General features: G+C 45.3%; 5 protein-coding genes and 1 pseudogene across 18 annotated transcripts in view; 3 read left to right on the top strand and 3 right to left on the bottom strand.

The window, feature by feature from the left end:
• Positions 1-5,778: 5,778 nt before the first annotated feature.
• On the bottom strand, positions 5,779-17,830 carry Zkscan7 (zinc finger with KRAB and SCAN domains 7). 3 transcript variants are annotated; one of them, XM_027415491.2, is made up of 6 exons: positions 17,759-17,830; positions 15,686-16,209; positions 13,547-13,712; positions 11,317-11,408; positions 10,965-11,079; positions 5,779-9,100 (listed from the first exon to the last, which is right to left on the bottom strand). In XM_027415491.2, exons 2-6 carry the CDS (start codon positions 16,106-16,108, stop codon positions 7,656-7,658), a joined length of 2,241 nt encoding a protein of 746 aa, XP_027271292.1. In that variant the 5' UTR covers positions 16,109-16,209; positions 17,759-17,830; the 3' UTR covers positions 5,779-7,655. The 3 variants fall into 3 exon arrangements, with proteins under 3 accessions (XP_027271292.1, XP_027271294.1, XP_027271293.1); XM_027415493.2 differs by having other exon boundaries at positions 5,779-9,097; XM_027415492.2 differs by lacking the exon at positions 17,759-17,830 and adding an exon at positions 17,569-17,703.
• Positions 17,201-45,177, top strand: LOC113835614 (annotated as a pseudogene).
• Positions 45,178-52,759: 7,582 nt separating this feature from the next.
• Positions 52,760-70,496, top strand: Znf445 (zinc finger protein 445). 5 transcript variants are annotated; one of them, XM_027415488.2, is made up of 8 exons: positions 52,760-53,010; positions 56,575-56,704; positions 58,146-58,721; positions 63,811-63,970; positions 64,300-64,358; positions 64,621-64,729; positions 65,791-65,901; positions 66,653-70,496. In XM_027415488.2, exons 3-8 carry the CDS (start codon positions 58,305-58,307, stop codon positions 68,737-68,739), a joined length of 2,943 nt encoding a protein of 980 aa, XP_027271289.1. In that variant the 5' UTR covers positions 52,760-53,010; positions 56,575-56,704; positions 58,146-58,304; the 3' UTR covers positions 68,740-70,496. The 5 variants fall into 5 exon arrangements, with proteins under 5 accessions (XP_027271289.1, XP_027271286.1, XP_027271284.1 ...); XM_027415485.2 differs by having other exon boundaries at positions 52,762-52,923; positions 64,603-64,729; XM_027415483.2 differs by having other exon boundaries at positions 52,762-53,010; positions 64,603-64,729.
• Positions 70,497-77,836: 7,340 nt separating this feature from the next.
• CUNH3orf86 (chromosome unknown C3orf86 homolog) lies at positions 77,837-79,991 on the top strand. Its single transcript, XM_027415482.2, has one exon. It carries the CDS (start codon positions 77,837-77,839, stop codon positions 78,200-78,202), a length of 366 nt encoding a protein of 121 aa, XP_027271283.2. The 3' UTR covers positions 78,203-79,991.
• Positions 79,992-84,899: 4,908 nt separating this feature from the next.
• On the bottom strand, positions 84,900-115,307 carry Tcaim (T cell activation inhibitor, mitochondrial). Of its 8 annotated transcripts, none has more exons than XM_027415479.2 (12): positions 115,224-115,307; positions 113,847-113,929; positions 111,520-111,589; positions 109,792-109,983; positions 105,656-105,812; positions 102,536-102,788; positions 95,973-96,095; positions 93,585-93,682; positions 92,763-92,854; positions 88,842-89,074; positions 87,817-87,948; positions 84,900-86,763 (listed from the first exon to the last, which is right to left on the bottom strand). In XM_027415479.2, the coding sequence occupies exons 3-12, from the start codon at positions 111,580-111,582 to the stop codon at positions 86,523-86,525; spliced, it is 1,584 nt and encodes a 527-aa protein (XP_027271280.1). In that variant the 5' UTR covers positions 111,583-111,589; positions 113,847-113,929; positions 115,224-115,307; the 3' UTR covers positions 84,900-86,522. The 8 variants fall into 8 exon arrangements, with proteins under 8 accessions (XP_027271280.1, XP_035299970.1, XP_027271278.1 ...); XM_035444079.1 differs by having other exon boundaries at positions 109,792-109,927; positions 115,224-115,300; XM_027415477.2 differs by lacking the exon at positions 115,224-115,307 and adding an exon at positions 114,833-115,217.
• Positions 115,308-117,095: 1,788 nt separating this feature from the next.
• Positions 117,096-127,323, bottom strand: part of Topaz1 (testis and ovary specific PAZ domain containing 1) — a 49,978-nt gene continuing 39,750 nt past the window's right edge. The window contains exons 16-20 of the mRNA XM_027415476.2: positions 124,334-124,499; positions 123,587-123,751; positions 121,892-122,095; positions 120,207-120,390; positions 117,096-117,315 (exon numbers count right to left, since the gene is read on the bottom strand). Of these exons, the coding sequence (XP_027271277.1) occupies positions 117,096-117,315; positions 120,207-120,390; positions 121,892-122,095; positions 123,587-123,751; positions 124,334-124,499 (939 nt within the window). The remainder of the gene's footprint in view (positions 117,316-120,206; positions 120,391-121,891; positions 122,096-123,586; positions 123,752-124,333; positions 124,500-127,323) is intronic.

Here is a 127,323-nt window from a genome sequence, read left to right as displayed (position 1 = left end):
GGGGGGAGGGAAGGGGAGGGAGAGGAAGAGAGGGAGAGGGAGGGAGGGAGGCAGGCAGGCGGGAGGTGGACTGTTTGCATAGATGAAGCATATTTAGGTAGCGATGGAAACATGTAGACATCTGGGGGAAATGTGTTCGTGATGGATCATTAGGAGTAAAAGTTTTCAATCAGGAATTATGTGGGACAGGTAAGGAGGCTGTCTGTGGTAGGGCTTGCCCTGAATGGTACAGAAAGCTAGCTGTTAGCAACTTGGGTCCAAGGAGAGATGTGAGCTTTCTTTTGTTGTTTTCTGTCACATATTCCAATATTTGTTGCCTATGAGATATGAAACAGGCCAAGAAGCCTGTTCGTATAAATTCTGTGAATTCTCTGCTCTGTGTCTGGAGGTATTCTAAAATAACCTTGTGCGAGAGCTCAGCTCTTTAATGACTTAGCCTTTTCAAGGTCATACTGCCTGCCCTTTGTCAAGAGCAAACAGATTTATTAAGACAGCATTGCAGTTCATGCAATGTTAAGTGATGTCCGTGAGTACACATGTAATAGCTGGTAAGAATGGGGACTACACATATTTTGAAGGAATGACCGGAGTGAATTACTAATGAATTGCACGTTGGCCACTATTGTTCAAATCTACAATGTCTTTCGGAGGCTCATGGGTTAAAAACTTACATCTTTGCTTCTTTGGATCCCTGTTCTTGTGCCAGTTGTGTTATGTAATTTTCCAGGGGCGATGTAAACAATTTCTCTTCCCTCCATACAGGACCAAAGAATTAGAAGAACATACATGAGAGATTCCTTGTAAGAGCATGGATGGCCGGAGGGCAGCTGCATCCCTGAAAACCACACTCCAGTGTAGCTGGGTATGCAAATATTGCATCCCTAGGGCTCTGCCCTACTTGTGTCTTGTCAAAGACTCTCTTTCCCCAGCTATTCTCTTTTTATTTTACATCCTGACTGAAGTTTCCCCTCCCTTCTCTCCTCCCATCCCCTCCCTCACCTTCTCCAGCTATTCTTACAGTTTTTATAAACTTGGGGAAGGACCTTATGAGTTTTCTAGGTTTCATGATCTTCCCGAGCCTTGTTGATGCCCACGGAAGCCCAAAGAGGGCATCGGATCTTTGGAATTGCGGATTGGTTGTGAACCTCTCCGTGTGGGTGCTATGAACCTCATTTGGGTTCCCTGCAAGGGTTTATAACTACTAACTACCGCTCCAGAAACAGCTGTGAGTTTTGTTCACTCCCTGAGCCTTAGCATTAGTATTAGTAGCTTTCCTATTTCCTCTAGATGGAAATGGATCAATTCAGAGGAAGTAGCTGTACAACTTGGGGACACCCATTGTGTGGGTGCCTGGTTAAAAAAAAATTGGGAAGCATTGGTTTGGTTTGGTTTTGCTTTTGTTCATTGCTGAGGCAACATAATGCTGACTGAAAAAGCTTCACTATGGCTTCTTCCAGTATCCAGAATATGCTGTGGTTTTTTCCAAGACTGCCATTGGTATGCTGTCACTGCAATAGTACTGACATCCTCTGCTCAAGGAAGAATATAGCATTTTCCAGTCTCTAAAAGTGGAAATGGAATAATGCATCCAGTCTTGTGGCTGGATACATACAAATGTGCCTTGTGGTCCAAATGCATCCCATTCAGCTATGATCCTCACCATTTATTCAGCATAGGATAAATGTATTTTGCCCTGGTGTTGCTGGTCTGTTGACCTTCTTTTTGCCCATCTTGAGTGACTGCTGGTCCTTGGAAAACACAATCCATCATCCAAATGGGACCATAACATCCAGGGAGCTGAACATCTAACATACGCATGCAGTGTCTACACAGAAGACAATGCAACCAGAGATAATCCGGGGAAGAACTTTATTGGCTATCACCATGTGATCCTGAAGGGCCCAGCTCCCCATTTCAGCAGCCATACAGCCGAACACATATTTGTCTGACCTTGTTTTAGTCACTAAGGTCAGATGCCTGCCCCTTTCGGCAGCCATGACAGCAACACGTGCTTTTCTGACCTTGCCTTGGTCACTAGAGGTTAGGTGCCTGCCTCGTGGCAAGGAATCAATCAGAAGTTAGCTGGTGACGCTATGCTTTACGGCTCTGGGTGTGCTTTATGGACAAGCGCACAGCAATGACGCACAGAGCATAGCAACCACCCTGGGAGGGCCTATGGGCCATAACAACCAGTTAGCCAATCAACACAGGGCAAGCCCTCCAAGCCTGGAGGCACACCAATCCTGAGCCTGTGTGTACCCCTAGACACTCCCCTTACACTGCCCTACAAGATCTCTATGCAGCCGGTTCAAACTGTCTTTGCTAGCCATCCACCATGGCAGGTGGGTGAAAGAACCTAGCTAACATGGGGTTAGCTGGTTAAACAACAATAAAGCCTCATGCTGTTTGCATCAAGCTTTCCAATCTGCCTGGTGATTGGGGAGACCACGGTCCTGGGCTGAGACCCCGGAGGCCTGAGTTTTCTGGGGGGTCTAACATATGGGGGGCTCGTCCTGGATTTGCGACCACCCCTCACCTGAGTGGATTCGATCTTGGAGGTAAGATGATTCAAGCTTGCAACTTAAATGTTCAATGTTATGTCCATGTTTGATGTCTCTTGCTGTTTTGTTGATTTGGTGCCATGACTTGAATTTGATCTGTGCCTGCGCAGGACTTGTATTTGGTAATTTGGACCTCAGGGGGAAACAGATGTATTTCTAGGACCCTTGGTTCCGCCCTGGACGAAAGTCCAAGGGTTGTTTGTAATTTTGGTTTGGTGCCATGTCTGTGTCTGTTATTTGGTCTGCTGCGTAGTTTGTCCTGTCCATTGTGTCTGTCCTTCTATTTTTGCTGTTTGTGTCTGTCTCCATACTAACCACCCCCATTCCCGGATTCCACCTCAACTGTGATTGGCAGATGTGCCCGGAGTACCACAGACTGCTGCCCTGAGGACACCCAGGAGGTAGGACACTTGGAACCTCCTCAGTTAGCAGCGATTGTAGCCACATGGTTCTGCTGCCCGTCTTCCTGGCGCCATTGCCTTATAAGCGGCACAGACGGATTGGGTTGGTGTCTGTTCTTTTCTGTCTATTCTGTCTCTGTGTTTTCGTCGTTGGTTTTCAATTCAGCATCCACCACGACACCCCCTTTCGTTGAGTCATGTGGTGCCACACTAGGTAACTTTCTTTTCCAGTCTTTGTTTCTGTAATGCCTGGAGGGTTGGAATGGGCTGGTTAACTGAACAAGTTTGTTATCTGTGTTATCTGGTGTGTTGCAGTCCACATCCTCACCACCTGCTTTTCGGTTTTGTTTTCAGGTCTGTTTGCATCAAGCTTTCAAATCTGCCTGGTGATTGGGGTGACCACAATAATGGGCTGAGACCCCGGAGGCCTGAGTTTTCCAGGGGGTCTAACAATACCAGCTATACATTCATTCCTAAAAATGTTTTAAGTCCATAGGATTCGTTACCAAGGAGGGAAACTGTGTGATTGTAGTCATTTGGCATCATTTCAGGAATACCCACAGCAGAGAAACAGAAATGGACCGCTATACATTTGTTGTCTACTGTGTTTTGGAGCAAAACATCTGTATGCCTTGAAAGATGATCTGTCCCACACTCTGCTGATCCTCCTGTAAAGTAGCCCTATCTATGCATGTGTTAGTGGGAGGATTGGTTTGGTCCAGTGAAGAATAAATCTACAATATTCCTTCATGGACTGAGCACTAAACAAGGAGGTGCTCTGGAGCCATTGGGCATAGTGACAACACCCTTCCTTTACCAGATGGAGTAAATGCTTCTACAGGGATCCTTCAGGACAGAGCATGACATAAGAGGGATACGGTATGTTCTGTTTGATAGAGCCACTGTACGGCTATTAACAATTAATGAATCTGAAATTTATTCCTAATCGTTATAACTTTTCATGAACACACCCTTTCTAATACTTTTTGGTGGGAGGTGGCGCTGAGACAGGGTCTCTCTACATAGTCCTGGCTGTCCTGCAACTCACTGTGTTTCACCAGGCTGGCCTGGAACTCACAGAAATCTGACTGCGTCTGTCTCCTGAGTGCTGGGATTCAATGCATGCATGCACCACACCCAGCTTAAGTTAACTTCTAGACAAAGTGTGTGTGTGTGTGTGTGTGTGTGTGTGTGTGTGTGTGTGTGTGTGTAGTTGAGTGCATGTGAATTCAGGAGACCAGAAGCGGGCATTGATCTCTTGGAGATGGAGTGACAGGTGGTTGGGTTGTGAGCTAACTGCTGTGGGTTCTGGGAACAGAACTTGGGACGGCTGCCTTGGCAGTGTGAGCCTGTGACCACCAAGGCATTTCTCTAGCCTCCACATAGGCCAGCATTTAAAATCTCATGGTTTGTGTCAGGCTTGTTGTCAAACACCTGTATTTCAGCATTTGGGAGGCAGAGGCAGGTTAACCTAGTCTATATTGTGAATTCCAGGGTAGCCAGAGTTAGAAAGTGAGACCCTGTCTTAAAACAACAAAAATATCCCAAACCAAACAAAAACCCCAAAAGAAACAAACCAAGAACCATCATCAACATCATAATAGTGGTAATAATAATAATAATAATACATGGAACTAGAGACATGGCTTAGCAGTTAAGAGCACTGGCTGCTCTTCGAGAAGACTTGGCAGGTAAAAAGTGCATGGTGGTCCAAAACCATCTATTACTTTGTTCTTGGAGATCTGGCATCCTCTTCTGGCCTTCGAAGGCACCAAACACACTCGTGGTGCACAGACATACATGCAGGCAAAACATCCATACAAACAAAAGTAAATTATAACTACATGACTTTCCTTACTGTGTTGCAGAATATAGCCACGTGTGTTGTTTCCACATATCAGAGGCAAATGGTTCACTGTATACCTCCTACCTTTACCATCATGTTTGACCACCAGAACTATTTCCCATTTTTGAATTCTGATTTAAAGTAAATTGGGGCAAGGCAAAGAAAGGCAAATCTATGTGAGTTTGAAACCAGCCTGGTCTACAGAGTGAGTTCTAGGACAGCCAGGACTGTTTCACAGAGAAACCCTGTCTCGAAAAACCAAAAAAAAAAAACCAAAAAAACAAAAAGGAGGGGGGGTGTAAATTGGTTGGGGACTGTGGTGACTGAGATCATTTTGTCCCCAGTTGGTGGTGCTGTTTGGGAAAGCTATAGGACCTTCAGGAGGCGGAGCTTTACTGGGGACTGTGAACATTTACAGCTTCACTCCATTTCATGTTCTTTCTGCTTTGTGTATAAAATGTAATCATGCAGCTTTGTGCTGCAGCCCCATTGCCTAACTCTTTTCCTTTCCTTTCTTTTTTTTTTTTTTTAAAGATAGGGATTGTTTGTGTAGCTCTGGCTGTCCTAGAACTAGTTCTTTGTAGACCAGGCTGGCCTTAAACTGATAGAGATCTGCCTGCCTCTGCCTCTGCCTCCCCAGTGCTGGGATTGAATGTGTGTTGTCACCACAGCAACAGAAAAGTAACTAATATGGGGGCCAACAAGATGGCTCAGAGGGTAAAGTGCTTTCCAAGCAAGCCTGGTGACCTGAGTTCAAGTCCTGGAACTCACAAAAGGTGGAAGGAGAAAACCACTCTACAAAGTTGTTCTTTGATCACACACGCGCGTACACGCCGCGCGCGCGCGCGCGCGCGCGCACACACACACACACACACACACACACACACACACACACACACACACACAGAGACAGAGAGATGGAGAGAAATGAAACTCAAGATGGGTGGAATGGCTCAGCAGACAACCTGACTTCTGACTTTGAGCTATGGAGTTTACTGAGTGGAGAGAACCAACTCCCACAAGTTGCCCTGTAACCCCCATGAGGACACATACATGAAATGTAAACTTGAAAGAATGCCTAAGTAAAGTAGAAGTTCTATCAAATTGTTTTGTTCATATCCTTCCTCCTCCTCTTTGAAGACAGTGATTCAACATGGCTGGCCTGGAACTTGCTATGTAATTCAAGCTGACCCTGAACTCATAAAGATCTGTTTCTGCTTCCCACGTGTTAGGAGTACAGGCATGTTCCACCACACCCAGATGAAGACCCCTTTTCTACATTATGGTGCCTGGAGGGGCCATAACTGTTTGTTAGAACAGAAAGCTTCCCTACATTTTCTTCAAGAGTATTTTCCAGAAATGTGTGCAGAATAGGCCTGGAGAGATGATGCAGTAGGCAACGTATTTGCCACATGAGCTTGAGGACCTGAGTTCAGATCTCCAGCACACACAGAAATGCATGGCAGTGTACGTCAGTGACCCCAGGACAGTCATGGATGTCAACAGGTCTTTGTAGTTTTCTGTGATCTATCCCAACCTGCTCACTGGAGAGCCAGAATGGAGCTAGCAAGTCCTTGTACGGCACAATGCACATTTCAGGGGTACATGACTGCACAACTGAATGGGCTCCGTTTGTTTCTCACTCTCCCACACAATTAGCTGTTTTAAGGACAATAAACTAGTAGTTATGATATAGTATGAGTATACTGTGTGACACTGGAGGTGCACTCCCCAATCTTAAGAGCTTAGGGAGAGGGGAGTTGGTTTATAATTTAAGGATTATTTGAGGGAGATTCTAAAAATTATTTATTTAGCAATTAATATAATTCAATAATATGAAAAAATATAGAGCCTACATGTTAGTATGAAAGCATATAAATACTTACAAGGAAATTTAACAGTTATACTACATAGCACCAACTAACTCAAAGCATGTTGAGATCAGATTGACAGAAGTTTAGGAGGGAAAGCATGTAAGAAACAAAAAGTTCTGGGGCTGGAGAGATGGCTCAGTGGGTAAGAATATATACTGTTCTTGCAGAGGACCCAAGTTCAATCCCCAGCACCCAAGTCAGTTACCTCAGGGTCACCAGTTCTAAGGGACCGAGGCCCTCTTCTGTCCTCTAAAACCACTGCACTCACAATCATACACAAATGCATGTAAACTAACAAGTAAAAGGGGAAAACCTAGGAGGGCACTTAAATGATAAGAAGCTATACACTGGACTAATTCAAATAAGCAAATGTGAAGGCCGGAGAAATGGCGCAGTGGTTAGAGCACCAGCTGCTTTGCCAAAGGACTCAGGTTTGATCCCATCATCCCCGTGATGGCTGACAACTATCTGTAACTTCAGTTCCAGGGGGCCTGATGACCTATTCTGGCCTCTGAGGCACTGGACACCTATGTGGTACACAGATATAGATGTAGGTAAAACATCCATACACAATGAAGAGAGCTAGAGCCACAAAGTAAGAATGAGGAGAGTATTGTAGTATGTCTTTGAGTAAATGGTGAAATGGAAAAGTTAGAATGAAGCAGAGATGCTATCTCTGTGTTTGAAAATCCACAAATTGTGGAATGCAAAACTAAAAAAAGGAAATATGTTTTAAGATAGTTTAAAAAATAAAAAGCTAGAAACAAATAAAATATGTGGTTCCTACTTTTCCAATCGTAAGGAAGGAAAGACTATACACTAAGTTATTATTACTGTCCTACCTTGGTGGCCAAATGGAAAGCACTAAGCAATGGTCATTTGATTAATACTTCCAAGAGAATATGATAAATATCCCTTTTTATAAACAAAACCAACTCAGAATTCCTTGCTCTCTGCCTTAGGGCACCATGCCTTAAGATGGTGTCTGAAGCAGCCTTGAGGGTTTCTCCACACTGTGAGTTCGCTGATGGTGATTAAAAGTGGAACGCTGACTGAAAGCTTTCCCACACTCAATACATCCATAAGGCTTCTCCCCAGTGTGAACCCTCTGGTGCACAGTGAGCTGTGAACTGTCACTGAAGGCTTTCATGCAGTCCTTACACTTATAGGGCTTCTCACCAGTGTGGGTTCTTTGATGAACCATCAGGCTGGAACTGTAACTGAAGACTTTCCCACACTCATGGCATTCGTAAGGCTTCTCACCAGTGTGAATTCTCTGGTGTATAATGAGGTGAGAGTTTTGGTTGAAGGATTTCCCACACTCGCTGCATTTATAGGGCTTTTCCCCGGTGTGAAGTCTCTGGTGCCGAATAAGGCATTTACTTAAACTGAATCTCTTGCCACACTGACGGCATTCAAAAGGTTTTTCTCCAGTATGAACTCGCTCATGGTCAATGAGCTGAGAGTTCTGATTGAAGGCTTTCCCACATTCACTACATCTGTATGGTTTTTCCCCAGTGTGGAGACTCTGGTGTCGAGTAAGACATTTACTCCGACTGAAGGCCTTGCCACACTCAATACATCCATAAGGCTTCTCCCCAGTGTGGATCCTCTGGTGGTCAATAAGATTCCTGCCGGAACAGAAGGCTTTCCCACACTTGTTACACTCGTAGGTCTTCTTTCCACCGTGAAGGACCTGATGCTGGATAAGACTTTTACTCTGAATGAAGGCCTCCCCACACTCATTCTCATAACACTTCTCCCCAGTATGGGTTCTCTTGTGGTCAATGGGCGGGGAACTCTGGGGGAAGGCTTTTGCCCATTCATTACATTTATAAGACCTCTCCCCATTGTGCAGTCTCTGGTGCTGCTTAAGATGGGAACTGTGAAGATAAATCTTTCCACACGCACTACATTCATCAGGTTTTCCCGCCGTGTGTGCTCTGAGGTGAACAATTAGCTGAGATGTCTGTCGGAAGGTCTTCCCACACTCACTACATTCTTGGGGTCTCTCTCCATTGTGGATTCGCTGATGTCCATAGAGGTGTGAGCTCTGGTTAAAAACTTTGTCACATTCATCACATCGATAGAACGTTTGTCTCTCTGCCTCTCGCTGACTCTCAACAGAATGAGACGAAAGATTTCCATGTTCCCCTACATCTCTACACTCCTCGTCTCTGTCTTTGGTGGAATTTTCCTGATCTTTCTCTTCCAAGAAATGACAATCTCGTTCACGCCCTTCATCTGAAGGCTGCTCTTCCACCTGTGCCAAAGGACCTTCACAGATAGCTCCAGACTCTGGTTCTACCAAGGCCACACCAAAGAGTCCCCCTGAGGATGTGTCAGGTGAATCCGACCCTTTAGAAAAGCCATGTTTTGATGTGCACACAGAACTTTCCATCCTGTTCTTACCTGCTGCTAAAAGAAAGAAGAAAACAATTTTTACTATTTTTTTTTTTTTTGCTTTGTAGCTGAAAAACAGGTCATATTATCATGAAGGAATGAGACAACATATTGAGAAGTAGAGAGAAAATAGTTCCCTTTCCTCATCAGGGGTATTCAAACACAGAGGGACAGGGGCCCGTAGAAGAGAACAGGGAGGAAAGGCAAGGGTGGAGGAACTTGAGCTGGTACAGCCCAGGTAGGAGAAAGACTGGAAAGTAAGAGACAGCTTGTGTAACACAATGTCTCGTTGTCTTCTAGAGTCGTTGTGATTCTTCTTAGTGAACAGCTAAATTAGATTCCTCTCCACCACAGCATCTCAGTTCTTGGGAGGTGGAGGCAGGTAGATCTCTGTAAGATCAAGGTCAGTCTGGTCTACACAGAGTTCCAGGCTAGACAGAGGTACATAGTAAGACCTGTGGAGAGAGTGGAGAAGTTGGGAGAGGAAGGGAGGGAAGGTTGGCAAGAAAGAAAGAAGGCAAAGAAGGCCGTGAGCTGATGAGAATTTCCATTGTGACAAGAGTTCAAACTTACCTGCTGTGTGACATGTCAATGGGACTTGTATATGGGGTTAGAACACTGTTGAAGGGGATCACAGAGCTAGGGACTAGGCAAAGCTAGTTCTATATATGTATAAAATTAAAAGAAGCATGTCCCTAAAATAATAAAGATATTAAATAGTTAAACACTGGTCTGCAGTTTTGGAGATTCAAATGCAAAATCTGGGGAAATGTGTAGTAGTCATTCATGGTTATCAACAAATACCAAAATGTTGTTTCTTTTAAATCATGTTGCAATGAGGCGAAGGCTAGCACATCTTTAGCAAATGAAACTTTAATGTATTTAGGTTAGTAACTTTCATGTCCACCTCCTGTTACATTGGTTACTGTCCTGAGTGTGCTAATTACAGGATGGGTCTCAGGCTTTGCAGAGGGAATCTCACACAACTACACTCTGGGTCAAGTAACCCTCAACATGGGTTAACCTCAACAGGGGTGACAGGTGATTGGAGCTGGCCAGATACCAGAAAGACCCAAGTCTAGCTTATCTGTAGCTTGTCATCAACATCTGTTGTAGTCTGTGCCAGTGACTTTCAAAACACGGAGGAGACTAAACACTGTCTTGGTCAGAATCCACTCTAGGAAAATTCTGACCCCAAAACAGGACAGAATTACGAGTAAGATCTAAATCTGGCCAGTTGGCAGTGGTGCTCGCCTTTGATCCTAGCATTAGGGAGGCAGAGGCAGGCAGACCTCTGTGAGTTCAAGGTTAGCCTGGTTTACAAAGCAAGTTCCAGGAAAGGATCCAAAGATACACACAGAAACCCTGTCTCAAAAGAGAGAGGGGGGGGGACTGAAAACAGAACTGAGAAGCAGCTATGGTTCCAGATTTCACAATCAGGATTAGTGGAAGGAAAAGCACAGAACCCAGAGAGCACCCGTAGCAGGTCACACAGGAACAGTACTGTAAAACTCATGTGCTCACACTGCTGAGTTTTCCAGACTGCCATTTCCCACCACCTAATCTGACTGCTTTGTTCTGGGCCCCCATTCTTATAATACCTCAAACACAAAGATCTTTACTTCCAAAACCCAAGGGACTCTTACTTATGGCTAAGAAACTCCAAGGTAGCTCCGTACTGTTGACCAGCCATTAAATAAAGAAAACGATGACCACTGTCAAAGTGGGTGATGGATACAGGTAGGTTCACCATACACATCTACTTTATGTTTGCAAATATTCATAGTAAAAAGTTAAAACAAATCAAATCAAAAGGATACAGTGAAGATGATGTACAGAGGGCAGTCTGCTTACCACTGGGGATGAGCAGAATCATTACCTAGTGAGGCCAAGCTGTGCTCATTTTCCTCCATCGTGTTCTGGGACAGGGCCTTCTGCCTGCATGCCAGGCTCTTCCACTTTCTCCGCATATAGTCATTATCTGCCATAATCTCCTGGAATGACAAGCTTCTATTGTTCAGAAGAGCAAAGTCCTCAGGAGTACAGACAGTCACAGAGAACAAAGGGTAGTGAGCTGGGTGGATACATCAGAAAGAACAAAAGTGGGCTAAATGGAATCCAATGCAACCAGGGGCAGGAGAGCCACCGGAGCCGCTTCCGGTAGTCTGGAGGTGAGTTCCACTCCCCCACACCCTGACAGACATGGAATCAAGAAAAAGAGCCACACTCACCTGAGGTCTGACCATCCCAAGCACAGCGGCTGCTGTGGAGTTCCCCACAGTGACCCAGGCTCTGGTATTCTCTGCTTCAGGAAAAGCGGGACCTGGGGTGAAAGGTGAACTCAAGGTGTCAAGCCCTAGCTTTCAGCTCCCTAAGGTCCCCGTGCCCAAGGAGATGGGATCTGCGAGCATCTGGGAAGCTGTCAGCTTCCTCCAGAGACCTCATCCTAGGTGTGCAGGGAATGTTATTTGCTCAAACAGAAGTGGAGGTTCCTTCCAGGACCATCTCCAGCCTGACTGAAGATCAACTTCTGACCACATTTTCTCTGTCTTCATTTCCTTACCACTTCCAAGACTAATTTACCCTCCTGCCCTAAAAAAAAAAAAAAAAAAAAAAAAAAAAATCCTGTGCTGGAGGGATGGCTCAGTGGTTAGAAGCACTGGCTGTTCTTCTAGAGGACCAGGGTTCAATTCCCAGCACCCACATGGCACCCTTACAAGGACACACACATGGAGGGGGAAAAAAATCTTTTTTTTTTTTTTTTTTTGGTTTTTCGAGAAAAGGTTTCTCTGTATTGCCTTGGAGCCTGGTCTCGAACTCACAGAGATCCACCTGCCTCTGCCTCCCGAGTGCTGGGAGTAAAGGCGTGCACCACCAATACCCAGCAAAAATCTTATCTATTCTACGTGTTTGGGTGTTTTATCTGTGCACCACCTCTGTGCTTGGTGTGGAGACCAAAAGGTGTTGGGTTCCACGGAACTGGAGTTACAGGTGGTGATGAGTCGCCATATAGGTGCTGGGAATTGGGCCTGGAAAAGTAGGTCTCCAGCCAGCCTCCTGCCAGCTCTGTGCTTCTTTCTCGCTCCATCTCGGATGCCTCTTACTTTCATGGCTCTACGCTCACTTCTCAGTCCTCACTGCTCTTTCACTCACCCGTCACACAGCTGTATGCAGGACAGTGTTCATTGAAACTTCGAGTTCAGTTTTTATTCTTTCATTTTTTTGTTGTTATTTTGTTTTGTTTCAATGATTTATTTTATGTTCTTTGGTGTTTTGCCTACATGTATGTCTGTGTGAGACTGTCAGAACCCCTAGTGTTAGGATGCCCCTGATGGTGGGCGGGCAGCCACAGGGACCTGCTACAGCACGTCAGGCATTGCCACATGCGTGAAGCCTCAGTGCGCGTGCACAGTCTTCCCTGCTTCGCGCTCTCTGCCTCTCCTCCTGTCTGTCCTGCTCTGTTCTATTTCCCGCCCTATAATAAACTGGTTAATGTATCTCTTAAGTCTCATGTCTCATCTTGCGCCCTACTTTATTTCTAATTTAAGCAAAAATCTAACACCTAGAACTGCAGTTACAGACAGTTGTGAGTGGCCATGTGGGTGCTGGGAATTGGACCCAAGTCCTCTGGAAGAACAGCCAGTGCTCTTAACCCCTGAGCCATCTCTCCGGCCCCATGTTTCATTTTGTTTTTTAAGACAGGATTTCACTATGTAGCCCTGACGGGCTTGGAGCTTGCTATGTCAATCATGCTGGCTTCAAACTCAGGGAGATGTCCCTGCTTCTGCCTCCCTAGTGCTGGGACTAACGGCATGGACCACTGTACTCCATCTTCTACCTCTTAACTGTTAAATCTCTTGCTAGTTCAGTGACCTATACTATCCTATTCTACCCCACAATGCACTTTATCCAATAACCCCCTTTCACAACGCCAGTATCGCGCCTGGGGACAGATACCATCCGTGTGTATCTTTGGTTTGTGGTAGTTGGTGTTTTGGGTTTTGTTTGACACACGGTATTAATCTGAAGCACAGGCTAGCCCAAAACTTACTAAGTAGTCCAGGATAGGCTTCAGCTCTCAGGAATTCTCTTAGCTTTCCAGGTATTAGACAGGTTTGATCGACCATGCCCCGATTCAACCAAATGTGTCTTCTGGGGTTGTTTTTTTTTTTTTTTTTTTTTTTATGGATATATGACTGACTCCTGCCACCTAAATAAGAACTCTTGAAAATAATCATAGTATGTTGTATGTCTCTAGTCCCCAGCGCTGTTTTCAATGGCTTGTTTGAGGAAAACTGATAAAGGCATGTATGGCAAGAGAATAGACAGCCACTAGGGAAGGATGACAGCTATATGGATAGTGTGGGATTTTAGTGAGGTACAAGTAGGGCTGATGAAAGAAACTGACTCCAGGGAGCGAAAGGAAGAATGACTTGAGGATAGAACTGGGGAGACAAGTACCACAGTGTCCACGAGGGAGGTGGTGTGCTCTTAGGTCAAACGGAGGATCCACATAGGCTTCAGGGGCTGAGCCATGACTGGAGGTTGAGGTAGGAGATTGTTCTGTTGCACTCAGAGATTCCATCTTCTTTAAATGCATATCTGCTTTTTGTTCTGGAGGTAAAACCTAGAGGTAAGGAAACAAAACTGTATTAAAAAATACATTCTTGAAGGTAGAGAACCCAGACCTCTAAGACACCTCACACAGGAAAAGAGCCAAGGACATGAAGGACCAGGCTATCTTTCCTGCACTACCCTGTCAGCCCTCTCTGAACCCTCCTGCTGGGAGCTCGAAGAACAGATCTATGGCCAGTTCCACTGTGTCAGGTCTTTGGGCACACATTTGCTTAAGAAGAACTAACTATGTGAACTTGTCAAGATTGCCCAGGTGGTAAATACTGCTAAGCCTGGGTACCTGAGTGAAGACCAGTTTCCAAGTCGCCCACTGGAGAGTCCTTTGTGTGTCTATATGTGGGCATGCACCTGTGTGTGCAGGTGGAAATGCACAAGTGTGCAGGATCGAGAAAACAACTTCAGCTATCGTTTTTGCTCAACAACCACCTATTTTTATGCATGTGTGTACATATGTTCATATATAAGAACTATGACACATTGTAAAACCTGTCTTCTGAGAATCATAGAGCTAGTGGCCTTCTTAGACCTACTTAGGCCTACTTCAGACTCCCTAGGGCTCATAGACCAGGAACCTAGTGTGGTAGTTTAAAATGAAATGGCCCTCAAGGAGAGTGGCACTATTAGGAGGTGTGGCTTTGCTGGAGTGGGTGTGGCCTTGTTGGATGAAGTGTGTCATTGTGGACGCAGGCTTTGAGATCTCATATATGCTCAAGTCACACCCAGTGTCTCAGAGCACTTCCTGTTGCTGGTGAGTCAAGACCTAAGAACCCTCAGCTCCTTCTCCAGCACCATGTCTGCCTGCACTCTACCTTGCTTTCTGCCATGACAATAATGGACTAAACCTATGAAACTGTAAGTGAGTCACTAAAATTAAATATTTTCTTTTATAAGACTAGTCACGGGCCAGGCGTTGGTGGCACACACCTTTAATCCCAGCACTCAGGAGACAGAGGCAGGCGGATCTCTGTGAGTTCGAGGCTAGCCTGGTCTACAGAGCGAGTGCCAGGATAGGCTCCAAAGCTACACAGAGAAACCCTGTCTCAAAAAAACAAAAAAAAAAAAAAAGGGGGCTGGAGAGATGGCTCAGAGGTTAAGAGCACTGACTGCTCTTCCAGAGGTTCTGAGTTCAATTCCCAGCAACCACATGGTGGCTCACAACCATCCGTTATGACATCTGGTGCCCTCTTCTGGTGTGCATGGAAGCAGAACGTTGTATACATAATAAATAAATAAAATCTTAAAAAAAAAAAAAAAAAAAGTTGTCACAGTCATGGTGTTTCTTCACAGCAACAGAAACCCTAACTAAGACACCTGGCCTAACCACTGATTTCTGGGTCAAAACCTGCCTCAAAAACCAAGGTGGCCACACACACCCATGTTCAAGCAAGAAAGCAGAGGCAGTAGGAGAAATGTCTCTAATGAGGGTTGTTGCCTGTGAATGGTCCATGTGGCGGGTAGCAGGAAAGGAAACCCATGTGCCTGAGTCCTGGGAAAAGCACAACAACTTTCGAGGGACTGAACTGCCAGTGATCATAAAGTTAGGTCACTACGGTAGATCTTCTGCCCACACCCACAGCTGCTGTAGGGAAGAGCCTTCATTTGCACTTACAAGAACCAACCAGGTCTGGGGAGATGTTCAAGTCAACACAGTACTTTCCATGTAGTCATGACAACCTAGGTTGGGATTCCCAGAACCAATGTGAACATCAGGCATGATAGCACATGCTTGTAATCCCAGCCCTGGAGAGGCATATACAGTCATATCCCCTAGGCTCATAGGCCAACACCTGAGGTTGTTCTCTAGCCCCCCCCCCCCACACACACACCCCTTTGGGAATCCTAAAAGCAAGCCAGTCTAAAGTGGGGGGAATGAAGACTGCGTCTTCCCAGACTAGCCCAAGTCTAGAGAAGGGTTCTAGAAGCATCTAGGATGTCTACAATAGCATTGTAGACTCAACCACTTACCTCTCCTGACCCACTGAGGTGCCTCTGGAAATCCTCCACCACAGCCACAGCCTCCTCACCAGTTTCGGGGTGACGGAGCTGGACCCATTTCTGGAGCTCCCTGGGCAGGATGCTCAGGAACTGTTCCAGCACCAGCAGCTCCAGGATCTGCTCCTTGGTGTGAACCTCTGGCATCAGCCACCAGCGGCATAGCTCCCGGAGCCGGCTCAGTGCCTCCTGAGGCCCGGACATCTCATGGTAACATAGCTGCCTGAAGTGCAGCCGGAATATTTCACAGACAGGAGGGGAGTTCTTCTGGAAACTGCAGCTCTGTCCCCAGGTCTGGCTTCCTGGTTCCTGCTTCACAGTCAAGCTCCCCGCCTGCTTCTGATACACAGCCATCCTGGGGATGAGACCTAAAGTTCCCTTGCCTTCCATCGTCATTGTGACTAGTTCCAGCTACAGCGGGCACACTGAAATCGAGTTTCTGCTTCAGATTGCAGGAGCTGTTTTTCAGAGTCAAGGCAGGAAGTGAGAAGTGTCGCCTACAGAAGCATAAAGAGAACAATCAGAGACCTTCGGTACTCAGCCCTTGGCTGGTGACAGACTCTACAGCTAAAAACCAAAGAAGAGTACAGTCACTCCAAGTGACTTCCCTTCCCAAACTTTTAGTGGCTCTAGTCACCTATAGGATAAAACCTAGCTATCCGTCTAGGCATTCATAGCTTTTCACACACACATCCAACCATTCTCCACAAGCACTCAAATTAAAAGGACAACAACGATCTCCAATGTAGGGTATGAAGAAAATAGGATGTTAAAGAAAACACTAAATTACTTAACTTCTATTTAATAATTCTGAAATTCAAATAGCATATAGCGTTCATTTTTTAATAAATTTATGCTGGGAGTGGAGGCTCAAAACTCTTCAACTAGTAAAGATGTACAAGTTTAGGGCTACCACTCTACAAAACAGGAACACACGCACACACACGCCTTCCCCTGTTTGGACTTCCCCCTTCTCTTTCTTCATTTCTGACAAACTCTTGCTCATCTGCCACTTCTTTTGGAGGCAGTTTTCCTGGTTGCCACAGATGGAAAGAGCTGGTTTGTTTTCCTTGCTATACCTCACACTGTAACAGTATACTTGAACTGGCTTATGCTGACCCCTCTAGTCATGGCCTCCAAACTGCTGGTGGGCCGCCTGAAAGGGAGGGACTAGATGGAAGACAAACTTTGGAGATCTTTTCTACTTAACTCAAGCCTTCCTGGTCTCGCCGCCAGGCATACCGTTGGTATCCCTTCAGTAACCCTTCGGACCATTTTCCACCCCCCCCACCCCCCCGGATCACTTCTCTTAATGCAACTCTTTGCGGTTTACACAGATGTGGGCCCCACTTTCCGGGGAGGCTGGAAAGGCAGGACTGGCTTCCAGACGTGCACACGTGTGTATGTGTCACCCGGGGTCAGAGATAAGATAAATGAACGGGTTAACTTAGCCCACACCGTTTGGGGAAAATGTTTTCTCGTCTATGCATGCCATTTGAAAACCAGCTCCTCGGGTAGCTAAGATGTGTGCTGTTTCCAGATACCAGGCCCTGGAGACCCCAGGGTTTAACATTTTCCACTGAGCCTGGTTTTTATTGTTTGGTTTTGTGTTTTTGTTTTTCCGAGACTGGGATTCTGTGTGTAGCCCTGGCTGTCCTGCCTCTGCCTCGCAAGTGCTGGGAGAAAAGGAGTTAATTTATACTAACTGCCCGGCTGCGCCTGCCTTTTTGTTTTTTGAAAACTCTCTGAGAGCACACAGTGAAGCACAGGGCACTCCTCTGTCTTTACTGTCCGGAATGCTCCCGCAGGCAGGAGGCTCGCACGTCCCCAGTGCGAGCTCAGGGGGCGCCGCTCACCTGGCGGGTCTGCCCCGTGCAGCGCGGACGGACGCACAGGTGCCAACCGCGGAAGGCCGACGAGGCGACTCCGCCCGGGACAGGCACCGGCACCGGCACCGGCACCACCGGCACCGGCGGCCTCGCGCCCCGAGTGCGGGCCGCACCTCCCTCCCTCCCTCCCCGTCGCGACCTCATGCGGACGGCTCACCGGCCCCGACACGGCCAGGACACTAAGAAGTCACAACAATGGAGGCACCGGAAGCGTGACAGTCATTTCCGGCGTCTCCTGGATTCCGGAAGTGTCGGTTGCCAAGGTAACTAAGAGATTTGGACGCTAGGACCTTAGGACCTTGCCCAGGGCACATCTAGGGCACAAGCGGGCATCACGCTTTACGTCGGGCCATTCGGAATCCAGGGACGCCACTATTGACACAAAAAGGCATATTGTGTTAGAAACCTCCCAAACTGCCGCGTGAAAACTGTTCCCCAGCGTGGGGACAGTTCTGTTTGACTGGTCCTCCACCCACTTGCACAATCTCCAGTAGCTCAAGGCACCGAGGAAGCAGGGTAACCCAATTTTCACTCTGCCCAGCAATGGTCCTCTACTGCCATGGGCGTCTGTACTTGCTTGCTTCCCCTCTCCAGGCGCAGAGGCCCCAGCACGAGTGTTACAGCTGTGCCTGCCTGTGCAATGGGCTTTCCTCTCCAGAACTGTTTTCCAGAAACTCTCACAATGAGATAGCACCCCTCATTGGCTAAGGAGAAACCCTGCTCTCAGGTGCCAGAACCTGCTATAGCATCAGGAACCAGGGGTCCTCCTTCCCTGAATCCAAAGAGAACTATGGAGCCTGTGACCAAGAAATCCACAAGTATGAGGATGACATCTGGGAGCAGGCAACAGAACCAGGTAAGACACCCTGTGTAAGCATTTTGACGGATCGGATGGGCTGGACCAGGATGGATTATGGCATCGGGAGCCAAAGAATACTGAGTGTCACAGCTTGGATGGAAAGGTATTCTTATCTTTTACAATGCCCGGATGGTTAACATAGAAGCAACATTCTGGATAGCAAGACTGAAGGGTGAGGATGGTCTCAGCCACCTGTTGGAATCCTGGACGAATTTTGAGGAAAGCCTCAGTGCTACACTTCTCACTGATTCTGGCAAGGGGCCTGATGATTAAATAAAGACAAAGCTGCGGGTCATTCATGCAAGGAAAATGCCCTTTATTACAAAAGGAGGGAAGCCTTATATAGCAGTCGACAGGCACGGTGGAAACCTACCCAGGTCAGAAGTTCACGTTCCCAGGTACCGCCAGCAATAATGATGGGCGGATAACAGGAACTTGCATTCAGGCCTTATCAGAAGGAGGGAAACAAGGAGCACTTGCTAGACAAGCTCCTAGTCACAAGCTGGTCAGCAGATCCCTATGGGGGGAAGGCCCTACATGTTCCCCTTTTATATATAAACAAAAAAAAATGAGGAGGTTTCATTAAGAAGAGAGATATTGTAAATTTGCTTCTTCTAAATCCTTTCTAACGGCTGCCTTTCCCAGGCTGAGGTTGGAGCTGACATAACCAGTCATACCTGACCCCAAAGACTCACTGGCATAAGGACAGGTAGGTTCTCATGAAAGCCCAATGGATCTTTTGATGGCTGATTCGTACCTGCAGGAACAGGGCGCACACAATGCTCCAGAACCCAATTTGGGGACTCACCATTCTGTGGGAAGACACAAACAGACCCCGGGGCCCACACCTAAACCTGATCAGGCCCTTTCCAAAGGCCTGAGGGAAGGTTTTTCCATTTAACCAGAGGTTTTTACTGTGCAGAGGACCGCCAATGACGGTCTGCTGTGGAGTTACCAGAAGCATCCGCAATTTAAAAATTTAAGATATAGAGAATAAGTGATAGAGTAGAGTGAGGGGAGCCAAGGTGACCCTCAAGCTCCCCCTTCTTTACTTTAGCTAAATAGGCTTTCAGAGTGCGATGGGCATGTTCCACAATAGCCTGTCCTTGGGGAATATCAGTTTTGGGGGTAATTTCAAAATCAACAAAGTGATTGAAACCTCTGCTGACATAGGTGGGGTCATTATCAGTCTTAATTTGTTTCAGGACCCCCATGTAAGCAAAAGCCTGTAGATAGTGGCTTTTAACACCTTTCACCTTTTCACCAGAATGGCTGAGGCGAATATCAGATGGGAAAAAGTATCTACAGAAACATGGACAAATTGTAATTTACCCAAAGGACGACACATGCGTTACATCCATCTGCCACATGTGATTGGGCAAAAGTCCTCAGAGAGTAACTCCCAAGTGAGGCACAGGAAGAAATTCTACACAAAGAGGGCAATCAATCCCTAACCATTTGAATAGCTTGTTCTTTGGTGATCCCAGTATGAAAGTGTAAGGACCCTTCACTTAGATAAAAGTGCTTATGTAAGGATTGTGCTCTAGTGAGCTCTTGTGAAACGATAATGCTTTGAGTATACCTGTCAGCCATGCGATTTCCTTCGCTGAGGGGTCCTGGAAAAGGGGTATGGGCCCTAAGACGTCCCGCAAATAACAGGTTTGCTTCGTTGCCATAGCAGACCCTGTATCTGCAACAAACTCTCTTGTAGCTGGAGACGGGGCGACATAGGCAGCCGTCTCCAAGGGTTGGATAATGTGAGCAATGTATTGACTGTCAGTATAGATGTTTAGTGCCCCCATGGGGAAGAGTTGTAGAGCCATGGCCAAGGCTAAAAGTTCGGCCATTTGGACAGAAGCTGCAGCAATTCTGGTTGTCTTGATGGGATAAGATACAACTCCAGCTGTACCCTTTGAAGAACCATCTGTGAAAACCACTTGCCCCTTGGAAATAGGATGAGAGACTATAATCATTGGGAAAATCAAAGCATGCATCTTAAAAAAAGAAACTAGATTATTGGAAGGGTAATGGTTATCAAAATCACTCTGGGTGGCAGAGAGAAAAATGGCCCAATCACAGCTATTATTTTGTAGCCACTCTGTTGATGGGACAAAGGTGTAACAATCTGATCTGGCTCCTTACCAAAAGTTTGTAAGGCAACTGAAGGACCAAAAATTCAAATTAATAAAAGTTTAAAAACTTTTATGGATGTCATAGGAAGGACTCGAGGAGAGTTGGGATCTGAATCACCTTGTAATATATCAAAAAGAAGTTTAAGTTGCCCAGTAGTAATTTTTAAACTAGGTCTGATCCAATTGATCTCTCCCAGAAGCTTTTGAAAATCATTTAATGTTTGAAGGTTCCCAGCCGAAGACTAATCTTTTGAGGGCATGCCCCATTATGAAGCAAGCGATGTCCTAAATAATGATATGGAACTCTTCTTGTACCTTCTATGGTGCTATTTGTAAGCCAGCCAATCCTAAGGCAGTCTGAAGATCCCCAAAGACAGATAACAACAGCTTTTCTTTTGGTGCAGCATACAATAAATCGTCCATATAATGAATTACATACAATCGAGGATATTTTTGTTTGACTGGCTCTGTAGCCTGAGAAAAATAAACTTGACACATGGTAGGGCTATTAGCCATGCCTTGAGGCAAAACTACCCACTGATATCTCTTATAAGGCTCTCTTAAATTTAAAGATGGAACACTGAAAGCAAAGTGCTGACCATCAGCAGGGTGTAGAGGAATGGTGAAAAAACAATCCTTTAAATCTATCACAAGCAAGTGCCAGTTTTTTGGGATGGCCACAGGGGTTGGAAACCCTAGCTGAGTGGCACCCATGAGCATCATGGTCCTATTAACCTGTCTCAGGTCTTGTAATAGCCTCCATTTACCGGATTTTTGGTTTTTTCTTAAGAGCTTGTTTGGAGGTTCTAGCAGGGGAGCGCAGCTACTCGTATACCCTGGACCGAAGACTGGTCCTCCTCTATTCGGGGAAGGTCGTCCTTTTCGACCGAAAGCACAGCTTCGGGAGGGTTAGACATGGACACCCACCTAGCCAGTCAGATCAGCTGAATCAACCCTGGCAGTCAATGGGGTGACAGGTGTCGCAGCCAGATCACCCTCACATCCCTGGTTTTTTCTTAATAGCAAATATGGGATTATTTCAGGGAGAGGTAGAAGGGACAATATGACCGGAATTGATTTGTTCCTGGACCCAGGGCATGAGCAGCCTCCAACTTTACTTTAGAAGGGGCCATTGTTCTACCCAAACGGTGTTCATCATTTTTCCAGGGGATAGGAATTGGAGGTATTCGAGGCTGTGGAACAATGGCCCCTATTAAAAATGTCCCAGTCCAGTCTGGTCTCCAGGGTATCTCTGCAACAAGGGTTTATCCAGCACGGGCAGGGGGTCGCCCTGCAAATTCTTTCCAATCCCTTTGCTTGGGCAATAGCCTTGCTCACTAAGCATGTGCTGCACAGGAGGCATGACCAGTATGGCCCCCATGGTTTCTAGGGTGTCTCTCCCCCAAAGAATGATCAGGATATGAGGCAAAATGAAGGGCTGAGGCAAAATGAAGGGCTGAAATATACCAGAGTGTCCCTCATCGTCTTTCCAAGTTAGTTGACGGGAACTTTTACTAGGTGACTTTGCTCTTACAGGTTTAAGGAAGGGGTTATTAGTTGTAATTTAGGGGACAGGACTAACTGAGCAATTCTAGCTCCTTGGGGTGTAATAGTGACTCCCTTGTCAGCTCCCACCATAATTTGGCTCTCTCCTTCAGTACCTTCATCAATCACTCCAGGAATGACCCTAACTCCCTGAAGTAGAGTGCTACTCCTTCCTAAAATCAATCCAATTGAGCCATGTGGTAAAGGGCCTTGGACTCCTGTGCCCAAAGCTTGGGGTTCCATCTGAGGAGTATTGGGCTCATGGAGGAGCAGAGGTCCAGTTCTGTGCTTCCTGAGGTACCTCTGATAAGTTCCTAGATACAAAGGGGTTTCTCTGGGGTAGGACCTGAATAGAGTGAGAAACCGGTGTATCTAGGGCTCCTTGGTGTGAGGGCCCTGGAGCGGACCCCGACTCCAATTTCCTGGAGGTGACAGAGGGTTACACTGTACATCAGTCTTTGATTGACATTTATTGCCCCAATTGTTGTGCCCAGATTTCAGAACCCCAAAAGAACCCGACAACAAGGAGACGACTCACCGAATGCAAGGACAAAGCTTTCTTTATTGACTCGAGGATACGAGCTGCAGCAAGGACCCCATTCATTCGGGAACAAATGGAGTACCCACTTTCAACTGAGGGGTGTTTTTATAAGGGGAAATTGTAAGACTGGAAACCCCAAGATTACAAAACTTCCGTGGTTACCCAGGACAGGACAATGCTTTTATGCAAGGTACAATTAAGCAGGATGCTGCAGAGGAAATGACTTTGTTAATTGTCTCCTGGGCTGTGGACTTCTACAATTGATGACTATCTGATCCTCTTTGGACCAGAGGAATGTGGGCACCATTTTGGGGTGTGATATTTGGTCTAAGGCCTTGAGTCCTGTGGACCTTTGTTTGACCTTGTCTGCTGAGTTGCCTTTTGGGAACTCAGAGTTTTCTTTCTGGGCTTTGGAGTCTGGGTTTTAGACTTTTATTAATTTTCCCCTTTCACAACGATGTCCATTTTTACAGCGGGCACAAAGACCTGGCCCTCGGCAAGGGGGTGCAACAGAGTACTTAGCAGGACAATTTTTCTTAAAGTGGCCCATTTGCCCATATCCAAAGCATGTCTTAGGTCTGGCCCCTCACTGACCTTCCTATTTCCCTGCAAGGCAGAAGCGACAACTTGTCCCATAATGTGGTGTCTGTTGTGCCCGAGTCACAAGAATCCCCAAAGAGACCAGGTAGACGGACCACCGATGCAAGTGCACAAGTTTTATTAAATTGTTTATCCTGCTGGCATTGGTGGCGCACGCCTTTAATCCCAGCACTCGGGAGGCAGAGGCAAGCGGACCTCTGAGTTCGAGGCCAGCCTGGTCTCCAGAGCGAGTGCCAGGATAGGCTCCAAAGCTACACAGAGAAACCCTATCTCGAAAAACCAAAAAATAAATAAATAAATAAATAAATAAATAAATTCTTTATCCTACACCGCAGGAGGGACCCAGTCTAGCAAGCTGACACAGTAGTGTCCAGAGTGGGTGAAGTTCCCTGTCTACTGCTAGGTTTTAAAGACAAAAGTTACAGAATTGCATCAGTAGGTTAGGGTTGGTTTCTGATTGGTTGACATTTGGGAACAATCAGGAGAATTTCTCAAAGTTATATTTTGGCATGAAATACCTGTATACAGGTATTCTCATTGGTCAGTGCTGAGAGGGAACATTCTGTGGTTTTTATGGCGTTGTCTTGTTACTTGCAGGTGGCCTGTTGTTCATAGATACCAATAGTTTTCAGAACTGTGTTCTGGAGACTATAGGGGAGGTTTTGGTCTCCCTTGGAGTTTCTTTTGTGTCCAAACAGTTCCCAGGAACCAAGTACCTAGGAGGCTGGTGGGGGTGGTATCTGGAGTTTCTTTGTGTTCAGTTCTGTCCCTAGGCTCTGGGAGGCCAGAGGATCTGGGGTTTTCTTGTGTTAAAGGCCTATGTGTCTCTTCTGTATCCTGTCTTGGCTTCTAAAGCAGAGGCTGAGTGAGGGTCTGGTCCCTTCATTCCTAGAAGTGAAGCCTTTGAGTTTAGTTTGCCCCTTCCATTCCTGCCTCTCCTTTTGCGTAACCCAATCCTGGGTTACTAGTGGACAATTTTTACTGTCATCTTGTAAGGGAATTTTTCTTTGACTTAGCATCTCAACCAGGGAAAAGCGATGACGTATTCTTTTCTGTGCTACTTCCTGCTGACTTTGGGGTGTTGTAGTCAGGGGTCGAAGGAGGCTGAAATACCAGTCAAAAGCAAAGAGGGAATTTAGGCTATGGGTTATTAATCAGAAATATCTGATTGGCAGACTCTGTTGAAGAAACAAATAGTGTTTACATCTGTTGGACTGGTTTATATCCACAGCAAATCTAGAGCTCGTAGTCTTTAGGAACAGGCTGTACTCAGCAACTGATGCCCAGGTGTGTCTGCCAGGACAGAAACCAGAAGGGTAAACCTCTTTGAGACATGTTTAAACTGGGAGCAGAAATTAAAATTTATATACTTAATCAGAACTCTTAGGTTCATAAGTTTTAGTGATCAGAAAGGGCAGGAGTCCTAATACCAGGGGAGAAAATCCCATTATCATGAACAGACAGGTGGGATAACAAAAAGCTGTACTTATCTGGAGTCCTTATGACCTGTGAGAAGCAGATCTAAGCTTTATGACTTTTGATCCTCTGAAGCCTATATGAACTTTATTATATAAAAGAACATAACAGTTTTAGACATATTAGCATTACCAATCTGTACTGAAATAGAAAAAAACAGTGAAAGACCCCCGCAGAGGGGAGACCCTCACTCAAGTCTCGGGATGACGCCACCCCCCAAGAACTCACGCGAGACCGTCCTTGCTGCAATCACACGAGGTTTATTAACAGGAACCAGTGTGCTGGGTCTGAGACTCCTATCCCACGCAGGGGTAGAGGAGTTCGACCCCGAATGGCTGCGGGAAGTGGTATTTAAAGGGAAAAACCACAACCCAGAAGGGCAAGGGGGTAGGGAGGGCGTTACTGAGAAATACCAAGAATATCAGTGGAAAGTCCCAAGGGGAAACTCCCTGTTTCTTAAGATTGTTTACAAGATTCTAATCTAACTCTTTATGGCTAGCCTATTCCTGGAACAGAGTTGCTGAACCGGCTATAACTTTTATGGTCTGCCAGTTCCTGGAACAAAGTCACTCTGGAACAGAGTCGCTGAACCAGCCAACCTATATTCTTGGCCCTATTCTGTCTGCTGCAGGGGGGTGAGGGGACTATTTCTTTATCCTGGTCTTTCAACAGATATTGAGTATCTGCAAAATGACAGGAGCAATTTTGACAGGAGCTCAAATTTATACCTTTGAGCCCTAGAAAAAACTATAGATTTGAGTTAGAAGCTTGTACATTTTTCATCTGTCCAGAGAGCCAGGTATAGATTGTACAGAGGTGCCTTTGCCCTGATGAAAAGCCCTTTAAGTTTATATTTAGATGGCAACCAAAAATAAGTCTAAAAACCTTGAGCTTGTGACTGACCAGCAGGTAGGCACTGCTCTATCAGCTTATCAGAAATTTATTAAATGAGCTATCAAGCTGGCTATAGTTTAGCCATTGATACTATCAGAGATCTGAGAAGGATAAATTTTATACAGATTTGGAATCTATTAAAAATGACAGGGTCCAGTCCATATACAGTTAGCCATATCCATAGCCAATAGCAAGTCTCTATTGGCAGGCAGAAGTATTAAAGAACAGCATCCATCTTTGCCAGGCCTACAAGTGAGTGGCTTTTTTTGTTTGTTTGTGAGAGAGGGACATGGAAAAGACTGACCTTATTTTGTCTAGACAAAAGGGGTAGAATCAATTTTCCAATATCCTGTCACTTGTTCATGGCCCAGGGCAAGGTCCTGGTAGCAGGTGTGCATTGGGGCACCCTGCTCCCTGCTCAGGGTTGTGTAGACATCGAGGTGTCCTGTAATCTTCTTTGGAGACTGTCAGGATCTGGGATTAAGTTTTTTAGTAAATTATATTCTGTAGATCTCTGAAAGCATCAAGATTATTGTCTGGGTAAATCTGGATAGACAATTTTGTTTTTAGTTGTTTGTTTTAAGCTTAACCTTTGAAAACATACATAGGGGACTGAGTAAGGTTTATCTCTGTTATAAATTTTTCGGTACTTAAAATGGGTACAATGACATTAGTGCAGGGTCTGTCTGGAGAACTGGATTCAAACTGAGAGGCTGTGGAGGGATATTTACTCAGAGCCCTCTATCTTGACTGTAATTGGTTTTAACTTAGCAATCAGACAGAACATTTAAGGAGACAGAGTAACTTAAAACTGTGCGTGACAAGAATGTAGATTGGCTGTAGGTGGAACAGGAAGAGTTTTTCCGTGAAACGCGTGCCCTACCAGGCCCTGAGAAGGCACGACATTCCGAAAACAAACCATGTGGAACAGAGCCAGTGAAAGAAGAAAACTGTCAGTGACCAAAATAAAAGGCAAAAAGGTAAATGAATTATGTCCAGCAGCAGTTTGTTGGTAGAAGCTGACTAGATTACCCCTCTGTCTAGGCTGAGGGAAGGAGGTAACTTATAGCAAAAATAAAATATCTTTTATCTTTTATGTCCTTAAAACCATTATTACCTAGGTGACTGTTAAGTTATAAAGTTTATACAGCTTTTTAGAACAGAAAACTCTAGTTAACAGAGTAGATTTTATTGTTCCCTAAAAGGGGGGGGGCACAAGTTAGAAATAGGAGTATCTTGCTCTACCAACTGAGGGACATTTCCAGCCCCGAATCTCTTTGGTCAATGATCAGCCATGCTCGAAGGTTGGTAAAATGAACTTATTTTTCCCTGGGACAAGTTATGTGAAAAAGTTAAGCAACCACACATCTGATAGAGAACCTATCTGAAGCTCAACAGTGACATGAACAAATGATCCAAGTAGAAAATGAGCAAAAGCCATGAATAGACATTTTATTACCAAGGACATACAGATGGCAAATGAATAGCATACTAAAGGATGGTTGATATATTAATCCATTAAAACCTGTACCTTGGCCATTCTACTTGAGTTGGCTCTTAGCTGCCCAAGACAAGGTGCAGTGCAAAAAGACTGTGTCCAGGCACCAGGATCCAGCAGAGGAGTACTGGCCTCAGCCAGCAGCTGGGGTGATCCATCTCTCATGGAAGCCGCTGTGTGCAGCCACCATGACTATTAACCCATATAATTTTTTTCCAGTGGAAGTAAAAGCATAATTTTTTAAAAAAACATAATGAATCTTTGGCTTTTAAAGCTTCCCAAAGTATATAGACTGGCATAATTAGGAAGGCAGGGAAGAAGAGAGGTGCTGGAGAGCACAGAGTGTCATTGTCTGCCTGTGTTTCTGAAAGAAAAAAAAAATTTTCAGTCACAATCCCAGATTCTCTGTTTCATGTCCTTTCGATGTGTCAGGCAGAGATCTAGAGAGGAGGAGGGTGGGTGTCCCATGGTAGGCTTTGTCCCAGTCAGGTCCATATTGTCAGTACGGTCAAGAGAAGCCAAAACAAGACAAACAACAAACACAGCACTTAGACAAAAGAAAGGGGCCCAAGACAGATTGTCAGAGTTCCAAGACAGAGTACCAGAGTTCTGCAGAAATCAGAGGGTCGGTCTTGGCCAGGCTCTATCAGGTCAAAAACCCTACGGTTGGACGAAGGCCCACCAGGGGCTCATCGTCCTCCTAACTTTCAGAAAAACAGTTGGGATCCAGGGATCACGATGGGATGGCCCCAGATGGGCCCCTGTCCTGACGAGGAAGAGGGTGTCTCCCAGTTCCTCCAGGTCTACCTAATAGCGCGTCCACCTAGGATCTGGGGTTTTCTTGTGTTAAAGGCCTATGTGTCTTTTCTGTAGCCTGTCTTGGCTTCTGAAGCAGAGGCTGAGTGAGGGTCTAGTCCCTTCATTCCTAGAAGTGAAGCCTTTTAGTTTAGTTTACCCCTTTCAGCCTTTTGCTGTCTTATGTTTGATACCAGTTGGTCCCCCATAAGAGAGTAGGAACTAGTGGCACCCCTGTTCAATACACCAGCTCCTTACCTTAATGAGAATGCCGACCAGCCTTCCGGGGTGATCCTTCAGCCTCTTCCCTTCTTTCCTGATCTCAGTGGGACCTCCACTTGTAGCTCCAGCACTACAACACTTCTCACGGATTGGGCGAGGGGCCTGAGGATTTAAATAAAGACAGAGGGTCATTCATAAAAGGAAAATGCCCTTTATTACAAAAGGAGGGAAGGCTTATATAGCAGTCAGCAGGCATGGTGGAGAACTACCCAGGTCAGAAGTTCACGTTCCTAGGCCCCTCCGGCAATAAGGATGGGCGGATAACAGGAACTTCCCTCAGACCTTATCGGAAGGAGGGAAGCACTTGCTAGATAAGCTCCTAGTCACAAGCTGCTCAGCAAACTCCTATGGGGGAAGGGAAGTCCCAACAGTATATATTTCGGAAGGAAGTCAGTCCTGCCACTCCCGTGGCTACACCTGCAGTTATGCCCAGGGCTGCCAGAAGGGGTATGACCAGGATTGCTCATGTCAGGCTGTGCTGCTATAAATTTAGTGATGAGAATTGGCAAGGGATCTTCAACAGGTACCACCCCTAATTTAGGGGAAAGGGACACCTGGGCATAGGTCCTTGACCACCTAACGGGTGGGCACAGAGAATTGAAAAGCCCTGTGAATGTTTGGACTTAGGGACTGTGTGGTAGTACCAAGCTTTGTGGTATTATTGCAGTCTGCAGAATCCAGAGTGCCCCCAAGGTGTGTTCCCTACAGAGTTAAAGCAGTCTGCGATACTGGAGAGAGAGTTGTGTGACAGATAAGGGACTGTGGGAGTGATAAGGGATGTTTGTGGTGATGTTTGGCCCAGAGCAGTTTACCAGTGGCAAGGTAGGAAGGTCTGATAAGACAATCGGCGAGGCCACAAATGGTTGTGAGTTTGACTCAGGAGGGACACACAACCAGCGTTCTTCAAAGTGGTCAGGCAAGGCATTATTCAATAACTGATACGCAGAGACTGAGGTTTGAAACAAGAGATGGCACGGTGAGGAGGCGGGATCAGTATTGTCAAAAAACTGGAAAAGATGACAGGCTTCTTTGGAAGGGCTCTTGGTCACAGGAGAGCCAATTTTTGTTAGAATGATTAGTTACTTCAGCTTTGTCTGAAGACTGGGGATGGTAGGAGATGTTAAGGACATTGGCCAAAGTTTTTTAGAATTTGAAAGGTAAATTCAGGGTCATTATCTGATCGAACAGAGGTTGGAACTCCAAAACGGGGGATGATCTCCCTAAAAAGGAGATCAGAAACTGTGAGAGGTGAGAAAAGCTTCTACCCATCACGAAAAGGTATCCACTAGGAAAAAAGGTATCTGAAGCTTTAAACTGTAGGCACCTGGGGAAAGCCATGTTGAGCTGCCAGTCTGGTCCAGAGAGGGACCCCTGGCTTGATGAGTGGGGAAGGGAGACTCTGATGACAGATTTTACAAGAGTTGATAGTCTTTATACAGGATAGATCCTCAGAGGTAGGCTAGAAATAGGTTTTAATAAAGTGAGACAAAGCCTGACTATCAGGGATAAGGTTAAATTTGTTGAGTGTCTGGAGATGGTGATGGAGGCATGGGTTAGGAAATGAGAGTGCCTTGTGGCATGTGATGGGGACCCTGTCCCCGAGAGTCGCAGCTCTGGCTGCATCATTAGCTTGGTTATTTCCCTTAGAAATAGGACTGTCCCGGTGAGTTGGGTCGACGTGTGTGTCTGGGTCAGTCCAAGTAAAGGCAATGATATTCTGTCCGTGGGAGTCCAGAGAAATAGAAAAGAAGGTGTCCTTGAGGCCACTGACAGAGAAATGAGACGTTTCTGAGGGGAGAGAGGAGAGGAGAGTTAGGGAGGACAAGGGCAACTAATTGGGAGTTGGTAAGTTGGAGGTCCTGAACTGCAAGTATGGGGATAATAAAGGGGGAAGAATCGGGGCGCAGAAGATTGTTTCTTAGGAAGTCAGAGCAGAGAGGTTTAAGTCCCCTGAGACTTTGGAGTGAAAGTGGATATTGAGCCTTGGTTATATATTTGGTGGGTTTTTGTAGTCAAATGATGAGAGGGATGTGATATTTGGTGAGCGGGGTTTTCAGTGTCCCATAGCTGAGGATCTACCTGAGAGGCTGGCAAGGGTAGAAGTGTGTCAGATCGTGTGGTTTGGAGAAGAAGGAGAAGGGGAAGAAAGGGAGGAAGGGCTCAGCCCGGCTGTGCCAGAGGAGACTCGGTGCCTGGTACCAGGGCTTTCGTAGAGGCCAGAAGGCCACAGACGGATACCGAACTCTAAGAGGGGTCTCATCCACAGGAAAGGGTCAGTAATGGAGTTGCAGAAGCCACAAGAGCCTAGAGGAGTTGTGGGATTATAGCCAGCTCCAGGGGAAGAAAGGAAAGAGGGTCTGGAGGGGGCACAATGACCCACTTGGGCCTAATGAAACTGCAGGATTGCAATTCCCAAGGCTGGTAGGATGGGGTCAAGTGAAGAGGGCCAGTCATACCCGTAAGGTCTGTGCCTGGGGGAATCTGGGCCTCTACGAGTATCAGAGGAGTGCCAGGCAGACAATCAGTGGTCACTTCCTCAGACTCTAGGAAATGTTTACAGGGACTCAAGGGGAAACTTACACAGTTGTTGATGGTGGATGGAGCACTGAGCCATCCGGGCGAGCCGAGCCAGAAGGCGAGTCTGCTGCAGGCCGACTGGAGATGAGGGATAGGGCCCCAGTGCACCGTGGGGAGCACAGACACCAGGAGAGCCTGTCCGAGACACGGATCGGATGGGATGGACAGGGGTGGATTGTGGCCTCAGGAGCCAAAGAATACTGAGTGTTACCGCTTGGATGGAAAGGTATTCTGGCATTCTCAGGAACCATCTGAATCCCGATGCCACCCAGGGAGTCTTGTTGGTTCTGATGCTTGAATGTAGGGCCCTGCTGGTTCCCCTTTTGGGGTTATGTTTGGGTCAAGCTTGTGGTTTCCAGCTGAAACGTTTTGTGATTCCTTTTGCAGCACAGCTGAGCACTGAGACAAACATTTGCAGCATGCCTTTCAGGCTGTGACTGTGACCTTTTCACCCCCGGGGTTTCCACCATGCGGCAAGACTCCCTATTCCCCCAAATAAACGGCATTCTGCTTGCACGAATGACCTGCTGTCTTGTGTCTTCTTTAGACCGCCAGGCCTTGGCCTGATAATAAATAGTCACACAGTGCAGGCGCTACACTTGAAGTGTGTCCAGAGGAAGAAAATCAGCTTCACTTGGAAACCTCTCATCAAAGTGCCAACACAGAGGTCCTTTATGAACAAACAGTTCATGCAGCCGTTTCCCCAACGTTGGAGGAAACCCAACGAGCAGAAATACACCTGTAGGACCCGGGCACGGGACCTAAACCGGGAAGACACTCTCACTGAGACATGGAGACCCAGACTGCTGCAAAAGCATGAGGTTTATTGTTGTTCCAGCGTGCACTGGGGTCGTCGGTACTCAAGACAACAGTGACCCTGATCAGCAAAAATCACACATCCTTTATGGGCATTTTGAGGCAGTTTCAAGCAACAGGCTGAGTTGGTTATTGTTATTGGTGGCCTGAGGTACCCTTCATCAATATTGGCTAGCGCCATATGCAGCTATCTTTTTGGTAATTGGGTGGGGAAATGTTCCTCCCCGATGCTTTCTCATGGTTAGCGTATTTCCATGTATAGTGAGCAGGAGATTGTTTCTGAGACGTCCTCAACCGCCTTGCATGCACCTGGTGTTTCTCACCCCACTAAACATGGTCTGGGGTCTCCCATTCCCCTTTTTCTTTGGTAGTATTTCAATCTTGAAATCTATGGTTTCTTCTATTTGTTTTACTTCCTGATATTGCTGTCTAAGCATCATTATTTGCACCATGCTAATGCGTTCTCTGATAAAGGCTAGTAAGCGATTTAAAACGCAAGGCCTGAAAGTCAAAAGCAGAAGCAGAATGAGTAAAGGGCCCATTAGGGTTGTGATCAGAGTTGTGAACTATGGGGAGGTCTGGAACCAAGGCTCAAACCATCTCTGGCTCTGCTCTCTCTCTCTCCATCTCTTGGCCAACCCTTCTCTCACTTTGGCCATGGAGTCCTTGATCACCCCAGAGTGGTCTATATAGAAGCAATACTTTTCTTTCAGGGCTGCACATAACCCTCCCTATTGGAGGAACAAGAGGTCTAGTCCCTTTCTGTTTTGCAGTGCTACTTCGGACAGGGAGGTCAGTGATTCTTGGAGTTTGGTTATAGAGCTTTTTATATTTTTAATGTCCTTATCTATGGCTTGTTGTAAATGCTGGTAATTTTGATGTCCTACCGGCCCTGCTGCTCCCAGGCCTAGGCCAAGTATGATAGACAGTGTTAGCCCTACCAGCTCTCTTTTGAAATGGACTAGGTCCTCATCCCAGTGAGATAATAACTCTAAACCATCCCAGGCATCAAGTGCACTAACACACAGAAATCCTTGGAGTTATTTAGAACTTCCAGATGAATACATGGGGTTAGGCCTTGTGAACAGGCCCACCAGCCGTTGTTAGGAGGCAGGAGGAAACCGGTGCGTTGGCCTAGAGTCAGGGTGTGACTGCACAGTTGAGAATGCGAATCTGGGATCCCTCCTGTGCATAACCCCTTCCCAGTCATTGCTGATAGGGTGAGCCTGGCTCCTTGTTGTTGCCATCTGCATTGGCTGTTATCCTCAGTGTGGTGGGTCTGCCCTTCTATGGTTATGCCCTCATAATAGGGGGGCACCACATTGTAACACAACCAGCAGGATTTGGTCATCTCGGGTTTGTCATGCTGACCACCTCATATGCTCTCTCTATGAGAGTCATTAATCGGGAGGAGCCAGGGTGTCCGTAGAGGCGGTAGTTGGGCCATCTTTGGAGACCTCTGGTGTCATGGTCCCCCCGTGGGTGGTGGAGGCTTAACCTTTGTTTTGGGAGGCAAGTTCCTGAAGGGCCTTAGAACCAGGTTTGGCCCTATGGGTATGGAAGGGATCGCTATTTTTAGCCTATTGGTAAACAACAGCCCATCATCATATCCAGACTTACGGAGCCTTAATCCCCAGGTGTGCCCTTTTGTCCAAGTCCTGTTTTTCTTTCCTTCTTCTGAAAAGCAAATAGTGAGTGGGTTGCATGTAAAATTGGTACATAGCTCTTTCCCCTTCCATACTCCTGTCCTGTTTCCCTGAAACCCTGAAGCTTCCTTCCCCAAACAGGTAGTTAGTCAGCCCTGGCCCATCAGGGGGCTTTCTGTTGAGGGTAATGAGATCCCAGTTCGAGGTGGGTTTCCAATAAATGTTTCCCATGGTCTCACAGCCCCAGTTCTTACAGAAATAAGTCTCCACACCCCCACATTTGTGGATAGTCCCTCTGTCCTGTCTGTTCCTGGGGCATGCATAGGTATGGAACTCGTGCTGGAGCTGGGGGTGGCTGCATCCCAGTCCCCATCCACCTAGACCTCCTCCAGGGCAAGCACATTTCCCTGAGACACACTGGGGTTCCCCTTTCTCTGTATCCATATCAGGGATGTCCCAGGAGTCCAATCCAGCAGCCAAGGAACAAAGATCTGGCTGTAATTCAGGCCACCAGGTATAAGGGGTGAGGGGTTTCCTTTGAGATGCTCCAGATTGCATCTCCTATCCCTGAGATCACCTCTCTGGTCAGCTTTTGGGGTTGGTGGGGATTGGGATGGGGTTGTTGTAGGAGCAGGATATTAAAGTACAGTATCAGGAGGAGAGGGATCTGCATTCTTCCAAGCTCTGATAATTTTCAAATTTAGCGGGTTGTTCGTGGTTTGGATTTTCTAAGCTGGTGAATCCTCCTGTCAGGTATCCGGTGATGGTGGGGCTGGTTTCATGTGTGACCCATGGATCCAGGCAGCTATCCCATCTGCCTTAACTGCCGTTGGGGTAGTCAACAACACCAGGTAGGGTCCTTTCCAGCATGGTTCGAGGGAGTGGGTCTGGTGTTGTCTGACGTATACTCAATCTCCAACCTGGAACCGGTGTGATGTCTTAGGTGTTCCTGGCTGATAGGTGGCTGCCAGCTGGGTCCACACCTCCTTCTGCACCACCTGTAGGCCCTTGAGCCTAGCATATAAATCATTATTATGACAGATTGGTTCAATTGCGTCCCCCACTAAGGTCAGTGGGGGAGGTATTCCAAAGAGTGTCTCAAAGGGGGTCAGACTGAATCTTGAGGGAGTATTCCTAACCCTGAAAAGGGCTAAGGGAAGGCGCACTACCCAGTCCATGCCAGTCTTCATGGTTAATTTAGACAGGGTCTCTTAGAGTCTATTCATCCTCTCTACCTGACCTGAGCTCTGAGGTCAGTATGCACAATGTAATTTTTTAAAAAAGATTTTATTTATTATGTATACAACATTCTGCCTCCATGTATATCTGCACGCCAGAAGAGAGCACCAGATCTCATTACAGATGGTTGTGAACCACCATGTGGTTGCTGGGAATTGAACTCATGACCTCTAGAAGAGCAGCCAGTGCTCTTAACCTCTGAGCCATCTCTCCTGCCCCTGTATAATGTAATTTCCAATCAACCTCTAAGTATTTGGCCATCCCCTGACTCACCTTGGCAACGAAAGCAGGGCAATTATCTGACCCTATTACTTTTGGCACCCTGAACCGGGGGAAAATTTCTTCTAGTATCTTCTTTACTACCATTGTTGCCATCTCCTGTTTGGTGGGGAAGGCCTCTACCCATCCAGAAAAAGTATCTACAAACACTAGAAAGTATTTATACCCGTACTTCCCAGGTTTTATTTCAATGAAGTCTACCTCCCAGAAGACCCCAGGCCTGTCTCCTCTGAGCTTTGTCCCTGGGTCTGTCTTATTTCTGCAAGCGTTTACCTTCTGACAAGGTTGACATTGCTGGACCACTTGTTCTGAAGGGACCAGATTCCCATTTTGGTAGCCATAACAGCCTAACACGTGCTTGCCTGACCTTGCCTTGGTCACTAGGAGGTCAGATGTCTGCCCATTTTGGCAATGACAGTCTAACATGTGTTTGTCTGACCTTGCCTTGGTCACTAGTGGCAAGGAACCAATCAGAAGTTAGCTGGTAGTGCTAGGCTTTACGGCTCTGGGTGTGCTTTACGGACAAGTGCACAGCAATGATGTGCAGAGCATAGCAACCACCTTGGATAACAACCAGTTAGCCAATCAACACAGGACAAGTCCTCCAAGCCTGGAGGCACACCAATCCTGAGCCTGTGCGTACCCCTAGACACTCCCCTTATGCTGCCCTATAAGATCTCTATCCCGTAGCTTCTCAGTGTCTTTCCCCAGCCGTCCACCATGGTGGGTGGATGAAAGGTGGATGAAAGCTAACTCACACATGGAGTTAGCTCATTTAACAACTGCAATAAAGCCTCGTGCTGTTTGCATCAAGTTTTCACCTCTGTCTCCGCCTGGTGATTGGGGTTGCTGAGGTCCTGGGCCGAGATCCTGGGGGCCTGAGCCTCCAGGGGTCTTTCAGTTCAGCCAGCCACCTGAGGCCTAGGACAAGATTCTTGGATTTTAAGACCATCTGAACCAGCTTCTTGGCCCCTAAGTGAGTCCATTGGTACCTTTGCCTAACCATGGCCCTTGCCTGGTTTGGGGGTAATTATCTTCTTATCTGCTGTAGTGAGCCACAGTCTTTTCTCTTCATCAAAATGGTTTGAGGGCTCATTAGAGATCAAAGCAAGGTCCCCTGCTGAGTACTGGGATGGTGACCCAAAGGATTTTTTTACTACCACCATAGGGGCCTTTTCTCTGGGGGCTATTCGGGCCTGGTTATTTCCCCAAGCTATATATAGATGACTGTTCTTTCTGATGCCTCGAGAAGTGAATAATAGTCTCTTTTTTTTTTTTTTTTTTTTGGTGCATACAAGGTCTCCAGCAATGCCAGAATCTCAGGTTTATGTTTGATTTCTTTTCCTCCGGAGGTTAATAGACTCCTCTGTTGGTAAATAGCTCCGTGTACATGCACAGTTGCAAAGGCATGCCTGCTGTCTGTGTAAATGTTGATTCTCTTACCTTTTCCCAATTCTAGAGCTTTTGTGAGAGTGATAAGTTCAGCTTTTTGAGCAGATGTCCCTTCCAGCATGGCAGTGGCCCATATAACTTTTTTTCCCCCATCTACCTGCCCTCCTTTTTCCTCTTCTAAGAAACTGTTCGAATCCATGAACCATGTCACTTCAGCATCCTTTAGAGGTTGATCTGACAGGTCTTTGCGCCAGCCATGAGTCTCGGCTAGTACCTGATGGCAATCATGTATTGGTGGCTCCAAAACTGGATCCGGGAGCAGGGTGGCAGGGTTCAGGCTGGTAAGTGGGCCAAATGTGATACGGTCTGAGTTAAGCAGCAGTGTCTGGTATTGAGTCCTTCGGGCGTTGGTTAGCCATCAGTCGGACACTAGCCCTTACCAGGTTTTGACCTGGGAGGAATGACAAACTCAGCAAGTTGGTTTTGAGTATAAGTTTTACTTCACACTTATGTCAAAGTAACACACAAGCATAGGCAAACAATCCTAAGAACCACAGACAACAGGCTCACAGCAGTGGTACCTTTCCTGCAGCAGCCCTCAGGTTCGGTCTTGGGACTTCTGCTCCTCTGGATTCAAGCTGTCCAGTCTCCTGAGGGCCCAATGTTGTGGAATTGGGTTCAGAACGGGCGGGCTGCACTCAGCTTGATGGACTGGTTGTCTCAGGTTAGTGGAGGAGAGCTCCAGGACATAGAGTCCTGGAACACTCTAAAGTTCCCAGTTCTGAGCTGGTCCTTAAATAGTTTGCTAAATCTTGCTAATCACACTTTGCCACACTCCACACATTACCACTCTTATCTACAATGGCTGCATAGTGGGCCTATGCTCCCTTTCTTTTAATCTCCCTCCAGCCAGGCCTTTGCCTGCCTGGTTACAAGGCTCTTTACACTACACTTTCCAGTGCGTGCAGAGCAGAAATTACCAAGTCCTGTCCCATAGTTAACTTATCAGCATCTTTCACCAAGGTAGCGAAAGCAGGCTGGCCACCCCGCTGCCACAGGGTCGAGCGAGGTTTTTTGACACTGGCCACTGGCCTCTTCCATGGCCACAGTTTTTGGGTCAGGACTCCTTTTGCTATTCCTCTATTTTCTGCCACATATAGATGGAATGGTTTAGTCACATCACGGAGTCCCGAGGCAGGGGTGGACAACAAGGCAGTTTTGATAGAGTGAAAGGCTTTTTGCTCTTTCTCACCCCATATAAATGACTGCTGATTTTTTGTCAGTGGGTATAGAGTGGCTGCGAACCCGTGTATCCATAATCGGCAAAAGCCGAAATTCCCTTACCTGTTTCTGGCTAGCGGGTGGTGGAATGTGGAACACAGTCTCCTTCCTGGTTTTGACAGCCACTTTTGCCTCCTCTCAATAGACACCTCACTGACACCCAAGTTCAGAGGGTCTGGATCAGTCCCATGCTGGTCTCTCAGCCATCAGTCTGGGGTCCCTGAGCTCCACCTTGTTCAGGTCAGCTGTTTCTGTGGGTTTCACCAGTTTTTTGGTTTTTAACTCCAGATGTATTCAAGTCACCAACAAAGAACAGCTATCACCTCCCCAAAAAAGCAAAGCACCAGTTGGCTAGGCGGTGTCCCCTGCGTCCCTCACCACTGCCTGTGCGCCCCTCCCAAAGCTGCCAGTTCCTTCTTCTGTCAAGGGTCAAGGGTATACGAGTAGCTGCGCTCCCCTGCTAGAATCCCCAAACAAGCTCTCAAGAGTAAGGCCACCAACTACAGTGGGAGTTGCTTATGTACTGGCCAGACAATTAATTCCCAGATTTTGGGTCCCCCTGGGCATTGGGTCAGACAATGGCCCATTGTTTGTCAATAAAATAGTACAACAGATGTTGGAAACAGTTGAGCTGATTTGGGCCCTGTTGGGTATACCAAGAGCTGCTAAAAATCATTGCTCACACTCCAGAACCAGGTTCCTCAGCGAGCGCTTCCCCAAGCCACCTTCAATGACTCAGAGCCATCAGTCCTGCCATCACTCATGGCCAAAGCAACATGTTTCCATGGTTGCTGTATTTTCCCTATGCACATGCTCCTTACTCTACAAAGCACACCACTGAAAAGTTTCTGCACCCCAATAAGCCTCTCCACTTATGAGCTGCAGCAGGGTTTGGAAGGAAATAGGGGAAGGGGCTTGGGTGGAACTCCCACCACAACATTACAGACTCTTTGGGTATATGGACACTGCTGGTTCATGTCTGGCTTCTTCCTGCTAACAAGGGGTGGGGTGGGGGAGCGGAGAGTCAGGAGCCAGTGGAATCGTGCTCAGTGATATGAGTGAAGCAGCATTCAGTTGGCTGCCATGCTGTAGACCTCAGTGTTATTCTTTTGTTTAAGCTGCAGCTGCTGATAGAACAATGGATAAACAACCCACGTGGAGTTTACTTACCAGAAAGGGGGGGAGAGGGGAATGGGTAGTCAGCCAACCCAAGAGGAGCCAAAAGAAGAAGAGAGCAAGGGATGGGTGGCAGGACCTTTTAAAGGGGAGGCTGCGTATGCACACTGGGGTTTGCACCTCACAGTTGCAATGCATGGCGGGTGAGTGCCCCGTTGTTAGGGGGCGGGGTCAGGGTCATCCAGGTGTATTGTTCTTACACTCAGGCCCATGTTCCTTGAGGAGGTGGAGAAGGCAGGTTGCTAGGAGAAAAATAGATTGTTATCATTGGCCCTGTGAATGGTGCTAGCCACGGTGATAACAGCTAGAATGAAGGAAATGGAGAAGTGTCCTGGTAGTGCAGAAGAGGCAAAGGTGAATGAAGGAGACAGGAGAGCTGATGTGTACTTCATTGAGACATCTTGGAAAACCAGATTCCAGTTGTTGGGTAGGTTTCCACTTCAGCCTGGAGAGGTGGTACCAGTGGTGAAGTCCCAGGAGCTGGTGTAGGCATTATCTGGAGGACCCTCTGTGGGTTGGTCTTGGCCCAGGCAGGAGGGATGAACCTGTAAGATATGCTTGAAAATATGTGGGTCAAAATGGGCTCTGGAGACTGTTAGTTCTCACTAACAGTCCAGACTTCTCGATACAGAAGCATAACTTCTCCCAGGAAATTGCAGGTTATCTGTAAGATAGCTGGAACAGATTTACATATTGCTGTCATCGCAAAAGACTATGGCTTTAGGTTAAAAGGCATGAACACTTTTAGAAAACAATCAGAGGAAATTTAAAACTCTGAGGTTACATCTGAAACCTGTTAATCTCTGACTATGAAGCCTGTAAAAGAGGTACACCTGTCTGTACTTTTAGCAGGAAACTTAATGAGCTTTAGGATAAGTAGCTGAGCTTCTAGAAGTGAGACAGCTTTCTCAGCTAAAGCAGTCCCAGGTTTTACTGAAATGGGAAGGAGGGGATTCCATAGCTCCCCGTGATAGGAATTAGAGAAGGAACTTGAGTGAGAGGTCAAAACAGAGTAGGTAACTCCCATGTCCAAAAGTAGCGGACTTAATCGCTACCTTCGGTGTTCGGAGAGGGCAATGGACCTCCATCTGGCTGAGTAGTTCAAAGGCTGGCACAGTACAGCAGCTGGTGTTGTTGAGGCTGGACCTCTATGGCCGAGCCCACATGAAGGCATTCTGATTTCCAGTGTCTAGGCTGATGGCAGAAGGGTATGGCCTTGTCAGGGGCTGAGGTTCCAGGCAATATCTTGCCAAATGATCGTCCTGCCCGCATTTGTAGCAGGCGCGGCATAGTTGACTTGAGCTGAGCTCCAGCGGATGGAGCCTCATGGTGGTCAGCTTCCCTTGTACCCCTTGTGGCCTCAGAGCTGCTACTAAGGCTTAGGCTGGGATCATAGCCTTGTCTGTTGGGAGGACTCGGCTGCCTCTTTCGGGCATTGAAAAAAGAAACATTTTCACCATTTCCTGTATGGGAATTTGGAGACCCCTCCTCAGCCTTTTTAAATTTCCTTTCTAACACGTGGTGCTGACTGAGAAATGCAAGGTCACGTGTAGGCCAATGTGTAGATGAGGAGGAGGAGGTGCCAGGGAAGAATAGGGAGGGGCAGTAGGGGGAAGGGAAGGGAGGTTGGTGGGTAAGGGGGAAGTTGTTGTCCTACCTTTGTGCTGGAGGGGAAGGCAGGGGGAAGAGGTGGAGGGGGGAACGAGAGGAATGTGGGCCACTGAATGGAAGATGCTGTCCCATAGGAGGGGGTTGGGCGGGCAGAGTTGGGGGAGGGGTGGAGGTGGGACCAGAGTCTTGGGCAGCAGGCGGGAATCTGGAGGTGCCATGACCCTAGCCAACAAGTCCAGTTCTGTGAGACATTGGGTACTGAGGGAAGGGCGAGAGAGCAGTATCCAGAAACCATGAACATATGGGGGTTCTGTTTACTTTTCCCCACTCTGGCAAAAAAAAAAAAAATTAAAGATCATAGAGGATGGAAAATTCAACTCCCCCACCCCCTGGTGGCCATCCTGTCCCACTGTCTGTGGCGGCCACGCCACCAGCAAGTCTGATGTACTGGGCAAAAGCCTGGAGATTTGGATGAATGACAGGACATCTGGTTTTCTTCTAGAATGTGTGTCTCACTTACAAAAACCCCAGGTATAAGGGCTCACAACAGGATGTTGATGCTGGTAGGGCGAGGCCGGAAAAACAGGATGTACCTGTGGTTATACCGGAAAACAGATCCCGTGGGGGTTGGGTCCCAACAATTGTCAAGGATATATTGAGGCCAGGCCTTAGTGCACAGAGAAGTCAGGCATTCGGAACACATGGTATCAGATAGCCCCAATTTTGAAAGATTTTGTAAAAGGCAGCCCAAGGGTGTTTGGGGATCTGGCTTCAAATGGCAGGTGCCCATTTCACAAGTCTATGCTAGAACCCAAAGCCTAAGGCAATGTGTCCATTGTGGTAGACCCTGGGTCAAAAACAGAAGGGGTATGGGATATTCCCTTGAACAGAACGTCTTCTGAAGAAGGCTTCCAACCGGACAAGGCAGGTCCTTTGTCCCCGTAACAGGTTGGGAGCCTGGCATGGCCGTATCTTTGGCAGAACATCCCGAAAATCGCAAGAGGCCCTGGTCTCTAAGGCCATGACTTGGAATGGACAATTTACCCAGGCAGAAGCCGATCTTAGCCTGGCAGAGAGCAGCTGTGGGGGAGAAGGGTGTTTTCCCACCATGTCACCCTGGGCCAGTTCAGGGTGTGTGTGTGTGTGTGGGGCAACAGCTCTCTTGGTGGGACCTCCAGATGAAATGTTTCTACACCCGGATAAGCCTCTCTGCCAATGCAGTAATCCAAATCAGACCAAATCAAACCAAATTAGAAAAAGCCCATGTTTAATGGATACTATGTTTCCAGATGGCCTTCCAGCCTCCCAGAGACGAGGTGAGAAAGAAAGACTGAAAAGCCAGGAGTCTGTTTTCTAGGGGACAGCTTAAATAACCTGTGGAAGTGGTACTGGGCATCCCTGGGGGATGGTTCATCATCTGCCAGGCTTTGTGAGATGCAGCCGGGTTTGGAGAGACACAGGGGAGGGGGCTTGGGAGGAACCTCCACCATAACATCTCAGACTCTTTGTGGGATATGGATCCCAGGGACTGCGATGAAGCTTCCACCATAACAACTATCAAGGCTTAGTCTGTCACTGTCTCCATCCCCACTCAGAGGCAGCCATTTTGCATTGCCCCTCGACTGTAAGTCTCCTCTGATATCTGTTGTGTGGTGTGATTTGTGTGGTATTCCTTGGCTCCTACCTTAGTTCGGGTTTAATTGCTGTGAAGAGACACCATGACAATGGCAACTCTCAGAAAACTTATGAGGGCTGGTTTACACTTTTGGAGGTTTAGTCCATTATCATCGTTCAGTCCATTTAGTCCATGCTTCCTGCATGCTGGTGTGCAGGCAGACTTGGTGCAGGAGGAGCTGAGAGCTCTACATCCAGATGAACAGGCTGTATGAAGTGACTGTGGCCACACCAACAACTCCTAATGTGCTACTCCCATTGGGCCAAGCATTCAGACACATGGGAGCCATTCCTGATGGAACCACCTCAGCCCCTAATAGCCGAGATACTCGTTTATTGCAAAACCCTTTCATTGGTTCCATGACTTGGGTAGACTCTCTCGATGCTGGTGTGCTCCCGTCAGGGGTCTGCTCCGCACACAACCAGCTCACCTTCTGGCTCACCAATCGCCCGGCTCTCTATCCATCACGGTATTCGTTAAGTGATTGCTCTACGTCAGTGTAATGAATCCCCCGGTCCAAGGAATTGACTGTTGAGCATCTGGTATGCTTCTGGTATTCTTGGAGGAAGAGGTATTCCCAGCCATCATCTTTAAGGCTATGGATGGACCCCTCTTCACCGATCCCACTCATGACCTTACCTGTCCCTTGGGTAAAAAGTTATTCCTAAACTAAGCTCCGTTTTTTTGCCTTTTGGCTTCACTTCCTAGCTCTTTGCCCTAGTCCCTGTTGCCTGCGGTGGCAACTCACTAAGTGGCCTGGTCTTTTCTTGGCCCTTCCTGAGTTCTGGGGATGCACCTGACTACAGGCTTGGGACCTTCCTCCCCCTTTCTTCCATAGGAACAGCATCATCAGTACCTTCTGGCTCCATCTCTGGGATGCCTCTTAGAGAACATCTGGCCCCTCCACCTGGCACCCAACTTAAATACCCATAAACTTACCTGCCTCTGCATCAAATCTGGCCTCAATATCCCTTAGATAATCAATCCAAATGACTGCCTAATGGCAACCTATATCCCAATATTATTCGGGACCTTCACAACTACTATGAGTGATTGGGGAAATGGAAAAAGATTCCCTGCATCCAAACTTTCTCCTAATAATAGTTTTTTCTGTACCCCAACAATAGGTGTGTCTGCCAATGCAGGAAGACAGATCAAGACCAATTTAAAAACCAAAAGGCAGGAGCCCAGCGGCGACAGCTCAGCCGGGATCGGCTTGGTCATGGGTCTTCCAGCGGCGGCCTCTGGGCCCGAAGCACTGTGCGGGGCACTAGCGATCCTGACTCCTCCTGGCAGGCCAGCCCAGCCAAAAAGGCCCGAGTCGGGCAGGACGAGCCGGCCATGCCGTCGTCGCCGCCACTCGGCCCAGGAGCAACTTGACCTCATCCAGAGGAACAAGGCCGCTGCCCTGCTCAGGCTTACAAGGCCGTCCGCAATGTGCCTGCCGGCACCTGCGCCGGCCCTGGCACCGGCTTCCTTGAGAACTGGAAGCACCACCTATGCTTCCAGAGTTCAGGAAGCTGTAGTTCGTCAAGCTACTGGGATTTGTTGCTGAAGAAAGGAAACATCGCAAGGTCTATCCGCCCCGGAGCAGGTGTTCACATGGATCCAGATGTGTGACATCAGGGATCTGAAGGTTGTCATTCTGGGACAAAATCCTTATCATGGACTTAATCAAGCTCACTGGCTCTTCCTCAGTGTCCAAAGACCAGTTCCACCTCCTCCCAGTTTGGAAAACATTGTTAAAGAGCTGTCTACAGACATGGATGGCTTTGCTCATCCTGGCCATGGGGATTTGTCGGGGAGGGCCAGACAAGGTGTCCTCCTCCTCAATGCTGTCCTCACTGTCAGTGCCCACCAAGCCAGTTCCCATAAGGAGAGGGTCTGGGAGCAGTTCCTAATAATAGTTTTTTCTGTACCCCAACAATAGGTTTGTCTGCCAATGCAGGAAGACAGATCAAGACCAATTTAAAAACCAAAAGGCAGGAGCCCAGCGGCGACGGCTCAGCCGGGATCGGCTTGGCCATGGGTCTTCCAGCGGAGGCCTCTGGGCCCGATGCGCTGCGCGGGGCACTCGCGATCCCGACTCCTCCTGGCAGGCCAGCCCAGCCAAGAAGGCCCCAGTCGGGCAGGACAAGCCGGCCATGCCGTCGTCGCTGCCACACTGATGCGGTTGTGTCCTGGCTAAATCAGAACCTGCATGGCCTTGTTTTCCTGCTCCGGGCTCTTATGCTCAGAAGAAAGGCAGCATCACCATGTCCTGCAAACAGTCCATCCCTCCCCGTTGTCGGTGTACAGGGGCTTCTTTGGATGTAGACATTTTTCTAAAGCCAATGAACTGCTCCAGAAGTCTGGCAAGACACCCATCAACTGGAAGAAGCTGTGATGCCGCTGTGCGAGCCGCCTGTCTCCAGCAGTTTCTGAGATGCTGCCACTGAACGATTGGCTGGTTTGGAAGTTACTGAAAATGTCCCTGTTCTTGATTCTCTGTATATGAAGAAAATGGGAGATCTCTTTGTAAAGCAGTCACAAGCCAGCCAGGCCACAGAAACCCCAGCTTTAGCCCCCCCAGACCTTTTGACTGCCGCTAGGTTTGACCTCTCTGTGCCAGGTGATGTGGCCTGGCCAAACACGCCCACTTCTCACAGACCAGTGGTCACATACTTGGTCCTGTGTGGGCTGTTTTGGGTTGAGGGAGAGATGCCTTTTAGATGCCTGCTTCTGTTTACTTTTGCCTTTAGACTAGAGTTTACAAGGTATCCAGAGTGAGTGCTCCAAAAGGCCCCTCTGTCCCTAAAGGAGGAGCTCTTGAATGTCTTTAGATCTTGAGAATCTGTTTCCTGATTGAAAAGAGAGGGGGCATGTTTTCCAGGGGTGCTGCCCCTCCTGCTTCTTGCCCAGGTCTTTGCCTTAAGCAAGTGGTAAAGTCGAACAAAGCAAAGGACAGGGTTCGTTTTGTTTCAGATGGGGGCAGGGGGTTCTTCCAGTGCCTGTGGAATTGGGGTTTTTCCACAGCAGATTGCCAAATGTTGGTCTGGGTGTGTGATACTGGGGATCCAACCACAGGGTGCTGTTTTTTATGGTCTGAATCCACACAGATTGTATTTTTCCTGCAACATTGGAGGATTTTTTTCTTTGAGAGACAGTCTACTGAGTTTATACCTCAGCCTGGATCGAGTGGGCCCAGCTGGTTGGAGCAGTGACTCCTCCTGGGCAGGATAATAAAAACATCATTGGAGTTTGAAAAAAAAAAAAAAAAAAACTAAAAGGCCAGGTTTATTCTGGGCAGAGCAACTCCTGGTGACTCCTCTAGCACCCAGAGATTGATGTGGGAGAAGGGGCAGAAAAAAAAATCACGTGGCAACTAAAGCAGGGCGTTTACATACCCTGTAGTTAAGGGATGATGACGTATTTGCCACAGGTGGTTTTGTGCCCAAGTATGGTAAGCTTGGGTGGGGACTTGGACAGCTGGCAGCTTCAGGGAAGGAACCATCATGATCGCCAGGAATGTGGCGTGGCAAAAGTGGATTTTTTGGCAGTTTTTCTTTGTTGGAGATTCTTTGAGGGTAGGATTTGGAGAGGCAGGAATGGACTTCCTCACAGAGGTGAGCTGTTTCAGACAGTTACTCCTGCCCTAAGCTTTCTCTCTGTTCTTCCTGTTCCCGTACCCGACTCCCCCTAGCTATGAAGACCAACCTGGATGATTCCTCCTCTATTTTTGATCCAGTGGAGATTGCCAGGATGGATGCCCTGATTGGGTACATTTCCTCTTCTCATAAAGTGAACTCTCTTAAATAGAAAAAAGAATGGGGTCCTGTGCCTCTAGCTCCTCTACTTTCACTAACGAATTCCAATATATTGCTCAGCCCATAGTCTTACTGCCATGACATGTATGTGATTCTAACTAACGACCTTCTTCCCGAAGAGCACACACAAATTTGAGAACAGGCTAGAGCACGTGCACCAATTAACGCAGCAGCCTATTGGGGGCCGAGGTGGTCCTTGACCACCCTACTGGATGGAACTACAGCACAGGGCAGAGACATTCTTGCTAGAGATCAATGTACAACTTGCTTCCTGGTCAGTCTCTGTAAAGCTGCCCTTAAACCATATATGTGTATGTATGTATGTATGTATGTATATATGTACACATATATTATATTTAATATATTTAATCTTGATTAAACATAAATATATTTAATATATTACATATATTAAAAAATAAAAACTCCAAGAGGTCATTCAGGACAAACATGAAAACCCATCTCAATTCCTAGAACAACTTACAAAAGTCCTCTGACAATACACTAATCTAGACCTTGAAAACCCAGAGGGTAAACAACTCCTCGTGACCATTTCTTTTCCCAGAGTTTCCCCAACATTGGGGCATAATACAAGGGCGGCTCAAATCCTGCCCATATTCCTGGCTGTCCTAGGAATAACTGTGGGTGTTGTCACCAGGACTGTGGGGCTGACCACCTCTCTGACCATGCACGGAGGAGCCTGCCTGACTCCGTTTTGTAGGCTGCAGCCATTATGTGGCATTGTTAAAAAATAAGTTTCTATTTCCTGCAGGAGCTGAGTTGCTGTTTGTAAGTCTGTTTCCTGGAACCTGGCCTTCTCTAACCATGACCATGACTTGTTTCTGAGAAGACTCGGACCCTCCTGACTCACTCCAACCCTCCCTAAGCCCTCCCTAATCACAGGGTGAACACATGATGGATTTGTTGTTGTTGTTTTTGAGATTTCTTTCTGTATTTTCTTATTGCCCCATTGTCTCTCTTCCATGAACCTACTTTGAAACTACTCATGGTTTTACCACTTAAAAGGGGCCCAAGAAATAGATTCAGAGCTGCTCTCCTTAACCTGACTTAGGGGCAGTCACTGCACCCTTTTAAAAATCAAGCTTGCAGGGGCTGGGGAGATGGCTCAGTGGTTAAGAGCACTGCCTGTTCTTCTAGAGGACCCAGGTTCAATTCCCAGCTCACAATGGCAGCTCACAACTGTCTGTAACTCTTATTCCGGGGAATTCAACACCCTCACACAGACATACATACAGGCAAAACACCACTGTACATAAAATTCAAAATGGTTTAAAAAAAAAAATCAAGCTTGCTTCAAATTTAGCTCAAATTGCGGTAGTGGTCTTATTCTCGGTGGTGGGATTGACGGTATTCTTCCCAGTTCACCCAGGACCTCTAACAGGTGGCCCAACATCCTCGTCCTTCCAGGACAAATCGTCTCCTTGGCAGTGATGTTACTCTGCAGCAAGCAATAGGGACTAGATATCCTTACAGCTAAAAAGGGTGGCCTTCCTCTCGTCCTGAGAGGAATGCTGATTCTATGTCAAGTAGTCAGGTATACTAAAAAAACAAAACCCAACAACTTCAAAATTGTAACGAACAACTGGATGCCTCCAGTCCCTGGTCTTTGAGAACCGCATAGGGAAGTAGATACTACTACCCTTCCTGACCCCCCTCTTCCTCCTTTTCTTTTTTGTTTTGTTGTTGTTTTGTTTTGTTTTGCTTTTTTGAGACAGGGCTTCTCTGTGTAGCTTTGGAGCCTGTCCTGGCACTCGCTCTGTAGACCAGACTGGCTTTGAACCTATAGAGATCTGCCTGCCTCTGCCTCTGCCTCCAGTGCTGGAATTAAAGGTGTGCGCCCAGCTGTTTTCCTGCCTTTACTAATTGCACCCTGTTTTATTGATTTCTTCTCTATGTTTCTTCAGTGACAGATTTTTAAAATCTCTAATCAAATAATTAATCAGTTATTATTATGGATCTGCCAATCCCTGGCCACAGAGCCAGAACTTATGACTGCCAAATAGGTCCTGGCGGTAAGGATCAACAGTGCCCGAAGATGTTGATATATCTAGACTCCAGGAAGCAGTCTAAAGAGCAAGGTACTGATGGGTGATGGTTGGGTACACACTTTTCATCCCTTGGGAGGTAGAGGCAGGTAGGGTGTGATCCATTTCTTTGCTTCATGGGGCATGGGGTATTGGCGGACCTTAACTGGGTCTGCCCCCAACTTGATTTCAATGGAGACTGGTGTTGTGCCAGCTCCATGTTCCCCATCTTGCCCATGCTAGGGGTTATTTCTGAAGCCAGTCTTTTATATTAGGTTCAGGCTTTATTGGCTCTATATTCCTCTGCCAAGTTACTTGTGACCAGGCTTGAACTGGCTTCCCGTCTTGGTGGAGTAGAGCGGCCCTTTTATCAGAAAAGTGGATCTGGGCTTCATTTTAGTAAGCAGGTCTCGGGCCAAGAGGGGATAGGGACATTCTGTTATCAGAAACGGATGGGTTACCTGTCCTATCCCTAAGTCCACTGTTCTTTTGGGTAGTCCATGAGGAGGGTTTTGTCCCTGTAGCTCCTTGGACCCAGGTGGTTTGGCAGACAGAGGCCCTCCTGGTTTTAGGAGGACTGAGTTTTCTGCTCCTGTGTCTACCATGAAGTCAACTGCCTTCCCCTCCACTTTTAGGGTTACTCTGGGCTCAGGGAGGGGCCCAATCCCCGTTCCCCTCAGTCACTGTCCCCAGTGTATGCCGGTAGGACCTGGGCATTTTTGGGGGCATGTTCCTTTTCAGATAGTCCTTGACCCAATGTCCTTCTTCTTTACAGTATACACGTTGGTTTTTCCCTGCCTTTGGTTTAGGCTTCTGTTCCTCTTCTGTGGTTCCTTCCAGGGATGTTGAGTGGTCAGGAGAATCTTTTCTAGCCTATTCTGTTGTTGTTCTAGAATTTTGGCAAGGCTTCTTTCCTGTCTTCTCTCTCTTTTTTCCCTTTTTGTTCTGCTGTTTCTCTCTTATTGTATACCTTTTCTGCCACAGCCACTAGGTCCCTAAGGTTCTTTCCTTCTAGTCTATCTAATGATTGTAACTTTTCCTTGGTGTCAGGCGCTGCCTGGGTGACACAGGTGAACATAACTGTCCGTGCTGACCCTTCAGCTTCAGGATCATAAGGAGTATATCTTTGGAAGGTTTCCTGAAGTCTCTCTAAATACGCTGCTGGGCTCTCATCAGGTTCCTTCCTGACATCATACACCTTAGACATGTTGGCTGGTTTCTGAGCCACCACTTTGAGACTCGCTACCAGAGTCTGGCGATAAGACTAGGGAGCCTCTCCTTCTTACCTTCTGCAGTGTTTTAGTCCCAATCTAGGCGGACTGGAGGGAAAGTTGGTGCTGGGGACAGAGGGGTCAGTGGAAGGCCCCCTGTTTGAACTGGAACCAATTTCCGGGATGCTTCCAGGATTCTGTTCCATTCCTCAGCATAAGTAAGACTTTGAGGGGTTGTTGGCAATCATCCCAAGTGGCCTGATGAGTAAAAAGGACAGTTTCTAAGAGGTTAATAAGGTCCCTAGGGTTTCCTGAAAAGGAGGCATTCTGCGAATGTCAGTTGTAAAGATCAGTAGTGGCAAATGGCCAGTAGTGAAAGAGAGTAGGGACCTGCTGGGCGAAGTGGCCTCTGGTTGAGCTGTTGCACCCCTCCGACTTCTGGTTGCCTGAGCCAGCCCTTAGTACAGCATTTCAGGGGGTCTGGCACTATAGAGTTTGGCTATGTGGGTGGATGATTGTCTGCCTAGAGGGGTGCCGGTGGGGATCCAGGTCAAGGAGAGGGAAGAGAGTAGATGAGAGGCTGGATGGTATCAGCCTCTGTTCCTCCCTGCAGAATGGGCTTAGCCGCTTCCTTCTTTATGGGGAAAACCTGTGAGGACAGGGGGCCAGAGGGAACAGATGGGGGAAGACATGGCCTAACCCAAGGGAGGGACCGGTCCATTTGATCAATGAGTCCCCGCCAAGTGATGGTGTAGGGGATTTCATCAGTATATCCTGTTCGGGCTCTGAAAACAATCTTTTCGACCTTGGTAATGAGATCTAAAAGAAAAGACCCTCCAGATGGCCATCTGACATTAAATGTAGGCCATTCGGAGGAACAAAAAGTAATCCATTTGTCCTTTTTTATGTTAACGTTGTTGTTATGGGCAGCTGCTCTAACGTCGCCCCAGTGGGCCAAAATTAAGGGGTGAGGATGGAGTTGCACCCATTTTAGTCCTGATGGTGAGGCCATCAACAGAAAAACAAACAGAAAATAGACAAACACAACAGTCACACAGACAAATAACCAGAACAGAGATAAACACAACAGTCAGACAGAAGGGTCCAAGACAGATTATCAGAGTTCCAAGACAGAGTACCAGAGTTCCTCGGAATTCAGAGGGTCGGTCTTGGTCAGACCCTATCAGGCCCACCAGAGGCTCATCGTCCTCATAACTTTGAGAAAAACAGTTGGGATCCAGGGATCATGACAGGATGGCCCAGATGGGCCCCTGTGTTGACAAGGTCTCCTGGTTCCTCCAGGCCCACCTAGTAGCTCGTCTGCCTAGGTACTCGTGACCTGTACAGAGTTTGAATCAGAGATTCGGGCCAGAGAAAAAGGAAAATTAACAGAGAAAAATCTAGCTTACCCAGCTGGGTGATGAAAACCTCCGGGGGTCTGGGGTCCAGAGGGTCTCTGGGGATCCTGGGATGAGCCCCCAAATGTTGTGCCTGAGTCACAAGGATCCCCAAAGAAACCAGGGATACAGACCACTGGTGCAAATGCACAAGGTTTATTAAATTGTCTATCCTACCTCGGGAGGGACGCCATCGAGCAATCTGATACAGCAGCCTCCAGAGGGGCTGAAGTTCTCCTGCCCCCATCCACCATCCTTTACTCCTTAAAACCCTATTATACCTGAGCTTGATGCCAGCCTCTGTGTCAGAACAGAAAGAAAGTCCAAGTTTGAGCTTGCAATAAAGGTCCTTTGCTTCTGCATAAGAACTTGGATTCCTAGTGGTCTCTGGGGGCTCATGATATGTTGGGAGCCAAATCTCATGAGATGCTTGGCCGGTCACATAGTTAACCTTTACATAGCAGCTCCTTAGAACCTCAGCTCAAGAAAAGAAACAATTTGACCCAGTCCTCCACCCACAGGCTCAGTCACCTAGGCAACCCCTTCCTGGACCTCTTTAACCTGCCAAACATCCTCTTTGTGGCTTCCTAATATCCTGCCTACACTAACACCTGGTGCACAAACAACCCATTCTACCTCTCCCTATGTCCTGCTCTGCTGACTATATAAGCTAGCCTGAGAAAAATAAAGTTTGCCACTTGATCAGAATCCTGTGTTGTGGTCATTCTTTCTGCGTCTCTTGTCCCCATTCCCTATCCCTGACTCTCTTGCCCCAGGTTGACGTCCTGCAGGTCGATACAGTGATACAGGCATAACTGGTTCCTACTCCTATCCCCACCCCAAGTGGGGCTTTTGGTTGTAATTCTCCTGATTCTACTGTTTGGCCCATGCCTTATAAATCTTCTAATTCACTTTATCAGAAACAGGAACACTCCCCACCCCCAAACTGCCACATTAAAGCTAAGAAAATTCTCCAGCGCTGACACAGTTCTGTTTGGCTGATCCCCTGCCCACTGGCACTATCTAGAAACTCGAGGCTCTGTCTGTGCAGGTGGGGTAACTGAATTTTAACCCTGCCCAACCCTTTACTGTTATGTACAGTGCTCTGTACTTGTACTTCTGCTTGCCTGCTTTGTCTCTCCTGCCAAATAAGAGGTTGCCGAACCTGAGCGTAAGGGCTAAAGTTACCCTGCGGTTAGGCACAGACCCCACTCAAACACCAATTTCCAACACAAAGAGACCCTTTATTAACCTAGGCAAAGATAAGGTGGCGGGATCTGACTGGAAGAACAGAAACAGCAGCAAACAGCTTTGCAGGAGTAATTTTTAAAAGGTTAAACAGGAGAGTTTGTGTGAGAATGAGCTAGGATGGGTTGGTAAGTTCTGACGGGGAATTTTCATTGCTGGACCTTAGTGATCACCTTCAGGAATGAGTCCCACATTAGAAAGAAAACACACAAGGCAAGCGACCTTGTTGGCTAGCTTCAGGAATGTGGAAGTGCCTAAAAAGGGAACCTATCGGTTTAGCAAGGGAGAAAGAGTGGGTTGGGCAAGACCTGCCAGAGCCAGGTTTGCCACGCTTGGGCCTGTTAAAAGAGTCCTTCAGTTTCTGCCAACGGTCTGCCTAAAAGACTAAAAATTAACAGAAGAAGCGAAATAAGGCCGGTATGTAGTTCAGCAACTCCACTCTTAGAGGGCCATACATAGTTAAATTCCAAATGTTTCAGATGACCACAGACCTCCAGGGAAGATCATGGAGAAACCCGACAGATTACCTGACTGACCGCTGCGTCAGAAGCTGAAAAGCAGGATCCTTGTGAAACAAAGGGTCAGCAACCGTCATTTGCTTAGGCAAGATTGATTAGCGCATCGTGAGGTCTCAGGGTTTTACTACCGGTGGGTCAGGAGGCCATCTGATTCCCAGCCCTCCCCTCAAGACAAAGGGCCTCCCAGGAACCCATGACCCTGGTCACATACTCAACGGTCAGAGGGTCGCAGCCCTCCCTCAGCTTGTGGTTTTTGCCTTTAAAAAACGCCTGTGCCTGGAGATCTGGGTTTCTCTCTAGCCTGCGTGCTGAGGAGGCCCATTTGTACAAACGTTCACCATTCATTAAAGCCTCTTGCGTGTTGCACCAACTGGACTGGACATTGAGTTCTTGGGCGTCCGTCCAGGTTGGAGATTCCTCAATCTGAGGGTCTTTCAGCCAGGCTGAGATGGTTTATTCAATACAAAGGAAGAGAAAAGCTCCTCCTCAACAGCGCCTCCAGGACACACTTCCTCTTCCAGATAAAGCTCTTATCCGCCGACAGAGGGCGAGACACAGGAAGCACGCCAGCCACCTCGCCTAGCCAGGAGCGCGAGCTGAGCCTTGCCAGGGCAGCCAGGGCGGATCCGGGCAGAGAGCAGCTGAGATGGCATTCCTCCGGCTTTGCTAGAGAGTCCCCAGAAGGCATACTTCCGCTGTCCTAGAGAGGCCACGGCGAAGTGGACCCACAAGTGCACCCGCACCGCCGCCATCCGGGGAGTAACGTGAAGGTTCCGGCGTCCGTTGGTAAGCGGCCGGGAGAGCGGGTGCACCACCCCGAGCGGCGGGGCACGGTGTGCGGTGTCCTGACCCCGAGGAGATGCCGCGGCCCAGGTGGGTTCTCGGCGCTTGGAGCGGTGCCGCCCAGCAGCCTGGGTCCCTCAGAGTCCGGCCTCCGCCATTGTGACGGGCTCCGGACTTGTTAGCAGAAACTCAGCGCGTCGGCCCGCGCCTAGCCGTGCGGGTCGGTTAAAAACAACAGAACAGAGCAGGAAAAGGCCCTTCTACGGTGTCTGAGATAGGATGCTCGACGGCTTGGCCTGTGGCTCGGGTCACAGACTCTTGCCCTGCTTCTGAGGATGCTGAGGCATTTTAAGACCGGGAACCTGGGCGATTTAATGACCCTTTCTCCCAATTATTAAAGTAAAATAAATAAATAAATAAATAAATAAAAAGGATAACGTTTTATAAGCCGGGAAGGACGCGTTTGAAATTAAGCTTTGATACGCCCTTGAGGAAAAAAAAGTGCTCACAAGCCCCAGCCCCAAATTTTCTGTGGCTTCTGGTATCCATTAGTTATTAGTTTATATAAGCATTTTGCGGCGCCAGAGCTGCTTGAGAGAAAAAATGATGGAGAAGATGGAAAGGAACTGATGGGAACCCCATTTTGCTTTCGCTGACTCCATTTTGTGAGCTTCCTCTTAACTGCTCCGCAGCCGTGCTGAGTTTCATTCTTGACCAGGCATGCCCCAGGAAGTCATTGTTCTAATCAGCTAAGCTTTGGAGACCTATGTTAAAGAAACTTTGAGACTTGTGCCACCGGCTCTGCCCCTGGTATAATGCAATTGTGGTCTTTGGTTTTATAAGCCCTAACCTGCCTCTCTCGGGTGGAGAATCTGGCTGGTAATACCCACCGGCCTGAAACGTGATATGTGGACCACACTGGCCTCCAACTCCTAGAAATGCTCCTGTTTTTGCTTCCTGAGTGCTGGGATTAAAGGCGTGTGTCGCCACACCTGGCCTGCAACTTATTTTTGTGTGAGTGCATGTGTATACATGGGGCAGTGAGCATGTGGGGATAGAATAACTGTGGGCTTCGCTGGTTGCTGTGTTGGCTCCTGTGATCCAACTAAGGTTCAACTGAACTGCGGTTTTGACACTAAACTTTACCTGGTAGGCTCATTACCAAGCATAGCCATTGTAACGACTCAGGGATTACGCTGGCCTGCCCCTGGAATGCACTCAGTACCCTGGTCAACCCAGGGTTCCATGAGTACTAGTTTGCACGTTGGTGCAATGGACCCCTTTAAAAGAAAAGACCTCCGCCCATTTACTCTCTTCTTTCCTGCAGTTCCCCTGGGGCAGACAAGACTTTTCATGTCTCCCTCTTCTCTTTTGTCCCCTCTCTGTGTCTCTTTACCTCTTTTGTCCCCCCCCCCCCTTTTAATAAAACTTCTCACTAAGCTCTGTCTGCCTGAGGTGTTTGTCCCCTGCCTTGGTCATCCTCGTCTGCCATGGAATCTGCAAAGGTTCCCCATGCGCTTTATTCTAGCAGCCATACCATTCAGACCTTGATAAAAACCATTTAATTTAGTGTATAAGTGTTTTGTCTACATGTGTATCTAATCACCATGTGTGTGCCTTGTGCCTATGGAAGCTAGAAGAGGGTGTCTGATCCCTTATGCCTGTAGTTACAGACAGTGGTGAGCTCCCACGTGGGTCCTGTGGAAGGAGCAGCCAGTGATTTTAACTACAGTGCCATGTCTCCAGCCCCCAAGGTTTTGACTTTTTTTTGAAGCATTTCATTATTTGCAATTTTAGAATGTTCTTGTATCTGATGTTTTCTTGTTCTTAGGTAGGGTTGATGTGTCCTTGTTACTGGCATTTGTCAAATTTCACCACTTGAGAATTTCTGTGTTTAACTCTGTGATCTGTGCTGTTTTGGGGGAAAATTTTTTGAGTTCTGTGTTGGCTCTCCTTTATTCACTTCCTGGCTGGGCCATGGGGATGCATAGGCCTTTAGTCTCAGCACTCTGAAGACAGAGGCCAGCCTGTGAGTTCAAGGTCAGCCTGGTCTACAGAGTTCCAGGACAGTCAGGGCTACACAGAGAAACCCTGTCTCAACAACAACAAAAAGTAAAAACCAAACCAAAACAAAACCATTCACTTCTTGGTTAACGTCTTTCCTATGTTAATGAGTATTGTGTTTCTTTTCATTTTCTTGTACATTTCTTACTGGCAAGCCTTGTGAGGAAGATTGCCCTCTCCTTGCTTTGTTGCTTTTGAGACAGTCTCAGCTATCCCTGGCTGGCCTGGAACCTACTCTGTTGTCACAAAGATCTGCCTGCCCCTGTCTCCTTAATGATGGGACTAAAGGCAGGCATGCCACTATGCTGACTTGACTGTTCTTGTTTTTTAAAATTTGATCAGTTTATATTGGTGTGTACTTCCCACCCCACTTCCTTGTTTTTGTTTTGTTTGAGACAAACAAAACAAAATTCAAGCTGGCCTTGAATTCCTTATCTTCCTGCCTCCACTTCCCAAGTACTGGGATAATAGACATTCATTGTCATGCCTTGCCTGCTTAAATTATCTTTTGTTTTAAAATTTAATGTGTGTGTGGATGTGTGGGTGTGCATGATGTGTCTTTATGGGTGTGGAGTCAGTTCCCTCTACCTTACATGGATCCTGGGGATGGTGAGGCAAGCACTTTTTACCTGTTGGGCTACCTGCTCCTGCTCTGCTTAAGTAAGTATATAGCTTTGTCGTTTGCTAATTTCTGATATTGCAAAACACTTGTATTTTCTGTATCCAGCTTGACGTCAATCTCTTCAGAGCCCCGATTACTTTTTATTGGAGAATGGTATTTAGAACCTGAGTTTTGGATACTCTGGGTATGAAGATATTCGTCGTCATCTTATTCTAGATTTATTTCTGTGTGTGTATGCAAATGTGTATGTGTGGTTATGCATGCTTACATGTACATTCAGAGTCCAAAAGAAGAGCAGTCCCTTGGAGCTGGAGTTAATAGGCAATTGCATGACACTTGGCTTGTTTTGTAGGTGCTGGGGTCAGAACTTCATAATTGCATATTGAATGCTCTTGACTGCTGAGGCATTTCTCCAGTCCCATGTAATTTTACCACATAACATTGTTACATCAATATCAATATTATGTGAAGAATTTTAAACATGTAACTAAAACAGTCCATGAAGGCTCTGCCTTCCAGTAGCATTATAGGCTAGGACCAAGCCTTCAGTATATAGGCCTGAGGAGGACATTACAATCCAAACTGAGGCCGGGTGGTGGTGGCTCAAGCCTTTAGTCCCAGTATGTGGGAGGCAGAGGCAGGCGGATCTCTGGTCTACAGAGCTAGTTCCAGGACAGCTAGGGAGTTACACAGAGAAACCCTGTCTCGAAAAACTTAAAAAAACAAAAACAAAGTGTACACTTGGGTACTGAGGCAGGACAATCATTAATTTGAGGCCAGTTAAGGCATATAGCAAAATGCTGTCTCAAAAACAGGAAGAAGGAAGACACTAAAGAGCAAAACTATAGTATAGTATGTGAATTCACAAGCTTGATTTTTCCTTTTTTTTTTTTTTTTTTTTTTTGTGGCTGTTGTCTGTTCTATTTCCATATATGCTTACTTTCCATTAATCTCTGTGTTTGTTCCAGTACCACATTGGCTTGCTTCCTGAAGCTATAAATCTTGAAATCAAGTAGACTGGGCTGACGAGATGACTTAGTGGGTAAAGGCTCCTGAGTTTGGTCCTTGGAACCCATAGGATAGCGAGTATGGACTCCTGTAAGTAGTCCTCCAGCCTCTGCATACATAAGCACCCAGACACACAAAATAAAAATGTAATGAATTCAGGTATATCTATTTCTTCTACTTTGGTTTTCAAAGTAATTTTTTTTTAGCTAATCCAGTCCCTTTGCCTTTCAGGATAAATTGTAGTATCATGGTGACATCTTTTCTCTTTTTCTCCCAGTGGTTCTGGGGACTGAATCCAGGGACTTGTACACGCTAGACGATTGCTCTACTACTGGGATATGACCCCACCTCCTCTCCCTCCCATCTTCCTGAGATTTTGCTACAAATTGAACCAAATATCAGTGTGAGAATTGATAGCTTTTCATGCCATGTCTCCAGTACATGAGTGTAGGTGTGGTGTGCCCGTCTACTTATTTAGATTCTTTTGTCAGCCCCTTGTGTTTTCGAGCCTTATGCGTATCTTAACTGTATTCAGGGATACTTTATTAGCTTTCCGCCCTAGGTCTCAGTCTGTGTATGTACTCACGCACATGTCTTCTCACACGTGTGAGATGAGATGTGATGGCTCACAAATGATCCCTATAAGCATTTCAATGGCTTGGATGGATTATGGCACCCGCCAAATAATACTGAGTGTTACAGCTCGAGCTTGGACGGAAAGGTATTCTGGCACTCGGGAGCCAAGGAATACCACAGGTCACAGTAAGCATAACAGCTCACAGCCCTGCTTGAGGGAAAGGCTTCCCCAGTGTATCAGCTCTGCTCCTGTAGGAGAGGGTTTCTCCGAGAAGTTGTTAAAATTCTACTCCAGTCCCCCAGAGAGTGGAGTGTAACAACTCTGCTTAGCATGGGGAGGGTTGCCAGGTCTAAAAGTGTTACAGCCCTGATCTGTTCTGCTCAGGGTCCTCTGTGCTCCAGCGAAAGAAGGTCTCACCCAAACCTCACTCGAGATTTATTGGGAGGGAAGAATCCAGGACAGTGGCTGCCCTCTGCCAGGGTGGCAGAGGACAGCTGGGCAGCCCAAACAGCCACAAGCTGAGCAGACACAGGGTTTATATAGGATAGGGATTCTTAGGAGCCGGAGTTTTTCTAGGGTGGGAACTGGTTGGTCAGATTTCAATCCCTGAGTTTAGGATGGCTAGATCTCCTGCTCAGGGATTGGTTAGTTTTCTGCACTAGTTTAAGGTCAGATTTGGCTCTGGTTTCAGGGCCAAAATGTGTTTCTTTCACTGGTCCTTTTTAGCCTTTTGGCTCTAGTTTTAGAGCCAGGGTGTATTTCTTTCACTGGCTCTGATTCCAGGGACAAAGTGTATTTCTTTGGCACTGGTTTCAGCGTCAAGGTGCATTTCTTGGGTTCTGCTCAGGGTGTGTTTCTTTGGCTAGCCCCCTTTCCCCTACATTCCCCACCTATAGGACTTAGCTGCATCATGCACTATGGGTACCATTTTCTTATCTGTTTTCTTCTGAACAGGAATGTTGGCTATTTCAGTCTCTTACCAGTGACTTCTGATGACTTTGCAAATAACATTGTGCGCTACCATGCTGAGAAGATACTCCCAAGGATGCAGCAGTGATTCAGTAAAAGCAGCAGACGTGTTTTGTGTTTATCTGGGTGACCCTGACAAGAGCAATGCCTCCAGGCAGGTGTTACGCTGCCCATTCAGCTCAGGCTTCCAGGGAACACCTTCGTACAGTAAAGAAAGAAGAGGAGGAAGATGGCTATACTTTGGTTCGGACGCCCCGGCCACAGACACTTAACCGCCCTGGCCAGGAGCTATTCCGTCAGCTCTTTAGGCAGCTTCGCTACCATGAGTCTTCTGGGCCCCTGGAAACTCTGAGGCGGCTCCAGGAGCTCTGCCGCTGGTGGATGAGGCCTGATGTTCTTTCCAAAGCACAGATGATGGAGCTGCTGGTGCTGGAGCAGCTCCTGAGCATCCTGCCTGCGGAGCTGCGCATGTGGGTACAGCTGCACTGCCCTGAGAGTGGCGCGGAGGTGGTGGCTCTGCTGGAAGAGTTGCAGAGGGATCATCATGGAATACCACTGAAGGTAGGTGACACACATAAGTTCTGCCTGCCCTTTCAGAGATGAGAAATGTACGAAAGCTTCCCCTTGTTAGTTCTCTTAACATCTGAGCATTTGAGAATGGGACTCTGATTGTGAACCATTCAGCAAGGAGCTCTTTATGCTTTACACAAGAAGACCACCTCTAGAATAGGATCAGCAGGTATTAATAAATCATTAATAAAATTACCTTATGGAGCTAGGCAGTGGTGGTGCATGTCTTTAATCCCAGCACTTGGGAGGCAGAGGCAGGCGGCTCTCTGAGTTTGAGGGCAGTCTACAGAGTGAGTTCCAGGACATCCAGGGCTGTTAACACAGAGAAACCCTGTCTTGAAAAAAGACAAAAATCATAAAATTAGCTTATGGATACAGTGGTTTATATTATAGAAAGTCCAGCTCCATGTCTGTCTTAGTTAGGGTTTCTGTTGCTGTAGAGAGACACCATGAACCGTGTCAACACTTACAAAGAAAAACATTTATTTGGGGGTGGCTTACAATTTCAGAAGTTTAGTAAGTTTAGTCCATCATCGTGGCCATGGCAGAGCATGGTGTTGTGCAGGCAGACACGGTGCTGCTGAAGGAGCAGAAAGTGACAGTGGCATACAGTGCCATTTCTATTCTGATAACACTACATCTCGTAACAGTTGCATTTTTATTCAATGACCACACTCCATTCCCTGGCTCCCCTAGGCTGGTAGCCATACAGAATGCATTGAGTCCGACTTCGAAAGTTCCTATAGTCTTTGACAATTTCAAACTTGTTTACAAGTTCAAAGTCTCTTCTGAGACTCATGCAGTCTCTTAACTGTAGTGCCCTATAAAATAAAAAACCAGATCACATACTTTTAACATATAATGGCACCAGGATGTACAGTGTAATTCTAAAAGGGAGCATAGTGAGGAAATACTGGAGCAAACCAACTGGGCAAACTCCAAACTGCCTCTCCATGTCTGATGTCAAAACACTGCAAATCTACAGCTCCTTTCAGCTTTGTTGACTGTGACACACTTCTCTCGGGCTGGTTCCACTCGCAGCTAGCTGCTCGCATGGATCCCATGGCTCTGGCATCTCCAACGTCGTGAGGGCCACCCTCACAGCTTCATATAATGGCCTTTTTAGGCCTCCATTCAGGGATACCCTTGGCACATGCCTGGCCTCAGTAGTTTTCCTTAGTTGTTGATGGAGATTCCATAACCCTTTTCTTCTATCCTTGACTCTAAACCCAGAACCATGTGGCTGAAGCTGCCAAGTTCTGCTGCTCACTGGGGCTGGAACATGGCCCCCTCATTCAAATACATCTTCATCAGCTTTCTGTTTCGATGGTTACCTGGTGTCCCTTTTCTCCTTGAACTGTACGTTTTGTATTGTTTCCTTGCTCAGCTTGCTCCTTCTCATTATAGATCTTCATAGGAGTGAACACTAATAACCACAGGACAGAATCAATACAAGGCTGTTTTGAGATTCCTCTGCCAAATGAATTAATCCAAAACTCTTGTTTAGCCTCAGGCAAACTTTTTGGACAAGGGCAAAACCCAGCCACATTCTTTGCCAAAATATCACAAGAACAATTGAAGGCGAGAGGATATAATTATATCACTAGACCCAAGATAAATGATAAATGGGTATTTATTGGGGACAAATACACAGAAAAATGCAGAACCACCAGCGCGTTTCCCTGCTCTCCCTACCAGGTCTGCTGACCCACCAGAAAGAGCATGCAAAGGAAAGCCATGCCTCAAGCTCCTCTCTTTCCGCTTCCATCGGCCTGAAGCCACACCCAAAGTGGCCACCGTTTCAGGTCCACAGACCAGATGCCTACAAACAATCTCTAGGCAACATACTAAAATTATCTCCTCTTGTTAGAACCCCAGAAAAACTCAGGTATCTGGGGTCCCAGGCCACGACGGTGGTCACCCCAATCACCAGGCAGATTCAAGAGCTTGCTGCAAACTGCATGAGGCTTTATTGTTTTTTAACGAGCTAACCCCATGTTAGCTCGGGTCTTTCACCCACCCTCCATGGCGGATGGCTAGCAAAGACAGCTCCTAGGGGCTGCGTAGAGATCTTATAGGGCAGCGTAAGGGGAGTATCTAGGGGTACGCACAGGCTCAGGATTGGTGTGCCTTCATGCTTGGAGGGCTTGCTCTGTGTTGATTGGCCAACTGGTTGTTATGGCCCATAGGCCCTCCCAGGGTGGTTGCTATGCTCTGAGCATCATTGCTGTGCACTTATCCGTAAAGCACACCCAGTGCAGTAAAGCATAGCGCCATCAGCTAATTTCTGATTGGTTCCTTGCCACGAGGCAGGGATCAGACTTTCTAGTGACTAGGACAAGGTCAAACAAGCATGTGTTCAGCTGTTATGGCTGCCGACAGGTGCAGGCATCTGACCTTAGTGACTAAAACAAGGTCAGACAAGCTGTTATGGCTGCCGAAATGGGGAGCCGGTCCCTTCACTCTGAAACCTCTTTACATAGGCACCACTGTTGAAATCACCATCAACACCACCATTCTTCTACTAGTATGGCCCATTAAACACCACTCAAAGTCTCCAAATCCACATTCCTCCAAACAAAAGCATGGTTCCCTGCCTTTCACAGTAATACCACCACTCCCTGATAACCACTCCCTGTCTTAGAAAAGTTTCTGTTGGTATGAAGAGACACCATGACCATGTCAACTCCTATAAAGAAAAACATTTAATTAGGGCTGACTTACCTTTTTAGGGGTTTAGTCCATTATCATGGTCATGATGGAAAGCATGGTGGCGTGCAGGCAGGCATGCTACTGTAGAAGGAGCTGATTTGGTTCAAGACTAACCATAGCCTTGTATAGTGGTAGGGGCAGAAGCGGGGACCGAAAGGAGTCAGTAATCTTGAAATCTGAATGGAAGAACACAAAAGAGCAGTCTGCATGTAGTAATATGTTTCCTTTTCAGAGGGTTTTGGGGGGTTGGCTCAAGGACTGGATGGGCATCCCTGGGCTAGGAAATTGGAAGACCTCAATTTTAAGCTTTATTGTATAGCCTAATATTCTTAGACATACTGTTGTGGACTTCCTGCCTCCACCCCCCAGGGAAGATCACAGTTTGTGATCACTTGAAAGTCTTTGAGCTGGCTGGTGACCACACGTGGGTATTTGGGACCCAAGTGTAATTCCGAGCCTTTCTCAGGGTTTGTATTTGAGCATGAAAACTACACCTTGGCTGGAAGATCCCCAGGTCTTTTTGCTAAACAGGTAGTTACAAGAGCCAAAATATATGACTAGCAAAAATGGCAGTCACACTGATTTTTGCAAAGAGCCTGTCTAGTCACTATTCTATTGCTGTTGAAGAGGTACCATGACCAAGGCAGCTCTTATAAAATAAAGTGTTTAATTGGGAGCTTGCTTACAGTTTCCAGGGTTTAGTACATTATCACCACAGTGGGTAGCATGGCAGCAGGCAGGCAGACATGGCGCTAGAGAGCTGCATCCTGATCCATAGGTAGAGCCTGGTGTGGGCTTTTGAAACCTCAAAGCCCACCCCCAGTACCGAACTTATCCTTTTAATCCTTTCAGATAGTGCCACTCTGAGGTGACTAAACTTTTAAGTGTATGAACTTTATCCTTGAGTTGTTTTTCTTCCTGGGATTGTTGGTTTTTGTTGTTGTTGCTTTGTTTTGTTTTTTGATACTGGCACTTCGTAAGAAAAATTTCATCGGAGATACCATAGTCAATCTTTCAGTACCTCAGCATATTGAGAAAGAAATCCAAAAGTTATCTGATCAAGAGGATTTGTTCAGTATCTGTTTGAGGGCTTTACAATGTGCTTAGCCCTAATTCCTAGTGCAAAGAAGCAGAACTGACCGTGTCCAGGCCTGTCAGCAAAGTGCTATCAGCTAGGTTGCTGTCTGTATTCTTCTTGTTCCCTTTGCACTCAGGAAACTGGTCTTTGCCTTTTGAGTTTTTTGTTTATTTGTTTGGTTTTGAGACAGGGTCTTTACATATCCCTGGCTGTCCTGGAACTCTGTAGACTAGGTTGGCATTCAACTCACTGAGTTCTTGCTTTTGCCTCCTGAGTGCTGTGATTAGAGGTGTGTGTCACCACATCTGGCTCCTTTTGAGTTTTTTTAAAAAAATATTTATCATTTTTTAGGCTTTCAATTTTAAATAAAACATGAGTCTATATGCATAATTCATGCATTGAAAATTACTAATGTTTCTGGTTTCTCTCAAGTGTATTACAAAAATTAAATCAAGTAACCCTCGATCATAGTCTACAAGTAGTAAATGGTTTAATAAATCAACATAAGTAATGCTTATTAAAACAGAAAACATTTCTGTCTTTTTAAAAATTTGAAAGTGCATTTGCCATTTTTACCAAAAACAATATGGCTGTTCAGAGGGACCTGATAGTAATTTATAAAATGATGTAAGAAGAGCATGGCTTGGTTATGATTAGCTCATTTAGGGCAAGATGTAAGGTTTTAGTCTTTGTCCTCTGTTGTTCAGTGGCCTCAATCTAAGGCTTGTTCACATCTGTGAAGAAAAGTATCAGCCATTGTGCCAGGAAGACTGTGCTAATTTCATTACCTGGAGCCAGCCTTCTGTACTCACTTATACGTTACGGAAAGCCTTGTCTCAGAGACAGAGTTGCTTGAAGTATAAGAGCAAAGCCCTCTTTGCAAAATTAACATTGTCTTTCTAATGGTGGTAACTGTTTTGTCAGGTTTACAGTGTGAAAGCTAGCCTTCTCCGAGGCACTGTACATTTCAGTATACTTGTCTGGATCTCTACTGTACACCATTGTTCATTCTTACTCCCTTCATTTCTTGTCTCTAGGCCAGGGGTCAGATAGGCAGCGATGGACAGGTTTCACTGTGGCATTTCACTGAGGATTTCTATTACTGACTTGCCAAATGCATCCTATTAAGTGGGAACCTCACGGTCTCTCCCTGGTGGAGGGAAGTTGTGGAGTGAGAGGTTTCTCTGTTGTCTTTCTCTTTGGGTCCCTTCTGACAGGAAATGATGAAAGGGCCTGAGTGTGCTTTCTGAAACCTATTGGAATGTCCTCATACTGTTTTCTTGTTGGCAGGACCCATGCCTTTCTCAGAACCCTGATGTGCATTGGATAGGCACCGGAGCTCTGCAGTCTGCACAGATATGGTCCCCTCGCAAGAACAGTTCTGCTCCAAAGGACCATCTGGAGCCTCCACATAAAATAGGCGTTTGTAACTTCCTGCCTGGGCAAGATGGTACTCACTGCCTAGACTGTAGCTTTATGTTATACCTCCTGTGTTTCCGTTACTGTTGTTTTGTTACCGTCTATTACCTCACAAGAATCTTTTGTCACCTAGTACCATGCTCTCTTGAATGCCTCTCGGGTTCATGTCCGGTTGGCTTCTTCCATTGCCCCTCCACTCTCCCTCCCTTTTCCCTTCCCGACAGACACTGAGGACAGGTCTGTGCATCTTGAATTGCAGTCTGTCTGCTTGTAGGTCCAGGAGTCCTCTAGGAGTGAGGAGAGTGGGCTTCTTGGGTGTCTACAGCTTGACAACTCTCTCATAGTTGTTTTCTCCTTCAGATTCTCCTACTGTCTCAGTGCCTACCCATTTCCAGACAGAAGAGAGCACAGGATACCAGGTAACGACCAGAAAGCCTTTGGTAACCCAGCTCTAGGTGAGCCAGGTGGCTTTGGCTCTTTCTTGGTGTCTCAAGCATTGCTGCTGTATGGGTAATGCAGCTTTCTTCATCCTGGGTTGTCTTGACTTCATATTCAGACACCAGAGCTTTCTGCTGGGTGATAGTCTTTCACCTTTGCCAGATTTATCTGGTATTAATTAACTCTGTCAGCCCATGATCAGCTCTAAGTCATGGTTTTTTTCAGGAAGCTTTGACTTTCCAGGATGTGACGGTGACCTTCTCGAAGGAAGAGTGGGGGTATTTGGACTCAGCTCAGCGCAAACTTTATCGGGATGTTATGCTGGAAAATTATGGGAATGTGGTTTCTGTTGGTAAGTCTTTAGCATCCCTAGCAACCTTCACTTTTGCCCTTTTTTTAATTATTAAAAAAGAAATTCATTTGTGTGCATGGATGTGTATGCTTTTAGCTGCTTGCATGCCACAGCTCATGTGGTCAGAAGAGAACTAGTGAGAGTAGCTTCTGTCCTTTCCACCATGTGGGTCCTGTGAGTCAAACTGAGGCTAAGCTTGGCAGCAGTGCCTTAACTCACTGAGCCATCTTCACTGGTCTTTTATAACGAGTAGAAAGGGATCTAGCCTTAGATTTGGCTCTTAACCACCAACCTTATTACTTAATCCATTAGTAAACTATCCCTCTTGAATAATGGAAATTGCAGTGTCTGTCATGTGGGCTTATTGAAAAGACTGAGACTGTTGTAAGTTCCAGGTCGATCTAAGCATTTAAACATGGTTAACTGATACAGCCAGCTGAGTAGTCGTATACTTCTCACCTTTGGAGAATACTTACTGTTGTTTGATTTATTTTTATTATATGTGTACAGGTGTTTTGTTCTTATGCCACCTGCATGTTGTGCTCATGAAAGTCACAAGAGTGACTCAGATCCCTATAGGAACTGGAGTTAGAGATGGTTGTGAGCCACCACGTGGATGCTGGGAACTAAACCAGGCCCTTTGGATGAGCAGCCAGTGCCCTTTAACTGATGAGGCATCTTTCCAGTCCCTTCCTTTGGAGAATCCCTGAAGCCCCTGTGACCTTTTTCAGCCTCTTTTCTCTCTGCATAGGGCAGCAGTTCTCAACCTGTGGGTAAACCTCTCTCTCCAAAAATATTTTCGTCACGATTCATAACGGTAGCAAAATTATAGTTATGAAGTAGCAGTGAAAACAATGTTATGGCTGAAGGTCACCACAACATGAGGAACTGTATTAAAGAGTCACAGCATCAGGAAGGTTGAGAACCACTGGCTTAGAACTATCAGAAATGACTGGCCAGGCATCGTGTCCTAGCTTCTTCCATTTGTTTTCCGGGTCTTCCCTCCTCTTGTATGTGGCCTGTCTTCCTTCCCATCGAATTAATTCCCTTCTTTCCCGCAGTGGGGTCATTTCCCAAACCTGCTCTGATATCTTGGTTGGAAGCAAGGAAGCCACGGGCCGTGAATATCTGCAAAGTTCAGCCTAAGAGGGATTCAGATACTGCCCCTGAAGGTGAGTGAGTTCTATAAAACCCATCATGTCCTGCCCCTCTTAAATTGACTCTTTTCTTTCATATGGTGAAATACATCACTAGGGACGGACATGCTCCATTATTGGCTGGGAGTTACTAAGGGGTGCTTGGCCTATGGTAGGCCATTTCTTTCCAGCCTTGTCCCTTTCCTAGCATCTCAGTATGAGTTCTTGCTTGTTACAGGGCTTCTCTGTTCTCTTTTCCACTCACTTACGATGTTTCTTATTTCTGAGTCTGCGTCAACTCCTGCATTACCTGTACTCATCCTGCATTATTCTTAGGAGCATCCATCCCATTCTGGTTCTTCACTGTTTGATTCTTCTTTCTATGATGGGCTTGATATCCAGTTCTTTGGGTCAGGCCTTTCTTAGAGTCTTGAATCTCGGCTTTGGGAGCTTTTGTCCGGTGGTCCTGTGCCATGATTTTTCTCTACTGGCTTGCTAGTAATATTCTTCCTTGGCTCTTTTTATTGCCCTCCTGGATTTGATTTCTGTGTCTCTCTGCCCGCTATATCTGGCCCTTCCTCTTCCCTTTCCTGTTATTTGAGATAATTTTCATGGTTTTGCCATAATCTTGACTCTTGGAAAAAGGTGATGACAGGCAAAATTCTTGCTAACACAAACCATATTTTATAGCTTCTTGTTACCTTCATTAGTTGCAAGTATGGGGGGTGGGGAGATACATTTTTTTTTCTTTTTTGTTTGTTTTTTGATTTTTTTTTTCCCCCTCCAGGAGGTAAGCCCCAAATTAAGTCACACAAGTTCATCCTGAAACAGGACCCCTCAGAGTACACAGAAACCATTTCTCTGCCATCAGTATGTCCTGAGACAATTGTTTCTGAGGGAACAGGGCTCAAGGAATCTTCTGAACAGAAGAATGGGCCACAGAAGCCCTGTGGAAGCCCCATACGAGTGAAAGGAGCTGACATCAGTAATAAGACAGAAGACTCTGAAGGACTGGGCAGCAGTGATGCTCTTGATGCAAAACATGTTCAGTGTGTGAGTGTTTCTAAGAAAAAGCAACCCTTTAAACAAGGCCTTGATAGACGCTTCAGAAGAAGATCACACCATTATAACAGGAAATGTGGGCTGAGAGATACAGTTGAGAGATTTGGTGTCCATCAGAGTATTCGTATGAGACTAACAGAGAGCGAGGACACAGACAAGAAGGGCTTCATCCTTAGCTCTCATCACCAACAGGAGCACAGTACTCATGCCATGAGGGTGTACAGATGCCCTGATTGTGGGAAGACCTTTAGTAAACGTTCCCATCTTGAAGATCATCAGAGATGCCATTTTGAACATAAACTGTTTAAGTGCAGGGTGTGTGAGAAAGCCTTCAAGTGGCGTTCAAACTGTGTGCGACATGAGAAAATCCACACTGGAGTGAAACCTTATAAATGCAATTCATGTGGGAAAGCTTTCCAACGTCTGTCAGCCTGCCGCCTGCACCAGGAGACCCATACTAAAAAGACATCTGAGTCCAGTCAGTACAAAGAAGCTCTCACATGCAGCTTGGATCGCAATCATTTGACAAACAAGGATGAGGAGAAACAATTGAACTGCAGGCATTGTGGGAAATCCTTCAGCTGTAAGTCCTATGTTCTTGAACACCAAAGGATCCACACAAAGGAGAAACCTTACAAATGTACCAGATGTAGGAAAACGTTTCGGTGGCAGTCAAACTTTTCTCGTCATAAGAGATCACACCTGGAACAAGAGTTCCGTAAACAAGAGAAGTGTCGAGAAGAATCCAAGCAGAATAGTAATCAGTCTCAGGATTGTGGGAAAACTTTTACGAAAAAGAAACCACTCATTGAACGCCGGAGGATTCGAAAGAGGCAGAAAGCATACCAATGTACTGAGTGTGGGGAAACATTTACCTATAGGTCAGCTTGTATTATTCACATGGAGAATCATGCTATGGAAAGAAATCCTGCTAGCCAGAGCACAGTGTTTCACATTCCTCAGAGCAGTCACAATGCAAAAGAGCCTTACAAATGTAAATACTGTGGCAGAATGTTCCGAATTCGCTCATTCCTTCTCATTCATCTGAGAGTTCACACTAGAGAGAAGCCCTATCAGTGCAAGGAGTGTGGGAAAGCCTTCCGATGGAGTTCCAATCTCTCCCGACATGAGAGGAAACACTCTTTGCAACAGCAGTGTGATTACCATGAAAATAGAGAGACTTCAAAGCTAGAATCAAAAATCCTCACTGGTCAGAAGAAGCCCTTTTGGTGTCAAGAATGTGGGAAAACCTTTACACGTAAAAGAAGCCTTTTAGATCATAAGGGAATACACAGTGGAGAGAAACGCTTTAAGTGCAACCTGTGTGAAAAATCTTTTGACAGAAACTATCGTCTTGTTAATCATCAGAGGATCCATGCTACAGAGAGGCCTTTTCAATCTCGGTGGCGTGGTAAAGATCTCGTTGGGATACATGCTCGTTCTGTTGACCAGAGAGAAAACAGCAGAATAGTGCAGTTGGAACGTAGCCTGCATTCAGATAATCCTGGCTTATCTTCCTGTTGGAATGCAAGATTAAATGCTCAGGAATTAAAGCTGAGTGGAAAGAAGCCCCATAAAGGGCGTGAGAACCCTTCTGACAAGAGTTCCAGGTTCATTGCACTCCAGAAAGTACCCACTAAGAAAGGCTGCCACAAATGCAATATTTGTGAGAAAACGTTTGGCAAGCATTCACATCTCATTAGCCACAGGAGATTTCATACCAGAGAGAGGCCCTTCAAATGCAAAGTGTGCGGGAAGACCTTCAGGTGGTCTTCCAATTTGACTCGCCATATGAAAAACCATGTTAATTAAAATGGGGTCTCTGATGACAGTGGGGGCTGGGGTATAGTTCCTGGTTATATTTCTAGAGAACTTGTAGGCATTGGGAAAACCTTTGCAAAGGTCTGGCCCCCTTCTGTTTTGGGGGTTCTTGGTGTGGAACCTTTAAAAACTCAGGGACTCCTCAGTCTACCTGTTGAAAAGTGACGCTGGAGACCATTGTCTTCTGGGGGCCTTACAAATAGCGTGGCCCTTAGTTGTAGCCAAGAGTGACAGCCAGGTCTCCCTGTGTAACTCTTGCTGTGGCTAGAAAGTGTGTCTCTGTGGTCTAGTGAGATGTGTCTGCTCTGTCCTGACTTCTGCATGCACCAGACATACACATGGTTCACAGACATACCTGGAAGCAAACTACTCTTAAGTAAGAAATGCATTCAAAAAATAGTATGAGTGTTAAAAGTCTTTATTTTAAAATTGCCTCTCTGAAGGTATCTAGTTCTGCCAGGTCAGGGGTGGAGCTTTATTTTAAGTGAGCCTTGATCAGATGCGTTGGGGATACTTTTAAAACGGCTTGAGTCAAGCACTGGATGAAAGTCATACTCCAAAGTGCACAATTGCTGGGTAGGAGCCCAGCTACGGACAGTTTTGAGCAGTACAGTACTGGATGACAGCTTCTGATTGTCTTGGCAACGGTGTCTAATCTTGAACTTGGTGTGGGAAGCTCAGGCTTCAGTCGACATGGTCTTTCCACTGCTTAAGGAACTGAAGTTGTGGATGGGGAGAGACAGATGGGCTGAGTGGATGTCAGATGACATCTTGTTCACCTGGTCATTGTGGTCAGTTCCGTCCTAACTGAAGACTGTCAGACCAATGTGCAGAGAAGAGGCCATATGGGCTGTCTTAGCAATCTCTTACAAAAGTTAGGTTTTGAAAACTCAAGTGTGAAATGGGTGGAACAACTGGGATTCAGACTCCTTTGTAAGTGGAAATTAAGACAGATTGTCGGGCAGCTTGGAAAGTCTTAGGAAATTGTGAGTTTATCCAGTGAGCTTCTCCTTCTGGGATTAATGTGAAGAATGATGAGCATGAGTCAGCTCACTGCAGCAGGGTTTAGATGGTGGGACTGGCAGAATCCCATTTGCCGTCAGCAGGGCAGTGCAGAGCAGAAGGTATTTCTTTGGTACTTTGGAAAGAATTTGAAACTCAGTGTGTGGGTATATCTGTAATCCTAATGTGGGATGCTGATGCAAGAGGACCAAAAGTTCAAAGCACTTGAGGATAAAGAACAAGATCCTGTCTCAAAACAACAAGAACAAAACAATGACTACGAAGAATAATATCCTCCAATTCAGAAAACTACACTTGAGTTGCAGAAGCTGTATGTAATATACTGTTTAAATGATATTAAAGCATATTGAAAGTGGGCACATCACTTTGGTTTGGGTTTTATTATTTAAGTGGGATGGAGTATTAACTCATAGGGTGGTGGGGGGACAGTATTGAAATGCATGTGTAACATTGAGACTAGTGTCTGTTGTGTAAACATTCCTGCTGTATAATTTGCGTAATTCAAAAGACATGAAATAAGAGTGTAAAATTATGAAATGGAATGATGCGTACTAACCACTGCTCCGCTGTATTTGGGGATGAGGTGAGATCATAATGAATATATGGGGGTCACTTGTGTTCCTAAAAGTTGATACAAATACATCCTAAAGTTATGATTTAACAGGATACTATGTTGGATTCTTTCAACTGTTAAAATATGTCAAAATAAAAGAAAATTAACCATGGCCTCTGATATCTATATAATGATTATTATACAGAAGTCCCAGCTCTGCCACTCACTCGCAGTGCTGCTACTTAGATGGTCTACCTTCTATCACTGCCAGGGGTGAGGGTGCCCCTTTTTATGGGATAGGGTCTCTGGCTGTCTTGGAACTCACTATGTAGGCCAGAGATCCACCGCCCCTGTCCCTGGAGTGCTGGGATTAAAGGCGAGTGCCACCACACCTGGTCCACTTCATCTCTTAAATTTTCAATATTTTTATCTGCTAAAGTTGGAGCAACAAAAAATGGCTGTTGGTGACAGAATGGCGAAACAGCTGCAGTGTGACAATGTACACTGCAGTGCCAGTCTGAAGAAAACCAGTGTTTTCCGTGTCTCGGTACCATCTCTTAAATTATGAGATTGTGAGCTGTTTTCAATTCCTCTATTGAAACTAGGAAAAATATAGACAGTTCCGTTGATGACATGGGAATTGGGACAATGATGTTTGTTAGCCGTCCAACTTTCCTCGTAGGTGGGGAAAAAGTGAGTATTTCTGTGCCAGGTATCAGGTCTTCTAAGTTAACACTGCTAAAGATGGCAAAATTGTTATCACCCAGTGTCGATTGAAAAGCCAAAACCCATACCAACTCCAGCAGACTACCCAGATGAGGAGACCTTTACCTCACAGCTGGGCAAGCTGGGAAGGAAGTCCGGGCTCTAACTTCATAGCACATGTGGGAGGAGGGAAGTCCCACCTGTGCAACCCTTGGTTTTTGCAGAGCTTTCACTCTGCAGCCATCATAGTGGAGTCACTTCCCTCTCTTGTTGCTTAAGCCAAACTTGACCCGTGCGGGTATTCAACTTCTGTCAGTGCTGTGCAGGACTCAGCCACTGCTACACATTTAAATGTATTCAGTGCTGTCTTCAATGTTAGTTTGTGATAAGCTTTTAAATCTGTAAGAACCCTAGATTTTTCCTCTCCCTCTTCTGTGGTGAAGAGACTTCTCCATTACATCTGGCAGCCTAGAGCTGGAAACGGTCATCAGCCAAACATCTGTCAATCAGCTGGACTGCACTGGCAGCCTGGCTGCTCTGGATGCTTAACAGTCATTCTGAGGACATTCCAGTTGTAAGGACCATAGTATCTGAAAAGCCACAACTGTCCCAGGAGGCCTTGCCCCTGTCACAACCACTTTAGATAACCTTGCATTGACCTTAGGAGGCAGCTTCTCAGACTAGACATTTACAATGCCTTGAAGTTATTCTCAAAAGGAGAGCATGAACCTCCTCATTAACTTAGGAGGTGTGATGTGATTGGCACATGTGCAGTCAAGACTCTTGAGCCAGGAGGTAGTCCTTTGTAGTGCTCCCTGGTGCTGTTGTCCAGTCAAAGGCTGTGCTGATGTAGTGTGGAAACATCCCTTAGATTCCGAGAGACTAGAACTTCTGCTGTACCTCACTGCCAAATTAATAATACACCCTAAGGTCACTTAAAACTGCTTCTCCACTGTGTGTTCAGTCTGTTTAACCTGTTTTTTACATTTTTACTTTCTTTTGGTTTTTCAAGACAGGGTTTCAGGCTGGAGAGACGGTTCAGAGGTGAAGAGCACTGACTGCTCTTCCAAGAAGTCCTGAGTTCAATTCCCAGCAACCACATGGTGGCTCACAACCATCTATGAGATCTGTTGCCTTCTTCTGGTTGGCAAGCATACATGCAGACAGAACACTGTATATATAATAAATAAATCTTAAAAAAAAAAGACAGGGTTTCTCTGTGTAGCTTTGGCTGTTCTCTTGCTGGGATTAAAGGCGTGGGCCTACCACTACCCAGCTATATTTAACCTGCCTTTAAATTAAGATAACATGTAACAACCAAATTTACTTGCCTTGGCAATCATCTTTTACAATTTAAGCTTGCTGGGCGTTGGTGGTGCACACCTTTAATCCCAGCACTCGGGAGGCAGAGGCAGGCAGATCTCTGTGAGTTTGAGGCCAGCCTGGTCTACAGAACGAGTGCCAGGATAGGCTCCAAAGCTACACAGAGAAGCCCTGTCTCGAAAAACCAAAAAAAAAAAAAAAAAAAACCAACTTAAGCTAATATATAGATGTTATGTATTCTACACCTTGGACCCAGAATGCATTGCATGTATGTTTCTATGTGTGTGTGTGTATCATGTCAATAAATGCTAATAGGTTGAAAGCAACCTTGTATGAAAAATAATCTACCATAAATGCTGGAAACACCATATTGATCTTATTTGATAAGTTAATGGTTTTTTTTTTTTTTTTGGTTTTTGTTTTGTTTTGTTTTGTTTTTTGCTTAGTGTTTCTGGATCAGGTGATGTCAGTAAAGTTTAAGCCCTTGTAAAATCTGTTAAAGATCTCTGTAAAGTCTCTCATTCTTTCCCCATGTGACACTCTCTCTGTGCTGCTCAATAAGAGTGCAAAACCCTTTCTTAGAAACACACACAAGGACAGACAGTCACTAGACAGCATTTAAGCAGGTATGGACTTTACAACAGACAGACAGACAGACAGACAGGAGAGATGAAGACACAGGGAGAGAAGTAGAGAATTCTCACCCTTGCTGACACTGATGCATTTGGGGCACTCTGAGGTTATTACTGACGTGTTTCAATGGACACAAGAGACTTCTCCCAAATTGTCTGGTTTTCTCCTAAGCAGACAGAGCAGGCTGAGCCTGTTTTCTGAAGAGGATCCTCGGCAGAGAGGGATAGTGACAAGAGCACTCAGGACTGAGAGGGCACCTGAGGGTCTCAGAGAGCGGTTGGAGCAGAAGCAAGTAGGAATAAAGGTGGTGAAAACAAGGAAGGGTGGTACAAGTATAAAGTGGAGAAGGTATGTAGCCAAGATTCAAGAACATTGTAGCTGGAAGAGTTCCTGGGAGCTGCCACACTTTGAAGGTAGAGGATCCCAACACTGAAGCTCAAGAGCTGTAACACTAGCTGTTGCTCAGAGCTGTGGACTTGCCACCAAACACTAGCTCCTGCATAGAGTGGAGGATTTCACTAGCTGCCAAATGCTGGGCCTCCAACAGTGGGAGTCCAAAGCTGTAGCTCTCTAACCTGAGCACTGGAGCTTGGAGCTGTAAGTTGAATTTCCAAGGCTTGGGGTTTTACATCTCCCAAGTCTATGAGTCCATCTCATAAAGCTTTCAGAACCCAAGGACTCCAAAGCTAGAGCTGTAACTACTTTCTTGTGACTCCCAAGTGGAACAAAAGGAGACCAGCCTGCTCTTTGGATACCTGAAGGTATCTGATGAAATCAAAGAAGAAATCTGGGGTCCATTGTTGAAAAGCTAAGAGTAGCTATCAGTTTTGTGTGATGGTTGAAATGGGGACCCGAATGTAACCTAACCTGAGTAAGTTGAATGCCAGAACTTCCTTGTGAGACTCTAAAGCAAGGATCTCCAACTGTCTGACTTCTTTGATTTCCAATGTGAAAAGTTGTCTTGGGCTACATGTTAAATGCCAGTGAAAGCTGATAAGTAAAGCCCTCTGCCTTCCCTCCCATTTTATTAATGACCTTTGTGCTAGAACAGTATTGACTCATGACCACCATTGCCAGTGGGCAAAGTTGCCATGGATGCCGCCCAGTAGCAAACATCTGGGGGCATAGAGTTTTGTGATTAAGGTGCACCGCTCATGGACCCGATTGGTGAACACCACTGGGCAAGTAAGAGGAGAAAATTGCTGAGTGGGGAGTGGGTCTGTGCTGAATGTAAGCTAACCTGCCATATTGCTTGGTTACACATTTATGTTCTGGAAGAGAAGCCATGTGTCGGACTGCCAGAAAGCAAGAGCTACGGAACGTCAAGACAATGCCAAGGTCACCTCCAGGAGTTGGGCACATCTATAACAGTACCAGAGAAGCTGAGAGCAGTGGTGTGTGTTCCCCAGGAGGAATCAGGCCTGGCCAGGATAGAATGCTTTACATAACAAAGACCAGGTTGCTAGGAACACCCAGCTTCTCATATCCCCACTCTGGGGAGCTATCTGCAGACTTGGCTACCCATAACCTTCCAGCAGGTGAGCTTCAAACCCGGAATTCCTGTGGGTCAGCCTTGTAGGCCTGGGAGAGTAGGGTGGAGTGGATGGGAGGGTAACTGTACCTGTGCAAGCAGAGCCTCACAAAGAATGCAGGAGTCACCATGCTGCGGCTGGTTGGCCTGGGTGGCAAATTAAGTAGAGCGTGTTGAAGTTTCTGAAGACCTTCGCTGCTGCGTCCATTCCAAAGCATTGCTAAGCCTTCTGCAGAGTCTCCTGGACTTGCAGCCCTCCTTGCCCCTACCCCGGGGCAGCAGCATTCACATAATTCCTGAGCTTCCTATTGCTACTATAACAATTGCTGACTGACTTACTGTTATTATAGGTCTTGAACTCCTGACCCTCCTGCCTCCACCTCAAAGTGCTGAGTCACAACTGTGTGCCACCAAGCCTGGCCCTCCCTCGATTTATTGATAGATGTTTCCGTCTCAGGTTTCTACTTAGCCCCTTCCACATTCAAGTTAGGAACAGCCAGCCAGTCAAATCATTCTCTTGTTTAGACTATTATCGGGAGCCCACCAGAGAAGACCAGTCTGACAATTTACAGTCAACTGAACGTCTTGATTCCAGCTGGCTGGGATTACACTCAGGTATCTGGAACCCAGAGTGTAGCCCTAGCATTTAGAGCAAGGTTTTTTTTTTTTTTATGCAAAAACTGCACCCTGTTTTTTTGCTTGGCAGCTGCAGAGGGAAGTTTTGCACAAGCAAGCAGTTTAACAAAAAGCTAAGATAAGCAATTAGTTGGAGGCATTTCTGCACAAGCAGGCAGTTTAACAGAAGCAAAATAATAATTAGATGGGGCATCTTGACCTCAGGTTCCTAGAACAAAGTTGGGTAATTTTCCACAGGACTTTCCATCTAGGAGATAAGATACTATTTAAAGACCTAAAATGGCCTCAGCAAATGGAGGACCCTCTCTCTGCCTTGCCCTGTCACAAGTCTCCCTCACACCTGCTTCTGCATCTCTGAATCAGAGAAAAATTGCTCTTTCTGGCTCCAATGATAAGACTGAGTCACCTAGATAATGCGTGGAGATCTCTGCTTTGTAAGGTCCAAAACACAATTCTGCTTGGAAGTCCTTCTCTTCTGCCATGTAAGGAATGTAGTCACAGGTTCCAAGTGTATGGCCAATTTTGATGTATCTCTTTGCTAAGTATACGTGGTCATGTCTTAGAAAACTTAGCAAAAGCAATTTGATGTGTGTGTGTGTGTGTGTGTGTGTGTGTGTGTGTCTTACTGGGTGGGTAGCCTTGAACTCACTATGTAGTCCAGGCTAGCCTCAACTCCAGCCTCAGCTCTTAGAATTGTTGAATCCTAGAGGCCATGCCACTCTGTCTTTGTCTTCTCTCCATACTTTATTTTTCATGCCAAACAGTTTCAAGCAATAGTCATTTAATCATTGGTGCTTTCCTTATAGAATGAACTTAAAGAATGGTGTCCAGCCTGTTCAAAGAATATAGTAGTATTGAGTAGAAAATATCAGAAGTTTAGTCTTTTGCCTTCCATTGAAATTGTTGGCATACATGCATAGATATCTGACCTGGGTCAGGAAAATAGATAATATATGCTTAGTACAACATTACCCTTCATTATTCTTGGGATCGGCACCAGGATGCCAGCAGGCGCTGAGTCAGCAGATGCTCAGATTCCCCACTATAAAATGGGATTGTATTTATATGCAATGTATTCTCATCGTCTCACAAATTTAACACCATCTCTAAACCATATTGCAAATCTGGGAGTCAAAACATGAAAAAATCTGTTTAGTACAACCACATGTTTTAGTGTTGTGCCCAGACTCTGAACTCCTGCAAACCACCAAGAGACGAGATCCGATGCAAAAGCAAAGAGTCTTTTTAATTTATTAGTTAATCGGAGTTAACTCAGCTCCTATGTCCATCCAACACAGTGGGAGGGATCCCCAACAGCAGTGGGGCAGGTCATATATTGGGGTAGAGCAAGGGGAGTGTGTGTGTGCGTGGGGTGTCTGCTAGTTGCACAGCAACAGTCTCAGGATTGGTGCACCTCTGGGCTGGGGGAGCCTGTCCCAAGTTGATTGGTCAGCTGCAGCTGCAGAAAGGTTGCTGTGCCTAGAGGCCCTCCCAGGGCGGTTGCTATGCCCCGCAGTCCACTATTATCAGTAAAGCACATCCAGAGTCTGCCAGATTCGTTCCTTGCCATAGGTATCTGACTTCCTAGTGACTAGGGCAAGGTCAAGGACTCAGCACATGTTGCTGAGTCAGGGGTCTTTGTCTTGCTGGGCCTTTTCTGCAGCCTGTCATGGCTGCCAAAGCAGGGGGCTGGGTCCTTCATTAGCTAGGTTTCTAGTGCTGTGATAATTGTAAGACCTCCGGAAAGCTCAGGCTTCCAGGATCTTATAGTTCAGGACCTCGGCCACTCCAACCACCAGGCAGAGGCGAAAGCTTGATGCAAACTGCATGAGGCTTTATTGTAGTTTAACGAGCTAACCCCATGTTAGCTCCAGTCTTTCACCCACCCGCCATGGTGGATGGCTAGCAAACACAGTTCGAAGCGTCTGCATACAGATCTTGTAGGGCAGCGTAAGGGGAGTGTCCAGGGGTACACACAGGCTCAGGACTGGTGTGCCTCTAGGCTTGGAAGTTTTGCCCTGTGTTGATTGGCCAACTGGTTGTTATGGCCCATAGGCCCTCCCAGGGTGGTTGCTATGCTCTGTGCATCATTGCTGTGCACTTGTCCGTAAAGCACACCCAGAGCCATAAAGCATACCGCCACCAGCTAACTTCTGATGGTTCCTAACCTAACAAGGCAGGCACCTAACCTCTAGTGACCAAGGCAAAGTCAGAAAGGCACGTGTTCAGCTGTTATGGCTGCCGAAATGGGGAGCTGGTCCCTTCCATAATCACCATGAGGAAAAGTCACTAGGGGAGGAAAGGATTTATTTCAGTTTACAACTCTCAGGTCACACACTATCCCTGAGGAAGTCAGTGAACTGAAGCAGAGGCCATGGAGGAGCACTGCTTACTGACTTGCTCAGTTTGTTTTCCTTTACACCCCAGAACCCTTCTACATCAATCATTAATCAAGAAAAGGAATCTGGGCATGGTGGTACAGGCCCTTAATCCCAGCATTCGGGAGGAAGAGGCAGGAGGATCTGAAGTTGGGGGGCCACCGCCTGGCCTACACAGTGAGCTCCAGGATGGCCAAGGGTAGAGTGAGACCCTGTCTCGAAAAAAAAAAGGAAATTGGAAAAGACTATTCAAAAATTAAGAGCTTTCACTTGCGCCTCCTGATCCCTGTCTTCTCCCTTTTAGATATGTCTAGGAGTCAGCTTGCCCAGGAGAGGAAATCTCTAGATTCTTTTGTCTGGGTAAATGAGATCACTGGAGAAGTCACCCTCCCTCCAGGGGAGGAGACCGCACTCGCAGCTTCTTCCGGAGAGAAGCAGCGTAGGGCGAAGAAGTCGGGGTCCTGGCGTGGGAGCGCGGCCCGCGCGGCGGCTGCACCCAGACCGGCGTCCCCGGCGAACCCCGAGGCTGCGGGGGGCGCTCTGCCCGAGCAGCACCCGCTGGGAGCGTCGCCTCCACCTGCTATGACGCTGCCAGCCAGCCCTTCTCCGCCCTGGGCTCTGCCCTGCAAGCTGAGGAACGTCCTGACGGGAAGCAACCGGTTTTCCTTCTGAGCACCGGGCGGGCGGAGCAGCCCCACCCCCACAACACAGGTTTTACAGGAACCCGCAAAAACGCTCTCAGACCCAATACAAACTTTTCTGAGATTTTTTTTTACAGACTACGGTTCTGGTGCTGGAGTCGTCTGTGGGAAAGAAGCACGGCTTGAGTGGGGTGAGAACAGGCCAGGGTGAGGGGGCCTGCTCGCCCGCTCCTCCCCCGCTCGCCCGCTCCCCCGCTTTCCCGCTCTCCCGGGCGGCACTTGCAATGGAAAGCGCTGAGTTCAGCCTGCTCGTGGGTAGCACTGCACACACCTCACGCCTGTGCCTGAGCTGTACCCACCGTCTTCCCGGCCGAGCCTAGGACGAGTCCCCAAGCCACAGTTCGTTGTAGGCTCCACGCGGGCCTGAAGGCGGGGCCAAAGGGTGCTCTGCGGCTCCTGTGCCCTGAGGAGGGTTGGGAACAGCCTCAGGAGGGTGTGGCATGGTGTGGGAAGGCCTCAGAGCCCTGCAAGTGAAAGCTGCAGGCGGAGCGGGGGCGGGAGGGAGGCTGAAGGCCCAGGTGGTTCTGGGGAGCCAGAGAGGAGGCGAGCTGCTGTGGCAGGGGGCAGGGGTCTCCGCAGGGAGGGTAGTCCCGTGGAGGGGAGGCGGGGCAGCGGGGTTCCTTCCACAGGCCGTTTTGCGTGAGTGCTCTCTCACGGTGGCGCTAGTGGGACGGGAGTGGAGTCTTCAGTAGGTGGGGTCTAGCTGGAGGAAGTAGCTCACCAGGGACCGAACTTTGAAAAGGTAACCCGAGGTCCAAGGCTGAGATGCTACTGGTAGTCTGAGTACGGGGAGGCCCACGAGACCCCTAGGGAGACCACCACTTGCCGACTTGCCGAAGGAACGCACAACGTTTCTTGATTGGAATTCAAGCCTAGGCAGGGACCTCGTCCCGCAGACTGGCGCAGCAGTCGAAGGAGGACGTCTCGAGCCTGATAAGCAGAGGGCTTTATAAAGGCAAAGATCACAGAATAGGGTTAGGGGTACAGGTTCGAAGCTGACTGACTGCAGAGTCCAGGCAGACTGGGGGCTTTCCAGGGGTTTTATCTCTTGTACCATTTGTGCCCATAAAAGTTGTTTCTCAACTTTTCAGGTTGGTTGCCATGGAGTCAGGGCCATCTGTCTCCCCTTCCCTACTAGTGGGACTGTTTGTAGTTATCTCCCCTTCCTGCCCGTCAGATTTTCCAGGGGTGGTGGTGGTATAAGCCTTTTGCACAGGTCATGGGGTCAGGTTCTCACAGAGTGCTGTTTTGGGCCCCTTTTCTCTTGGATGGCTCTGGTTTGACCTTTCAGCACCAGGATGGAGATCAGAGTTCGAGTTAGGGCAGCCAGCAGTCTCCTCAGGCTTTCACCATGCCTCCCATTGTAGACCAGGTGTGTATGTGTGTGTGTTCATGCGTGCGTGCACGTACCTCTGTGCCTGGTCTCACAAAGCCAAGAAGAGGGTGTTAGATCCTCTGGAACTGGAGTCACTGCTATAAACAGTCATAAGAGCTGGTGAAGGGACCAGCTCCCCATTTCGGCAGCCATAACAGCCAAACACATGCTTGCCTGACCTTACCTTGGTCACTTGGAGGTCAGATGCCTCGTGGCAAGGAACCAATCAGAAGTTAGCTGGTGGCGCTATGCTTTCCGGCTCTGGATGTATTTTACCGACAAGTGCACAGCAATGACACTCAGAGCACAGCAATCTCCCTGGGAGGGCCTATGGGCCATAACAACTGGTTAACCAATCAACACAGGGCAAGCCCTCCAAGCCTGGAGGCACACCAATCCTGAGCCTGTGTGTACCCCTAGACACTCCCCTTACGCTACCCCATAAGATCTCTATGCAGTGGCTTTGCATTGTCTTTCCTAGCCATCCACTATGGTGGGTGGGTGAAAGACCTGAGCTAACATGGAGTTAGCTTGTTCAACAAGTACAATAAAGCCTCTTGCTGTTTGCATCAAGTTTCTGCCTCTGCATGGTGATTGGGGTGGCCTCGGTCCTGGGCTGAGATCCTGAGGGCCTGAGCCTCTGGGGGTCTTGCACTGGGAATTGAACCCTGTGCTCTCTGAAGAGCAGCTAAAGCTCTTAACCACGGAGCCATCTTGAACAGCCTCCCAGGCTTCTCTTGAACAAGGCTTCCTGTACTCTTGTGATGAAGACTCCAGACAAGGAAAAGTGTGGTGAAAATCGAGATCAAGCAGTGTCCTTGTCAAGGTCTAATTTTATTGATTATAAACAAGGGGTTTTTAAAGAGAAAGGAGGAAGTAAAGAAAGAGGAAGTGGGGGAGGAATGGGTGTTAATTGCTCTCAGGCCAGGGCAGGTGTCTGGAAACTAAGGGGTGGGGTGCTTGACTAATTGGCGGTTTAGCATGGAGGTCGCCAGGCCTCTTGTAAGGAGGACTTTTATATCTAACCAGGGCTGGCTCCTGACATCTCCTCCTTCTATGTATAATAGAATGGAGCGTCTGTCTTAGGCTACGTGATGGGCACCGAGCACAGCCAGGGGACCCTATGTCTATGATATTGTCATTTATATGACAGTGAGGGGTAGAGCCTCTGTCTTAGGCTACGTGAGGTGCATCCGCCCCTAGCACTCCAGGGACCTTTTATAAGTTGAGCAGCTCGAGAGCGCTTGGAGTGGGCATCTGGGTCACGGCCTCACGCTAATCCCGTCATGGAGGGTGCTACAGCTGGTGAGATGGGTCGGCGTCTGGCCTTCGGCATCACGATAATCCTGCCATTGACATCTCCAAGGCCAAGGAAATCAAGAGGTTCGATGTTCCAGGCCCAAAAAAATCTAGTCCTTTAGGAGGATTGTCGGGGTAGCAGCTGAACTGAAACACAATAGTCTCTTTCAGACAAGAAGGTAGAGGTGACAATATAAGTAGTCAACCCCCTACTTAGGAACAGGCAAGTTAGGAGTTAAGTGCCTGCAATTCCCTCATGAAAGGGAGGGGTGGAAGAATAGCAGACCCAACAGTCCTCTATGAGGGAGTGGTTGGCTTGATGAGGGGCCTGAACAGTAGGGTTAATTAATGAGAGAATAAGGTCAGCGGAGGAGGGAGGTCCTGGGGGGAATAGGAGGGGGTGGTCGCAATAGTTGTGGAGGAGTTGGCAATATCACCAGCTTGGTTGACGATCATCCAGGTGTAGTTGTAGATCTGATAGGGGCTTGCAGCGGCAACAGCAATTGAAGGTGAGAACACACAAGTAGCCAAAAAGACAGCATCTTTTATCTAAAATTAAGCAGAATTAGAAGACTTCTCAGGGGCTTCCCTGGGTGGATTATATAGTTTTAAAAGGTGTTCAGCCAACCATCTAGCATTATTGGCCTGAGTATCAAAAATACATGCATGTCCTTTTCCCCAAATGAGGACTGGATCTGGTCCGTGCCACTTATGAGTTAGGGGATCTTTCCATAAGGCCTGAGCATAATTTTGAGCCATTGATGGATGTCAGAGGCAATCCGAGGCTGATTTTCCTGTAGCATCATATGTGAGAAAATTTAGCACAAACAATGCATGATTGAGTAAGTTCTAATGATTGTCTTTAGTGGGGTATAGAACTCCTCCTCCTGAACACAGTTTAAACAGCATGTTTTTAAGTGTTTGGTGAGCTCTTTCAACAATTCCCTGGCCGTGGGGGTAGGGGAGGCTTGACCAAGGAGGAGGAAACAAGTATCTGGGGGTGGTGGGCCTTTGTTGATTCTTGATAGCAAGGTCTCAGTAACGGTCATAGAATTCAGATTTCCAAGTTGAGTATTGCCCGAGGCTAAGGACTGACTGTGACACGGTGCCATTCGGCTGGGGTGAGGTATCCCTCTCCTGAGAGGGCCTCCAGTAAGGCAAGGGTGAAAGATGCAGTGGGACCGTAATTTTTGACCGCTGAGTTAAGTTCCTTAAGGGCTTTAAATTTTAATTTTTTAAAGGTGTTTTCGGTTATTTCTGTTTGTTTATCTTGGTCCTCATTATCTGACTCAGTGTCATCCCTATCCCTCTCATTAATTTTATCTTCTGAGTTTTCCTCCTCCCTAGTTGTATGAGTGGAGGAGGGGTCTTGGTCAGAGGAGGATGGTGTATGTTGCAGAAGTAAGGTGAGCAGACCCAGGGGAGTTAGTAAGGATATCATTAATAAGATTCCAATAACTAAAAGTCTGTAAGGGAACTGCCTCAGGTCCCTTTTCTTTGAGCAATCTATTAAGATCCTCTCCAACCTTTTTCCAAGTTAGGGGATGAATGTCTGGGCCTTCTAAAATGACCCATGGACATGTTCTTGATAAAAAAGGCAAAAAACTGAATCAAGTCCTTACATTTTACTCAAACTCCCCTTTCCCAAAAGGAAGTCTTAAAAATCCCTAATGAATTTGACTTCCTTAGACAACTTTTGGCCCATTATTATGGAACAGAATGAGGGGGACTTACCAGGGAATCAGTCACTCATGAGCGGTGAGGACATTCCCAGACCAACGTCCGTCGCAATTCGGCGAGCGAGACTTTGCTTCTCGGCGTGCACTTCCGAGGTTTTCCTTGGGGGGTGGGTCTCTGTTCGGCGAAGAGTCCATACCTTGGGCCACACATTTGGGTGCCACCTGCCCCGGCCCACGGGGCTCCAGTAATTCGTGGGTCCAAGGTGGACTAAGCCTGAAAATAAATGGGCAGGAAAGAAAAGCGAGACCAAGCAGTGTCCTTGTCAAGGTCTAATTTTATTGATTATAAAGAAGGGGTTTTTACAGAGAAAGGAGGAAGTAAAAAGAGAGGAAGTGGGGGAGAATTGATCGTAATTGCTCTCAGGTCAGGGTAGGTGTCCCGGAACCTAAGGGGTGGGGTGCTTGACTAATTGGCGGTTTAGCATGGAGGTCGCCAGGCCTCTTGTAAGGAGGACTTTTATATTGAACCAGGGCTGGCTCCTGACAGCCACTGCTTGCTGCTAGCAGCTGAGGGTTACAAAGGCTGCTACCAACCAGCACTGGAAGAGCAAAAAGGATCCCAGCCAACTTTCTGGCAGCAAGCTGAGAAACTTCACCCTGTATCACTCATCCCTACTGGCCCAGGATGGTTTCAGTTGGCTGCAAATATAACCTTTATAAAACCAGGGAAACAAAAAAACAAAAAAAGCTGGGCGTTGGTTGCACACGCCTTTAATCCCAACAACAACAACAACAACAACAACAAAAAAAAAAAACAGGGAAAGGTCTTCTGGGATGGTCAGATCTTTCTACTCTCTTTCCTCTGACTCATGAGGAGGTGGACAGGCAGGTGCAATAATGCCCAGCTGGGAACAGGGTCAGGTTCGCTAACAAGGACACTGGAGGCATGCTCAAATCTGTACATAGGCCTGTGAAGACATTAAGGGCTTTGGGGAGATGAGGAACCTGTTTTCTTGAGTCTTGATTGGATGCAGCTGTGTTTTACAAGATGCCAACAAAGAAAAACAACACTTCTCCAAAGGAAATGAATAGTTTATGTAGAGATAAAAGGCTAAAAATAAAAGCAGGATTCCCATCCCTTAACAGTTAGGCTATGACCATTTGGAGCCCCTAGTCACAGTGGTTTACATAAAAGGCCAGACTCAAGAGGAACACTGTAACACTGACTGCTTGAGAGGGTCATCTGTCCCCACAATAAAAACATGTAACTCCTTAATAGCTATGAAAGAGTTTCTAGGACTAGCAAGATGGCTCTGCTGGTAAAGACACCTGCCACAGAGCCCGCTCTTGAGTTGGATCCCTATGATAGAGACAATCAGCTCTTAAAAGTTGTCCTCTGATCTGTACATACTTTTACACACACAGGAAATAAAAGGGTGTTTTGGCTGGAGATGTAGCTCAGTAGAACACTTGCCCTAACAGGCACAAGTTCCCAAGTTCAGTCTCCAGCACTACACCAAAAAGGGTGGTGTTTGTACCATTGGGCAAAACTGGATGGCAGAGAAATTTCAGCCCGCCCACAGTTATTAGGTAGGCAGGGAGCAACCCTCAGGGTGAAGGTGGTGTAGACAAGACCAGATCCTGCCAGGCTGTGGGCAAGCAGGGTCCCTGCAGAGGTGGGATTTTGGTGTGAAGTGAGCCTAAGGAAATTGACTGATAGTCAGGATAGGGCTGTGTACTTTGGGCTTGAGACTGGGGAGGTCTGCCCTTGATGCCATCAAGTGACTGCACCCTGAGATGCTGAGAAGCACAGGCTGTCCCTCCTCCAGTGTGCTTCCAGGTACCCATAGAGAGCACACCCACACCCACCACCACCACCACCTGGCCTACACTGCCCTCAGTGAAGAACCTCTGGCTGCTATGTGCCCAGTGTTTAGGCTCCAGTAGTGAACTGCCCTTGGCCCTTCATCTCATGTGCCCACTTCTCAAAGCCTTCCTGTCACTCATCAACTCAGAGGCTCCTTAGGGGTAGAGGCCTTTCCAGAGGGGAGGGAGAAGGGCTTTGGCAGCCCATGCTGGGAACAGACAGTCTGGTAGTTAGGGACCTAGCCCCAGCTCTCCTTGTGGGGGCAGCTCAGCTGTGCTCAGAGTGCAGGTCTCTTTGGATCCATTTCACACCAGAGGCTTCACCTGCTCTCTCTGTGGTGGGGGGAAGCACAAATATTCTGAGATGAAGTCCAAAAGATCACTTCTAACAATTTCTTACAACTACTAGTTGTCAAACTTTAACAACCAGAAAACAAGAAAAGCAGCTATATGGTCAACAAGGTATTTTTTTATTATGTAACAATTAGTTTGGAGACAAATCCAGTTCAACACACATCACAGAAGATTCTGTGTTAGCTGATGTTACAAGTGGCATAATCAATTTTCCAATAAACTATCCTATCTTTGTGAACTCTTCCTCCTCCCCCACCCTGAGACAGGGTTTCTTTATGTAACAGCTCTGGCTGTCCTGGAACTTGTTTTGTAGACCAGGCTGTCCTTGAACTCACAGGGATCCACCTGCCTCTGCCTCCTGAGTGCTGGGATTAAAGGCGTGCACCACTAAACCCAACTTGAGGACTCTTTCTTATGTAGAATATTTTGGATAGTATTTATAGCAACATTTGTCTAATTAGCATGGGTCAAAACAATAATGGCACACATACTCCTTTTACAATTCAGTTCTTATTTTGAACATACAATTGAACTGTTTAAATAACTAATGTTTTATAAAAGTCCAAAACATGAAAAACTGACTGTAATGTCTCCTTTGTTCTGATGCACCGTGGGAAAAACTCAGGATTTCCTCAGGGGAGAAGGGCACAGAGACAGAGAGAGAGAGAGAGAGAGAGAGAGAGAGAGAGAGAGAGAGAGAGTGTGTGTGTGTGTGTGTGTGTGTGTGTGTGTGTGTTTGTGTGTGTGTGTGTGTCTGCTCTGAATAGACAGTGGCCTCCCACTATGTGGGAGACATCAGAGATCACAGGAGGCTGCAGGCTGTACCTGGGCCAGTGCTGACAGCTTTTAGGAGGAGCTTCTGGATTAATGACAATAATACATCTGACTCATTCTTGGTACTAGGGATGGAACCCAGGGCCTCTGTCTACCAAATACATGCTCTACAGATATTTTGATTGGTAGAAGAAATCATGTATTTAAATAAACTAGTATCAAACAGTGTTGATAGCATATGTTTAATAGGGTTTTAAAAAATCTTTCTCAATGGGTGGTGGTGGCACATGCCTTTAGTTCCAGTACTCGGGAGGCAGAAGCAGGCGGATCTCTGTGAGTTCCAGCCTGGTCTACTGAGTGAGTGCCAGGACAGCAAGGGCTACACAGAGAAACCCTGTCTTGAAAAACAAAAACAAAAACAAAAACAGAACAAAACAAAAAACAAAAACAGAACTTTCTCAAACAAAACGTGGTTATTTAATTTTTGCTACTCATCAATCATCTGTTTTGAACATAACTGTCCATTACTGGCTACAAAGTGTGTGTGTCTATGAGATGTAACTATGAAGACATACATTGAACTGTGTTGGATGTAAAAATGAGTTCTAGTACTAAAGAGCTATACTGAATGAGGTCAATTTTTATACACACACATCCACTCATATAAAAATATATGACTTACCAAACTCTCTATTACATATCTTTAAAATAGTTTTCTTTCTAAGGATCTTTTTGCCTAGCCATCAGCATCATAAAACTAGGGGATAAAACCTTTGAAAGATAAGTTTCTTAGCATAAAATTACCACAAAGGAAGGCTCACTCCACTTTTAGAGCAGCAGTCAGGAACTGTGTTCTAACCTGTGAACACTAATAATATATCAAACTGAATTTAAATAAATTCAACAGTTTCTCATTTCTCCAGAAAGTAAAACAGCTATCTGTGTTACTTGGTAGCTTCTCCTTTCTTCCAGTCCCAGGGGATGCACAGGTCTCCATCTTGCATAACAGAATAAAAATGTGACACACAGAGGCGCATCCCATGTAGATAAGGCAGGGACTGTCCTAGAAGTCTCTTACAACAGTCCACCATTTGTCTACTAGAAATGCTGGGCTCTTTATATAACTTCTCCAGGGAAAACTTCTTTGTTGAAGCCTGAATCAACTCGTTTTCAATAACTTTTAACCTATTAAATAAAAAAAATTGTCATAAGCTATTATTAAATAAGATAAAATATATATTCTTAAATGTTGGGGTGATTGCATAGTGCCCATACAAGGCAGTCATGGGGAAAAGACATGCCAAGAGTTATCCTGTGCCCAGTACTGGTTGATTTATTTCTACATAAAACTATAAAAGTACTTAATCTTTTTAGCATTAGTGAAGTAAAAATGATACACACTTTATTCCTAATTTCCAAACATTTATTATTTTTAATGTGTATGGACGTTTTGTCTGCATGGATGTCTGTGCATCACCTGTGTGCCCATTGCCCTTGGAAACCAGAATAGGGTGTTGGATTCCCAGAACTGGAGTTACAAATGGTCATGAGGTACAATGTGGGTGCTGGAAATCGAACCTGTGTCCTGTGGAAGAGCAATCAGTGCTCTTAACAGCTGAACCGTCTCTCCAGTCTAATAGTACATAGTTTAAAAAGCTTGCATACACCTCCCCTAGACACTAATAGTGACTAAGTGAAGAAAAAACTACGAGTATAAATCCTTATTAGGATGTTGAGATCAGGCTGTACCCTGCTCCCGAGCTGTTTCTCCCTTCCTGCTCACCATCTGAACCTGCTGTCCTGTCCACCTGTCTGTCCATTCCTTTATGTGGACCCATTCCTACCCTTTCTCCTCTACAAGGGACTCTACAGCTTCAAATCTGTGATGAGGAACCACTGGCTGTCAAGTGATTCCAAGTTATAAACAACACAGAAACAGGACTAGTTTTGAACTGGTTACACTTTAAAGTTTAAATATAACAGGGCTAGAGAGATGGCTCAGCAGTCTTGAGCACTTGTGATTCTCACAGAGATGCAAGTTCAAATGTCAGCACCTACATGGTGGCTCACAACTGCCTGTAACTCCACCTTCAGGGGTTCCAATGCCCTCTTTGGTCCCTGCTGATACCAAGAGAAAAACAGCCATGCATGAATAAAACAACTGAAATGCAGACAATGCATTCTATTATCTGTCTGAAAGTCATGCCCTCAAACATCCTGGAAGTGGACAGCACTTACTCCTCCCTTCTGGTCATGTTCTCTCTTGCCTGCCGAGCTTTGGCTCTCATAAATGACTGGAGGCCTGCTGGATCTGAGAGGGCTGGGATGTTAAAATGTCCAAGTTCATGCAAGGTTGGCTCATACCTGTCACTGAAACAAAGTGTGTATTAAGGGAAACATCACCACTTCCACAGACAATGCTTTTTTTTTTATCTCAAGTGACTAAAGAATAGTCATCAGAAAATCCATATTAAATTACAGCAACAACGATGATGACATGCTGTTGTCTGTGACATGGCAGGGACTAGCTTCAAGGTAAGTCTGTGAATACTTGAGATTGCATTTAACCACATAGGATAATGCAGGTAGCGAGTACACACACACACACACACACACACACACACACACACACACACGTGTGTGTGAGTGCACGCTACCTACTGACTTTACATCATGATTGAGTGATTTACTTCCCTGATCAGTGGCTATGTTTTCAAAGATTGTTGTAGAGATCCACTCTTCAGCCATTCAGCTTGGCTTTTGACATATGCAGAACAGGGCTGTAAATACAATTCTTTTCACAAGTAGTGACATTCTTTGTTTTGTTTTTGATAAGGGGTTGCATTGTTCAGCTGAGGCTGGCTGTGAGTCTCTTCTTCTGCCTTGAGTACTGGGATTAAAGGTGTGTACCATATGCATGGCCTCCATTGTAAAAAATCATTTGAACACATATATAATGTCTCTGTCTGTCTTTGCAAGTGAGTGCAGTGCCTGAGGTGGGCTGGAGCTGGCATCACAGGTGGTTATGAGCTGCCAGACATGGCCCTGGGAACTGAATTGGAATCCTCTGCCAAAGGAGCATCCATTCTTAACTACTGAACCATTCTTCCAGACACTCATTTCTTTCATTATTATATTACTATTAAATTTACAAGAACCATGCTATGAAACAAAAAATCAGGTCATTGTCCTGAAACACATCCATCCGTCCGTCCATCCATCCATTCATCCATCCATCCATCGATCCAGTTCCAGATGTTTACCTGCTGAGGATCATCTGCAAGCCGCTCAGACCTTGAGGGTGGGACGGTACCCTACTTTTCAGCAGCTGATTATAGAACACATTGAGGAGGGAGTAGTACTCATCAATTGTGAATTCTGGCTGTAGCTCTTCGATATAAACCACTTGGATGCCCCCTAGAAGACTGCTTATCTGGTCTTCTAAGACTGACATCCTCCTCTGAAGATCAAAATAATTTGGCAAGCTTTCAAAGAGCTATATTGAAAGAAAAGACATTTAATTTTATGTTACTATAACTTTAGGAGTCCAGCTAATGAGAACATTTTGAAAATTATTTTTGTAAGGGCTGGAGAGATGGCTCAGAGGTTAAGAGCACCAACTGCTCTTCCAGGGGACCTGAGTTCAATTCCCAGCAACCACATGGTGGCTCACAACCATCCGTTATGAGATCTGGTGCCCTCTTTTGGTGTGCAGATATACATGGAAGCAGAAAATTGTATACATAACAAAAAAATCTTTAAAAAATTATTTTTGTAGATGGATTATTCAAGGAAAATACAGTAAAAAAGACAATATAATCCTGGAAGTACTAATATTCAAAACAAACTATCAGTCTAGGGTTTGGATGGGAAGTGAGAAGAGCAGCCTCGGCCACAGAACAAGAAAAGCCCCAGGGAAGATCAAGCCTAGGTGCTGCTCACATTTAAAGACTCACAGGAATCTTAAGCTGGGTCGTGATGATTCAATGTACACTTGTATATTCCAACTCTTAAGTATTCCTTCAAGTTTACTTTCAGCCAACTAACTTCAAATCTGATTGACGAGCACAGAGTGCATTATTGAGCACCTACTGTGTATGTAAGCAATGAAGTGCACATGCTGGGTATAAGGGTTTGTCTGTGTTTGCCAGAGCTCACAATCGCAGGCAACAAAATAAAGCAAGACCATGTCAGCTCAGGTGCCACATGAGGTTGACAGGTCAGAGCCAGGTTTAAACAATGGAGGCCAAGACCTGTGATTTGACAAAAAGTGTAATAGGGTTTAGAAGTAGTAGATGAATGTGGGATGCTTTGGGAAAAGGCCAGGAAGCTGAGTGTGGCTGGTGCATGGCCTGTGTGTTGGTGAGAGGAAAGAGGGAAGAGCCAGGGCCAAGGAGGACTTGAAGGACTTTGGCTTTCTGTAGAAAGTTGGGATCTTAATGATGTTAAGATGACTAGAAGGCTTTTGCCAGGCTGTGGTGGTGCAGGCCTTTAACCCCAGCACTTAGGCAGAGGCAGAGGCAGAGGCAGGGGATTCTCTGTGAGTTTGAGGCCAGCCCGGACTACAGGGTTCCACAACAGCCAGGGCTACATAAAAACAAGCAAAGAACAAAAAAAAGAGGACTAGAAGGTATCAGGTAGTCTATAATGAAGGTAATAACTAAAGTTTCTATAAACCACCCATCATCTACTTACTACATTAAAAAAAAAAAAAACCTACTCCCTGATTCCCCTCTTCTTGAGTTACTTAACACAGTGCTAAGTAAATTCAGGATCTTTGAGAACTGAGGGTTCATATAGTGTGTGCTGGGTTTCTGTAATAGTAAGACTGTACAGGTCTCTGAATGTGAGTGCAGACACACTTGCTTAATTTCATCTGGACTCTGTTAACCTTTGTGTTTTGTTTTATACTGTCTTCTCACATGTGCAGACCCATGTGAGGTCACCATTCAGCACTCAACAGAGCTCTACCACAGGATCTGCCACACGACCCAATGCCGATCCCTATGTCTAGGCAACCACAGCACTGCTCTGCTCTCCTGTTATTTTGATGCCTCAAGAATGGTACAGGCATGGGACTGTACAGAATGTAACCTTCAGATACCGACTTTCCCAGTCATGGCTGCAGCATGCATCAGTGGCTCATGCCCATTTCTGAGCAGTACTTACACTAAAGTACGGTATGACTTCCTCCTTTCTCGGCTATTATGAATGTTTGTGCATAGATTTCTACATGAAGACAACTTTTCATTTTCTACTATAAATGCCCAGGAGTGAACTGCTGGGCCACCTGCCAGGATGTTCAGTTTAAGATGCTGTGCTCCTTGTGCAGAGATATGCACACCTGGACTCCTGTCAGCGGTCAGGAGCGAATCAGTTCTCTAGGTCCTCATCATCACTTGGTGGTGCCATTATTCCCACTCCTCAGTTCTGCCCAGCGTGGGGCTAGAACCCAGCATCTTACATGCTGCAGGCACTCAGAACACTTGCCATCTGTACACTCTCTTCAGTGAGGTCTTTGGCACATTTTCTATTTGGATTGGGCATTTTTTTTTTTTTTTTGAGCTGCTGAGTGTTAAGAGTTCTTACACACTTTAGATACAAAATACCTATTAAAAATGTGGCTTGAGGGCTGGAGAGATGGCTCAGAGGTTAAGAGTGCTGGCTACTCTTCCAGAGGTCCTAAGTTCAATTCCCAGCAACCACATAGTGGCTCACAACCATCTATTTATGAGATCTGGTGCCCTCTTCTGGGGTGCAGATATACATGGAAGCAGAATGTTATACATAATACATAATAAATAATAAATAACAAATAAATAAAATCTTTTAAAAATGTGGCTTGAAATAATAACAATAAATAAATAATAATAATTAGGTTTTCTAAGACAGCGTTTCTCTGTGTAGCCCTCTGTGAGTTGCTCCGAACTCACTCTATAGACCAGGCTGGCCTTGAACTCAGAGATCCTCCTGCCTTAGTCTCCTGAGATCTGGGATTAAAGCTGTGTGCCACTAAGCCTGGCTAAAGATCTATTTTATGTGTCTGGGTGTTTTGTCTGCATGTGTATCTCTACACCACATTAGTGTCTGGTAGCACTGGAAACCCTGGGACTGGAGTAACAGATGGCTGTGAACTGACATGTGGGTGCTGGGATTCAAACTCATCCGGACCCTCTAGAAGTGCAGCCAGTGCCCTTAACCATTGAGCCACTTCTCCAGTCCCTCCAGTATTGCATTTGAATAGATCTTTCACCTCAGATCACATGAAGATAGCAAATAAAAATATGAAAAGATGATCACCGTCATTTATTATTTAATGGAAACTAAACTTAAGGTGAGACATCACCACACACCTACTAGTCTCATAATTAAATATGACTATCTTTTGACAGGATAGGATCCAGCAATTCTATCGAGGATTTTACCCATGAGATGAAAAATGCAATTCCCATGTTTGTATCAACCAGGCATAGTGACATTGGAGGCTGAGGCAGGAGGACTGCTACAAGTTTCAGTATGGTTTGATTTATATATTGAGTTCTAGTCCAGCCAGGGCTACATAATGAGACAAAAAAAAATCCAAACAAAAAAACTAAACATGCTAAACAAAAATGTTCATATCAGGGGCTGGAGAGACAGCACTTGTTCTTGCAAAGGAGCTGGGTTCCAGATTCCCACCACACACGTGTCTCACAACTCCACCTTCAGGGAATCCTATGCCCTATTCTGACCTCCTCAGGAACTAGGCACACTCGTGATACATAGACCTACATACATGCAGACAAAACACATGTAAATAAAATTAAAAATTTAACAATAAAAATGTTCACATCAGCTTTATTTGCATGAGTTTAAAACTAACACAAGGGCCCATGAGACAGATGCCGAGCAAAGGCACTGCTCAAGTGTAATGAGCTGAACTCAATCCCTAGACCCAGTGTAGAAAAAGACAACTGCAGTTTGTCCTCTGACTTCTGCACACATACAGGCAGACATACACACAAAATAAATAAACGTAAATGAGAGCTATCTTCACTTCAAAGTACTAGTTATGTGGTATTATTGGGTTGGAAAACTGGAGCTATGCTTTCTAGTGTTGCAGTTTGCTGACGTAATAGTGCTGTTTAAATGAAAGTATGTGCAGGCCAGTCAGAGCTGTCTGCTCGCTTCTGGCTCATCCTTACTCTTGTCCAGTGATGGTGGACATCCATGGTCCCCAGCATCACGTGGCCCAGTGCACTCATCCCGGAGCGATCTGTGAATACGATGGTGCATCCTGATGATAAAACACAAACCCTTGGTCATGGCCCAAAGGATTCGTTCTTTTTTTTTTTCTTTGGTTTTTTCGAGACAGGGTTTCTCTGTGTAGCTCTGGAGCCTATCCTGGCACTCATTCTGGAGACCAGGCTAGCCTCGAACTCATAGAGATCCGCCTGCCTCTGCCTCCTGAGTGCTGGGATTAAAGGCATGTGTCACCAACGCCTGTTGAGGATTCGTTCTTATAACACTGCAAATAATTACTTACACTTAGAGAATATACTCAGAATTATATCTAGTAGATCCTAGAAGCATATATTATGTTTCTGCTTTATTCAAAGCAGATTTAAACATTTATTTTACTTGACTTTTTTTCTGAGATGGGGTTCCTCTGTGTAGCCCTGGCTGTCCTCAAATTTACAGAAATCTGCCTGCCTCTGCTTCCTGGGTGTTGGGATTAAAGGCGTACACCACCACCACCCAGAAATTTAAATGTCTAACTCTGATAAAGTCTCTTAGTTTTGTGCTACAATTTATTGATTTGTACTACAGATGTTCTGTTTGGATAGTTGGGTGGTGGCAGTGTACACCTTTAATCCCATCACTTGGGAGATAGAGGCGGCAAGGTCTCTCTGAGTTTGAGGCCAGCCTGGTCTACAGAGTGAGTTCCAGGACAGCTAAGTCTACACAGAGAAACCCTGTCTACATAAAACAACAAACAAACAAACAAATGATTGGACAATAGTTACCCTTTGCATTCTGAAGTGGCTCCAAACTCTGCTGTGCTAGGCGGCTAAGACTGTGCAGCTGGCTGCAGCGGTGGGCAACACCCCAGCCCCTCTGCCACCTAGGTCAACAGAGACAGCTACATTAACAGCAGGGTAGCACCAATTCTAATTGACCTTAATGATAAAAACTTGGAGTCAGCGATTGGGGTATATGCTGAAAGACCAGAGAAGCAAAGAGGCCAGCCACTAGAGTTCTTATCTCTACCAATGCTCAAACCAAAGGGGTCATCCTGTCCTCAGACTGACTGCCTCAGATGGCATGCTTCAGGCTGCTGACTCAAGACTGCCTCGTCTCTATGAATTCTCAGACTGCATCTCTCTCGTCTCTTCCCGCCTTATATTCCTCCCTCCACACAGTCATATCACTCCTGTCTCTACTGCCCTAGTGCTGGGATCTCCTTTGTGTGAGCTGTTTCTCTTTTAGACAGATTCAATCTCATGTAGCCCAGGGTAGCCTTAAACACACAGATCCATCTGCCTCTTTCTCCCAAGTGCTGGGATTAAAGGTGTGTGCCCCACTGCCTGGCTTCTATGGCTAACTAGTATGGCTAGCTTTGCACTCTGATCTTCAGGCAAGCTTTATTTGTTAGATCATAAACAAAATATCACACAGTAGCACCATGGAGGATGAACAGGCTCTCACCCCAACTGCCCCCAACTGCCTGATTCTTGAGAAGGTCAACAGTCTCTTCCTGAAGCAGACAGACATCATGTTTCCAATGATCTTATGTTTTTAAGATGGCTATTGTCTCTCTTAAATTTTTAAAAAATCATTCCTATTATTCCTATTGTTCTCTCTCTCTCTCTCTCTCTCTCTCTCTCTCTCTCTCTCTCTCTCTCTCTCTCTCTGTGTGTGTGTGTGTGTGTGTGTGTGTGCAGTTATACCATAGCACATGGGAGGCAGAGCCAGGGAGATCTCTGAGTTTGAGGCCATCTTGATCTACAGAGTGAGTTCCAGGACAGCCTGGGCTACACAGACAAACCCTGCTTGGAGAACAAAAAAGAGCTTCATGGGTCATGGTGTCTCTTCACAGCAATAAAACAGTGACTAAGACACTGGGTAAAAGAATTGTTACCATGTTAATGTATGCAAAGATTTAAAAAAAAGCAAATATATTGTTTCTATTTTAAAGTAAGAGGATGGGGTTTGGTGGAGAGCTTGATGCTAGAGCATACATTTTGAGCAAGTATCTGGGCTCAGTCCTCAGCATTATACAGGCACACCATACATACACCCAGTGGAAGAAGGGAACTGACTCTGCAGGTTGTCCTCCGTTCTTCATACATGTGCTGTGGCATGTACACACACATACACACACACAAATAAATGTAATAAGAAAGTTCAACTATTATGCCCAAAATATAAGAACTTTAATCTTACTTCTATGTTTTAAACAAAAACACATGACAACTGTAATTTAAGAAGTGGTACTAGAGAGAAAGACGCCATGTGACAGAGCTCATGTGGATGTTTTTGTCTTTGTTTTTGGTTGTTGAGTCTAGCCTTTAATGACTGAGCCATTAAATTTTTAAAAAATCATTCCTATTATTCCTATTGTTCTCTCTCTCTCTCTCTCTCTCTCTCTCTTTCTGGTTTTTCAGAGACAAAGTTTCTCTGTATAGCTTTGGAGCTTATCCTGGCACTCACTCACCAGGCTGGCCTCCAACTCACACAGATCTGCCTGCCTCTGCCTCCTGAGTGCTGGGATTAAAGGCATGCGCCACCAACACCCAGCTACTGCTTTTTTAATTAAAAAAAAATATTTTTGAGACAAGGTCTCATTAGTTCTAGGCTACTCTGGAACTTGTTCTATAGCCAAAGATGAGGTCCATCTGATCATTCTGTCTCTACCTCCTTAATGATGTGACATACCCAGTTTCTGTGGTACTGGGGATGAAACCCAGGGCTCAGCGTGTGCTAAGCAGGCACTTTATTATTTGAATGTGTGCACTAGTGGGGAGATCTGAGTGAGAGTGGCCTCCACAGGCTTACCTTTGAATGGTTGCTCACTAGTTGGTGGAATTATTTGAGAAAGATTAGGAGGTGTGGTTTTGTTGGAGGAGATGTGACACTGGGGAAAGGCTTTGAGGGTTAAAAAGCCCAAGCCATTCCTAGGGAGCCCCCGTTTCTCTACCTCATGGTTGTCTCAACATCTAAGCTCTCAGCTACTGCTCCAGCACCGTGGCTATCTGTCTGCCATGCTCCCCGCCACGATGGTCATCACTCACCCTCTGAAACTTGTAAGCAAGCCCCCACTTAGATGTTTTCTTTTGTAGATTGCCTTGGTCATGGTGTCTCTTTACAGGAATATGACAGTAACTAAGATACATAGGAGACTTTTTCATTACCTGATATCTGAAAGCTGCAGAAGCTCAGACAGCTCACTCTTCAGACGATCCAGCTCCTTCCTAAGTGGCAAACTGTTCTTCAGCTTTTTAACAGCACTTTTCCCATTGCTACCTAACCAGGACCTAGACCAAAGCCAGAGATAAGCTCTTTACCGTCCCTCCAGTACAGCACACAGGTGGCTGGGGATGGAGGTTACTGGCCAAACCCATGCCTAGACCAAGTCAGGCAGGCCCTAGCTCCATCCCCAGGACTGCAAAGAAAAATAAAACAAACCAACCAACAGTCCCAAATACATATCTTAAAATGCTCCACTGCTAACCCAAATTTTCAATCAGAACTTTACTTTTTAAAAAAATAATTCATTTAACTTTATTTTATGTGCATTGGTGTGAGGGTGTCAGATCCCCTGGAACTGGAATTGTAGACAGTTCTATGAGCTGCCATATGAGTGCTTGGAATTGAACCCAAGTCCTCTAGAAGAGCAGCCAGTGTTCATAACCACTGAGCCATCTCTCCAGCCCCCTAGATCTTTACTTCTAACAAGCCTGCTTCAAGAGGCTGCCTACTCTTGCTGAGTCGTGTTACAGTTATGGCAGCTTCTTTTAAGTACTGCAAAAAAATAAATTTTAATCAGACCACACCCGTCACTAGGCTTTAGAGATGAAACAATTATGAAGAATGTGAAGATTCTTCTAAGCCTTCAACCGTGCTCACTGGAGACCCTGCTGGCTGCATTAGCTCTTTACCCTGCACATGTCAGGTGAGGACACAATGGAGCACAACGCAGCAAGGGAGCAAACATGGGAGCACACAGCATGACAGAGACACACCGAGGAAAGAGTCAAGACTGCTTGTTGATTCTAGCCTGGCAGAACCTAACTTCTGCCTTTAATTTTAACACTGGGTTGTAGTACCCCATGCTCTCAAAGCTAACTCCTCATCTCTCTGCCTAATCCTTCTACTGGCTAGACCACAGCACTCCAGTTCTTTAGCAATAGGCTTCCCAGAGAACATTCAAGTGGCCTCTCTACCACCTTGGAGGTCCATTTCTTTTCACCCAACCCAGTGCCCAGCTGAAGTAGTCAGTGTCTCTGTTTCATCAACTACATAATTAAACAGATGCAGTAGAAAAGATGCTCTATGATTCTTATTCCTTAGTTTTCCCTCAATAATCGTATAGGAAAAACAAATGTTAAAGAATGGTTTGAGGCCTAGAGTATAGTGGCCGTCAGAAGGAGCATCTGGAGCACAGCACCACCCTCCCTGGATGATGTCTCCTGCAGAGCTAAACAGCCAGGTACAGGCACCTTGTTACTGCCTGCAGGCTTGGGTAGAGTCTGGGGATGGGGGTGAGAAAAGGTAGTGTATGCAGTGTGTGTGTGCAGGCATGTGTGTACCTGTGACTCTGTGTGTATGTGTGTGTGTGTGGTGTGTGTGTGTGTGTGTGTCTGTGTGTGTGTGCTGGCATGTGCACCTGTGTACGTGTGTACGTGTGTGTGTGTGTGTGTGTGTGTGTGTGTGTGTGTGTGTGTGTTCACAGAATGGGAAGGTGACTGAGCAAAGGGAAACATTTCAGATGTGGGAGTGAGTGTGCTTCAGGCATGCTTGTACAAAAGACAGTTCCAGGAGAGGAGAGAAACAATTTGAAGAGTAAACACAGCACTCACACAGCTCCTCATGAGGATGCCTGAAAATTAGTGGGATACCTCCATAATACCATGTAAAAAAGCCATGCTAAAGAGAGCGAAAATGTGCCTGACAAAGCCTTTAGACATAAGATGCTTTAATCGACTGTTTTAGAATGAGCTAAAGAATTAAGATGTATCAAGTTTAAAACCTGCAAAACAATGAAATCATTATGAATTTTTTTTTTCCTTTGAGAAAGGGTTTCTGTGTAGCTTTGGAGCCTGTCTTGGAACTCACTCTGTAGACCAGGCTGGCCTCTAACTCACAGAGATCCGCCTGTCTCTGCCTCCCAAGTGCTGGGATTAAAGGCAATTGCCACCATCGCCTGGCTAATCATTATGAATTTATCTGTAGAGGACCCTGAATAAAGATAGCATAATAATGCCATCTTATTTTTTTTATGCATTCTATTATTACTTTAGGAACTAACACTCAGTTAAGTTTCTATTTCTTTCTTTCTTTTTTTTTTTTTTAAAGATTTTTATTTATTCATTATGTATACAACATTCTGTTTCCATGTATATCTGCATACCAGAAGAGGGCACCAGATCTCATAACGCATGTTTGTGAGCCACCATGTGGTTGCTGGGAGTTGAACTCAGGACCTCTGGAAGAGCAGTCGGTGCTCTTAACCTCTGAGCCATCTCTCCAGCCCCAGGTTTCTGTTTCTTTACATCTATTTTCTTGTAAACCATATGTCCATGCCTGTGGTCAAATGAGCCCCAGCCGAAGATTTATCTCCCCTGCCCCCTGACCCTTTTACCCTACTTAAGCCATATTGACCTGTCTAATAACCTGAGACTTGATCAGAGTACTGTCTTGTCTCCATCTCTCCAGTCTCTTGCTCCCTCCATTTTCACTCCCTCCCCTAGGGTTCCTGTTGACTGACCCTTCGGGCCAGGGCATTTATCAAACAAACATTTATCCCAAATACCCAGTATGGTGTTGTGCTTGGAATATAGGGAAGATGAAGCCTTCATTGTAAAAGAAGACTTACCTAAAAGGTGAACAGAGCATCAGAAAAAGAAAGAGGACTCAGAAATTAATTTCAGCTGGAAGGTTCTATACCACGGGCACTGTGGACCTGAACCTGAGACGTGTGGGAAAGAAGGGAGGGTGTGATGATCTTGCAAGTGCACGTGGATCTACAGATGAACCGGTGGCTCTGTAGAGGGCAGGGCCTGAGGTGAGGCACAATTAAAGGGATGAGGGGAAAGACCATGAAGGGTTTTGCATGGCAGAATGAGGAAGTAGGTCCTTACTGCTAGGTAAATGTGCTCAATTTTTGATTCATTACTTGGCATATTAATTAATCCACACCCCCTTTTAAGACTACTAGGTTCCCAAGGCAGGAGTAATAGCTCAAGCCTTTGATCCCAGCACTTGGGAGGTGGAGGCAGGGGGATTTTGGTGAGCTCCAGGCTAGCGTGGCCTTCAGAGTGAGTTCTAGAACAACCAGGGCTATCTAGAGAGACCCTGTCCCACAAACACACACACACACACACACACACACACACACACACACACACTGAGTTCTGGCTGTGCATGTTGTCACACATTTTTAATTTCAGTACTCTGGAGGGCAAGGGAGCTGGACTGCACAGAGAGTTCTTGCTTAGCCCAGGATAACTAGTGAGACCCTGTCTCAAAAACAAAACAACAAGTACAGGCATCATAAATCTAGTGTCAGCTCTGAGGCACTCAGTCTACATTGCAGTTCACTCTCAGAGTTCCTTCTTGCAGGACTGCCTTCTCTCATGGTACCTGACCTGGCCTCCTATCATAAAATTACACTTGCTTAAAGCTACACTCAAACTCCACAAAGCCTTATAATGGGTTCACACAAGTCCCTGAGATATCAGCATTCAAGCCATGTAAAGGCCTTTGAGTAACGTTGGCCACCTACCATAATGCTAGGTCGTCATTAATTCCACCTATGGAAGCTAAGAATCTATTTAACTAATAACAGGTTCACCATCATGTTATGACAGATAGCTACTGACAACTGGACTGATTAACAGTCATCAATTTTCCCTGACTTTAACTCCCGAAACAGTAGTTTACAAGGCTGCTCTTCTCAAGGTACAGAGTAAGCCACAAGCGTCTGAATGGCCTTGAAGAAATCGAGAATCCACAGCAGGCAGCATGGTTCTGAGGTAGTGTGTTCTTGCAAACCAGCAGATGCCTCGAGTAAATGCTAGTGCAGTTAACAAGGGCACACTAAAGTATGTGGCAGCCCTTCCACTGCTAAGTCACGCCTGTCACTGCAGACTGCACTGACTTTCCACTTGCGTGCAACACTCTGGATTTGCTGAGCCGACCATTGAGCCCATCACATAGTATTTATTCCAACCAAGCTTTATTTTGTTTTCCTAGTGCTCTTCTAGTGAGCTACACATCCCACCTCCATATTTATTGCATATTTTTAATTTTTTTTAAAAAGACTTATTTATTATGTATACAGTGTTCTGCCTACATGTATGCCTGAATAGCAGAAGAGGGCACCAAATCTCATATTGATAGCTGTGAGCCACTATGTGGTTGCTGGGAATTGAACTCAGGACCTCTGGAAGAGCAGCCAGTGCTGCTAAACTCTGAGCCATCTCTCCAGCCCTTATTTCATAGTTTTAAAGTTCAGGTCATTAAAGGCATTGGGTGGTTTCTGTGAACACCTCATTGATGAGAGACACATTCCATATTCTTCAGAGCTTACTATCTAGAACATTGCAATAAAATAAAGTCTATCATATTAGAGATGGAATAAAGTCCATCATATTAGAGATGGTAATTTTGTTGAATGTTTAGATGAAGATATGAAAAATCAGCTTACATAAGAAACCCTGAAGAATACTGCTGAATTGTCTTTTTCTAGCTCCAGTCTGTTTTCATTATTTTGTCAGCTAGGCTAAGTTAGCTCTGGGTCCCTGGGTGCTCACATAGCTGAGGTCTGACATTCTTTAGTACTTTATCCTTGAGCCCCTTAGCTTGAGTAAGGTCTAACACCATCATTTTTTTTTTGTTTTGTTTTGAATTAAACAATCTAACGTTTTCTATATCCTTTAGGCCAGGCATCCCCAGCACTGTTTTGGCCTTGACACAGGTCAAGGTAAGCAAACAGCATCCTCTTAAGGTGTATGCAGACTTTTGGCAGGCTGACCAGAGAGTGCTGAGTGCACCAGCACAGCCGTCTGTGTTCACCGTCCCTCTTGGACTGCTCAGCTCAGCTAGCACCAGATGTGCCATTTCCACCCTACACCCCTACCCTTCATGCCTGCCTTAATTCCTGCTGCCTCCTCCTCACTTCTGCTCCCAAACCTCCAACGCCCTCTAGCCTGTTTTCAGAAGGAGATCTAGACAATGGAATATACTGTTAGAGGTGATGTGCTATCAGTCATGAACACAGACAAGGATCACAGCCAGACTCCTGCCCCCACACATTCTCGCCTCAGTCCAACACTTCTCTCCCTTTCCGATACCTTCCTCTTAACCTTGTGGGGGATGTAGCTAGATGACAATGGCTCCTGTATCCAGCAGATAATACATAGGAGGTTCAGTGGCAATTGATAGCAAAGTAATGTCTTAAGTTATGGTCAGTTACTGGCTTCTTTGAATACAATCACTGAAACAAAACAGGACTGGCTTAAAGGAGTCTATTACAAAAAAAAAAAAAAAAAAAAAGAAGAAGCACCATCAGACTTAGCTGAGTGACACATGCCTTGAATCCAACCATCAGAAGATAGAGGCAGACAGAGCTCTGAGTTTGGTGCCAGCCTAGTCTACATAGTGAGTTCTAGGCCAGCCACAGCTACATAGTGATGGCCTGTCTTGAAAATCACAAACAAAACAAAAGATACAGGCTTACAAAAAATTACCAAACTGCTATGTTAAACTAATCAATGATAATATTTTGATGAATATTGTTTGTCCGTTTGCAAAATATGATTTATAAAAAATGGGCTCATAAGTGTTTAAAATCAGCTTTCTATATTTAACATTATGAATATCTATCTCAATCAAAATATTAATGGCAGCTTACTAAACTAAACATGTCAGATAATATATATACATATATTGGCCTGAGAATTCATGTAGACCAAACTGGCCTTGAACTCACAGAAATCCTCCTACCTCTGTTTCCCAAATACTGAGATTAAAGCAAAGTACTACACACCCTACTCATATCTAGCTTTTATAATTTAAAAACATTCTTTTACAATTATCCATCGAGATGATATTTTATAAAGACATCTTCTCCTTCTCTCTATCTCCCCCCCAACCCCTGTTTATTTTGAGACAGGGATTTATTATATATCCCAAACTGGCCTACCTTGATCTCTTTATCTTCCTGACTGCATTCCAAAGGCTGGATTACAGTCACATGTCACCACAACTGGTGTGTTTTTCTGTAAGTATGTATTATTAGAGTTAATTACCTTTGAACCCTCTAAATAGACTGGAAATGTCCAATGTGTAAAGAATTGATTTAAAAAACTTAAATCTTGGGGCTGGAGAGATGGCTCAGAGGTTAAGAGCACTGGCTGTTCTTCCAGAAAACTCGGTTCAATTCTTAGCACTCACATGGCAGCTCACAACTGTCTATAACTCCAATTGCAGGGAATCTGACACCTTCACACCAATGCACATAAATAAAGTTAAATAAATTATTAAAAAAACAAAAAACTTAAATTTTTTGCCTGTATCTGGTATTAAACAATAACAAAATAATGGAAGTGTTTTTGCAACTTTAAGAAACACAAAATATCTTTTCTCATGGTTTCTATATCAAATATATTACTAAAATTCCTTTTCCTGTAAAATCAGAACTACATTTAAACATAAACTATCAGAGGCTGCTTAAATAAAACCTTTTACTTACATGAGGGTTGTTTCCACTCTTGAGACCTGTTCAAGGTCTTCATCAGGGTCTTTGAACCCAGTAAAGGAATAGTAGGACCTATGCCATTTGATGGGTCTGCCAGGCATCCCTGTGGTTTCCTTGAGAGGCTGGGAGTGCACATTAGTGTTCAAGCTTTGGATGTGTTCAGCAGACAAACTGCAGGAGTTGAGAATATATAACACTGTGCTTAGCAGATCGCTGGTGTGCAAAGTAAATCTGACTGCTCGAAACCCTAGAGAATATAATTCCCCAAACAATTAATACAGATGATTACTTATTTTACCTTAGAATCATTTTTCATGAAACAATTATAAAACTAAAATCTTTAAAAACATTTTATTACCCATAAAAATTCACCAAAGCAAATGGAGAACGAGTTCCTCCTCCAAACTCTATGGCAGTATTTTCATGTTCATGTTCATACTCCTTTCTAGTTGGGTACCCGTGCTACACTCACCCCAGCTGAGAAGGGGTTGGAGACTGTTTCTCAGTGCTGCCCATGAATCTTGGCACTAAAGAGAGGGCAGTGTTTCCATGTCCATCACTCAGTTTCTAGCAGAGAGAAGGGTGCACACATGGGGACACTAACCACTGAACCATCTCTACAGGCCCAATCCCAATTTTGAAAAGTAGCTTGGAAATTACACAAGGGAGATGGAAATATAGTTCAGTGGCAGAGTTCTTGCCTAGAACACACGAGGCCCTGTTTTTTTTTTTTAATAATTTATTTGTATTATTTTATGTGCATCAATGTTTTGCCTGCATGTATGTCTATGTGAGGGTGTCAGATCTTGAAATTACAGACAACTGTGAGCTGCCATGTGGGTACTGGGATTTGAACCAGGGTACTTCGGAAGGTCAGTCAGTGCTCTTAAACTGCTGAGCTATTTCTCCAGCCCCAAGGCCCTAGGTTTTAAAATTCTATTATCATTATTATTTTAGACAAGGTCTCACTATGTAGCCTTGGCTGGCCTCCAACTCACAGAGATCCACCTGCCTCTGCCTCCTGAGTGCTGGGGTCAAAGGGGTGCGCTATGATTTTGGGCTATAAATACTTTATAAACATGCTCATGGTACAGTTACACACACACACACACACACACACACACACACAGAGTAAAAGTCTACTAACGTGCATATAATCTCAGACCTATACTAGATATAACCACTGTTAACAGTTGGTACCCAGTCTTCGAACAACATGTATTAAATATGTACTAACCACGCACAATTGGATACTCACAATCAAAATACTTAAACTAAGTTGGTCACGGTGGTATAGGTCTGTAATTCCAACTTCTGGGAGAGGTGAAGTCAGATGGATTGGGACTTCAAGGTTATCCTTGTCTACATAGTGAATGTGAGGCCAGCCTGGGCTAAGAAACTTTTTTTCAAAACCAACCCAGCTCGCCCCCTAACACCACTACTACAAAAACATTTAAATAGAACTTAAAATCCAGCTCCGTGATCACATGAGCAACCTTTCAAATACTCAGCAGTCACATGACAAGTGACTATTATCCATACTGAGCCTTTTGTCACTTGATGACTAAAAGCCAACTTTTTTTTTTAACAATTTTATACATTTTATTTAAATAGAAATGATTTTGTACATTTGATTTAAATTAGAAACGATCTAATTTCCTTCTCCCTCCCATCAAAATCTGTCATGTCATTTGGGGCAGGACCTAGGCCCTCCCCTTATGGCAACTCTTGTAACATGGATTGTGCAACAAGCCCACACCTACTCTGAAAAGGCCACACCTCCTAGTAGTGCCTCTCTAATGACCAAACAGTCAAATATGAGCCAATGGAGGCCATTCCTGATCAAACCATCACACAGACATACCAGAAAGTCTCAATTTAACACCAAAGAAGACAGCTTTATATCTTTGTACATGGAATGCTCTAAATTCTGTGGGAACTCCTTCGACCATAAGATCAGGTCGATGCAGCTGGGGAAGAATTACATACAGCTGGCAGGGAGACACAGGCTAGAGAGAAAAGCCAACTTGTTACACAGGTCAAAATAAGTTCCTTTCTGTTTTCTGTAAAACTTGGTTTGATGTGTCTTGACCCATTTTCTGGAATTTGACATGGTCTACGTCTTATACTCTGACCATACCCTGACATCCACCCTGATAAGATGTTCTGCCAAATAATTTTGAGATACTCAACCAACTTTCTACATAACCAAGAATCCCCCAATCCTTGGAAAGGCCCAAGCCTTGCAGTTTGGGGGCTATAAGAGTCTCACTTTCTCCTATGTTCAATGCCCAGGCTAGCTTCCAGCTGGTAGTAATCTACTGCCTTGGCTGTGGTGTGCTGGGGACACAGGCACACTGACACATTCAGCTCTTCACATTGTTTTTGGTCTGTTTTTAACATAGATCTTGCTTCAAACTCACAGTCTTCTTGCACCGATCAGCATCACAAGGACTGGGGTTAGAGGCATGCACCCACACAGAGGTCCTACTTGTCAACCTTACTGCATCCTGATGGAGTCAGTGAAAGCAAGCACTACTGTGTAGAAACAGCATTAGGCAGAAGTTGAGAGACTTGAGTTCATGACCTTACTCTGTCTCTGTGGTCTTTGAAAGTAGGGTGGATGTCACTAAGTGACAAACAGTCAAACATTTCTACCCTCTCAGGGACAATAAGAGAAGGAACACTGTAGATTTCAGTGTGAAAGTAACAGACATGCCTAACACTCAGACCAACACTGAATTTGGAAGGCCATAAATAAGAACACTTCAGGGTTTCTGTTGTTTTGATACAGGGTCTCACTTCGTAGTTTGGCTGTACACCATCATGGCTGGCCTAGAACTCACTATGTAAACCAGGCTGGCCTCAAACTCAGATATCCACCCGTCTCTGCCTCCCAAATACTGGGATTAACGGCATGGACCTTAACACTTGGCTTCAGGGAAAAAAAATGTTTAAACATATGCAGCTAGGAATCTAATTCTAGGAAAACAATTTATATAATATTTATCAACAATCAAGGCTTTAATCCAAAGGTATTCTGGCACTGTCAGAATTAATGAACACATTTCACATGAAGCTGGCAAGGGACACAACAGAAATAAAACAACGTACCAGAAGTACTGGAAGGCTCCTGGCCTTCAGAGGAGTGCTGGGCTGTCTTTTCTCTTATGTAAAATGTAAGCTGAGTTGGTTTCAGAGACTTAAAGCCTGGTTTCTGGAGATTTTCTAAGTAGACACTTAATCTCTTAAGAGAATTTTCATTGATTTCCTAAGAGAAAAAAAAAAAAACATTATGGGCATTTACATGTGAATGAAGAAAGAAGAAATTATTTGTAGTCTTTAAATGTATTAAAGATATTAAGTAATTTTTTGTTAAAAAAATATTGAGGGAACATGGCATAGTGGCTCACACCTTTAATCCCAGCACTTGGAGGCAGATGCAGTCAGGTCTCTGTGAGGTCAAGGCCAACCTATATAGAAGCCTACATAGTGAGTTCCAGGCCAGCCAGGGTTATACAGTGAAATCTTGTATGTAAAGGAAAAAAAAAAGGTGGAGAGCTGGAAGGATGGCTTGCAGAGAATACGGCTTCAGTCCCAGCCCCAAATGGCAGCTCACATCTGCCTGCAACTACAGCTCCAGGAGATCCAGTACCCTTTTCTGGCATCCATAGACAACTGTACTTCCTCACCCCAACACAGTCGTACAGACACACAGACATACACACCCCAAATACAACTTAAAGGAATGTTGGGATTTCACAGGTGTTTGGTAAAAGAATAAACACTGAAGGTGAGACACAACATATAATCATGTAAGCATCAGGATAAAAGGTGATTGGATTCCTTCATCACTTAAGAGTAAGAGCAGCTTAGCTATGACTACTCTCCCACAGCAATAAATTAATGAATATATAATTGAATTTATTATTTTTAATAGTATCACCTCAATAAACCATTGGGATACATTTTTAAAAAAATTAGAAAAACCCCAAATACATGTAGTAAACAAAGCTTTAAGACAAATGACCAAATTGGAGAAAATATAACTTATTTTATAGTAAAGGGCAACAATGTGCTCTTAGATGTATATGACAATGGCAACTTTTTTTTTTTTCCTTTGGTTTCTCTGTGTAGCTTTGTCGCCTGTCCTAGCACTCGCTCTGTAGACCAGGCTGGCCTTGAAATCACAGAGAACCACCTGCCTCTGCAGGATTAACGGTGTGCACCACCACGGTCTGTCGTCAATTTCTTGATTACTGGAGTACTTCCCCAAAAGAAGAGAAGGGTGATCAACAGGCATTGAGGGATTTCAAGGACAATTGTTATGTAAGAAAGAAGAAATGCTGTTGGTAACAGAATGGCATGAACAATCACTGCCTCTCTTATTATATTAAAAAAATTGTGTGTGTGTGTGTGTGTGTGTGTGTGTGTGTGTGTGTGTATGTGCAAGTGTGCACGCATGTTTTGTGCATGTTACAGTGTATGTGTGGAAGTCAGGGAACAATTGCCTTCTACCATGTGGATTCTAGGGACTTAACTCAGGTTAACCACCTTGGCAGTAAATGCCTTTCCTGGCTGAGCTGTCTTGATGGTCTTATTATTTTTAAGTTTCTCTATTAAGCCTAGGATGGCCCTGAAGTTGTAGAGCTACACATTCTTAAGCCTGAATTAACAACAACTGCTGGGCCTTATGTCCTGTCTGTCTGTCTGTCTGTCTGTCTATCTATCTATCAGATTATCTATCTATCTATCTATCTATCTATCTATCTATCTATCTATCTATCTATCTATCTATCGTTGAGACAAGGTCTCACTATGAAGCCCTGCTGGGATTAAAGGTGTACATAACTGGCAATAACAACTGCTTTTGATTATTTAAATCTCTCTTCCTTAACAGAATGTTTTGAGAGTAGAAATCATTTTGCATTTTGTTTCTAGAACTTATTATATGACATGCTTGGTCGGGAGAATCCCTAAGCAGGTTGGGTACAATCCTGCCACTGTGACATTAAATCTTGCTGCACTAGCAGTTGGACCTTGAGAGCTTGTTTGGAGGCTCTGGTAGGGGAGCACAGCTACCAGGATAGGTACACTTGACTGCAGAATGGTTCGCCTGGATTAGAGAAAGTTTTCCTTCTAAACCAAGCACCAAGCTTTTGGAGGGATGTGCACAAAGTGGAACGGAGGAAAAGAAGACACCTGCCTAACCTGCCAGATCATCTACCGTGTGATAGATGTCACAGGGAGATTCCCTCACATCTTATTCCAATCTTTGGGAGTTTGAGGCAAGGCAATTGTTGGTTTCAGACAAGTCTGGGATTCATAGCAAGTCTGAAGTCAACTTGAGTTACATAGTGAGACACTCTCAAAAAACAAAAACAAAGGTCTGGAGACATGGCTCAGGGGTTAAGAGCACTGACTGTTCTTCCAGTGGTCCTGAGTTCAATTCCCAGCACCCACATGGTGATTCACAACCATCTGTAACAGGATTTGGTGTGCACTGGATACATGATAAATAAATCTTTAAAAAATTATCATAAAAACAAAAACAAAACAAAGCAAATGGGCTAGATATTGCTGCCATAAACCAAAAATCCCCTTATTTGGGAAGCTAAAGTAGAAGGAATATCTTGAGTTTGAGGGTAGCCTGAGCCACATAGTGACACCCTGTCCCAAAACCAATACCAAAGTCTACCCAAATAAAACTGAAATCTTCAAAGTTGCTTTTGGTGTTTTCATTTTTGTCACAAGAAACAATGGAACTCAGAAGTCAATAAAAATAAAGATCTGTAAGAAGTGAATATGAACAGGGTAAAGGAAACAGGGACCAGACTGAGATTTTTAAGTGAATTTTATATCTAGCTGTGAATTTTGTAATCTATTAGTATCTCATACTTTAAAATTAAGAGTATTAAGAGGAAAGGAATCACACCAGAGGGTAACAGTGTGAAATCCTGTACTTGGAGTAGACCGCTAGAAGCACTTGGAACTTGAGTCTGTCCTTAGCAGAGGGGCAAGTTTTTGGTGAGCCAAGGAAGAGCCTAAGCTGAATGGGAAATGGTTATTTGAGTTAGAGGCCTTCATGGAGCCTGCATTTCACTGATGGCAGGAGATAAACAATACCCTCATAAATAGGATAGGGTGCATGGGAAGGAAAACAGGAACAGAGAAAACCCTGATAGGTAAGAAGAGAGAACACCGGGAGGGAGGGAGGGAAGGAAGGAAGGAAGGAAGGAAGGAAGGAAGGAAGGAAGGAAGGAAGGAAGGAAGGAAGGAAGAAAGCCTGGGGGAGGCTCACTGAGAGGAAGAGGTTAGGCCACACTGGGACATCCATCTACAAGGACAGTCCAAGCTGAGAGAGCAGTGAGCACAACGTCTAGGCAAAGAGTAAGTGCTCAGAGCACACCAGCTGAAAGAGTAAGTGGAAACACAAATGATCAGATTTGCACCCTGATGAGTAAGAGTCCCCAAGATCACACTCAGGTCCAGTGGCCTGCTGGGATTCACAGAACTTGGAAAGGCTGTTATAGTTAGGTGAGGATTACCAAAGTAGGACGGCTGGCAGTGCACAGGTGCACAAGGCAGAGGGTAAGCCTTGGCTGCTCCACAGTGCAGATTCACAGCCAGGTCTTCGTCCCCAGGAGTGACTGATGTGCAGCAATGTGCTACCACTGGAGGATGTTCACTTGAGCCTGGTGCCCAGGGTTTACTATTCCAGTTAAATCAGGGACCAGTGTTAATGAAAACAAAGGGACCAGTGAGTACTCTCAGCTCTGCAACATTACCTAACGTTACTTTTGTCAGCTGTACTCCCTGAGCACAAAGCAGGCAGCACAAGCCCAGGAGCACACAGCATGCAGGGACATCTCCAGGTCCTGAAAACCAGCCTGGGGTATCCTTAGAAGAAAGATTCTGTGAAGAAAGACTTTTCTTTCAAGCCTTCCATTTTACTCCAAAAACTAGTACAGAAAACATGATTAGGGTGCTCTTCAATTTATGTGGCAACTTTATTGTTTATATAAACAATGACAGCTTTGAATAAACAATGGTTTCAATTTCTAACATTACAAATATTTACTAAATTTATTAATTTGAAACTTTATTATTTTTCAAGTTAGTATTGCTTCTATGTCAAACATTACCATGACTGAATAATCTGAACTTACTGCATTATATTGGGTCAAAGGTAAATCTACTATTTATGCACTATACTACATATAGACATCAAGTTAAAGAATAGTGTTTACCCTTTCCCTGGGGTGCTGTCCAAAGAAATCCGGATGAACTGCAAAGTAGAAAGGCCTCAAGGCATTGATGGCTTCTGCTCCTGATAGAGCTCGAGAGTAGTGAAGCCAATGAGGGAGGATCTTCTTCAGGCAGAACCTGTCAGACACAGGGATTATTCTCTGGGACAAACTGCCATGCAGGTGATAGCCAACCTAAAGGTACCAAGCAGAGAAAGTCCACAGCAACTGATTTTCTGCAGTTTGCCTGGTTTCTAATTAGTGGTTCTAAGTTCCTCGAATGCAATATGAGCAGCAGGGAGTGATAATTTCCCGTCACTGCAGATGACATTGTTCTCCTGGAAGTTCTGTTCCCCCCCCCCTCTTAATTTACAGCAATGCACTTATGCCTGTGTAGTGGAGAATATCCTGAGGATCTCAGTACAGAGAGGAAGATGTCCTTTAGTTTCCTTGCTACCAGAGTGGAAACACATTCCACTCAGACAACTTGACATTCTCATTCTTTTTTTTTTTTTGTTTGTTTATTTTTTGTTTTGTTTTTCGAGACAGGGTTTCTCTGTGTAGCTTTGGAGCTTATCCTGGCACTCGCTCTGTAGACCATGCTGGCCTCAAATTCACAGAGATCCGCCTGACATTCTCATTCTTAAATTGTGTCCTAAGCTGTCTGGAATGTTCTTAAAGTACTTTTTATTTTCCTCAATGAAAATAATTCCACATTTTTGAACTCAGAGGAAATAACTTTAGATTCTTAGGAAGCAATTCCACAGTGCAGTTTACATTTTCCATTATAACTATCCTAAGGAGAAGTCTCTGAGCATTGGGTACCCTTTGTAATCTATCAAGTATGCTGAGTCTTTGGAGATGCTTTACACTGTTAAGGACAGAGATTCTAGAATCGATAGTTTCTCTGCTACCAGACTGCCGACACTGAAGCAGCTTGCTAGCCTACTTGTCTGTCTTGTCCCAAAGCATGCTGCATGCCACTGTATTCCTTATACAAACACTTCCGATGGCTTTCACAGTTCCTACATGATTAAGATCCATTTCCCAGTCTTATATTTAGAAGCCTCAGTAATTATTTCTTAATCAGTTTCCAACTCACTCTCAAATACTCCTTATAGGAAGTGATATGAGTGTGGTGGCAGAAGTCGTAATTCCAGTGGAATGGGAGAGGAAGGACCAGGAATTCAAGATTTAGCCATGACTACACAATGAATTTAAGGCCAGCCTAGTCTATCTGAGACTGTCTCACCCATCCCTTCCACACAACCTTCAGCCACACCCCAATGATCTTCCTTATTCTTCTCCCTTTAGCTCAATTTCTAAGCTCTCATACCTATCCAAGTTGTACTTTTTTATATAATTGCTGCATATTTACTATGCACCAGGAAGAGGAATTTGTATTCTTATTATAGTCATTCTCTTTTAACTCTAAAACATCAAGCTATGTGCTCAACGGTTAGGGAACACAATGCTATGCTACAGTGGTTTAATCTACTTTCTCCTTTTAATCTTTCATAAAGAACTATTCTGTTAGAATCTGTTATCTCCTGCTTCGAATAGAGCCTTAGACATTCTGGCTGTTCATACGAACTTTCTCTTTCTTTTTTGTTGTTGTTGCTCCTGTCTACAACTATGAGACAGTTCTGGGAGCTGAAAAACAAGGTGAAATTATTTCAATACAAAACAGACCTTCCCCTAAACAAATACAGAGTAGGTCACAGAGCTTACCTCCTCAAAGGCTTCAGGTGGCAAAACATTTCTGAATATGCACGCCAACTTCCAAGCACCCATCAATTGTCTAACAGATTAACAAGCAAACAGAAGAACTGAACAGGTGAAATGAGATTAAATTTGAGACATTACCATTATGCTACTATCCTCAAAGTGAAAAGCTTAGGTAGTAACCTAATAAAATATGTATAAACTACATATGTGAGGATGTGTTTTAGTTATTTTTCTGTTGCTGTGATGAAATGCAGTGACAAAAGTAACATAAGGGAGAAAGGTTATTTTGGCTCATAGTTCCAGGAGGTGGTAACAGTCCACTGGCAAGTACGGCATAGCACTGGGCAAGGGAAGGCATGGTGGCAGGAGGGATCCAAAAGAGAAAAGGATGTGTGTGTGTGGGGTAGACTATAAAAACCTCATGGCTGCTGCTGGTGATGTAGTTCTTCCAAAAGGCCCCACTTCCTGAAGATTCCACAACCTCCTCAGATAGTGACACCAGCTATTTGTGGCTTTCTTTTGTTCTGTGACTAAAAGCCCATGTAACTGTTTCTACACTGGAATATATTATTCCGGGAGAAATGAATCTATCTTCCCAGGCCGCAGTCATTCATATCTGACATATAATATGAGCTTCCTATTATTATTACCTTTGCAGGGAGAAGTTTTCTCTTAAATCTAATGAAAACACCCTTAAATATATATGAAAATCTTTAAATAAGCTCTAACCTGTCTTCATAGTTTTATCCTGAAATTCTTTTTCTGCAGTGTTACTCAAGATCTCAGCTTCAACTGAGTAAAAACTTTGAAAGAAGTCAGCCTGAACGAGCAGTAAGCCGCAAGGGGGAGTCTCTTCCACGGCTGCAGACGGCTACACAGTGAATTGAAGACACACCATTTCAGACATGGGCTGGGTGCTGCCGCAGGCTAACGACACTAGTGTCCTAGCTACAGCAGTTGCAGGGGTCTGTCTTCAGACAAATTCTCATGACTTCTGTCAATATTCCCCTTCCATTCAGAGAAAACATCAGGCATGCTACTGAGCAACTAAAGATACTCACTCCCTGTCTAATCGGCATTCTGATGCCTTAGCTCACCAGCTTACTCAATACTGTGTTAGGTCCAGGGTAGAGCACTCAAAGAGCATGAAGACATTTGTTGTTTTCACTAAACTTACAGTGTAGGAAGAAGGGGTAGAAAGCGGGGCACAGACTCAAGCAGATAGCCATAAAAAAACAAAACAAAACAAAACAAAAACAGCAAAGTCATGGGAGACTCCCTGGGGCTACACCTCCATCAGTGGGGGGACACCCTAAAAAGCCTTGTCCCCAGGAAACGGCCTACTATGTGGAAGGATCAGATTCATCACAAACCAGTAGAAGCGAGTGTTTGAATCTGCTTCATAGTGATGTTACCTTCTGTTCCTTTCCTCCCCCTTCCTCCCCAAGGTCTGTGATTCTCTACGTAGCCCAGGGTGGCCTGGAACTTGCTATGTGGATCCACCTGCTTCCTCTGGCCATTACTTTTGACAAGTACAAATAACTGTCAAGCAGAGATCTTCAAGATTAAGCTTTGGTCTCCTGGCATAATTTGTGTTAGAAAGTAATTTATTTTAACTAAGTTAACTTCACATTACTTGCTCTTTAGTAGAATGTTAACTACTAACTACCCTTTGTAACTATCTTGTGAAGTTCTAGAAGAAATTTGTTCTCTCAAGTAGTGATAAAGCCATGCATTTTCTTTCTTTACTTCCTTCCTTCTTTCTTCCCTTCTTTCTTTCTTTTCTTTCATTTCTTTCTTTGACTTTTTGAGATAGGGTTTCTCTGTCTAATAGCCCTGGCTGTCCTGGAACTAGCTCTGTAGACCAGGCTGGCTTTGAACTCACAGAGATCTGCCTGCCTCTGCCTCCCTGCCTCTGCCTCCAGAATGCTGGGATTAAAGGCATGCACCACACTGCCTGACTGTTTTTGTTTTTGTAGACAGGTTCTCACTATGTAGACCTGGCTGGCCTGGAGCTCACTGCATAGACCAGGCTAGCATCCAACTCATAGAGATTCACCTACTTCTGCCTCTGGAACGCTGGGAATAAAAGCATGTACCAGACATTTTTTCCCCACTGCTTTTAGGCTTCCTACTTAAAGTGGTGTAAAAAGTACCAAGAAGATCAAAATCAAGAAACAGTACTAGATAAATCCATGGATAACAAGTCCTTTAGCTTCCTTTTCACAACTCTTGCTGGAGAGTTAAATCATAATTGTTTCTTGAAGGTCAGAGGCACAGGAAAACAATTCATTTCAAGAAGGATACAGGCATTTCTGGCCCAGCCTCACCTATATATAGGTCTTGGTGCTACTCCACTGTCCAGTTAAACCCAGTGAATTTAATTCATCCAGTTGAGCTTCGGTCTCCAACTCTAAGGTCAGGCACAAGAAAAATAGTTATGGCAAAGCTCTTCAAATGTGCTGTTGCCCCTCAAACCGTCCGAATCCTACAGGGTTAGTGTAGGTGTCTTTCGGGCCTTCCCATTACGGAGGACTAGGTTTTTCACAGCGTACCCACTCCACAATTCCAATTTCCCCGAGCTTAAAAATCCCATCATCAACACTAAACAAAGGGATATTGGGCATCCCCAGTTCCTTTTCAGTAGGGCCATCTTCGATGACTGTTTCAGCCAGCCAGCCAACCAAACCTTTGAGGCCTTCCTTTTTTTTTTTTATAATTTTTAAAGATTTTTTTATTTATTATGTATACAATGTTCTGCCTGCATGTATGCCTGCAGGCCGGAAGAGGGCACCAGATCTCAATATAGATGGTTGTGAGCCACCGTGTGGTTGCTGGGAATTGAACTCAGGACCTCTGGAAGAGCAGTCAGTGCTCTTAACCTCTGAGCCATCTCTCCAGCCCGACGCCTTCTATATATATATATATATATATATATATATAATATATATATATATATATATACATATATATACCTATATGAGTTCTATATTAAACTTGGAACCTCCAGTAGTCCCATACTGATAAAGTCTGCCTGGTCCAGTTTCCTTTCACCGTTACCCTACACCTTTAAAGTACATTCCCACACATATGGCGCAGACTTCTTCAATTAGCAGGGTCGTCAAGCTCTTTAGAGGCGCGGTGCATCTCCACCTCCCCTCAGGGAGTCTGCTTAGACACAGTCTGATTTTCAGGTCTAGGGGTGAAATGGTGGGCCTGCAACTTGGCCCACAACTTGGGGTGCAGCTCCTCCTCCTCCTCCCAGGGCCCCGCCAGCCTCCAGGCTCCCCAGCAGCCTCCCCCAGCTCCCACCCACCTGGAGGCCTGGTCCCCGCCTGAGGCACTCACGGCTCGAGGCTCTGGGCGAGAGTGGAGTCTGTGGTCAGCCTGAGCTGAGCAGGGAGCTGCTGACCGGCCTCGCCCCTGCCTCCGAGCGGCGAGCGGCGAGCGGCACGGGCAGGGTCCCCGGCGGAGGCCGGGGTCACCCTGAGCCGCAGGCAGGCAGGCAGGCCGCAGAACCCACGCTCATTGGCTACAGCGGACCGGCCTCCCTCCGACAACGCCTGCGCGCGCACGGCCGGCCGCCGGCCGGGGCTCTCCGCCAGGCCTCGGCGGTCGGGAGCCTCGCTCTCCCGGTCCCTCCCTGTCCGGGTCCCTCGCTCTGCCGGTCCCTGCCCGCTTCAAAGCCGCGTCAGTCGCGTCCTCACCCCGCTACGTGCGGGTTCCTGAAGGGAGCCGCGAGCGCCGACCGTCTGAGGGAGGAAGATGATTGGCGGGGAGAGCAGGGAGAGGGGCGGAGCCGGGGCCGGAGGCGGGGCGAACGCGCGCGTGCGCATTCACCTGGCCACGGGGGGGGGGCGGGTCCCCGCGGAGCAGCCGTTGGCAGTAGCGGTCCCTTCCCAGATGCAGCGGGTTTGCGGGATCCCGGTCCTCTCGGGCTTACGTTTCCTGCTTGGATTTGCCTCGGGCATTATCTCATTTACACACTGCCATTTGAGACGGGGTCTCCCCCGGTTGCCCGCGCTGGCCTTGAACTTGCCGCGATTCTCCTGCCTCGGCCACCACGCCGCGCTCCGTGGCTGTGTTTTAAACGCTAGGTGTTCTCAGTCAGCGTGGGCTTTCTGCTTTTTTTTATGTCGGGCCTCTGACTTTGATCGCCAGAACTGCCCAAGATGGGACAGTGACTGCTCTTTTCGCTGCTGCCGCCTCTCTGCTGGGTTGACAGGCAAAAAGCCTGCAGCTTCTCTCAGATCAGTCTCTGCTCTCCCGCCAGCAATCTGTAGGTTGCTGCGCTCACCTCGTGACTCTGCGGCAGTTCACGCCTGACTTAATGCTCCTACTCTTGTGAGACTGTAGGCTTAAGGACACTGCCCTTTCCTGTCTTGAGAACTCCTTTAAATACGTTGTCGTCCCCCCCCCCGCCCACCACTTGTCCACTTACTACCCCATTCAGAGCTTTTTTTCTTAAAGACCTGAGATTGTATAAGGTTTACAGTGTTAAGAATGAGGATCTCACTAAAGAGAATAGGGCTGCAGATCCTGAAGGCGACTTCCTAGTGCTTTGGGACAATCCTTGTTAGATGTTTAACTTTTGGCACATTTGTTTAGTATTTTCTTTAGCAAAGTCTAACTACACATCAGTTACACATCGTCAAAAATCCTACAAATGCTGTACTGGTTAGGGTGCTCAACAGATAGAGGCGTTTGCTGTCAGACCCACAAGCCTGACCACCTTGGTTTGATCACCAGATAAAGGTGGAAGGAAAAGAACAGATCCCCCTCTCCCATATCACACACACATAATACAGAATCATAGACACTAGAAGGAAACTGTTGAGGGTAATTTAAACGTTTGGGATAATGCTCTGAATTTTAGTGTTATAAATCTATGCTGGCTGGAGGAGGGATCCTCAACTGAGAAAATGCCTCTATAAGATCTGGCTGTAGGGCGTTTTCTTAGTGACTGATGGGGTAAGGCTCAGCTCACTGTGGGTGGGGCCAACCCTGGGCTGCTAGTCCTTGGGTTCTGTAAGAAAGCACAGCTGAGCAAGCCTAGGTTGCAAGCCAGTAAGCAGCTCCCTTTTAAGGCCTCTGTATCAGCTCCTGCCTCCAGGTTGAGTTCCTGCCCTGACTTCCTTCAATGATGCACTATGATGTGGAAGTGTAAGCCACATCAACCTTTTATCCCCAAGTTGCTTTTGGTCACGGTGTTTCATTCCAGCAGTAGCAACCCTGACTATGGCAAAGTTAGTCATAGTATTTGGTGGTTATTAATTACCACTCTGTGGGTACTCCTGTAAGTGTTGCACAGAGTTCAGTGTATGGCTTTTCGCTCTTTGAATTACATTAGTAAAAAGGGATTTACCATACTTAGGTCCTTCTAAATTTAATTTTTTTTAAAAATCACTTTTTAGTAATAAAGCAAATGAAAATTTTTTATTGCTTGAAAACTATTTGATGACTTCTAGTGTCAATAAGATACAAATGCTGAATACAATGAGAACCATTTTTATTGTCTTTTATATTCAACAATGATTACTTAAACTTAAAAAAAAAAACAACAACAACATGTTTATTAACTAATGGTTAGTGAAAAGCCAAACCTTTCCAGCCCACTTCATATTCTCTTTCAACCATTTCAGGGCAGAACAATGCTCCAGGCTATACACCTGCTCCTTGTTAATATTGACGGTCATGTGCTTAATGAAGAGCTTGGGGTCTGATATTCGAGCAGCCATGATCAATCTTTCGACTGCAGCTTGATAGTCATCCTTGCTTCGAGATTTGCTTTCTTCACATCTGTTAAGTGAACACAAAGGCAGAAATTCTCAAAAAAAAGCAGTGTGGTTCATGTAGGAGAGTCATTTGCTTTCACCGATTCCAAACTATCATCGTATCTTTCAGCAGTGACTCTTTAGCTTTTTAGATCATGGTTTGCAGTATGAGAGGCATTTTATATTAGGACCCAGAATCAAAGGGCAGTTTGAGAAAACACTAATCTAGAATACAGCCAGTTACCTATTTTTGCACTCATAAATAACTCACAAATAACTATAAATTAAGCTATATAAGTTAGTATTAAGTACAACACATCTTAAATGATTAATAATCACATTTGTTTTCTTTTGGTATTAGTTATTTCTAGTTTCAAGCAAGTACTTAATATGCAGCTAACATTTAGTAACAAACTGCAGAGCTGTATGTTTTCTTTGGTCCTGACCTGGGAACTTCATTGTTATAATTTTTTTCAAGCTCCATCTGCCATCAACTGTGATTGTGTTCACTGGCATGAAATCCTGAATTTATGGTAGCTTTTCTTGTGGAGAAAGGAAATGGCTAATGTCCTGCTCTTGGTACGTTGGGGGTCAGTGAGCAGAGTTCTGAGACTGGTTCTACATAAATTAACACCAGCGTGGGCCACTGGGTGACCTAAATAAGGCCTGCACTTCAAAAGGGGAAGGAGTATCTGTAACACGAAAAATAAAAGACCCAGAGACTGATATTGTGGTTCAAGATTCAAGAAGACCCAGAGACTGATATTGTGGTTCAAGATTCAAGAAGTAGATGAGAGAAACAAAGCAGCCAAGCCAGTAGCTCTTCCCTCTCCTCAGCTGAAGTGGCTATCCTGTCCCCACAAATCCTCAGGGACAAAAGGCTCTCAATTCCCATCTCCTCCTTATATTCCTTTCTCCACCCAGCCTATCACTCCTGTTTCTAGCTCCCTAGTGCTGGGATTAAAGGTGTGTGATCCTGGGTATTGGGGTCAAAGGCAACAGTTCTGTTACTCTTCATTCTTGTGTAGGCCATGGTGGCATTGAACTAACAGATCTGTCTACCTCTTAATCCTGAGTCCTGGGATTAAAGGTGTGTACCACCACCACTTGGCTTCTATAGATAACTAGTGTAGCTACTTTGCTATTTTGATCTCCAGTGGCTTTAATAAATCATAAACAATGTATCACCACAAGTATCCAAGTGTCTTCTGGGGGCTTCTAAATAAAACAAGGCACTTTAGAGTCTGACAGACTGAAAACTGAATATGTGGTATATTCTCAATGTTTAAAAGTGAATAAAATTCTATAGAGGTTAGCACCCTAAGCCAGGTCTCAGCACACCAGCAAGACAAAACATATTGGCCTTGATAAAATCAAAGATCTAGGTATGTCACTGGTCATGGACTAGGACTACAACTGCTCTCACATTCAACAATAAATAGAGGCTGCAAGTGTGGGAAATGGGCTTCAAGAAGAAAGTCAAAGTCTTTTAAGAATAAAACGTAAATGCTTCAGGCCACACAGTATTTAGTGCCAAAGGAAGCCCAACCCCTACTAAAGACAGAGCTATAAAAACAAAGGCTAGTTTCAATGGGTTTTTAAAAAGTACAAGTAAAATGACTTCCTCCTGTTAAACAGAGGCTATACAGCTGCGTGGTGGTGGCACACACCTTTGAGCCCAACACTTGGGAGGCAGAGGCAGGTGGATCTCTGTGAGTTCCAGGATAGCCTGGTCTACAGAGTGAATTCCAGGACAGCCAGGGCTACACAGAGAAACCCTGTCTTGAAACACACAAAACAAATGAATGGGGGCTATACCACATGACTCCTGTATCAAACTGAGAAAGCACGGTCAGCAGGTCTGAGTACGAGATGTCAGGGAACAATCTGCCATGAGCCAAGTGGATTTGGGGGAGTTTTGTTAGAGATGCTATTTCTTGTTCTGAATCAAACATCTTTAAATAGTGAAGAATCTTGAAAGACAAACACAGTTTCTGCTTCTGGAGCAAAAGACAGGCTTGGTGACACCTGTAATCAGTGTCTTCCTATAGAGAAAATGGAAAGCAGTCTTTGTGTTCTTTAGTCTTGGGCCTGCCTTCCTGTCAGGATACCTGCCACATGTTGAGGAGTCCACGTGGGCTGTCAGAAGGACTTTGGGGTGAGAGTGAATCGGGCTGATAAGCAGACCATCTGGTTGTTTGCTGTGCCACAGCAAGAAAGCACCCTGCTCTAACACAGGAGTCTTGTGTCTTATGCTAGCACACATTGACCTGTGGCAGGCCAACTTGCAAATGGGTAAAATCTCAGACCTTCATAATCCTTGCCTGATAGTCACAAAAGGCACTTGCCTTTCTCCTAGCATTCTCTCTTGTGGATCACCCATTCTGGGAGAAGCTGGCACTCAAAAATAGCCTTTTTATTTTTAAAATACGAGTTTTATAGTAAACTTTACATTTAAAAAATTATTGAGGTTCTACAGCTGAAAAACTGAGGGATTTCTCAGAGATAAGGGTTGTATGAGTGTCCACACTGACATGACATTTATGTCAGATTGTGTCATTCTGGATCTGTAAGGAACAAAAAAAAGATTCATAGCTAAAACTTTTAGGCAAAGGCACCACACTTTATAACACAGGAAAGGCTGGTTCTTAGAGAAGATCCATGTCTTATGGCAAGTACATTGTTTACTTGTGTGGCCTTCAGCTTGGTTCTCATGCATCTACCACTTGAGTTCATCCCTAGTCCCTTAACTTATTTTAAGCTTCAAGTAGGTCTTGCTTTTCTCAGTTTAAATGGTAGTCAGGTTTATAATACACATATACAGAGTGTAAATAAACAGTGTGCACACACTGCACTGCAGAGCAGGTGTGGAGCCACACCTATGTTCAGAATTCAGCTGGGGTTCTAGTCACCCACCTCTTCAAAACGATCTGTAGCATCTGTGTGGAAGTCCCTGGGCTCTGAATACTGCTAGCATTAGACACCAGAAATATTTCGATAGCTAAAAGCATTTCAATCTCAGACAAGTAAGAAGGAACCAATAGGAGTTTCCGGTATAAGTTTCCCTCTAATGGTGGGTAGCAACCCAGTGAAAGAGCACCTGAAAATTAAACAACAGGTCACATTGCACCAAATCTCAGTGGGTAAGACTTAAGACTTCTAAGTGTCCACAGCTGGTAGCTCCTACAGGCCAGCATAACTTTTTATATTTTCAGACTTATTACATCTTTTATGATAGTAAGCATCTTGGTACATTAGATACTAACTATGAGAACTCTGAAAAATGACCTATGAGTTTTCCCATAGTAAATGCACATTTTTTCAAGTCATAGTAATATATATGAGATAATTTCAGAGTAATTAATAAGTAGCCAGGTGTGGTGGTGCATGCCTGTAACCTCAGCACGTGGGAGGCTGAAGCAGAAGGCCAGCTTGTATTACATGTAGTCAGATTATCTCAATACAAAAGAAAAACAAGAAGAAAAAAATTCCTAACCAGACAGCCACTTAGGTTTGAATGGGATTTGGTCTATGAACAACTTTATACTTTTATAGTCACTGTCTACCTTGAATTATGAATACAAAACACAGACTATAATGTGAGGGTGCCACTTGCTGTTAAATATTGTGGCTGTCTATGTTTACCTGAAGGTGCCCTCACCCCATGTGGCTGTTACTGTTCCTACTCTTCTGCCAAGTGCTAAGCACAAGATACAACGTGAACTCCATCCTGTGTATGGCTGCCACAGTCACCAACTCCACGTTTCAAGAGAACAGATTTGACTTAACCTTAAAACAGTTGGCTGCTTATTAGAAATGACAGTTAATACTCTGAGGACACCCAACTGGACACAGATAATATTATATACAGTTTATCTAAATCAAATTAAACCTATATGTACATTTTGTTTAAAATGTTTGGGTTTTTGTTTTCTTTCAAGAAACCACTTCAGAGCAGGTGATGATGCTAATCTCTGAAAACCATATTTAAATAAAATCCAAAGATGTTCCAGTAACATTTAAATATTTAAATTTTATTTAATTATTATGTTTATGTACATATACATACATAAAACATGAGACCCTGTTAAAAAAATCAAAACCTAAACCCACCAAACCAAAAAGTGCTTATACTTTTTACCTATAATACATTTGAACTTATTACCTATAATACAACCTAATTCTTCTCCCATTTCATTGAGAAAAAAGTTACCACTTGCTACCGTGATCACAGCTGGGAGTTTGAAAACACTTCTAGCTCAGGTTGGGTAGCTAGGATGTCTGATACTCAAACATTTAAATTTCAGTCTACCCAACTTTTTTACTCCTGTGTTGTATGACATGTCAAACTGTGTCAAGTTTTCTTTTCTTACCCTCGACTGGAATTGATAACACGCTAAAAGGAAAACATGATACTTGTAAACAAAGGACAAAAAAACAGGTTTCAAAAGTCAGTGCAGATCTATCAGACCGCTGCCTCTGAATATGTACCAACTATTATTTTTACATATTTAAAAATCTAGTTTTAAATATAGATGGTTCCTGGATTAGAAAAGTAATCAAAACTAACATATTAACTGAAACATTTCAATGGAACTTACTTTTGTAGTGGGCTCTGGCTTTGAGCCACAGACAACTCCTTCCTAAGGCAGTGATTAGTCTCCTGAGAAAGGAAAAGTCAATAGGGATGCTTTTCGAAACCATGAACTCGGCTACAGAAGATGATATGCCAAGACTGCTACTTTCTATACAGGCATCTAGAAGTTTATTAAAAAGAAGGCTATACTGGGAAACCTCCACAGTTTCTGAAATGAAAAAAAATAACAACAAAATGGTAAAATAAAGTGAAAATGATTAATGACATAAAGACCAATATTAATCTTCAACTTTCTTCCTCACCCTAACCTCAGCCTTTCTTTCCATTACAGAAATCAGACCCACTGAAGTACAATCATCTTTGATACTCTCCAAGTAAAAAACAAAAATCTTACAAGCAAAACTGTTACTTCCTTTGTGATGGAGAATGCAGAAAGAAGCTTGACAAAGAAAGAATTCAGAGTTGAACTAGCTTTGCTGGATTTGGTCCCCATATTAGGTTTAATATGCAGTCTTGAAAATTTTTCATGGTTCTGTTTGTAAAACTCAGACCTCAGCCTTTCATGACTAAAATATATTTGCTCCTAACATTTATTCTAAAATCCTTTAATGGGTATCCCATTAGTAATTCATAGGGGAAAAGTCACCTTGGAGATTTCCAATTCTATTATTCCTTTTACTCAGTTGGGTCTAGAACCTGTACTCTAGATTCATGTCATTGTTGGATCTTTAAGTGGTCCAAGCCTCATCAGGAAATGAATCCCTTCTCTTTAAATATCTTTCTAAACACCAAACTTATACATCACCCGCTCACCCTGTTGTACTCATACAGAAGGAAACTCCTTTAGTCTGTCACTTACGGATTTCCAGAATCTAGCACCCTGTCCATCTCTAAACCTGTTTTGTTTCTTCATCAATACAACTGTACTGGGCACACTGGGTAGTAAAGGAAGGCACTTCCTACCAATGCTAGCTATAAACAGCATCCCTGAATCAATGGGAACAAGGCTGGGAGGATATGGAGAGTCTGGCAAGTTCCTAAATCATCCTCTGTACCCTGGGTATCATCCTCTGAACTTGTCAGTTCTGAACACATCTTCTCCTCTTACCTTAAAGTTTGAACTTAACCTTTAAGAGAACTCATTACTAAGTATTACTAAGATGTGTACTCATCGAGTACTCGTCACTATCTAAATAGAATAGATTAGGATATGATGTGTGCCCGAGATGTACAGAGGCAAGGATATGCTGACAGACAACCAAGAGAAGCATCTTTAAAACCACACATGTGATTTACACAGAATGTACTTTATAGAAAAGGACTTCATTAAAAAATACTGGAGTATAAAGCCTAACCACAACAGGTGCAGAACTGTTTCTTACTAGCCATTAAGCACCAGATTGGAAAAAAAAATGAAAAATGAAAGCTGTGCTAGAGAGATGGCTCAGCAGTTTAGAAGAGTACTTGCTGTTCCTATAGAGGACCTGGGTTCAGTCCCCAGCACCCACATTAGACTGCTCACAAACTGGTTGTGTCTGGATCTCTATGAAGATCCAATGCCCACTTCTAGCCTCTGTAGGCACCAGGCATGTATGTGATACACACACACACACACACACACACACTCACACTCATACATATAAAATAAAGATAACTAAATTTTTTTTAAGATAATGAACACAGACTTTAAAAAACATACCTTGAGAATTCTGAAAGCCTGGCAGATTCCTCAAAACTTCAAATGTCTGTCTGTAAAGATTCTTGCCCAGGGTCTCATGTGCAATAGTACAGAGCAAATTATGCCGATTAAGCACATCCATTCTATCACAAGGCCAAAGTGGTGTATTGATTATCCATTCCGATTCTCCCAAAGAAAAACACAAACATACCATGAAAATAACACTTTTCAGGATAATCACAATTGGGAAATAAGTATCTTGGTTTGAAGGCACTTTTGCCTAGACATGTGAACATGGGGCTGTGAGGCCATGGTTGTGACTTCCCATGAACCTACCTTCTGAAACTGGACCACGTGGGTTCAATCTGGAATGTTATATTTCATATGATTAACATATATGATTATACTTTTTAATATATAGGATGGATCATATGATTAACATATATGATTATACTTTTTAATATATAGGATGGATCATATGATTAACATATATGATTATACTTTTTAATATATAGGATGGAACTGTAGTCGTTTCAGACTTAGGGTTTCTATGATAACTAGGTCACATCAAGAACAAACTTTTGTTAACCAAGGTTAAGTTAAAGGCACTTTCTCCCTTCGGTTCATACCACAGTGACTTTTCCTCTCTACACATTCACTGAAGTTCAGACCAAGCTATCACCTCCAGCTCAGTGTCAACTTAAGGCAACTACACCATGTTTACAAGAAGAGTAGCAGGGTATTATGCATTCATGTATTAGAACTTACCCCTCAGCACCCAAATGGCACCATCAAGGCTCCCACTTTTGATAAAAATTTCCACTGCAACATTCACAATTTGACATCGTGGTGCCACTTTCTCAGGTCCCGTAAGTCCTTTTAAACTTGTAAAATGTATTTTTAGCTCATACAGTGTATCTAAGACCATCCTTCCCTGGAATAAAAGTAAAGAACACTAAGTATCATTGATTTACAGCATCAGAGAGACACACAGTCAGTGCCAAAATGCAGGAGACAGTTACGAGTTTGAATTACTACGCCAGACTGACAGACTTTGCTTATGCTTTTCCTGTTTGGTCATAAAGGTAGAAAGAAGGAAAACAAGAACTTTGCTTCACATCAGCACTGCTCCTTTTATTGACTTTCTGCATTAAGTGTCTTTCTTAGCAAAGGATAACCAGACTACAAGCCACAGCTCCAGAGAAGCTAGGTAACAAAGAGGACCCTATGAGGGTCCCTGGATTACCCTGGGAAGGGGAAATTGATGAGATCTCCTGGGTAAACTGGGCATTTCGGCGGGGGCAATGGAGGGAAGGGGATGGGGGATGAGAACATGAGGGAACAGGATGGTTGAGTTGGGGGAGGGATGGGAGGCAGGATAACAATGAAAGAGATATCTTGATAGAGGGAGCCATTTTGGGTTTAGGGAGAAACCTGGTGCCAGGGAAACTCCCAGGAATCCACAAGGATGGCCCCAGCTAAGGCTCCTAGCAATGGTGGAGAGGGTACCTGAACTGGCCTTCCCCTGTAATCAGATTGGTGACTGCCCTAACTGTCATCACACAGCCTTCACCCAGTAACTGATGGAAGCAGATGCAGAGATCCACAGCCAAGCACCAGGCTGAGCAAGCTCCAGGAGTCCAGTGGAAGAGAGGGGAGAGGGATTATATGGGTGTGTGTGTGTGTGTTTGTGAAGATCATGACAGGAAAACACACAGAGACAGCTGACCTGAGCTCTTGGGAGCTCATGGACTCTAGACCGACATCTGGGGAGCCTGATGGGACCAAACTAGGCCATCTTCATGTGGGCAACAGTTGTGTAGCTTGGTCTGTTTGTGGGACCCCTGGCAGCAGGACCAGGATCTATTACTAGTGTATGAACCTGCTCTTTGGAACCCATTCCTTATGGTGGGATTGCTTGCTCAGCCTGGATGCAGTGGGGAGGGGCTTGGTCCTGCCTTACCTTAATGTGCCAGGCTTTGTTGACTCCCCATGGGAGGCCTTACACTTTCTGAGGAGTGGCTGGGGGAATGGGTTGAGAGGGTAATGGTGGGAGGGTCAGGAGGAGGAAAGGGAGAGGGAACTGTGGTTGGTATGTGAAAAGAATAAAAAATTAAAAAAAAAAAAAAGACTGTGGAGCTGGGCTTGTGGCTCATGCCTATAGTTTAAGGCTATTTTGGGCTTTATAGCAAGGCCATTTTTCAACAACAACAACCAAAAACCAAGCAAAAAACCAAACCAAACCAAAAAGATTTTGTTGTTTGGGCAAGAGTTCCATGTGTTAACTATGGAAAATTATTACATTTTCCCTCCTTTTACAGTTTACCAATCTGAGATCTAAGAGAGTTGGTGAAATGAAGATAATTTGTCATCAAATTTAGATGGAATAATAGTAAGGTGAAACCAAAATTATTAGCTGAGAACAGTTATCTTTTTAATTCAGTGAATGAATTATGTGACAGACTCTACATGAAGGTTGTCTTTGGTTTGGACATAACAATTTGGGTGTGCATTACTATTTTAAACTAGGGGCCAGTCTACTTTCCCTGTAAGCAGCTCAACAAGAAACACTTTTTTTCTTCTTTTTCTCCAAGACAGGATTTCTTTGTATAACAGTTGTGGCTGTCCTAGAACTCACTTTGTAGACCAGACTGGCCTCAAACTCACAGGGATCTACTAGATCTACTTGCCTGGGGGATCAAAGGTATGCGCTACCATTCTAGCCAATAAATACTTTAAAAAAAAAGGTTCATTTCATATTAAGTTATATCTATGTGTACATGTATGCAGATGTCTCAATTTATAGACCCTTAATATTCTGTATTCTTTTCAACCAGATTTTTGTTATGATATGAAAATACTTTCAATATGAGTAAATGTTTCAGAGAATAATTTTAGTTTAATTTCAACAATTTTGCCTTATATTAAAAAAGGATTGGCTTGAATTTGTCATGGTGTACTTGCCTATAGTCACAGCACTCAGGAGGCTGAGGCAGGGGGGTCTCTGTGAGTTCAAGGCCAGCTGGGTCTACATACTGATTTCTAGGACAGTCAGGGCTACATAGAGAGACCTGTCTCAAAAAGCCTAAATGAAACAGAACAAACAAACAAGAAACAAACCACCTCCTAGCTAATAAGGCAATATGCAAAATCAACTCGCTGAGTACAATAATTAAAGATAGAAAAATTCACCAAGTTCTTAATGATATAAGAAACGAAATCCAAATAAACAGAATAGTCTAAAGTTTTAGCTGAATCTTCATAGTCAGAGACTTTTGCTCTAAAGTCCTCCGGTGTGCAGGCATGGCTGGCCTTCTACCAGATCTTACAGCAGAGAGGGACCCGTCTGCCATACAGTGAGTATTCATCTGGAAACCTACAGACTTTCTGTTCAACCTGTCTGGGTGCAAAAATTCCTTTTAGTCCATGAATGTTGCATATATACAAGTGAACCTGTACTTAAATGCTATTGCATAGACATCTAATTCTGAAATGACCAGAATAACAAAAACTAAGCTTTAACAGTTAATTTAACAGTGATCAAACTTAATTGTTGCATTTTGTTAATTCTATCCTCAGCTCTTCCCTTCACACTGGATTTTCATGCCCTCAATTTATCACTTCAGGGGAACCTAAGGGTTGTAAATACAGTGTAGTTCTGCGGGCTGGTGAAATAGCTCGGCAAGCAAAGGCTCTGCTGACAAACCTGATGCCCTGAGTTCAATCCCTGTGATTACATGATTGAAGAAGAGAACCAA

Source organism: Cricetulus griseus, chromosome 4, assembly GCF_003668045.3.
Source record: "Cricetulus griseus strain 17A/GY chromosome 4, alternate assembly CriGri-PICRH-1.0, whole genome shotgun sequence".
NCBI lineage: Eukaryota > Metazoa > Chordata > Mammalia > Rodentia > Cricetidae > Cricetulus > Cricetulus griseus.
The sequence above is the reverse complement of the archived record's forward strand: the minus strand, read 5'-3'. Positions and strand labels throughout refer to the sequence as shown.

Bases quoted from the DNA above. Each gene is read 5' to 3' on its own strand.
- Zkscan7 (XM_027415491.2), bottom strand. From the start codon at position 16,108: ATGACGATGGAAGGCAAGGGAACTTTAGGTCTCATCCCCAGGATGGCT. The intron at 11,080-11,316 runs GTGAGTGTGGCT...TTGTCATTCCAG, and splicing joins TTGGGATGGTCAGACCTCAG to GAGATTATGGCAGATAATGA. The intron at 9,101-10,964 runs GTAATGATTCTG...TCTTTCTTTTAG, and splicing joins GCACAGCTTGGCCTCACTAG to CAGCAGGTAAGAACAGGATG.
- Znf445 (XM_027415486.2), top strand. From the start codon at position 58,305: ATGCCTCCAGGCAGGTGTTACGCTGCCCATTCAGCTCAGGCTTCCAGG. The intron at 63,971-64,299 runs GTACTCACTGCC...TTTCTCCTTCAG, and splicing joins CTTCCTGCCTGGGCAAGATG to ATTCTCCTACTGTCTCAGTG. The intron at 64,730-65,790 runs GTAAGTCTTTAG...TCTTTCCCGCAG, and splicing joins TGGGAATGTGGTTTCTGTTG to TGGGGTCATTTCCCAAACCT.
- CUNH3orf86 (XM_027415482.2), top strand. From the start codon at position 77,837: ATGTCTAGGAGTCAGCTTGCCCAGGAGAGGAAATCTCTAGATTCTTTT.
- Tcaim (XM_027415479.2), bottom strand. From the start codon at position 111,582: ATGGGTGCTTGGAAGTTGGCGTGCATATTCAGAAATGTTTTGCCACCT. The intron at 96,096-102,535 runs GTAAGTAAAAGG...GCTTTGGTCTAG, and splicing joins AGAGTGGAAACAACCCTCAT to GTCCTGGTTAGGTAGCAATG. The intron at 93,683-95,972 runs GTAATGAAAAAG...CTGTTGACCTAG, and splicing joins CTGCAGCTTTCAGATATCAG to GTGGCAGAGGGGCTGGGGTG.